The following is a 144179-nucleotide window of genomic DNA, read 5'->3' as shown; positions in this document are numbered from 1 at the left end:
CTACGGAATCAGCGTGGATAAGTTCCGGCAGATTCTGTCACTAGTACCCGTTTGCAGCAGCACGCCTATCCGCCCGTGCCATAGACACCATTTTATGGCTGGGCCGATTCCGCGTTCCGCCGAAAGAACTGACATGTCTAGTCTTTCAGTGGACAGCGGAATTGGCCCAGCCATAGAATGGTGTCTATGGCATGGGCGGATAGGTACGCCACCGCGAATGGGTAGGAGTGTGGGAGTTTATCCGCATGGATTCCGTAGTGTGAACCTAAGCTAATCCTTGCTGGCTTCTCTTGACCAGTACATAAAATAGTGACTGCAGTAGGAAACCCCCTAGATCCGGTTAATTCAGGGATTTAGCCATCACTGCATTACTGTCCTCTATGAGTCTCACTCCTTTGCTTACTACACTAGTTGGCTCCTCTTTAGGCAGGATCCTCCTCCTGGCTAGAGAAGGGATGGGAACTCCTTTATTTTGAACTATCCTAACTGTATAACTGTATATACAGTATATATAATACGGTTCAGTAATAATAAAGTTCTGTTTTTTCCGGATAGTGTGTCCAACCACCAGCAAAGGTTGTTAGGAGACCACGTAGTGGGACACTGCACGAATACGGTTACCATTAACATGCCATCCACTGGGTAGAAGACATGAAAATATGTTACAAAAAGATGTACAATACAAGAACAATTAAGATAAACAACTTCCTTAACAATACAGACACTGTATTACTAATCCAGGTGTGATGGCATCATGTAGAGATTGCAGACAGGTACATGCGGAGACACAGACAATTGCATCAATAATATATGTGCAGAAACATCATGTAATAAATTACTAAGCGTTTACAGAAAATGCAAGTTAAACATACTAAACACAGGGGAAAGATGGATGTAAGTGAGCAGACTGTTGCATGACTACTTCTAAAGTGTGAACAGTGTTAGAGAGTCCGGTTCCAGTTATATAGCTATACATGTAAACACTATACACACAGGCTTAAAGGACAAGGCATGGCAATCTGTAACCATATCAATCCTGTGAGCAGTATAATCCCATTAATGCACCTCAGGGATATAAGGCGAGAACAAACAATTCTTGTAGACTGCCGACACATTATAAGTGAACTCAGCCGTGTATCATAATAGCCATATAGCGGCTTACGCTAGAACATACAACTAATGCCGGAATTAAGAAGACTGCTTATAGAAATACATAGACCTGTCAATGCAGAAGGTATTGTGTCAGTATAATAGTAAACTAGAAACCCAGCGACATAATGCACAAGGTAACATGGTTCAATGTCCGTCAGACGGGATAGTGCACAATGAATAGCGTCATATATATGCAACAATCTGAATAAATGGTCATTGCCATCAGTAGCGGTCTTGGGCACCAAGCATCCCACGCAATGGGGCCCCCAACATCCAGGGGGGTCCCGCTCTGGTGCCCAAGACCGCTGCAGCTAACTACGAGCGCACATAGTTACAGGCAGCAGCTGCACTGACAGGGCAGGAGCCATTGGCTCCCTCCCTGTCAGTCACTCGTGGCCGCAGGAAGTGTTTTCCCTGCGGTCACAAGAGGCCGCTCTGTGTCCTTTGTGCCGACGCTCTAGAGGAGTCACTGGAGCGCCGGTGCCATGACAACGGGAGAGCGGCCTCTTGTGACCGCAGGGAAAACACTTCCCGCGGCCACAAGAGGGAAGAGAAGAGATGAGAAGAGGAGACGCCCGGACCTAGGTGAGTAAAAGTGGTTTTTTTTTGTGTTATATACTATATAGGAGGAAGAGCACACAGCGGGGGTCTATATAAACGGGGGGAGCACACAGTGGGGGTCTATATAAACAGGAGGAGCACACGGGGGGCTATATAAACGGGGGAGCACACAGGTGGCTATATAAATGGGGGGCACGCACAGGGGGCTATATAAATGGGGGGAGCGCACAGGGGGCTATATAAACAGGAGGAGCAAACAGGGCGGCTATATACAAGTGGGGGAGCTCACAGGGGGCTATATACAAATAGGGGCGCTCACAGGGGGGCTATATAAGGGGGGAGCACACAGGGGAGCTAAATACAAGTGGGGGAGCTCACAGGGAGGCTATATACAAGTGGGGGAGCACACAAGGGGGTATATAAAACTGGGGGCAGCACACATGGGGTATATACAACTGGGGGGAGCACACAGGGGGTATATACAATTGGGGGCAGCGCACAGTGGGTATATATGACTGGGGGCAGCACACAGGGGGTCTATATAGTATACTGGGGGAACACACAGGGGGCTATGTATAACTGGGGGAGCACACAGGGGTCTATATATAACTGGGGGAGCACATGGGTCTATATATAACTGGGGGAGCACACAGGGAGGGCTATATACTACTGGGGACAGCACACAAGGGGTATATACTACTGGAGGCAGCACACGGGGGGGCTATATACTAGTAGGGGAGCACACAGTGGGTATATACAACTGGGGGGAGCACACAGGGGGTATATACGACTGAAGGCAGCACACAGGGGTCTATATAGTATACTGGGGGAGCACACATGGGGCTATGTATAACTGGGGGAGCACAAAGGGGTCTATATATAACTGGGGGAGCACATGGGTCTATATATAACTGGGGGCAGCACACAAGGGGTATATACTACTGGGGGAGCACACAGGGGGGTCTATATACTACTGGAGGCAGCACACAAGTGGTATTTACTACTGGTGGCAGCGCACAAGGGGTCTATCTAACTGGGGGCAGCACACAGCGGTGTTTATTACATTGGGACTGCACAGAAGTGCCTATATGCCTTCCTACTATACTGGGGCACAGAATATACCTAATTATTAAGTGGGGGCACAGGGACACCTTTAATCTGTGGGGGCACAGAGGGGTGTAACTACTATAGAGGGGTACAGGGGACCTAACTACTGAATGTGTTGGAGCCTAAAATATTTCTCTGACAGATTCTGGAGGGAAGATTCCCAGCTGGGAGAAGACTTCAAGGTGGCCCAGGCTGGATGGAGAGGAAAAGAAAGAAGTAAAAGACACTGATCAGAGAAGACACCCCCTGTGAGTCACTGGATGTATCTGCACTCTGTTATAGCTTGTAGTGATAGGGGTCATGGTGTGGCAGTATTATGTAATGGCATCATTGGTGATATTTTTAGGTTTTGTTCAGAGCAGTTTTGAGGTGATATGTAATCTCTGTATGGTGGTAGGAGGCTTATAAGAGAACTACTGGGGGGGGGGGGGGGAGCGTATGTCAAGGAGGGGGGGCATGGGGGGGCCCCGGACATGACTTCGCTTGGGGCCCCAGAAATGCCAAGACCGCCCCTGATTGCCATTGGCATTGGTGCTCACCATTGCATCACATATTGTTACCCAGATGGGTCATCATCCCAGACAAATTCATGGTGCAGAGTTCTGCATAATGGGATGGAACAAGTGCATGAGACTTAAAGTCCGGCGATTGCTAAAATCCTGCAGCCAGCAGGGGGAAGGGGAAAATTGATTAGAAGTAGGTACTTACCTCTCCCCGTGCCCTCGGTACCAGTTATTTCCAAACCCCCACCCCCCTGTCATGACTCGGGGGATGTCTGTCCTGGCTGCTGAACTGGCCGCTCAGCCAATCAGTGACTGGAGCAGTGTCCCGCCTCAGTCATTGATTGGCTGACCGGCCAGCCCATCAGCATGGTCGTGGCGAGGAGGCCCCAGAGATCCCGGAGCCCAGAGGTGGTACCACAGCTGCTCCCATTACTTACCGCATGCATGAAGAGAGACAAGAGAAGTGCCTAAGGAATTTCCCCCCTCTCCCTGCAGGCTGCAAGATTTTAGCAATAGCCGGAATTCTCCTTTAAGGGTAATGTAGTTACCTTGAATGAATACATCCTATTTTAGACATGGGAGATGCTGACCATGCATGGAGACAGCTCTTTCCGGGAAACCAGGGTTGTAACTATAGAGGGGCAGGGGTAGTAGTTACAATAGGTCCCTGGTGTCCAGTGGTGTCCCAAGGCCCCTCTGCCCTATAGGCTGACATCAGTATTAAAATTAGCACATGGTAGACATGTGGCTCTATTACGGATTTTGCATTGAGGCCCAGAAGTGACATGTTAGCCCTAATTTATTGGCGAGCTTTTAATGGGAGCAACAATGACGATGCAGTTAGTCTCCAAGAAGCAGCTACTATATGATGCACACACCATACTGGAGGTGATAACAACCATATACAGTTACATTGTGTGCAGAAAAGAAGGGAAGAGGGAAGAAATTTTATGGGGTGCTAAGTGTCCAAAAGATGATTGGGGTTGAAAATCTTTTACACCAAAAGACATCATAAGGTGTATATCAATAGTATAAGACCCCATTGTAAACCACACTAAATAGCCAACTGGGTGTTACCAGTTAGAGGCATGTCCCTATACAGTCTGGCACTGTCAGCTGTGATTGGATAGAGACTGAGAATGCAGGGACACGCCCCCCAACACCACCAAGATGTTCTAGAATTGTTACTTCATAGGGAATATAAGTATGCGCTAAAGCACACCGGTAGTGTTGGGTGGAGAGGCCAAACTGTTTGGGTTCGGCAACGTTCTCAGAACCCGAATGCTCGGTGTTTGACTCCCCAGGGCTGTAGAGGTTAGATGCAGCCCTAGGGAGTCCTGAAAAACATGAAAACAGCCATCTTTGTGCAGTGTACGTCTGGTGGTTTTTACAGATATCGGTGCCTTTGAAACTTAGGGAGCTGTAGTGTTTTTTGGCCAAACTTTGTCCGTCCATTTTTTGCTTTTTCCCTTCTTTTCTCCCCATTCGGAGTAGCTATTCTAATCTTTTTTTTTTCTTTTTTTTTTATTAGATTTTGAAATTTTTACAAAAAAGAAGGCCTAGAAAAGGCCTAAACAATAAAATAATAATAAAAAAAAACAAACAGTAAGATGTATATGTGTATCATTGGCACATGTATATGACTATCATTGGCACACAAATGGAAGTCGCCCGATCCTCCCATAATTTCAGAAGTTGTTAATAGAGTAAACTTGCAATGTTCTCATGGAACTTTCCTATCTTCTGTTTCTCCACATAACATGAAAATGGTAAAACGTTGGAAACAATGGACCTAATCGCCCTTTGCAAAATAATATTGTTTATTGATTTATTTGTTCATTTAGGGTACAAACCCACTTGACGTATTTGCTGCGTGAATCAGTCTTAAAAATAAGCAGGCAAAACGCAGGTTGGCTTTATACAATTGTTCTGCATTAAAATACGCAATTGCGTATTTTTGAAGCGTGAAGCTACATGCGTTTTTCACACAGGTTGTTAACAACTGATGCTTTGCTAACAACAAGCTTCACGCTTCAAAAATACGCAATTGCGTATTTCAACGCAGAACAATTGTATAAAGCCAACCTGCGTTTTGCCTGCTTATTTTTAAGACTGATTCACGCAGCAAATACGTCAAGTGGGTTTGTACCCTTAGAGAAATATTAAGTCCATTTATCTTGTATTGGAGTAGCTATTCTAATAGTAAAATTCGTGGGTCGGGGGTGATGTCTTCTCCCTCTTTTTCCTTTATTTGATATGATTGTGAATTCTTTGCATTTACTGCCATTGCTGTTTTTGTATAATTCATTTTTTTCCTGTTTATGTTGGAGAAGCTTTGATGTTTCGCCCTCCTGGACGGATGTTCCCTTCTGACACCAAAATAGCAAAAGAGAAAAAAAAACAAAAAACAAAAGATTCTCACCTTTTACAATTTATCTCAAAAACACAGTTTGAAGTTTGTTCATCTATCATCCATCTCAAATTATCCTCATTTAGACATTGCTTTTCAAAAGCCTACATGTACGATACACGTCATATCATCTGGCATGTGGCATCCCACATTCTAAATTTCCCTACAAGCACTTTCATCCACAGTTGGCATGACTACACAACCGCCAACACCGATCATTATTTCCAAGACAAATGTTACTTGGAATTTTCCAGATCTCCATCCTTGGATGCGCTACTCACTGGGTCACTTTGAAAATCGTATAAAATTGCTCCCACTCTTTCCGGTCCTTGTCTAAACTGTATGAAACTGGTCCCTGGAGCACAAAAGGTTGTGGACAGCTGCTATAACTCTTTCGAGATATATATATATATATATATATATATATATATATATATGTGGATCCCCGCCCCGGGACCCCTACCGGTCTCCGGAATCTCTTTTGAGGCGACGTCATGGTTGTGCACAATCCGTCAGCCAGGAATATTCCCAGGACTCGTGAAGTCATTCCAACTCAAGAAAAAATGACTTCTGGCGGGGGTCCAGGAGCAAGCCAGGCGGCGCCTCGCGGGCAAGGGCAGGGGTAAGGATTGGTTATTACACCCCCCCCCCCCTTCTGCCAGCTTTTGAAAATGGCCGGACTTCTCCTTTAAGTTGATGGATATGTTGAAGTCTACAGTTTCCTTGATCAGTTCTCAGTATGCAAAGACCAGGAATTCATCTGACAACAGAAGTGGCTGTGGTGTGGTCGAAAGTCAAAGCTTGACGTGAGTGATTAAAGAGCACTTTGTAAAATTGTAGACAAACCCCCCCACAAAATTACAGCCCCTTAGGTTACCCCCTAGTTGAATGCAAATTTAAGGGCACCAGTATCCATAGCAGAGCTTCGATTACCAAACTATTCTTGACCTCATAAAACATCAAATAACCGATAACACCTGACTTTCTTCTCTTGGATTATATCGCTGTTGAGAAACTTTATTACTGACGCCGTTCAGTTTCTTTCTTTTAGGGGTGTGATATGTCAGACCTGACAGAATTCTGAACGCGAATGATTGTTGGTGTGGGCGTCTGTGACCTGAACTGTCAAGCCGATAGATGTGTTAAAGTCTACTGTTTCCTTCATCACATTAGTATGTGAAGACCAGCATAAAATGCAGACAGAAGTCACAAGAGATGGGTATTGATAGAATGGCATTTATGTAAGTGAGTAAAGAATATGGTATATCTATGGCTATGTATGTCTTTTGTAAGCCTTTGTATTCTGTGGTGACCCTTTTTCTTATACAAGAGCCCGATTACAAGTTAATATTGGTAGTAGCAGTATATAGGCTACAGTACAAAAAGTAGCCGAAAACATATATCTCAGTGTACGATACGGCCGCCTTTGATACTTGAGTGTTTTTTGGGCCAATGTTTTTCTCCATTTTTGTTTCCTCCATTTTTTTTCTCTCCATTGGGAGCAGTTACTGTAATAAACTCATCGGGGTCTCCCATGAGATGGGGTGATGTATACCCCCTCTTTCTCCTTAATTTGAAATTATTTTATACATTTTTACTGTCTTTGCTATTTTTGTATAATTCACTTTTCCTGTTTGTGTTGGAGAAGCTATTTTTGTATAATTCACTTTTCCTGTTTGTGTTGGAGAAGCTTTGATGTTTCGCCCTCCCGGAATGATGTTCCCTTCTGACTAAAAAACAAACAAAAGATTCTCACCTTTTAGAATTTGTCTCAAAAACACAGTTTGAAGTATCCATTTCAAATTATCCTCATTTAGACATTTCTTTTCAAAAGTCTAAATGTAAGATACACGTCATACCATCTGGCATGAGGCATCTTGTATTCTCAATTTCCCTACAAGCACTTTTGTCCAGAATTGGTATAACTACACAACCACCATCACTGAATCTGAATTCTCGCCCGAACCCAAACGCTCTGCATTTGATTATCAGTGTCTGAAGAAGTTGGATGCAGCCATAGGGAGTACTGAAAAACATGGATACAGCCCATTATGGTCTATGGCTGTATCTATGTTTCCTTGAGCCTTGAGATTGGCTCTTCTTTAGTCACGATGTGGTTGTTTTATAAAATTGCCCCTTGCCCTTCTGTTTGTTGGCTCAATTGTTGTGTGTGAAACTGGTCCCTGGTGCAAAAAGAACTTGAGGACCTTTTGGTATGATGTTTAAGTGCACAACAAATCTATATCTGAATTTAATATATATAAATATATTATACTAAAAAAAACAGCACTCTTCAACTTCAAACAAATAGAATTCGGTGCCGAGCCTGTTTTATGTTGTCAAGTGGAACTCTTCCCAACATCTCCCACCAGAGAGTAATATGGCAAATATGACTGCAGACTTCCTCCTTTGAGCCCTTTCTTTGATGAATTCCCCTTTTAATGGATGTTTTTCCTCAAACTCACAATTTTCGGTAAACTCTTGGAACTATCGCATGAGACAAGGTTTGCGGTTTGTAAAATCCTGGCCACTGCTAGTCTCACAACGATGACCAAACTTTGCTAACTCTCTCCCTTACTGTATTTTCCTACCTAATGGAAACTGAAAATAATCCATGAAAAAAATACAGAGAAGATCCAATCCAGAAAGGGCCAAGGTAGGCCTATAATTCAGAGGTCGGCAAGTTGGCTCAAAGACCTAGAAGAATAACTTGAGAATTGAAAAGAAACGAAGACCACAATGAGAAACTAAAGATGCCTTATACATCTCTCCCGTTCTCCCCATAGACATACATGTTTGGCTTATCTTTCAAATGTTCTCTATTGGGAGCAGTAAGCCACGGTCAGACAGCTCTTGTTGTGATTTCTCCCTCCAACAACAAACGGGTCTAGCAGTGAAAAACCATCATGCTCGACTCTTCTCCAACATCATCTGTAACTTCTGTAACCATCAATGACAATATTATAACATTATACATATATGAAGACCACTTATCCAAAGGCAGCAAGGCACTTCAATGTCTACACTATTAAAGAACTTTTTTTTCAATATGCCCGGGGAGGGGGTGGGTGAAAACAAAAACATTGACCTACCTCATGTCCTCCTTTACGGATGCCGATAGTCCATTGCTCTAGTCCCTGGCCGTTTTCTGCTGGTGGGAAGGGACTTGGGATGTGACAGGGCAAGCCCGCTAAGCCATTCGCTGGAGTTGGGGAGGAAGAAGGATATTTTTGTTTTTACCCACCCCCTCCCTGGGCATATTGGGGAAAAAAGTGTCCTGCCCAGAGTTCTCCTTTAAAGTTCCTCCAAGTTCTCTTCCCTCTCTACTCCAAAAACATTCTCATAGACTCATCTGGCTCCTCTGCCATAGGTCCTAGTGAGAAAAATTGAACTGGCATAAACAGGCACATTCTGCATACAGCACTGAGGACTATGTTGGCACTATATATATATATATATTAATAAGTGCACTTTTCTTCGTAATTTTATTCTTTTCTTTATATTTATATTCCGTTTGACAACGTTAAGCAGCAGTCACTCCTATAAATACTACAACAATGCAATAATTTGGAAAAATGTCACTCAGATGGCTTCCAGACCCTCCCCGATCAGGATGGAACTGACAGATGATTGACAATATAAGTCGTACATGACAACAGCTTCACTTGGGGAACGTTACAAAGGGTTCCATGTAGAGGGTTCATTATATCGTACATGGGATGAAGTGGTAATTTACAGAATAGAATTCATTAAATGTAGATTTTTTTTTTTTTTTTAAGAAAATAAAAATCTACCAAACTTTACAAAAATGGCAAAGTCGTACAAAAGTAAGAAAATACTGGATAAACCTTTCTCATGTAAAGTATTCATAAACTAGGTCTGTCTATATATTTTGTTTCTGGTAATCCGAACAATTAGAGATGAGCGAGCCGGGTTCGGGTTTGAGTCCATCTGAACCCGAACGATCGGCATTTGATTAGCGGTGGCTGCTGAAGTTGGATAAAGCTCTAAGGTTGTCTGGAAAACATGGATAGAGCCAATGACTATATCCATGTTTTCCACATAGCCTTAGGGCTTTATCCAAGTTCAGCAGCCACAGCTAATCAAATGCCGAAAGTTCGGGTTCGGATCGACTCGAGCATGCTCCAGGTTCGCTCATCTCTACGAAAAATGCCTTTAAATAGTCTTCATTTTGTTATGCTGAGCCCTTGTGCTAAAATATATAAAAAGTTTTCTTTATCAATCTGCACTCAGAACCCTATAATGAAACAGAATGTTAGAAATCATTTAAAATTTTTCGAAAAGGAAAAACTAAAATATTGCATTGCCATAAGTATTCAGACCTCAATAATCACTTGGCAGGGGCTGCACGGACATCAGTAGCGATGTTCGTGCAGCCTTTGCTTAAACAGTTTTTACATTACCTGGTTACTGTTCGAGTCAACAGACAGTTCTTGCATCACTGTTATGAGAAAAATAAAAAAGTATTCAGAGTTTACTCTCAGAGAGTAGTTTTACATGGGTCAATGAGCTGCAGATGCCAAGTGCCCATCCTGTTGATTGCCTTGGACTTTATCTCCCCTATTTACACAGGGCGATGTGCGTCCTATAGCGGCTTTCAAAAACTCTGCATTCACAGAGCGATAATATGCTGAATCATGCCGATTCGGCAGATTATCACTCTATGTAATAAAGACAACAATCGGCTGATCGTTGTCGTTAGTTCCAGCTTAAAACTAGGCTGCTGGGCACACATTGCTACGCGTAATAGCGATGTGCGGCCAACGGCTAAGGTGTGTGTAAGAAAATAATAATCATTACACATACCTCCCCAAGCGCCGCCGTGTCCTTCTAGCTTCTGCCCGCTCTCCGCAGTCGCCACTGGAACTTCTGAGCTGGTCTGTTCGGTCTCGGGCTGTGACAGTGGCCTTTCAACTTCAGAGACCGGCTTAGAAGTTTTAGTGGCGACTGCAGGGAGCGGGCAGAAGCCAGGAGAACATCGGGAGCATGGACAGGTATGTATAACAGTTATTATTTTTACACTTAAAGGGGTTAACCAGCTTTAGAAAAACATGGCCTATCTTTTTCCCCATCAATCCCCCACCAGGAAGTGAAGTAAACTCATTCTTACCTAATGACTGTTGACCCCAGGCTGCTCTGTGGCAGTCATTTTGTGACAATGACATCATCAAGAGGGAGGCGGGTCTAAGCCCTGTTAGGCCAGCCTCTTTGTCAGATGACTCAGGTTGCTCAGCTCTCATTGGCTGAGCAGGCTGTAAGCCATCTAACAGTTCTACAGAGTCAGTTAGACATCACAGGAGACAAAGTGCACCCTGGGAAACCCAAACCAGGAAGTACAGAAAAAATGAAGACACCAACTGGAGATTCATTTCAGCTTTTCTTTTTTTTTTTTTTTATCAGCACCGGAGTTGTTTTTTTAATATAATCCATTACACAAACAGTTAAACCAGTTATTATTTTACACTTAAAGGGGTTAACCAGCATTAGAAAAATATGGCCTTTTTCTTCCAGAGACATGATTCTCATCTCCTGTTCAGGTGTGGTTTGCAATTAAACTCCATTCACTTTAATGGAATGAGTTACAAAACCTGAACCCAAACTGGAGACAAGAGTGGTGCTGTTTCTGGAAGAAAGTGGCCATGTTTTTCTAACACTAGTTACAGTAACTCCGTTAAGCACTACAGTTTTCACTGTTTGTGTAATGGATCATATTAAAGGGCATAGTAGGGGTTATGTGTTGCTCCATTTACCTTTTATCAGATTACAGCTGATTTATAACTAAAGATACTAGATACTTTTACAGAAAAAAAATTCTGAAAAAATTGTGATAAAAACATCACTGGCAACATAATTGTTCTGTCGTATACTGGTGGGGGGGGGGGGGGAGACTTTGAGGTATAAAAATGGCCGCTTTAGGGTCCACATATACCTGGAGGGAGCTGACCCCGAGCAGCCAAATACTTTTTATACAACCCCCCTCTCTGGAGGCTACAACTGTCAAAGAACAACACCATGAAGATCAATATAGTCAAAATATCCAAACTATGACGAGATTATTGATCAACCAAAGAACAAAGGTATGAATAATGGCGGGCAAACGTTTCCTTACCAGCGGGAGGCTTCCTTGCATCTTCTATTGTCCTATGAAGTTGTATTCAGGGCTGTACACGGTGGGATAAGCGTCGCTCTATAAGGTGTTTAATATTGTATATGAACATGTAACTTTTACAGGAGCCGACGTCTGGTTGTCATTGTCAGAGGTAACATTATCTGACAGGTCTCATCACCCGGGATGATGCACAAAGCTCAGCGGGGTGTGTGGCACTTGTTCAGTCAACAGTATCTGCAGTATTGAAGTTTAGCCAATCTGGATTGATCAGAGAAATCTTCATAGTGGAGAAAATTGATTGATATACTTAGAAACAGAAGTAAGCAGGATTAAAAAACATGGCCCCTTTTCCCTAGACACTATTTCTCTCTTGTCCTTAGGTTAGGTGTGGATTTGGCATCTCTTTTCTACTGAATTGAATGGAACTGAATTGTAATACCACAAACAACCTGAAGACAGGGGTGGCGCTGTTTTTGGCAAGAAAGTTTTTCCTAATCCTGGATAACCCCTCCTGTGGCCTGATATATGGTCCATGTAAAACAAAGATGTCTCTAGTCCATTATAGAATAGAGAAGAAATCAGGCAATACCTTTTGGAGGCTAACTGAGTATATTTGATTGTACACTTTCGAGAGTCTAGCTCCCTTCGTCAGACATGATGTTATACAAAACTGAAAAAAAATCACAGACTTATATACACACTAGACAGATCTCATCTAGTCCACTATAGATATCCCCTTTTCAGGAGTCTATTTGCCCTATTAGGGTATACAAGCGGAAATTTTAAGCGGAGGCCATACAGCCTCAAATGGACACGTCAATTTTTTTGGCGGACGGTGGATTTAATTTGAAAATATCATTGATTCTAGGGAACAGGCGGAACCTCAAGCGGAGTCCTCAGCTTAAAATTTACATTCGTATTCCATAGTGGGAATACCATTAGGGTATACAGAGATGGCTGTCTCAGGGGTGTCATACAGGAGAAGGATATTAAAAATCTACTCTATCTGGGCCAATGTACTTAGATACAGGTCTAGGGACTTTTAATGTGACTTTGGGTTGTCTTGAGAAAGATAAGTGGGCAGGTACTATTTAATATCTAGTTTCTGAAATAAATCTAATAATAACATAAAAGGCTTTGCACAACATTACATAATATTAAAACACTTTTTAAAGGGACTTTTGTTGATTTTTTTTCACATATTCCATCTTATAATCTACATTATAAAATCTTACAGTTTCAGTTCTTACCACTAAGTCTAAAACTGAGCTGAGACTTCCTGTGATAAGGAGGGCACTGCTAGAAAGTCATGTGTATTGAACTTCATGTATGTTATTTGATCGAAGCCAAGGTATGTCTGGGTATACACTACGAATGGATGCATAACTCCTGAGATGTATACAGTTTCCTTGTGGTGAAAAAAAATGTAAAATCTTTTGAATAAATAAATTTGAAACAAAATAATGGATGTGTACAGCATTACAGCGAATGGTGACACTAGTAGATAGAATAGGACCACAAACCCCACATCCCTGTGGATTACCTCTTCAAAGGTCACAGAGCATTCCCAGTAATGTTTCCCATTCATTTCAGCTCCAGTTTATTGTTGCCTATGGCCATGGGGCTTGCCGTAAAGCGTTTCACTAAATACTGTTATTAGTTCAGAAAAGATGGCAGCCCCCATAATAATGTATTAAAATAAAAATTACTATTTAGAAAACAGAAACAGATTAAAAAAAAACCAAAAACATGTTTCTGTATTAAAAACAAAAAAAATCTAGGTGACAGATTCCCTTTAAAAACCAACAAATCAGCAAAGCCATGTGCAAAGGTTGCAAATAATTTAGCAGAGCGTGGAAAGAAGACGACATCTCACTTATCCTTATTATGCGTCTTTCTCCTAGCGCGTATACCCTTCCATTTCCTGAGCGAGCGCAGCTACATTTATAGCCATATGTTTTATAATTTAAGATCCCATTTTTGGCCTCTGACTCAGTTCCGCCAATTCGCTCCCTCTCAAAGGAAATCAATGGAAAGAGAAATCTAGAAGGGTTATCCCGACTTCCATTCCGGCAGCGAGTCATTTTCTAAACCTGATTTTCTTATGCTAAAAAACGCAGCCATGCATTTAAAGGTGTGATGTATGCCTCAATAAGTACATAATGCCCATTAACTCATTACCTTCCCTGACAGCTTCTGCTTCCAGAAAAAGGTTATAACCCGGCGCCAGATGACAAATGTCACGGAAAATAAGTCTTAAAGTCGCATCGGAAATATAAAGCCTCATTTTCGATGATGTTCAATTTAGCCGCAATCTACAAAACGGCAGAGATAACTAAAAGCATTACGGCTCCCAGGCAGCAAAACAACTTTTCTTTTAACCTAATGTTATTTATCCCAGAAACTGGAAAACAAACCTTCCAGCTGAAAAACAAACCTGGTCCTTTACGTAGCCAGGCTTCTAAATATAGTGCGCGTACAGTGTTACTGCCATAGATACATAGGAAGGATAGAGACACCGTGTTCGAGCACCGCAGACCCCGCACAGAGACAAATTATCATAAAAACACAGAGGAGAACTAAAGTGCACATGAACCGCGGTGATGTGATGGCCGTGAGCGAGGTGGCACAGCACGTCCATGTTACACCTGCCATTGTTATACTTCTATGAAGACTACAATGGTGCAGACTTATGATAAAGAGAAGAAACTGCTATCCAAGACCTATCTGCCTTTGATATTTAAAGGGGTTATCCAGGGCTACAAAAAACATGGCCACTTTCTTCCAGAGACAGCCCCACTCTTGTCTCCAGCTTGGGCGGGGTTTTGCTGCTCAGTTCCATTGAAGTAAATGGAGCTTAGTTGCAAACCCCACCTGAACTGGACACAAGAGGGGTGTTGTCTCTGAAAGTGGCCATGTTTTTGTAGTGCTGGATAACCCCTTTAATTTACATTAAGGTATTGTTTTCTGTAAGCAGCCATCATAGGTCATGGCCCCCATACACTTTATACTAATGTTGTCGAACCTGCACTGAAGACAGGTTTGGCCATCAATATATAAGTGTATGGGGGTATCCCGATTGGGTGTGATGGATCTTCACTGCCAGAAACTAGATTTTTCAAATCCTAGAGCTCTTCAAATCCTAGGTGAGACTGCTAACTGGGGATTAGCTCTGGACAGTTCCTGACATGGACAGAGGTGGCAGCAGAGAGCACTGTGTCAGACTGGAAAGAATACACCACTTCCTGCAGGACATACAGCAGCTAAGTGCTAGAAGATTTGAGTTCTTTAAATAGGTTATTTACAAACCTGTATAACTTTATAGCATCTTAAAAATTTTCTGGGGGTGTGGCCTAAAAATGGTAGCGTGAGGTTGTGTTCTGCAGAGCTGCTGCCAGCTGTTCGGCACAAACATCTCCGCTCACCCACATGAATAGGAGGAAGATACCATCCTTGCCCAGCACCTGCTGCCTCAGTTCCACAGTTTGTTTGTTTTTCTCTCTGCATAGACTCCCGGCACAGCATAGCTCCAGCGGAGACCGGGCCACAGACAATGGAGACTCCCGAGTGTGCTCATCCGTGCCGCAGGTCAGTGACATCCTCGGAAGCTGCCACTGCCCTCTCTGCTGAATCCCCGGCTGACCTACCCCAAAGCTCACCACCTACAGCAGGACCTCAGTATCCGGGACTGTTTACTGCTCTGTCTGTTAGCGCCATCTCCCCCTCACATAGCAGCACGCGCACATACCTCAACACAATTATCACAAACTTGGCATTGGTAGGTGTTATGTCTTCCGAAATCCAGCTGACCTGCCATCCTTCTTGACATCTTCCTAAAATCCAGCTACCAGATTGATCGCTCCTTCAATTGTTTCCACACCAAAAGGGACAGACACCAACAAATTCTGCGGGAGTAGATGATGAGAACCAAGAACTTCCCTCTTTTCTGCCTTTCATGCGCGATCCTGTCAGGAGCCATTTTTTAAAGCTTTATGGTGTTTGCGCAAAATATTGAGTTTTCACTGTTGTTTTGCTAATCCCTAAATTCTGTATTCTCTCATTTAATCTGTCTTTGCCCTAGGTGAAGGAAAGCCCAGCTAGAAGGTTAAAGGGGTTATCCAGCGTTAGGGCCCTATTACACAGGCCAATATTAGGAGCAAGCGAGTGCCGACCTGTGTGGTCACCACTCGCTTTCTCCTCATTCCCCGATCACTGTTGGTGCTATTACACACACAGATATCGAACAGGTAAGAGCCCCCCCGCTGGGGGGAGCTGCGGGAGGGGCTGTCCGGATGATCTTTAGATTTTCCGGGTAGTCCTTAGGAGATAGGATTGATGGCAGCAGACTGCCGCTATTACACGGAGTGACAGCAAGCAGACCATTGCTATCGTTATCGGGATTTTAGGTCATGCTTTAAATCAACAATTGTGCATGTCGGCTGATCGTTGATTTAAAACATGACATATTACACAAAACGATTATAGGCAGGAATGGTCGGTGAATGGATAAGTACGGACAATAATTGCTTCATATTATAGTATCCTTAGAAAAACATGGCCACTTTCTTTCAGAGACAGCACCACTCTTGTCTCCAGTTTGGGTGCAGGTTTTGCACCACACTTCCATTAAAGTGAATGGAGTTTAATTGCAAACTGCACCTGAACTGGAGACAAGAGCGGCGCTGTCTCTGGAAGAAAGTGGCCTTGTTTTTATCATTCTGGATAACCCCTTTAATGTTTTACTATTGGGCCCTAGCCCCATGCAGTGTAACAGGCTAGAAGCATGCAGAGATGTAGAATGGAATATGACTGGTATGTAGCGTTGTTTTAGAAGCTGGAAATATGTAGGAGAGGGGGAAGTCATCTATATACAGGCAACGGATTTCACTCCATAAGTGGAAGCGTGCGAGGTAGACGTCCATCAAGTAGCAGCAACTACTCCCTAAGAGGAACCCGCTCACCGTCATTTTTGTCAATCTGTGAAGCGCAGTTTCTGTTTGATTTCCCGTTTACAAAAGGCAACTGTGATCTATAATACTCGGTGTCTTCTGCTTTTGTGATAGATGTCAATGTATTTAATGATGTGTGATGTGTGGAGGGTGTAATTACTCTGACTTGTGTGGTGTAAAGGCTCCAAAAAATTGTTTGAATACTCTGCATAACTGTTGGCGGTGATAATTACTACAACAAAGGAGAAATCCATAAACTGAAGAAAGATTTTACGGCTTACCGATAAATCTCAGCATTACCAGCTGAGCTCTGCTATAGAGGCTTAAAGAATCACCTTCTATGTGCTGCTCTAAAATAGGAGACCTCTGGGATTTGAGAAAGACAGGAAGAGAACAGAAAGGGTTTAGAGGAGATGGAAAAAGCAACCAAAACTCGACTTCAAGGAAAAACTTTACTTGCTGGCAACTTCAGATGAAATATGCACGATCAGCAGTTCTCTGTTATAACTAAAGTGACAGTCCAGAGGCTCGAAAGGAGGGATGAGCAAAGTTACAGTACTGGCAAAGTGCTTCACTAGGCTCAGCAGTCGGCTTGTCAGTCTGCTGCATTTGAACTCAGAACCACTCCGCTCCGGGTGCCTGGAAAAGCAGGATCCAGTCCTGGGAAACTAGAAGGAGTTTCCCAGGACTGGATCCAGCTTTTCCAGGCACCCAGAGCACAGAGTTCAAAGGCAGCAGGCTGACAAGCCGACCGCCGAGACTAGCAAAGCAATTTGCTTCACTAGTACTAAATTCTACATAAGTCAGTAACTATAGAGGATCATGTAACTGTGATGGCCCAATCCTCTCTAAACTAACATTGATCCGACGAATGATGACAAGTCAAAACAACCTAATAAGCGTGTTCAATTGTTGATCCCTATTACATAGTGCGATGGCTTGTCTGGCCGATAATCGCTTCATGTAATAGAGCCCTTACATCGGTAAAGGTCAGGAATGGTGGTATCAGCACCATCTCATTTGGCAACAATGCCAAGGAGTGTTTCGGCACTACCACAGGGACCTTCTGAACACTACCCAAAACAACTTATTGACAATTGGTGGTGCTCAATCGTCTTTGCAAGTCCATTAGAAATCACTTCATAAAGTTAGTGAAGGATGAGGTCCTCACCATTCTTGTCTTCTTAAAAGCAGATAAAGCGTTTATTTCACATTAATGCAGGTAACCAGACATAGACATGTGCGACAGCCTGTTTCGCATTCATCGCTACACGCTTCCTCTCGGCCCTGTAGTGACACACACTTTTAAGAAGACAAGAATGGTGAGTGCCTCATCCTTCACTAACTTTATGAAGTGACCATCTAATTTGGACAACTATAATGATATATATGGAGTGGTGACAGAGCATCCATGCACACAATTTTACAAGAGAGAAGTTCAGAGCGGCACTTTGTTGGAATTCAGGTGGTGCTCGAGGAAAGGAGTAATATCCCAACAAAATAGTTCATTAGAAAATCCCAGCACTCACCAATATCATAATCTTCAGCATTTATTCAGTATCGATCACCGTACAAGTGTGAACATATGGCAGTTGCCAAAGCCGGTAGCCGAAACATGTTCTGCTGTATGTTCACACTTGTACGGTTATGGTTAACGAATAAATTCTGAAGATTATGATATTGGTGAGTGCCAGTATTTTCTATGGCACAATTTTGTAAGACTTGCTATAAAAGGTCCCCATATAATTGATATTTCTGTTAACCGAACCAGCATTCAGCTGTCGGTATAGCGTGTATGTGGCTCTCCTGTTGCTCACAGATAACGTTGGAGGAGACAGGGGTCAGGTATGATGGAGAACCTTTCCATGCCGAACGTTCCTGTGTATGGGTAGGATGGTGGGAGGAAGGGAGAGTTAACTGTTTCGTTGACAGTTATTAAAGGTGTATGCCCACCTTAAGGGTCAAGTGCCCTCCAGATGCTCATTGACTAATGTCATAAACATTTTTTTTGTTGGAACATCCCTGTAATCTACAACCAGAAGACATTGAGAAGATGATGAATTTGCACCAGATATGTGAACATACATAGTATAGCTGAAAGCTGAAATATAACGTACGGCCATTTAACCGGGGAAAATGGTGCGGAGAAAAAAAAAAAAGCTTCTCCTGCCCCTTGAGTTGAGTAGGCGTAAGGAGAACATCTATAGTAAAAAAAAAAAAAAAATAAAATGTTTCCTGACCCCACACAGTGTTCAGACTCTGTGTTCTAAACACACAACCGAGTAATTTTAATACAGCTTGTGCTTTACTAATGATTAGTAGTGATGAAGAATTCACCATCCGTACGATATCTTTAACAGCTGATATTACACACAAGGTAATTATAACAATTACACAATTAAAACATATAAACAAACAGGATAAATAGGAATGACAGCTCCGCTCTGATGAGCTAGTAATCTAAAGCAACAAAAAGAAACCAGAGGTGAAAGAACATGGAGGAGGGGGGATCTTAATGAGGAAAGGTACGATAACCTAGGTTACCGATGGAAGTTGCTATACAGTCAGAATGTATCTCATCACCATGAGATCTCTACCCAATAAAGCTTTACCTCTCAGGAACTCACAAATATGAAAATATGAAATATATGAAAAAACGACCTCCAAAAAGAACTGAATGACTCAGATCCCCGACGTTTTTAGACCTTGGGCTACCTTGCATGTGTCTAATGGCTATACACACCTACACAATAAGTGGTCAATGAAGAACCTGTATGCAGTAAGCTCCCTGTAGTGATGACTTCAGGAACTACAGAATTTTGGTTTAATTAACTCTATTTTGGGGGTTTGGACCCTTGAGTAAGAAAAAACTGAGATCGGACCACTTTTTTTCCCGTTTATAAATGGTTTATTTATTAAACACATTTTCGGACAAGAGAGAACCAATAGACGGGGTAGGCACACCCCACGCAGTCAAGACAAGGAAAAAAACATTGGCAGAAAGCTAACATACATGAGTCAGGTCTAGATAAACAGATGTCAAAAAGCAAAAAACAAAATAATACTAAATTCAGGACCCTGTTTGAAAAACAGAAGTGACATGAATGAGACCTGCCTAGGGGTGCCCCCACTCCGTTATTTTACTCCAATCTTTTTCACTAATAAAAGAAGGAAAGAGAACATGGGAAGATCCCAACTACCAGTGCGACGCACCGGATACTAGCAACAGAAGGAGAGAGGGTAGGTTCCAACTAAGGAACCCGAGCTGAGAATTTCCGAGGGATTCCGTAGCGCCTCTCCTGCCGTAGACACCATTCTATGCACGGGCGGATTCTGCATTCCGCCAAAATATTGTGAGCAGGTGCAAGCTACGGAATCCATGGGAAATTCTCCGCTCGGGTTCCGTAGTGTGAACCTACCCAATAGAAAGAATAGAAAAAGAGACGAAAAGACCAGAAAGATAAGGATGGAGGAGGAGGAGGAGGAGGAGGGGGGGAGTAGGATAGGGAGAGGCAGGGGGAGAGGGAATTCAGAGGGCCAACCTAGGGAGAAAGAGCAAAGGCAGTTCCATCACTCAACTGGAGGAGGACACGCCACTCATTGGGTGTCCGAGTGGAGAAGTGAGTCCTCTTGAAGCAGTAGTCTATAGTCGCCTGTGTCTTGAAACTCAGGCCATGCCAGCCACCTACTTGTGAAGCGGGTATTTTGGTTATGTAGCTCAGAGATCAGATTAACTCATTAGCCACAAGGAAATCAGTGTGTGTGTGTGTGGGGGGGGGGGGGGGCGTTTGGGTTTGTGCGTTTCCAGTAAAGGGGGATGCAGGACCTTGCGGCCATGACCAAGAAACGCAGAAGAGAGCATCTGTATTTCTTAGTTGAGATCTCAGTGACATGAAAAAGAATGAGGGCCAGGGATAGCTCGACAGGCGGGCTAGTGACCCTCCATGTGACCTCCTTTACTTTGTCCCAGAAGGTCAAGAGGGCCGGACAAGACCAGATTGGACCACTTAAACCTCTTCTGGTACATCAAGTTTTTAAGCACCTACTTGCAACTTGGAAGCACAGCCCTATTGTATAGTTTAGCGTGAACAAAGTTCCTGCATTCACAACAAGAGTAAGCTGTAGCAATGCTGAACTGCTATCGCAATGGCCGGCATCAGAGATCAATCATTTCCCACAGTCAGTACAGTACAGTAATTTATTTAAATATATAAATGGCCCCTACAAGAAATATGGGAGAAAGAAAAATTACAAATCTCTGTGCCTTACTGGGACCAGTTGATTTACAAGAATTTTTTTTTTGTGACCTACTCCTTTAACGGCATGATGCGCTTGAAGAAGCATAGACACGCCTTCAGTGGCGTAGCTATAGGGGTCGCCGGGGTCGCCATGGCGACCGGGCCCCTACGCTAGGGGGGCCCGCACGGCCCCCCCTTGCCACTTGTGACAGTGTCACTTTAAGCATCCCGAGAAGCTGCGGCCGCGCAGCTTCTCGGGATGCACTGATCGCTTTGATGTTCCGCCCGCACAGTGAGCGGGCGGAACATTAAAGCGATCAGAATACAGGAGAAGGACCTGTCAGCGTCCTCCTCCTGTATTCTCTCCCATAGGCTGCCATCACTTCATACCAGCAGCCTATGGGACGCCGGGACGTGACCTCTCCGGCAGGCGTGATGATGTGACGTCATCACGCCTGCCGGAAGTCCCGTCCCTGCGGCTCGCAAGATGGAGCCAGAAGAAGAGGAAGAGCTGCTGCCTGCAGCCACACAGCGCGGATTAGGTGAGTAGGTTGTTTGTTTTTTTAGGGGCACCTCTGGGGGCATTATTAGTTCATGGGGGCACCTCTGAGGGCATTATTAGTTCATGGGGGGCACCTCTGGGGGCATTATTAGTATATGGGGGCACCTCTGGGGGCATTATTAGTATATGGGGGCACCTCTGGGGGCATTATTAGTATATGGGGGGCACCTCTGGGGGCATTATTATTGTATGGGGGCACCTCTGGGGGCATTATTAGTATATGGGGGCACCTCTGGGGGCATTATTAGCTCATGGGGGGCACCTCTGGGGGCATTATTAGTATATGGGGGTACCTCTAGAGGCATTATTAGTATATGGGGGCACCTCTGGGGGCATTATTATTGTATGGGGGCACCTCTGGGGGCATTATTAGTTCTTGGGGGCACCTCTGGGGGCATTATTATTGTATGGGGGCATTATTAGTTCTTGGAAGCATTATTAGTATATGGGGGCACCTCTGGGGGCATTATTATTGTATGGGGGCACCTCTGGGGGCATTATTAGTTCTTGGGGGCACCTCTGGGGGCATTATTATTGTATGGGGGCACCTCTGGGGGCATTATTAGTTCTTGGGGGCACCTCTGGGGGCATTATTATTGTATGGGGGCACCTCTGGGGGCATTATTAGTATATGGGGGCACCTCTGGGGGCATTATTAGTATATGGGGGCACCTCTGGGGGCATTATTATTGTATGGGGGCACCTCTGGGGGCATTATTAGCATATGGGGGCACCTCTGGGGGCATTATTAGTGTATGGGGGCACCTCTGGGGGCATTATTAGTATATGGGGGCACCTCTGGGGGCATTATTAGTATATGGGGGCACCTCTGGGGGCATTATTATTGTATGGGGGCACCTCTGGGGGCATTATTAGTATATGGGGGCACCTCTGGGGGCATTATTAGTATATGGGGGCACCTCTGGGGGCATTATTAGTATATGGGGGCACCTCTGGGGGCATTATTAGTATATGGGGGCACCTCTGGGGGCATTATTAGCTCATGGGGGCACAGCAGGGGATCCTACATACAGGGGGCATCCCACATTCCTACTCACTTTACTGCACATTACACCAAACAGTGCAGTTACTTTGGGAGCCTACAGGAGGGAGGAAGGGAAGGAAGTTGCTAGAAATGTGCGGAGCCTAAATTGTTTGTCTCGCAGGTTCTAAGGGGATGAAACGTATCTGGAAGGAATCATCTTGGAGGACTGGGCCGGATGGAGAGGAAAAGGGAAAGTGACGCCTCAGATCAAAGAAGACATCACCGGTGAGTCACTGTATGACGGTTTTCTTATTTTGTAGAACATCATTTAGTAGGGGCGCCCCGAGGTGGAAAAGGTTGGGAAGCACTGCGCTAATCTGTCCCGCTGCGCCCGCTGGCACATGCTGTCATCTGATTTGGCCTCTTACCTAATCAGATGACAGCAAGTACCAGCGCCCCCTCCTCCAGACATCTGCCTTGGCGGCCCAAGCTGTGTCCTATGGCCGTATCTTTACCGCGTTGAGCTCCAGCTTGTGCTGCATCTACATTATCTGTACTGAGAGATATCACTGTGTTATCTGTGGTGTTACATAGGACTGCAGGGGACATCTACTACATGATCTGTACTCAGAGATATCACTGTGTTATCTGTGGTGTTACATAGGACTGCAGGGGACATCTACTACATGATCTGTACTCAGAGATATCACTGCGTTATCTGTGCTGTTACATAGGACTGCAGATGACTACTACATTATCTGTACTCAGAGGGATATCACTGTTATCTGTGGTGTTACATAGGACTGCGGGTGATATCAGGTGACTTCTCCAGGTTGCAGAAGTTCAAACTTCATCGTGCCCTGCTGACAGTTTATTATGGGAGTTGTAGTTTTGCAGCATGTGCCTCTTCAGGTTGCAGCACTACAACCCCCATCGTTTCCAACTGGCAGTTCATGATGAGAGTTGTAGTTTTTCAGCTGTAGAGTCAAAGATTGGAATACAATGATTAGACAATGACACAGTACAGTCCATTAATTATAGGGGGCAGTAGTGCAGTACATGAGGTGGAGGCAGTGACAGGGCATTAGAACATGGTGGCACATTAGAGTAATTGGATATAACGTTAGATAGGACTTTGCCTGATTGGGGGGAGATGGGGGGGCCCCAAGCTAACATTTTGCACCAGGGCCCCTCAGCCTTTAGCTACGCCCCTGCACGCCTTGTGTTTTGCACAGTATTTACAGCTATGGGTAAATGTCGTCAACGAGTTGCAGATGGTTGTGGATGTTGGATACAGAAAGTTCTATCTATTCAAGTAATAGGAATTTGAAAAATGCCATCGCCACTCAATAGGAATATACAGTGCAGATTTTTGGATGAACAGCAGCAGTGTCTGCACAGTCTGGAGGAATTTTTCCACAGTTGCTCATAGTATGTAAACGTATGAGGAAGCTGGTTAATACAGCAGCAAGAAACCGTATTACATACAAGGCTGCTGCAGCAAGTAGGGGTGGGGGGTGTAACGGTTCTATTCTTCACCCTAGAACTCCCCCAAGGAGGTATGGTTCCGGGTCACAGACTCCACAATAGTCACCAACTGCTAGAAGGTGCCGTTTAGGATTGTCTAGGGTAACATGGCACCACTGTCAAGGTGAAACACAATTAACCAGAAGATGGTAACGTAATATAGGTCTAAGGTTCAGAACCGGAAGTAGAACTACAAGTACTTGGCGACAAATGCAAAGGAGAAAGACGAAGATAAAATGTTTTAAAAAGTTATAATGATTTGTAAATTACTTCTAATTAAAAATCTTAATTCTTCCCATACTTATCAGCTGCTGTATGTCCTGTATGAAGGGGGTGTATTCTTTCCAGTCTGACACAGTAATCTCTGCTGCCACCTCTGTGCGTGGCAGGAACTGTCCAGAGCCGCAAAGAATCCCCATAGAAAGCCTCTCCTGAACAGAGGTGGCAGCAGAGAGCACTGTGTCAGACTGGAAAGATTACACCACCTTCATACAGGACATACAGCAGCTGATAAGTATGGGAAGAATTAAGATTTTTAATTAGAAGTAAATTACAAATCGTAATCATAAGCTTATTAGAAAGAAAAGGATTTTCACCAGAGTACCCCTTTAACTATCCTAGAAACAAGTATCCAATTATACATTATATAAGAAATAAGCTGCATGATGCCATTGGGGCATGACCCTCTGCTGAATGTAGGAGAGCGGCACTGGACTGCAGTTAGGTGAATGGGGGAGAGGGGATATTTAAAGGGGTTGTCCAGCGAAAATCTTTTTCTTTCATATCAACTGGTGTCAAAGTTATATAGATTTGTAATTTACTTCTATTAAAAAATCTCAAGCTTTCCCATACTTATCAGGTACTGTATGTCCTGCAGAAAATGTGGTTTTATTTTCAGTCTGACACAGTGCTCTCTGCTGACATCTCTGGCCGAGACAGGAACTGTCCAGAGCTGGAGAGGTATCTATGGGGATTCATATAAAACCGAGACAGAGTTCCTGTCTCGGCCAGAGATGTCAGCAGAGAGCAGTGTGTCAGACTGAAAAGAAAACAACACTTCCTGCAGGACATACATCAGCTAATAAGTATGGGAAGACTTGAGATTTTTTAATAGAAGTAAATTACAAATCTATAAAACTTTCTGATATCAGTTGATTTGAAAGAAAAAGATTTTCACTAGATAATCCCTTTAATGTAAATAAATTTCAATGAATAAATTAATTTAAATTTACATTTTAAAAACTATTTATGACTTCCAAAAACATCCAATTATAAAAAAAAGAAAAATCTATTTTTGAAATCAAATCAAATAAATAAATAAATCCCTACTTAAGCACATCTGGCAGCTGCACCTATAAAATATCCCCTGTGGAAGCCCCAGCTTGTGTTCCTGCTCAGGCTCTCAGGATGAGCTGTCAGGCAGTCAATGTAAGTTTACAGAATTGCATAGAATTCTTAAAATTTACAAATCTTTTATTAAAACAGTGGGACCGTAATTTCCTTTGACGAAAAGGAGCTATTTCCACTCTGTTTGTCAGTTTCCCTTCATTCCTAACCCAATAATCAGCATACATAAATCTAATGCAAATGCAAGCTATTGTTGAGTTTGGGAAACACGCCACATTAAATTATTACTGCTATTTCTAGGTGTCAAGCATATGACAGAACACAGGAATAGTCATTGCATATATTACAGCTTGCCAGCCAGCAATACAAACATATTTAAATGTTTTCTTAACTGAAGCCGTTTAGGTTCCATCCTACAATGAGAGGCACAGGAGGAGTCCAAATTATTTATTACTTCAAACACTACGGGAAATAGTAAATCATTTAAAATACATTGAGGAAAAGCAGCGGAAAGACTAAAATTCAGATTCACGGGTCAATTATTAGCATCCCTGAAGGCTCACGCATATGGCCGTACTCTAGAGAGTGAAGACTCTACTATATCTCCGCACCTTCATTTTCATAGGAGGAAATAGATGTTGGATTACATGTTAATCTGGCAGAACTAATAGTACGGATACTGTATAGACAGGCATGTGTGTACAAAAACGATAGAAATCAGCAAAAATTACCACTAAAGTGTCAGAAATCAATAGTACAGACGATTTTAAGAAACTTTGTAATTGGGTTTATTTGCGGAAAAATGCATTTTTATCATGAAAAAACAGTTTGAAACTCTCCCCCCTGTCCTCATGGTTCTCTATGGAGAGGGGAGGGGTTGGGGGAGATGAGACAGCAAAACAGGACAACAAAGTTAATTTACAGCTACATCACTGGGCTCTCCCCTCTAAAGTCAGCACTGACCTCTGAATACAGCTTTCACATAGGTCCCGCTGTGTAATGCTTTGTTCTCTGCTGGTGACTAATCTCCCTCCTCCCCTCCCCATAGGTTACACAGGGCCTGACTGATGTAAAAGAGTCGAGATTTCCTGATAATGACCAGTGAATGAGAGAGTGGAGGGGGGGGGGGGGGGGGGGCGGGGCCAAGGCTTTTTGAATGCATGTAGCCATGTCCATTAAGGAGAAGAGAAAAATAGCCAAAACCAAAGCAAGGGTTACATATATACAGTGCCCACATAATATTACTATATATAAACAAATACTATAGGCAGTATCCGATCAATGCTAACCGGTGTTCACATAATACTGCTATATACTACTGCTAATACACAGTCGTCAAATTATGACCTCTTCCTACCTTGGACATCTTTAGCTCATGAAGGAAGTCATGTGGCTTAGTAGGTATATAAGGTGTGGGATAGGCTGTCTGCACACATATCCCTTGTAGTGGACATGGGTTAAGGGGGCAATTTATTGGAGATGCAAAAAGGGAGGATTATTGCCGGTATTTCTGCTTTGGTGAAAGTGGACAAATTGCAGCATTTCCGATAAGTGGCGTAGAAAGTGTGGAGCATCACGTGCCATTCATGTGAGAGATGAATATGAAGGTGCTAAGGGTGGGATGACACACTACAATGGAGCAGCTCATCGACAAAATAAACAAGGGGGCTACTAGACCTGTGTCTAAGACAGGCATTGGGAACCTCAAGCCCTACAGCTGTTGCAAAACTAAAATTCCCTCATGCCTGAAGCTTTGGCTGTCCAAGCTTGATAGGAATTGGAGTTTTGCAACAGCTGGAGGGCCGAAGGTTCCCCATTCCTGGTTCTCCTACATCCTACAGGGACCAAAATTGGCAAGCCTTTTGGTGCTATATACAGAATTATTATTATTATTATTATTAACGGCGAGTCCTGCTGTATACGAGGCACCAAAGCATTGGCAGAAAAGGCTAAAATTTTATTGGCAGTATCGGATTTGGACATTTACCGATTGGCAAAGGTTGCCTTCTTTCATGGAGTAAAATGGAAAAACACAGACTGGTTATGATAGGGTCGTTGTCTGGGGCATGTTTTTGTGCCATTTTCTGGGCCACTCATCCACATGAAACCAATGTGGGTATACATCCATTCATGCTGATTGTCCTTTCTGGCAGATGGGATCTTCCAGCAAACACAGCATGTCACGTGGCTGAAAATGTCCAACACAGGTTGGAAGAGCATGACTATGACTTACAAGTACTACCCTTGATCACACCTTGATTGGTGCGTTTTTTCTGTAACAACCCACCCATAAATTGGGAAAATGACTCCCCTGTAGCACTAAGCTGAGGAATACATGACTTTGGGGCTTATAGATGCAGTGGTCTTGCCTATGATGTTTATAACGGTGTAGATTTAACCACAGGTGGTGCATTCCTATCTTTTTTTCTCACCAGAAGAACTGGAGGAAAAATACCCTGAAAACCCTGTTTAAATCATTGCTACTTGTATATAGCTATGTTCACACAACATCCAAAAAAGGAAAAAAGCGTCAGTTATTTGTGTTTAAAAAGACGTCCGTTATTGCATCACTTAAGTGGGTTGACTAAAATGCATTGAAGTCTATGTAATAAACAGACGTCTAATAACGAATAAAAAGACTTCCGTTATTCCATAGACTTCAATGCATTTTATTTAAGTCACTTAAAATGAAGCAATAATGGACGCTTTTTTTTTCCTTTTTTTGACATTGTGTGAACATAGCCTAATGATGCAAGTCTTCTGTTATCTATTTTCTGTTTGAAACTGCCATTGCCAATTGTACCATGTACAATTCTATTATATGAATTTCATGATTTAGTTTGGTTTTAAGCATCTAAGCCAAGAGAATGGCCATTCATCCATGGTTCCCTATAGGTTTCCTCCACTGTTTTCTTCTCATGAATGCTGGAAGATGACTCTTGTGAGTCAAGGATTTGCCATATTTAGCATCAATTTCTATACCATCATGGGGGAAGCAGTGATAAAACTTGCTTGAGGACCTTGACAGTCCATGTGACCTTGTCTCAAGGGTATAAAACACTTTCACTCGTCACTATCAGTCTTCAGGCAAAATTCAGGGCTCCCCCATTCCTCCATACCGCTGTAGTCAGAAGTGAAGGTTAAAAGTTCTTACTTAGTGCCTGGTTGTCCCCGGTTATCTAGGTCTAGAGGAGACGTCATATTTCAGGACCTCCCAAGTGAAGCTCTGCTTGTTTACTGCAGCCGGCAGTGATGTGTGATTTTTTTACTGCTTCAATGTCACATGTGATTGAGATCCTTTAAGGTCCTTTAGTAATTTCACAGCTCTATAGAACTAAACTTGAAATAGACCCTTACAACTCAGCTGTATTATAGCTATCTATAAGCAATATTACTTATATAGGGGGCCAAGATAGCTAAAAGGAAAAAAAAAAGGGGGGGGGGGGGGTAGACTTTAAAAAAAAACTCCTTAAAACAAAAAGATTCCTTTATATCGAGCTTGTAAGAAAATTGTGCCAAATAAAAAGTGCTTAATAACCAGATACAAAAGGACGGCTCTCTGTTTCAAAGCACAGTTCTGTAAGTGTGCATTTTTCCGTATTGATCACATACACAATGTTTTACTATTTTGGGCTATATAACAAGTTAACTACAATTGTTCCATAAGGAGCTTAAAAAGCCCACACTAAAACCCTTATTTACTCTTATCCTTTTACTGCAACATAATAAAATGTGTTATGTATTAGAAAGGGGGCAGACCTGAGCAATAATAAAGGATTTTCCCGCTTGGCACTGGTCTATTCCCGGTCACGTGCCCCCAGTGTGACGTTCTGCCCTACCACCTGTGACGCAGCTCCATTAGAACCAATGGAGCCGCGTCACAGAGGGGAGGGGTTTTGTCATACTAGGGATAGACAGGCTCATCTCTGGTTCTTCAGGCCGAGCTGGTGACCGGGTGTAGACCAGCGCCATGTGCTGGAAACGGGCCATGGTTCAAAAAAAGGACTGCGGCAACAACATCCCTGCGCCAGTCTATTGGTGTAAAAATCTTAAAGCGATGTACCCGATGGCACATTCGCTTTAAGATCTAGGCAACTAAAGCTCACCGTCCTATACGCTCATTTGCAGAACCTTTACAAGGCTCACCGATTGTATGGTTGGGCAACACAACTATCACTGCATTATTCGAGCAGCCAATTCACGATAGTTGCCCACACATTCCCGTTTACATGGGAAGATGTACTGGCGATGGGCTTCTCCTTTGTCGCATGATCAGTACCCCTTTTAGAGAACACTATACAACCCTTATAGGATAGTGCATTGTACTGCTGAAAGTGTCCATCTGCCACAATGCTTAGATAGACCCTACTTTCCCCTGAAGTTTTAGAAATTCATGCTTCTTCTGCCAAATTCTGACAGTCCCATTCGCATGATGCTCTAGAGATCTGCATTCCTCTGACCAGGCAATGTTTTTCCACTGCTCAGTAAGGGTGGGTTCACACTACGGAATCATCGCGGAAGTTCCGGCGGATTCTGTCCTTAGTACCCGCTCTTGGCCACGCACCTCTCCGTCGGCTCCATAGACACCATTCTATGGGCAGGTGGATTCCACCAAACATGTCAATTCTTTCAGCGGAATGGCCTGTGCATAGAATAGTGTATATTGCATGGGCGGTAAGGTGCACAGGCGTGATCGGGTACTAGCGACAGAATCCGCTGAAATTTATCTGCGAGGATTCCGTAGTGTAAACCCACCCTTATACTGATTCTACTCTCTTTTGTTCAATGGAGTCTGCCTGTGCTTTCCAACATGCTACCATATATCCAAAGCATTTGTAGGGACCTATCAATTCCTAAATAATAAAGTTCTATTAATGAACCAGTATTCGACAGGCGAATATTCTTTAGATGCTAATTTTTAAAATTTGCCTGTTTTGAGTATTCACCCCAAAAAATAGCAAAATCTGGGATTAGTGCCCAATTTATAATTTGCAACTTTTTAAAAAGTCGCATAATCAGGTGCAGGACTAGGTCTGGTCAGTACCAGGTGAATATGTTTGCACAATTTTTTTTACTTAGATACATTCACTGTGGCAGTGCTTTATTTTAATAAATCAGTCACAAGATATTGGAAAAAAATATTCACCAATCCCCATTAGAATAGTTGCACAAATTAGACTCCTTAGTAAATGTCCCACTAAAAATTTAAACCACCCTCCAAACTTATGGAATGTGTCATCAGAAAATTACCTACTGTTTAAATTGAATTCTCATATTTTTTAAGAATTTTTGGTGACTAAGTTTCCATTTTACTATCTAGAGTTTAAATAAAAATTGTGAAATCAGGTTTTCATTCTTACTACTAGGTCTAAAACTAAACTAAGACTTCTTGTTCGATCTGTGTTGATAAGAAGAGTATAGTGTATAAAGAGCTGTACAGAATTAAGGGACTTTTTTTTCCTTTTTCACGGCAATTATAACACATTACAAAGTTATATAAAATTATTATGTTATATAACATTAATATATTATATTATATTATTATTTAACATTCTCTCCCATTCCCCCTCCCCCCCCAGAAGTATCAAAACTCATACGTGATCCCTGTCCACCACGGCCGGCACTATCTTGTGTCGATGATGTCCCACAGAGCGAGGCTGGTCTAACTAGTTTGGCCAAACCTCCTCTGCTGCGTTGCCAAATGACTCACAGCTTGCTTAGCTCCGATTGGCTGATCAAGCTGTCAGTCATCTGACGTTCCCAGCCAAAGACGCGGAAGAAAACATGTGCCGACCAGAGCACTGGGGAGCCGTGAATGGCAGTAAATTCGAACAAAGATTGACCCAGGCGTCAGTATAGAAACTATGTTGTACTTTTTTTTTTTTAAGGCACCGGAGTTGTCCTTTTAGGCCCTATTACACAAGGAGTTTATCTGCTAAATCAGGCAGACATCGCTCCGTGTAATAAAAACAACAATCAGCCGAGGAGCTGGCAATCCTTCGCTTGTTGGCTGATTGTTGTCTTTCTATAAAGTCATCAGCTGCCAGCCGCCTATCGTTTAGTGTAATAGGAGATGGAATATAATAAAGATGTTTTATACTTACCTTTCACGCTCCCCTGTATTCTCCTGCAAACTGGCAATGACAGCCCGTTCAGCCAATCATTGGCCGTGGTGCTGTCCCATCTCGGTCAATGACTGGCCGAGTGGGCTGTCACCGCAGAGACCAATTTGGTGGCTGCTGCGGTAAGCAAAGACACAACAGGAAGATACCAGGGGAGCGTGAAAGGTAAGTATAAAACATCTTTATTATTTTACCCCTTTAACGTAAAGCATATCCCTAAATTGTGTCAAAAACAGCTCAGGCAAATGGGTGCCCCCATAACAATGTAAAAATTGAATGAAAAAAAATGTAATCAGATAATATAGATTTAAAAACACAACTTTCAGTATCTGTCTATAATTAGTAAAAGAAAATCTAGGCTATACATTCTCTTTAAATGGAGTTTCCAATCATATAATGTTGTGGCATACTGCAATGTCATAGATACAGGGGGGAAATCTGGTGAAGTTATTACGCTGAAGCAGTTCTATGATCTCTTCATTCTAAAGGATTGTGGAAGTCCTAACAGTAGGATCTCTGCTCATCATAAAGTGATAGCATAACTAAGTGATATTCCATCGGCTGTAACATCCGGATGACTCCCTTAGCTTCTACCCAATTCTGAAACCAACTGCAAGGTCATTAGTACAACGTATTTTCTTTCTCTGATAATTATAATTAAACTGAACAAATCAGAATAATTGCCTAACATGCATAGAAAAATATTTCTGAGAATAGACAGTAGTCGTAGATATAGATATATATATTTTTTTTAAGAGGGTCAACTATTTTAATGACTACACTAAACTCAAATATCCAAAAAGTTCTGTTTGACCCTGTGACACCCCCTGTTCATAGGATGCTTAGTCATCATCTGTTGACTGAGATGGCTACTGTACATACGCAGTGCAAGACTGCAAAACACTTATGCAAATGTATAAGAAATGTGCGTAGGCGGCATTTAACTATAAGAGGAGCCAGGAAATATGAAATTCTTATCTGGAGGGAAAAAAAACAACCGTACCGAGGCAAAGAAGTGAATTTGAGGGGAATAAATGGGAGCGATGCACAAGAAATGTTTTCATGAAATATACATACAGTGAATATTAGATGCAATCAAAACTCATTTCTAAGACGCAAAGTGAAAACATTGAAGGTAGAAAAAAAACATAGGGCCTCAATCTAGATTAAATTTACGGAATATATTTTTATGAACTCAACTAAATTTGTTACCACAGTGGCAAATATATTAGAGCAGGGAAGGGAAACCTTTGGCCTTCCTGCTGTTGCAAAACTACAATTATCATCATGCTGCATGATAGAAATTGTAGTTTTGCACCAGCTGGAAGTCCGAAGGTTCCCCCATCCCTGTTTTGGAGTAAGCCACTTACTCTTTGTAACAGACTGCCCATAGCATTCAGCATTGCTTACCAACAATAATTCATTTTCTTTTAACAATTTCAGGGTCTCTAAGGTGGACATAATGTGGCCATAATTTAGAATCTATGTTATAGCTGCAAACCCCGACTCCAGTGACCACAATGGTTAATCCAGGTGCAGCACTGGGGTCCAGCATTCACATCCATGAGGTTTGGGTTTCTTTTGGGCATTTCAGTCTCCTTCTACAGTCAAAAACACACAAAGCTTATTGGGGAGAGGGACAATATAAGCATTGACAAGCCCAGTATAGTGCTGCAAAATATTTTAGTGATAAGAAATATATCTCTAAGGGCCCCATTACACAGAGCGATAATTGGGCGAATCGGCCCGATTATCACTCAATGTAATAAAAGCAACGATCAGTCGATGAAACGATCATTAGCTGATCGTTGCTTCAGGTCCAAACCTAAAATCATTGGGTGCCGACCGTGCATCGCTATGTGTAATAGCGATGAGCGGCCGGCGGCTGACGATTCTGCAAACAGTATACATTACCTATTCACAGGAGGAGCCCTGGAGCGTGCATAGGTAATTATGTCCGTGCAGCCCTTGCTAAAGGATTATCGGGCTCTGTGATAGGTCCAGTAAAGGAGTGCTGATCTTCCAGATCGGCACTCGTTTACAGTTATTATCGGGCCCCCATTTGCCAGTGAAATACAACCCTAAGTCTATTCCCGATGAACCAGGATATTTGGCCATCTGAACGATCCGATTTATAGCTTTCCTCCCCCAAATTTTAGGTTATGTTCTACAATAAAATACACACCAATCTCCGCAAGTAATTCTTTCAATCGTCATTTATCCAATTCATAAAAAAATACCTGTACAATAGAGAGCAGTTATACTAACAGAGGGGATTCTTGCAAAGGGTCTTGTAGAATTTTATGCATAAAAATGGATCTTGCAACAATGCAGCAATTATCCACATGGAATATTATTTCACTCAAGTGACCCTCTGATAAAAAAAATTTGAATCACATGATTGTAGGTACGGAGATAAGATGTTACGTGTTAACCTCCTTTGAGCTGCTTAAGTATCTGGAAAATGAGCATTTGGGAATTCGAATTGCAAAGTGGCCAGAAAGATTTGTCTTGGGAATCTGTTCTGAGAAATTAAAGTTATTCAATGAATTGCCAAGAAATTGATGATATCTTTCAAATGGTGTGTAGACAGAAAGTAAGAGGACACAAACACATCATAGGGTCTCTAGAAGATTCATTAACTCCTTGGCACCACAGAAGAGCCCTTTGTGATGTGGCAATTTTTTCTCCCATTACTTTATCCCACCATTTAAAAACTTTTCTATTCAATTAGCTTGAAGCTGGATAGAGAAAAACTGCAATTCTCAATGTTTTGAAATTTTTGTTACACACTCCACCTTGTATAATATAAGGTATTTTACTGTATTTTGTCAGTACAATTACCCACGAAGCTTTGGTAGCCCCGGTTCACATCTGCATCATCTATTCACAATCACTAAACTGAGTCAGTGGGTCCACTGTATGCTAGACACCAATGGAGTTTAATTGACCTCATTAATTTTAATAGGGTCCGTCAGATTTCCAGGAATGGCGTTTGTCATTTTATAGGAGTTAACACCACAAAAAAAAAATTGTGCATGCTACTTTTCTCATCCAGTTATTTAAAAGGAATATTCAAAGCACATTTGAACATGGATCAGGGTACTGTTTTTGTTCAGGTTGGGCTGTAGTCTTCGTTAAAATTACCTAAAACTTCGTAAGAATTACCTCAAACATTTTTGTTTTTTAAATCTTCCATCCACAGAGCTTTGTTAGGCCCGGTTCACATCTGCATCATCTATTCACAATCCGTAAACTGAGTCAGTGGGTTTACTGTATGCTAGACACCAATGGAGTTTAATTGACCTCATTAATTTTAATAGGGTCATTCAGATTTCCAGGAATGGTGTTTGTCATTTTATAGGAGTTAACACCACAAAAAATTGTGCATGCTACTTTTCTCATCCAGTTATTTAAAAGGAATATTCAAAGCACATTTGAACTGTTATTGTTCAGGTTGAGCTGTAGTCTTTGTTAGTCTTAGTTAGAATTCGCTCAAACATTTTTGTTTTTTAAATCTTCCACCCATGGAGATTGAGCTGTAGTCTTTGTTAGAACAAGTTGGGTACACATATAGTAAGGTTTTGATCACTTTAAATTCTTGTTTTTTAAATCTTCTACCTCTACAGGTTGAGCTGTAGTTTTCGTTAGAACAAATTCGGTATACATACAGTAAGGTTTTGATCACTTTAAATTTCGTTTTTTTGACAGTAAAGAAACGAAAAGGAGCAATTATTTATTTTATAATCCTGCTAGGGTACTTGAATATAATACACTGCAATACTTCTGTAGACTTGACAGGGTCCTGTGAGAGCTTCGATGGACAGTAGAGATGAACGGACTTTAAGTATGCTTGCATTTGTCCGAACCCTAACGTTCTACATTTGTTTAACGGTGGCTGAAGAAGCTGGATGCAGCTCTAAAGCTGCTTGGAAAACATGCAATAATGCTATGTGGTCATTCAATCACAGACCATAAGAGGAATAACAATAGAACAAGAAAATAGGTAAAAGGGATGTCACCCTGACATACCCTATATATGAGTTGTGAAGGAGTACTCTGTATCTATCAGTCTAAAAAATCAGTCTCATTCTTTTTGCATTCCTTTTATTTACGATTCCTCTATACATGATTCTACTATACGCTACCTAGCCTAAACACTGATCATATTTACAGATTGCCAGCCTTAGACTAACAGGTCCCACACTGTTAGTCAAGGACAGTGGAAGGAAGTCCAGTGATTCTGGCAGCATAGCGCACAGCTTTGGGATTTGGGTATATGTACTCTATCACTGTCACTAGATACTGGGAACCATACGATGTTAGAGCATAGCCTTGTTTGCCCCTGTATGGGGTCTTCATAATCACACCACTGCACAAGTATTCTTGCAACTCTATACTTTTTTTTTACTTTGATAAATAAAGTAGGGGTAGTAATCCCAATTCACATAGTGTACATCAGGGTAAGATGTTATTCTACCTGTTTTCTTGTTGTACTATCGCTAAATTAGGTATGACAAATTGTACTGGCTCGCAGAATAAATGTAAAGTCATTTGAAAAAAAACTTTTGCCTTCCTGAACACTAAGGCTTAGCTGCTTAAACCTTTTGCCATGCCTCATTTATCAAATGACAGACGCTTTAAAGTGCCATTGTTGCTGCATGACAAACAGCATAAAAATAAACCCCTTTAAAAATAGTAAGATTGCATAAATTTGCCATGCAGCATCAATTTCCTCCTGGCAATTATTTTTTTTTTTTGCTTTGTGTTATATTTTATGGTAAAACGAGGGATCTCGTTAAAAATTTGAATTGATCCTGCAAAAAGCAAACCCTTATATGATTTAGTTACAGGAAAAATTATGGGGGGGTGGAGTTGTCTTTTCTAATGAGGAAAAAAATAAAGACAAAAAATAAAAATTTGAATGGTCATTAATTGGGTTAATTTTTGATATGTTTACACTAACTCCAAATAAGAGAGTTGTCAAACCTAAAAGGTGTCAGGCACATACGATGGGACATATCTAAAACTATATGAGCAGTGAAAAAAAAGTTTATAAACCCAATCATTTGGAAAATTGTTTTTAGTTTTTTTTTTGCCTTTTCTAAAAAGCTGCGACATAACACTGACGCAATTTGCTGTGTAAATTTCTCCAGTATGTTTACAATGCGAACAAAGAATTTATGGGTTTTCCCATGTAATAGAGAAATTCGTTTTTACACAATGACTATGACTGGCAGAGTGAAAATCTATCCTACTAATAGGTCAGGTGCAAAATTGCAAGACTATCCATTTGAAGCCATGCAGCTTTTAAGACCTAGTAAATGGGGACAAAATCATACAGTAGGCTGGCCTGTAAGTACGGAAAGACTCCCCCACACCAATTTATAGCAATAACCTTGGCCCCAATAAGTAGCATATGCAGCGCATTACACTTTATTTTCCAAAAGATCATTATAATTGGAGGTAGCAATAAGTCAGCAAACAGACCGGATTGGGGAGAGAACCAGCCACAAAGAGGTGGCAAGGATTTTTATTCCCTAGCCTTATATTGTTTGGGTATAATTATTTGCTAATACACAAACTCAAAGAACACAATAAATTTTCTCGGCCTTGTAGGCACAAATATTTTTATTTTCCGCTTTTCTTTCTGAAAAAATAAAAATAAAAAATGACATGAATAGATGCAGAGACATCACTTGATCACTGGGCTTTGAAGATAAGGCTGACAATTACTACTGTACTGCCATAGCATTTGACAAAAATACCCATCTGCACTCTACGATGAGAAATAACGTGATACATAAAAGGGTGACATGCAGCGCTTGTGAGCAATTAAGGAGTATTATATTCACTAATGGCTCGGTCCGGAATTGACTCAGTATGTGGAATTATTGTTTCAGAAATGGCACCACCATTGAGTACAGGCTGTGTCTGGTACTGCAGTTTAATTTCAAAGTGGAAAAAACCAGGAGCTATAGCAACTACATTTTAGTGCATAAACAGATGTTGACTAGAGATGAGCGAACCTCGAGTCCAACCCAACCCGATCGTTCGGTATTTGATAAGCAGGGGCTGCTGAAGTTGGATAAAGCTCTAAGGTTGTCTGGAAAACATGGATACAGCCGATGACTATATCTATGTTTTCTACATAGCCTTAGGGCTTTATCCAACTTCAGCAGCCACCGCTAATCAAATGCCGAACAATCAGGTTCGGATGGACTCGAGCATGCTCCAGGTTCGATCATCTCTAATGTTTACATTATTTCTTTAAGGGGTATTCCCATCTCTACCAATATAGTTAAATAGATGAGCAAATTTACAGTACAAATGAAGCCAATCGCTTTGTTAGCTCGGCAATCTGCTTACCAGCCTGCTGCTTTTGAAGTCCATGCCACCCCATCCCGTGACCTGTAAAAGCTGTATGTACTCCTGACAAACTTCTGATAAGACTGGATCCAGCTTTTCCAGGCACCTTGGGCAGAGCAGCATGGACTTCAAAGGCAGATTGCTAAGCTAACAAAGTGACTTGCTTAGCTTGTACTGTAAATTCGCTCATCTTTATAGTTAACTTTTAAGACAAGGGGTTAAATATTTCAGCAAATTTGCCTCCATTAACAGATAAGCTTTCTCCAACCCCCACCCCCCTTCCCCAATGACAGCTTGTACGGGTTAAAATTTGCTTAATAAATGATTAATAAAAGACTAGCACAGGATAGAAATAAGCCACTGGGTATGCAGAAACAACAAAAATTTCATTAGGATGGGAAGTTCTGTGCTATAGACTCCAGGAAAAGAAAATTTTGGTAAGCAAATTTTAACCATTCCTGGACGTTCTACAGTGTGGGACTTAGACACTGTCACCTCCCTTTTGCATTCTGACATCTTGACACAGGTGTAAAGGGTAAATTTAGCGTTTTTCATACCTTATTTCATATCATATGCCATGGTGTTTGTTCAAGTAAAAAGTGTCCTTTTATCAACTGCAGATTGTATTAGGTGGGCGTGGTCTCACGGCATTAGCGCCACTTAGCACCGTTGGCCCACAACAGCACCATTGGCACCGCCCCCTTGACGCCTATTGGTTGGCCAACGTAAAGGGGGTGGAGTCTAGACCTTTCGGCCAGCCTGTTCCAATGGCCGGCAAGGGGGCGGGACCAATGGTGCCGTTGCGGGCGGGGCTAAGTGGTGCTAATGCCGCGAGGCCACGCCCACTTAATACAATCTGCAGTTGATAAAAGGACACTTTTTACTTGAACAAACACCATGACGTATGATATGAAATAAGGTATGAAAAACGCTAAATTTACCCTTTACACCTGTGTAGAGATGTTAGAATGCACAAAGGGGGTGACAGTGTCACTTTAAGTAGCAGTATAATAGGGGGATTTTAAGTAGTTGCAGCTAGGGCAGAATTTTCAGACATGTCAAGACGGTGATATTTGGTAAATGTCGAACACGATCCCCAAGTTGCAGCTCTACATGCATATTTCTCAAATTTTTTGGCTGGGTATACACTACGGTTATTTCAGTCAGTATTGTGGTCCAGCAAATATTTGCTATTAAATGGCGGCCATCCACTCAATTTCAACATTGTGTGCACAGAGCCTTTCTGTGTTTTCAATCCACTCTTGGTTTTGGTTGCAATATGAGGACCACAATACTGACTGAAATATACGTAGTGTGAACCCAGCCTTAAAAAATTAGTTTACTAGCGGGTAAACTTTTTCATTAAATACATTAATGTCGGAGAACTGGACTTTCCGAGTAGGAATGGTCCGAATCTACCGAGGTTCGGGTTCGTATAAACCCGAACGCTCGGCATCAGATTCCCGCTGTCTGCCCGCTCCGTGCAGCGGGTGGATACAGCGAGAGGACCGCCTGGAAAACTGGGATACAGCCTATGGTTATGGCTGTATCCCAGTTTTCCAGGCGGTCGTCCCGCTGTATCCACCCTCTCCACGGAGAGGGCAGACAGCGGGAATCATTTCCGAGGGTTCGGGTTCGTACGAACCCAACCCGAACCAGGTTCGGACCATCCCTGTTTCCGAGTATTTAGACTCAGTCCCTTTCAAAGCCTTGTGAAAAAATTGTAGATTGAAAGGTAATGTAGGTTCTTCAGAAGAGAAAAACTATTTAAAAAGTCTACAAATTCTAGCCTAATTCCTTTTGGTATTTTCTATCATGAACTGTATAGAGATTTAATGACATTGTCAGCATATCTTTCCTGGTGCGAGAACTAATTCATCCTCCAAGCAGTCAGATGTTAATACCCCTTTCTGGGACAGCAACTAGAAAGCTATGGGAAGTCTCCAGAATCTGTTTTTAAAGAGAGAGCTAGAGAAAACAATGACCTGTGAGGCCAAAATGGAATAAATATTATATTGACATGCTCCCTCTTTGCCTTTTCCTGAGGTTTTCCACATCAGAGCTGGTGGGGGAAAAGCACACACAAACATAAAAAGGCCATCTACAACAGGGATGATGGCAACGGCTAAGGGAACAGAATTTGGGCAGTTTGGAATTGTCACACTGTGCAAACACATCTATCTAGGTTTACAGAATTTGAGAGTGATCCTATTGAATATTCATGCAAAAAAGGGCCCACTCCTCTGGATGGAGATATTACCTACCCAAAATATCCGCTTTGCGATTGAGGGTGCCCTTTATATTAATTGTCGAGATTTCCTTGAGCTTGGCTTCCTCTCACTAAAATATCTGATTGCATTCTGATTAACTGATCTGATTACAACTGATTAAGCCTGGTGACTGGATTTGCCCTCTGCTTGTTTGGATAAAACACAGTTGCTATGTTGTCAGATTGGATCAATACGAGATTGTGATAGGTTACTAAGGTTACTAAAGTGGTAGAGCTAGCTTCTCTGCCCTCAACTCTCTTCTGTTGGAAGATAAAACTCCTTGGCTGTCCACCACAATTTCTGTACGTCTGAGACATGTGCACCCCAGCCTAAGAAGAAGACATCCATTGGAAGCAGAATCTTCTAACAAAGAATCAGAGAAATTCCTTTGGTAAGCCTCCCCAACTTCAACCACCATCTGAGTTCCCGACAGACCTGATGGATGACCACCAAAGGAATTGTCCAGTGATCTTTGAGATCAGTCCCAGAACTATTTCATTTCCCACTGAAGGGGACGAGGATGTGCACAAGCCCACTGGACAGCATCCGAAGTGGATGACCCCAGGATTTTCATCACTGGTCAGATGGAGGAGTGAGGAAGCTGGATGAGATGATTCACCTGATACTTTTTGTAGAGACCAGAATAAATCCTAGAAATCAAATTGTAACAGAGATTTTCTGTAACTGATTAGGAAGCTTTGATTAGCCAAATGTTAAGGTACAATATATAAAAAAATTCCTTTCATATGCAGAGCTGCAGACAGACTATGAATACCTTTGTGCAGAACAGAGGGCAAAAGGCTGGCAGGTGATTTGTAAGTGCCACACTTCGATGAGCACCTAAAGAAATACTCTCAAAAATCTTCTGTGAGCTGACATTATTGAAATGTGTAGGTAAGTATCTGTTAGATCCAACGTTGATCCAATTTTATCTAATAAGCCTGCTCTTTCCCTCCTCTTGATGACAGCTTGTTGTCTAGGTTACTTACCCCAACTCTGCTCCAAATTCATTGATATATACACACACACACACACACTGTGTGTGTGTGTGTATGTATGTAGGCATGTATATCAATTAGCCCAACCACTGCTTTTTGAGGAGAATGGTGGTTATAACCTAGACAAGAATAAAAAAATTGTGTTAACCAGCCTTAGAAAAACATGGCTGCATTCTTCTAGAAACAGTACCAATTTTGTCCTTAGTTTCTAAAGCCACTCACAACTTGGGGGGTGGGGGTGCTTTTTAAGCAAAAAAGTAGCTGTGCTTTTTAAAATACTAGATGACCCCTTTAAATGCATACCCACTACTGCTATTACAATTATGCCCTTTCACTACATTTTGGTGACTTATCCGGGAAACGTATGCTCAGCCAGTCACTGCGATGGTTCACCGATGTGGCCAGTGATTTTTTTCGTTTGTTTTTAAGGCACGTTCCCCCTTTATTTACACTTTCACTTTTGGTGGAAAATCAGAAGTTTCAAGCTTCTAATATCAGTGTGCTAAGCCTATTCTTTAATGATTACAATTTCCTGTTGTTTTTTTTTAAATCCCTTTTTCTTTTTTTTAAAAAAAAAATCCAAATGCGCAAGATCTATTATCCTGGCCGTACATTTTTCTAAACTGTATGTTCAGACATTTTACTTCATTTTGTCACTGTAGTAACAGATTTTTTCATAATGTATGCGAGTTTAAAATAAATTTACGTTCCTCCACAGCTGTCAACAGCTGCATGGCTTTCAAAGCTTTCTGCATTTTGTATACTGTACCATGTGCTATCCCAGTTTCCTAGAAGATTTTTCTTATAAGGAATATGTAGTCAGAACGTGACATAATTTGATTAACATATTGGTGTATTTTGTCTAAAAAAACTTGCCTGTCATCTATCCAATTAACTGATTAAAGAACGTATCTTACAATGAAAAGTATCTCAACCGAAGGCAAACATTAAAGGGTTAACTTGGAGGGAAAAAATGATCCTAAGGGTCCTATTCCACGGCCCGAGGAGGGCCCGATCAACGATGTAAACGAACGGCCCGATGATCGTTGAGCGAGGGCTGCAAGGACATAGTTACCGATGTCCTTGCAGCATCATACATTACCTGCAGGGCTTCTCCACGCTGTCTTCATCCCAGGGTCCCGCGCGCTCTATTTTCTAAATGGCCGGTCAGCTGACAGGCCACACTCAGCCAATCACAGGCCGCGGCGGTCCCGGCCTGTGATTGGCTGAGCGCTCAGTCAGCTGACCGGCCATTCAGAAGATAGAGAGCGCGGGACCCTGGGATGAAGACAGCGCGGAGAAGCCTGTACAGGTAATCAACTGTAGCGATGCGTGGTGGGGGAACGATGATTTAAGGTCTGGCCCTAAATGAACAATCAGACGATGACCCGATCGGCTGATCGTTCTCTCCATTTCACCGAACAATAATCGGCCGAATCAGGCCAAATATGGCCGATCCGGCCGATTATCGTTACTGTGGAATAGGGCCCTAACGCTTCAGCATACTGAGATATATTTTTGACAATGGTATGCTGCCACCGTTTTGGGAACAGTTTGCTCTTCAAACAAGACTGTGGGCCAGTGCACAAAGCTAGATCCAAAAAGGAACAGTTGGGAGGAGTCTGCCTTGAAAAAAATGTGACAAAGCCTTTATACTTTAATATTAAAGTATAAAGGATTTAGAAGTACTATCACCATTGCAGTTATCATTCATTACCGACCAGAAGGTGCCTCTGTCCATACCATTTCTCCAATCACCCAAAGTTCCCATTTTAAGATTTGAATTTACAGGCCTGCAAGAAATTTAGGCCGTCACTTCCTAACTTCAGATGATGGGTGGTCTGTCTCTAACTACAGTAGATGACTGTACCAGAACCTTTCATTTCTTTTTTGAGCCTAGAGATAAGACCCTATTACACAAAACGATTATCGTCCGTATCCGTTTTGGCCGATAATTGTCACCTGTAATAGAAGACAACGATCAGCCAACATGAACAATGTCGGCTGATTCAACAGGTAGAAAGACAAATGGCTCAGATAGCGACGATGTACTGTCGCTCCGTGGAATAGGAGCAGTGGCTGCAGACTGCAGTTATTCTCTACGGCCCCCCCACCGACTCTTACCCGCTCACTGACACACGTCTGTAATAGCACCGGCAGCGCGCAATTTTGCACTTTGGAATTTTTTTGTGCTTACGCTGTTTACCGTGCAAGATCGGGAATGTAATTTAATAGTTCAGGCGATTACACGCGCGGAGATACCAAGTATGTTGTTTATTTATAAAATGGGAAAAGGGGGGTGATTCAAACTATGACTATTGCTTTCAGCTGCTGCAGCCGAAAGCAATAGAGTGCCAAGCCAGGATCAGCGCTATTACGGCGCAGACCCCGGCCGGTAACAAATGTGGGCATTGCCCTCCCGCAATCGTGGGGCGCGATCCCCCCACTAGACCACCAGGGAAGGGGGACAGTATGTATGACAGCTGCATCTAATTACTTAATTAGCAGGCACTGCAATTAGACCGTGCCCGCTAATAGCCATGGTCCCAGGCTGCAGATAGCACCCAGGATTGCGGCACGGGCGACCCCCCCGAACCCCCCTAGTAGCACCAGGACGTCCAGTAACGTCCTGGTGCAGCCATGGGTTAATTTCTAGCCATTTTGACACCATAACCCCTTCCCACACAGGTTAACTATCCCAGCTTTTTTATTATTCTGTTTTGATTAACATTTTATTTTAGAATTAGGTAACTCAAATGGACTAGATCTGGACTGATTGACACCAAAAATATCTTTGTAAACCCATGTAGATTTTCCAATAACATCAGAGGTTTCCCTTGATAATAGTTGTCTAAACTGTTTATCTGATGTTATTTAAACTCACAATAGGACAGGGAAATTTTCTCTGTGTAAAAAGGTAGTGCAAAGAGAAATACCATCATCTTTTTCTGCTTTTATCACACAAGACAACCCCTTTGAGACTTACAAACAGTTACCAAGACCCCCGGCGAACAGTTAATTTTCCTTAGGGAAAATGTGACTGGCTGCTTATATCCCCATGCAGTGGAAGGGATAAAAAGTATACTCCTTTATAATGCAATATTTGTGCAAAAAAGAAGCATAATAACCACTGATAGTTTGATTCAATAACGGAGCATCAGCCGAAGAATTCCAAGATGACAGATCAGTTTTTGTTGTTTCTTTTTATTCAGAACACTGAGTAAACACCCAGAGAGCAGGGAGGAAATGTGTTAACTGAAGAATTCAATAACCCATAGAAACCTCTTGTAGCCATCACCCGCACCAAAAGTTTTCCATGGCTGCAAAAAGATTTGCAAAACCCAATGAAATTTTACACCATTATCACCTGCTAATGTGTATTAGTATCTTAACAGGCCGGTGGATCATGTGTATGGGTGGGCAAAGTTGTGTGCGTGTGCTTCGAGTTTGTCAGATGGCGAATAATGCTCGAGTTACAGCCCGTAAGCAGGGTATAAAAGCATGAATGCATGAGGTAGATTCACCCAGGTGAACCCCGACTCCATTGGCCCCTCCATAACACGGTGGGCACAGTCGAGGTCTGCGTCTGGTTATGTGACACCCTCCTTTTCAGAATAAGTTAACTGCTGCACCTACATTCTTTGCAAAAGTATTTTAGTACACATTAAGGCATCCAGGTCCTGAGGGGGAAAAACAACTGCAAACCAGAATTTACCCTCCACCATACCTCACTGTAGAAATAGTTTTGGCGTTGGTATGCAACGTCTTTCAATCAGATCTTTGTACATTTGTGCTAAAAAAGGTTCTACTTTAGCCTCCACTGTCAATTTTTTCTAGAAGTGTTGTAGAACATCCACCTGGGCTCATACAATTTTGAGATGGACTTTCATTTCTGGACAGTGGTGGCCTGCTCCAAGGTATCCTTTCATGACCATACTTCCTGTCCAGTGTTCTTCTAATAGTGGGACACACGACCAAAGATTTTTGCTAGAGTTTTTAGACTTCTACGGGTCTTTTGATGTAACCTCTTTCTGGCTTGCTTTTGATGCTTATGTAATGATCATAACAGAAGGTCCACTCAGTCCTATGCAACAATTCTGACTTTTTTCCTTTTGTAGTACCGTTTGAGAATTGAATTTTCCAGCTTCATCTGTCTATAAAACACATCATGCTAAGCAATCTTAACCGATTTCTCAGTAAGCAGGCATTGAGGGCCTTTATTTAATAGGCAAACCTCATGTGAAACCTCAACTCAAAGCAAAACAGCTTTAAAACACAGGATATTTTTTTTTTCTTCCTGCCCTGTTGAGGTCTGATCAAGGTGCTTGATAAAATACAGCTGTACACAATTTTAATATAGTGATCAATGCAAAAATGCAGATAATTTCAAACCTCACTTCTTGTCACTGTAAGAGGCTAAATTTAAGTCGGATTTCCCCTCTTGGTTAGAGAAAGCCACAGATTTAACCAAGTGTTTGGAGTAACAGAAAATCATTGGTGCAAAGCATAAAAAAACTCACATCCTGACAGTGTGTTAATAATCTGGCAGCCTTTTTGACTTATTTTTCCTTGTATTCTTTTCCTTCAGCATAGCTAAAAATGTGACTAGTCAATTTGGTGTTGGAAAAATCTTTATAGTGATTAAAGCAAGGAAAGCTTCAACAAATATATCAATTGATTTATATATAAATACAGAGTACAGCAAATGTTTAATTTACATCTACTACAACATTTTAAATACCCAGAATCATCAGAAGTCAATAAAACCTTAACGTATTTTCACAGTATCTGTACAGTCGTGTTAGAGACGGAAAAGAAAAAAAAAAAAAATCTAAAACCCATGTCTACAAAAATGACACTGCAATACAAAAATATTTAAAACAGCTCAAAATCCCTGAACCTTTTCTTAGAGATGGCTCTGTACACAGCATGTTTTCCATTAACATAACAGATAAAACACACAAAAAGGAGAAGTTGACAATGTGCAATAGTAGGCATGTACTGCCACAATCAATACAGAACACATTATTGTCATACTGTACAGAATCGGTTGTGAATAAATTAGCACAATTTTCTAAATGAGTACAGAAGAATATTTGCGCACGATAAAAATTTCTTAATTTCCTGCTATGTAATCACCTGTTTAACCCTACTGTCAGATACAAAACAAGTGAAAGACTAAGTAATATTGTGTGCTAAACATAAAAACACAATTTAAATTAATTCTCACAAGATGCAAGTTCCCGAGTAAATCGTATGCAGCCACTGTGGTATTGAAGCAGATAGATGTGAAAGTAGGAAAAAAATAATTATAAGGTAGTTTTGCACCTTTACATATGAGAAATATTAATGCTGCAACATCTCCACAAGATCTAAACCGGTCTTCATTGTTTCCCATTTATAAAGAAGAAATTTATTTATGAAGCGACAACCTTGCTGGTAAACTAGAAAAATCGAAACATTTCTTCTTCAGTAACCCAGACCATTCCTGCATTTCAGTGCAATACAAAACTAATTACTGCACAGGTTTACCTATACTACAAGATCAACTGGTGAAAATTAGCACCAATCCATACTCTGTCAGGAATGTTCAAATATAGGTCACAATAATAGTTTACAAGTCTTGGACATTCGATAGCTGAACAGATCCCTTGCCTTTTCTTCCCTCGTCTCCTCTGACTTAGCAGGTGACCATTTATACTAGAGGATAAAATGCACACAAATGAGATTTTCTATGCAGTTGCAAAATATTCAATCAGCGACAAAAGTCTTTTTGCTGATGGTGCAATCACTGAACATGTTTACAGTGCACAATGATTGGGAACATTTGCTTAGTATCACAATTTTTTTTTTTTTACACAATAATTGTCCCCTGTAAAAGGCCCTAAAGGCATTTTGATTAAAGACGTGCTGAAAACACTAACGCTAAATAAACCTTCGCTACTGGTATTGTGGAGATAAAGGTAAAAAGTGTTAAGACCCCCTTACATCTTTTGTCGGCCATACCTGCTGCTCACAAGGGGTTTGGCCATCGGTATACGATGTATGCAGCTCTTCCAACCATCTACCGACAGATGTGTGTACATACAAGGGGTCGAGTGTGATGGAGAACCACTGCCCGATTCCTTTGTTCTTGGAGATCTTTCGCTGTGGCTTACCTCTCCCCAGAAAAGACAGGAATCCTTTGCCAGGCTGCACGTTCCTATGTATGGGGAGGACGGTCGCTGGGCAGGAGATATTACTCATGGTTGAATAACCTCTTCCCATAAAAACAAGCTAATTTGATGCTCTCAAGCACATTCCCTAAAACATGGCTAACAGTGCAAACTATACATTTAAGGACTGCCCAAGTGTTCCAGGTTACTGAATGGTTAAAATACTTAAGGTAAAAAAAGACTGTTACAAAAATATCTTTGTACAATTTGCAGTTTAGGAATGGTAATTACATCTACGCCTTAATTATTACAAGAGGGAGCGGGAAGGATCGATCACATGTTTTAGGTGATAAAGAATATTAAGTTCTTAAAATAAAATCAAGTTTTTAAACACCAGTGCAAACAAAGTCTGCCATCGACCACGCAGCGAATGTCACATTTCTTTATAGTATTGCATGTGCTCTACTTGCAGTCAATATTTGCCTGCCATAATAAATGCACAATAAGAAAACAAACAAGATATTTTTTTCTGTTTACAAATATATTTCAGTAGAGTCTGTTGGATTTTCCAATGATACCCTAATTTATCCATAGTAAAAAATAGCCATTATTATTACTGTCATCACATAATGCTTACAAAGTCTTAAAAAATGGTGTTCTAAAAATCCACCTTTCCTGATGAGCCACTGGATACTAAAACGTGTGCTCGATAAAAACTTTTAAAAACATTTTAAAGTCATTTTTTAAATTAATGCTGACACACAGATTTTCAGTTACCAGTTCATTTTTGTGCAAATTCAATGAAATTCAAGTGAGTGCAAATTAAGTGTAATATAAATAGAATATTAGTGACCTAGATGCATATACCAACAGAATTAATGACCTGACAAACCTGTTTTAGAGACATATGCATTTCAGAAAACATTGGAAAATGGTGGACTCACCACCTAAACAAATCATAGAGACAGCCATATAAACAATTTCACATGTAAAACCACAGCACTGAGTAAAAAGGTATGCAATACCTCAGTAACTACGCCTATGGTGGTTCTTTAACCAAACGATTCAGCCAATAAAATATATTTGTCCTTTTTACAAGGTTGCTTAGTTCATTAAAAAAACTGAATATGGAAGCACAAATTGCTTTTTGCTTTTGACCAAATGCTAAATATGAGATCTAAAATGAAAAAAGCTAATAAAATGTATGCAACAAGCTGCAACGAAGCAAACATGGGTGTGTCTGTGTTTTCGTTTTTTTTTTTTATCAGTACAAGTGCTTGTGCGTCAAGTAATAAATGCAAGGCTTATCATATGGCAGGTCTTTAACATAAAAAAAAAGATAAATAAGGCACTGTACTTTTAACATTCATGGTTTAAGAAAATAACCCCCAAAACAAACTAGAAAATTATTTACATTTTGAGCACCACAGGGAGAAAATAAAAAAAAAAGTTCCCAACAAACCAAGCATCATAATGCCAACGTAATATGGTTATCGGTAGATTTCAGGGCCTGCTACAGCTTATATAGATTCGGAATTAATGCAAGTGTACAACAGTACGCAGGTAACCGTTTCTAGCTTTTCATTTAAATTCAAGTGATCGTCCTTTACGAGTGGAAGGCTCCAGCTGTGACCTTTTTGAGCGGTGTCTCACTTGGGATGCTACATTTCTTTTGTTTTTTCCAGAGACAGTGCATATTTTTTTACATAGTTCCTTTTTCCTATGTGATGATGACAAACTAGTGATTTTAGGTGAACCTGATGAATTTGGGGGAACCTGTTTTAGCTTAGCTGATCGTGTCTGACGCTTACGAACGAGTTGCTGTTTAAGGGATTGTTTTTGCATAGGACTTTTTGCTTTAGCTTTCATTACATTTGTTTTAAAGACACCAGCTTTTCCCACCTGTTTCTTTGGAGCCTGTGAATTGAAAGTAGAGTCTATTTTACTCAATTTACGCACTTTAGTTTTCGTAGACACTGCTTTTTTGTTGACTTTAGGTCCATTTTTAAAAAATCCTTGCTTCGATTCGATTTTTCTCTTTTTACTTGGCTGTGCAACAGATTCCGTCATAGAGTCACCTTTTGTACGTTTTTTACACTTTGTATTTTTAACTAGCACAGATTTAGCATTAAGGGAATTTGGAAGTTTTTGTAAATCTGATGTTGACATTGCTTTTTTATTTCCAGGTTTGCCTGCTTTACTTTTTGCATTATTTGCCACACATATTTTCTTGTTTTTATTGACCGAACAAGACGGATATTTTAAATTTCCGCGCAATCTGTTGTATTTTTTTAGGATATGAACAGGAGCAGTCTTTTTACCTTTAACACAGGGTTCTTGTTTTTTGCAGTCATTATGACCTGTTACAGTATCTATCGTATCTTCATTAAGTGGTACATCGCTGTAACTTATCAATTTAATAAATGAATTCTGAGTTTTGATGTCATTGCGTGCTGGAAAAACTGAAGCAAATTTCTTAAGATGTTTTTTCAAGCGCTGTGCCTGCAAAATGTGAGGATATAGACTTTGCCTTGAATACTTCGGTGATTGCATCATTGGCAGCTGATGTTCCTCAGGAAGACGAGTGTTTAATTTTTTCACAATTACTAAAGACTTCGTTTCTGTTGTTTCCATAAACCATTTACAAATATCTGGAAACTTAACAGAATTCATAAACAACATTTGCATTGGGGAACATTTCGGAGTATCTTGCACACTTTTAGGTTTACGAATTCTTTTCTTTGTTTTCCAAATCTCTTTTAGTTTGTCGGCTTTATTTTTGGACTTTGTCACATTAACCGTCTCTTTTTCCAGTGAAATCCAATTTTTGTGAACCGTTGTGTACTGGTCATTAAAATTAGAGATACGCTCCTGATTTTCTTCCTCAGAACACCAGTCAATAAATTTTGGTCTATTAACTTGCTTATTAGAACCAACTTTCTTATTACCTGAGGACTGGTTCTTTAACTTACCAGATTTACAGTACTTCATTTTATCCTTTAAGGAATTTAATGCAATATGCTTGGCTCTACTTTGGTCTTGAGAGCTTTTCTTTTTCGATTGACTGTTATTACATTTATGAAGCGCCAACTGACAAATATTTTTTAAATTTGTTGTTTCACACTTACAGTTTGCTTCTTCCTTTTTTTCTTTTGCAAAAGATACAATCCGCTCATCAGAACCTGGTTTAAAATATACCTTAAGTTTCTCAGATATCTTAAAATGGGATGAACCAACACTTTTTAACACTCTTTCATAAAATAATGGCTTTCCCTCTTTACAATGGCTGTTTAAAGAGACAGCAAAATAGTTTTCTCCATCACTGGTCTTAACGGCAGGGGACAGGTTTCCATCAGAACACGGTGCATCTTCTGTTTTTAATATCACAGACCTCTGTGCCCCATTGCCACCTTTAACATAAGATAACAGAACTTGAAGGGAAGGATTTTTTGGGACAACAGAATCATGGGCTTCACGACTCCTAAGACATCTGTCTGTTGGGGCGGGGACTTTTTTATGCCTCTTTAATGGTGTAAGAGGTTTACTAGAACTTCTGTTCCTTGGTAATGAATTGTCAATGTAGTCTAGATGAACTGCACCTATGTTGCTTTCACCAATAACCTCTTTGGTTTTCAAGGCCTCCCTAAATGTATCATTATTGCTGCATTCGGATGAAGACACAGTATCACAATGATGGAGAGCCTCCTTTGAAACATTTGATTCTAGTTTCACATTATGATTGCCAACCATTTTTGCACATATAGTTAAAGAACTATGAAAAGGTTTAGTTGGACTTAAAGCGTCTTTACTTTCGGGTAGTACATCTGCTTTAGTCTCCATCTCAATGGAACCATTGGAAACTAGGGTTTGACAATTAACATTTTCTATTTTTACATCTATTAAAGGTGCATTTTCTGTGATCCCATTTTGCACAGAATGCTCAATAATGTCAGTCAGATTTCGAGAAGTACTAGAAACAACCTGTGAACTTATAGGAATAGGAATTTCAGAAATGTCTTTGGGTAGAATATCTAACATTGTTTCTGAAGAAATCTGAATTGGCAACGGCAGTCCAGGGGTCACAGGATCTGCAATATCTGTATCAGAAGAATCTTCAGGTAATACCATGGAATCATTAGGAGTGGAAGAATCAATGAGTGCGAGATCTCTTTCAGCAGTCCCATGCGTAGATGAATATTCAGTGGGAGGATTTGCATGGCTGTTTTGTAAGGTAGCAGAAGCTTCTTCCATTGCTGTATTATACAGATAACATTTAGGTGATGTAGGTTCAGAAAACACATGGTTATTTTCTAATGAAACAATGACTTCCATAGCCAAAGATGGAGGACCTGGTTGGTCTTCTTGATTGCATGAAATAATGGAATGGGAGAAATCAAAGTCTGGATATATAGCTAATTTAGCTATATTTTCATGATTTTTTACAGGTAAAGAATCAGCTTCTATATTTAGTAAAGAAGAATTCTGTTTCGTCTTTGGAATTTCATCAACATGTTCAATAACTGCCCGGTCATTCGCAGTGTGCTCACTTGGAACATGTGATTTTTCATGTTCATCTTGTGTAGCAGAAAAAACAGCTATGAAAGAATCAGAGACCTGATCAACGGGCTCTTCGGCCGCACCCAGAATTTGTTTACAATTTTCTGATTCGATGTTTGGTATTTGGTGTTTCATTTCATCATTCCGTGCTAATGAATTGTAAGTGTCCATTTTTACTCTTGTCTCATGAAGCAATGATATGTCATCTGTGGTAGGTAGTGTCTCATTCAAGCCATTAGGAATTAGTAATGCTTCAGTAATATGTAATGCAGAATTTCCTTTCTCCTCAACTTTTGAGCTTTTTACCAATGTGCGAACAGTGGACAATTCACAGCAGTCACCACTAAACAGATATCCTCGGGTACTTTTCCTAGCAGTGTTCCGAGCACAAACCCCAGATTTATGATTTTCAAAGTGGCATTCGGTTGTAATCGGCTCACTTATGTAAACTACATCACACTGTTTATCACAATCATTTGTCATCAAAACTCGAGAATTCTTACACTTTACAGTTTTTAACAGCTTATTTTCATGCAACCTAACTTTTTGTAAAGCTGACCCAGAACGGTCCGTAAGATTCTGAAATGGACTCTCGCAAAGGTTTCCAAGCTTCTTTACAGTCACCGTGGTTACAGAATTTTCCTGCTTCAATTTACAGTCACTGCAGTCCAAAAATGTCTGTTTAGGGTTATTGTATTGTGTGTTTTCTTTATTTGCAATTTTTGGGATGTTTGTGGAGAGTTCAGACCCTGACATGTCTAACGTAGAGTTACTGTTTGACAGAACACAGTGATCTGAAAAAGTCTGGCTAACTTCAGATATTTTTGCAACAATGGCTCCAGTTTTTTCCTCTGTGCTCGCAATATCTACTGGATTATTTGCGATTGTTTGGTCTGTAACATAAGCAACATTAAATCCATGATCCTCTTTAAAATTTAAGGAATTGGGTACCTTTGAACATTGTGAGATTTCACGATGGTGGCTATCCTCATGCACACCTGCTGGGGTAGTTATACATACATGACCATTTAAACAAGATTCAGAGACAGACTTGTTTGTCTCCACAAAGGAAAGGCTTGCATTTTTTTCACAAGAGGAATGATCATAGTCTTCTAGATTAGCATTTTCAACCTCAGAAATGGAGGCACTTCTAGATTTCATTATGGATTCTTCAGTGCATAAATTGCTCAATACAAGAAAAAACTGCTTTTGGTGATGTGAACACAGCTTGGCCATGAACTTTTCCAGTGATAAGTTTGTTGAATTGTTAGGGTCAATTGCTTTTCGCTCTGTATCCTGAGTGCTGGAAAAAAAGAAAAGAAAGAGGAAAAACAACATTTAGTGAAGCAATTATATACCAATAAATTCAAAACATTCTTTGTAAATTCTTCCTAACAGTGTGACTGCATTGCTGTAATGCTTTCTAAAATGTTTAGAAAAACAGTGTACAAGGATCTAACCCTCAAAGCTTTAAGTTACTTTAAGCAAAATATCCTTGAACATTCCAGCAGTAATAGCGCAATTCTTCTAAATAAAGCTTGACAATGCTCAAGCCTGCATATCATACCTTTACAGCAAGCCTCAAGGTATTTGTAAGAACCACCAATGCACTATGAAAACGCACAACAAGCCTAATTAATGTATATTTTCAGAGTTGGAGGTCAACGAGAGCTTATTGTTGTATGACAATCAGTAAAATAATTGGATCCGCCATTTACCATGTACACAGAAAATAAAATGGTGTTCTCATTAAAGTTGATCTATTTGTTTAGGGATTTTTCTTCCACTGAGCAATTCTTCGAAACAATTCTTCATAATGTTGATTAGAAAAAAAATAAAATAAAAAACCAAAAGTGACTAGAAGCCTGGCATTTATATTGTACCAGTATTCCTAAAGTGAACCATTTTACAGTTTACATAAAAAGGATAAATGCTTTTACGCGCATTTATAAAGAGCTTGATTTGACTTTATGAGAATCATGTAAATCCCCACATTTCGGTCAGTCAATATGGTGTTTTCAGACCTTTGAGTAAGCAAAGAAATGTCACTGTGTGTAAATGCAAGAGTTCAAAAGTCGGGCAATAAAACCAGCCATCCCAATTTTGGTATCCTGCTTGTGAACAAAAGTTAAGATTTTTGTCAAGACCAGTAGCAAATAGTCAAGTTAAAGAGAAAAATGGTGAATCATAAATTATCAAAGCGCTTATCCACATATTACAGCCATTTGTTTTCAGCACATAGTGGTATCCATCTCCCATAGGTTCCCATGCAGCATAAGGCTTTTTGAATGCTTCTATATAGACCAACACCCTTTGTGACACTATACGGAGGGGGGTAATCAACTGTTGTATCTTGGCCAAAGGCCTCCATCTGGTGAATAAGGGACTATAGAGCCATTTGGCATATGCCTAAACAAAAAGTTTGCCTAACGGAGTGTGAAAATAGCCTTACCCTAAATACATTGCATGACTTATGTTGCATTTTGAAAAGCTTACATATTTACTGTGTAACACTGTACAAATACCATAGAAGAAACTATTATAAAAGCCCTTCTTCACAGGCAGACTATCGTCCAGGAGTGTTGCTAAAAACGCTCTTTGTCTGATAAATTGGCACATGTAAAAGTGACAGCGATTAGCCAGGAAACCGCCTGATCCTCGGCTGATTGCATCTTTTGTACCGTGGAAAAATATATCGCCATTGATCACACATCTCCCTGTGAACAGGGGATGTGCAGTCCATAGCAATACATTTAAAAAGTTGCGGGAACAATGCACTGATCGTGCAGTCCGGCTGCTCGATTCATCATGCCTTCTGAAGGCATGGCAAACAAGTGCTGATCTGCACATGTAAAAGGACCTTTAGGGTGCCTTCACACCTACCGACTCGCAGCGCTAATAACGCTGCCAGTCGGCTAGGTCCTGGCAGATCACTGTCAGTACATACACGCAGCGGTCTGAACGACCGCTGCGTGTATGTAAATCTGCCGGCCGCTTAACCCCTTCTGATGCCGGCCGGCCGCCTCCCGCTCAGCTCTGTATACATTACCTCCTCGCTCCACTGGGTCCCGGCGTCCTGCTCTCCCGCCCGGCCAATCAGTGTTTCGCCCTGCCGCAGCCACTGATTGGCCGGGCGGGAGAGCAGGACGCCGGGACCCCGTGCAGCGAGGACAGGTAATGTATACAGAGCGGAGCGGGAGGCAGGCGGGATTTACATACACGCAGCGGTCGTTCAGACCGCTGCGTGTATGTACTGACAGTGATCTGCCAGGACCTAGCCGACTCGCAGCGTTATTAACGCTGCGAGTCGGTAGGTGTGAAGGCACCCTAAGAGTGTTATCCAGTAGGGCTGGGCGATATAAACGATATGCCAAAATATCGTCATCAATTCGGTTGACGATATAGATTTTTGGCATATCGTCATATCGCGATACATGCCCACGGAGCGGTAGTGAATAAGCTTCTCACTTACCGCTCCGTGGTACCGCGCTGCAGGGCCTTCCGTTCACGCATCGTCAGCGCGCTAGCTGACGATGCGTGTGACGTCAGGTCTCTCCCAGTGCATGCTCGCCTCGCGGACTCCATCAGCCAGCCCTGCAGGAAAGGTAAGTAGAGGGGTCGGGGGCGGCAGATGGCTTGGCATGGGGCTGATGATGGCCCTGGCTGGGGGGACATGATGGCTGGCACATAGGGAAAACTGAGAGGGGGAGATGACTGGCACTGGGGGGGGGGGGGGGGGCTGATGACTGGCAACGGGGGGCTGATAACTGGCAAGGGGGGGGGCTGATAACTGGCAAAGGGGAAGGCTGATGACTGGCAAGGGGGGCTGATGACTGGCAAGGGGGGTGATAACTGGCACAAGGGAGGGCTGATGACTGGCACAGGGTGGGCTGATGCACACACAAAAAAATTGATATATCGTGATATATCGTTATATCGTGCATGCATCAAATTATATCGTGATATAAATTTTAGGCCATATCGCCCAGCCCTATTATCCAGCACTACAAAAATATGGCCACTTTCTTCCAGAGACAATACTACACTTGTCTCTAGGTCAGGTGGGGTTTGCAATTCAGCACCATTTACTTCAATGGAACTAAGCTGCAAAACCACCTAGACTGGAGACAAAAATGGTGTTGTCTCCAGTGGCTATATTTTTTATGTAGCGCTGGATAACCCCTGATTTGCTAATTACCAGAACAAGTATAAGGCCCCGTTCCCACTGAGGAAAGGTAGCGGAATTACGTTAGCCTCCCGCTCATAATGGGAGTCTATGGGAGGCGCACGCTCCTGCTCTGTCCGCGCTGAAGAATGAACATGTTACCTTTCCTCAGTGGGAACGGGGCCTAAATGTAGCTCTAAACTACAGAAGTGAAAATGGCTTTAGAAACTGGAAAATTAGGACTAGAAGACCAATAAATGAAATTTTGATGGCTCTCTGTTCATCGTTTAAAACAGGATGGATTAGAGCTGGTGCAGATAAACTTCACAACTGCTGAAGTCCACCCTCGCCGATCAGGTGTTCTGTGGGGCTACGGTGGCTCTAAATCGGAAGCAGTTTAGCTCCCATTGAAATGAGTAGGAGTCAAGCTACAGTAACCATACACTCCCATTGAGCAGCAAAAGGAGCCAAATGCTTCAGGTCCGCTCCCTGCAGAACAGCTGATCAGCGGGATAGCTAGGTGTCTGCACCCAACAAACCAGCTATGGATGGCCTACAAATTTGAATGAGCCAGTCAATCAACTTTTGGCTTGAAATTCCATTCAATAGCCTAGCCAGGGTCCTATAATGCAGTCTGACAGAAGGATACTCCTGTTTCAGATTACTGTACTATACCTAAGCTACTACTACAAAAGCTACCACTAAAGTACAATAAGTAAAGAAAAGCTTGACTGATTATTACTTTGAAAATTCCTTTGAACTTTTTTTTTTTTAATATGTTTTTGGTAATGTTAACGTCATTTTACACAGGTGTTTGTAAAGTACGAAGAACTAGTTCTTAAAAAGAAAAAGCAATTTCCAAGAAGAGACCTCCACTCAAGTTGCACACTTTAAAGCAGTGCTTCTCAAACTGTGAGGCGGGCCTCACCAGTGAGGCCCCCCTAGTTGCTGGTGAGGCCCAGCATGGGAGGCAGATCACACAAAAGTGACCACAAGCTGCACTGTCCTTTCCCTGACTGCAACAATCTCTGCTTTAGGAACATTATAGACTCATTTTGTACTAATTTAATGTTATACAGAGATTAGGAGACAAATGGAGGGTAGACTGAGCAATATTTGCATGGACTTCTATCATAGATGGTGAGGACCCAGTATCCTATGAGTCAGTCTGGTGAGGCCCAGGCATCATTTTGTCTGTTGGGTGAGGCTCCAGTAGAAAAAGTTTGAGAAGCGCTGTTCTAAAGCATTCAAAGCATTTCGATAAGAAACAGGAAAGCATTCCTCCTTAGGCATGGACGTCTTCTGTAGGTAACATTGCTTACATTTCCTGAAGAAGCCCAAATCATAAACACTGTAGGTTTCGAACAGAACCCGCACTACCGCTAAAAATATTGCAAGAATTTTTTTTTTTGTTGTTTACACATTCCTTAGCTGGCATGAAAAGGGTACAGGTTTTAGCAAGAACACTGATAGAAAACAGACGGAAAGCAAAATGTTAGTCCTTTTTTTCCCCCTCCAGTGAATAAGGAAACACAGTTTCTGGCATGAACATGACACTCACCTCTGTACATTTACAAGTCAGTGTTGAGCTATTAGGTTGGTGCAAACTTCTATACATGACTGTCTAGTTATAAATATAGTCAAATCACGTGACAGGGAACTTAAAAGGAACAGAGTCCGGTTAATTGTAAAGGAATTGAGCAATGTCGCCATCTTTGTGTGATCAGCAGACTATTGTTGAGAACCCCTTGGTCTACCTAGGAAGCACAACCCGGATTTTGACAGATGTCACTTGCCAGTGTTATTTACTGTAAGGCTACATGCACACGGAGTAAAAGTGGCAGAATTCCGGAACATGTTTATTCTTCAGCGTGGAGAGAGGAGGCGCGCGCCATTTCGCGGCGGAGAATTCCGCCACTCCGTATGCACAAAGCCGTAGGCTCTGATCACTGCACGCTATAGGTAAAAACGTTTGAAACATCTGGCGATAAATACTGCATGTACACCACGTGCAAATTTCTAACATGGTCAATAGTCTTCAATTTAGAAGACATGCAAACCGCAGTGCTTCTTTGTGGGACGCCTCTTTACGGATAAATCTTAGTTGACTGGGTTTTTTAGTACAAGCAGAGAAAATTGACAGGTCATTAATGTGGATCTGAAAATATACCCAGTGTTCAAAACCAAGGCTGTTTTTCTTTTTTCTCTCTCTTTCTTTCCATTTTTAGCACTTGACATTCCAGTGAACATATATTTTCAGACTATATAAATGTTAACCACTCAGAATGTACATACACCACCTAAACTCTCCAACATTCACTCTAAGGTGTAGAGCAGCTTAAAAAGGATGGGGTAGGGTTGACCACTTGGGCAATGAATGATTGCTATAACACGGGTAAAGAGGCCTTTTGGACAAAATTTATTACGGACCTGACCTATTAGGATAAGCCATCAATATCAGGTCTGTGGGGGTGAAGACTTCCGGCATCCCCATTAATCAGCAGTTTGCCAGTGCCGTGGTACTAGCGCACACAGTGAAACATAGCAGGAAGCAGACGACCTTGTACACTGTGTAATGACTGTGCTGGGTTACTGCAGTTCAGCTCAACAGGAGCCAAGCTGCAGTAACCCAGCATGGCCACAACACAATGCACGGCATTGTCCACTCCATAAATCGGGGGCAGTGCCATATGGCAAGAGCCCCAACAGTTTCATATAGATGGCCCACTAAGAATAAAAATCATCAATACATTTTTCCTAAAAGTCACTTACATACAGTTTCAATTAAATAGCTAGAATGTTGCTTTATTTAAGCTACTCTTTCCGGTGATTTGTTTGGCAGTGTTGGTGACCAGACAATCCAGTAAATAGGCAATACATTTTTATGGCTAGTAAATCCCTTTTAAGCCATAACAGATTAAAATTATGTCCAAATAATTTATGTAAAAATTAGAGAGGAGCGTGATTTGAGATCACTTGGCATTTGAATACCGGTGGTTAACAAAGTTGGATGCAGCCCTAGGGAGTCCCGGAAAATATGGATACAGCCAAAGGCTATAGACTATATCTATGTTTTTCAGGACTCCCTAAGGGGGAATTCACATGTCCGCAAATAAGTTGATGTTCTGGACGGGAAAGAAAGGTCACTACAGTGCGGCGGCGATTCAAAGAGTTTCCCCGCTGCCGGCATGATACAGACACATTCGGGTAATGAATCCATGACATTCCTTCCCCATCCGTAAGGTCCGCAGATTTGCGGACGTGGTAATGCGCTATAAGGCTGCATCCAATTTCGTCAGCCACTGGTATCAAAATAATGAACAATCTGATTGAAGCATGCTGGAGTTGCGCTAATCTCTAGTTAAAACATCTGCCCCATAAATACAAAACGGTAGTTAAATAAAATAGGCAAACATCATAACGTTTAGGTGGCTTTAAATCCCAGTAAAAACAACAAAGCAAGACTTCGACTTTTTTTCTTCCATAAAAGAACAGAGGATTTTATTTTTTCACAACAAATTTATTAGAAGAATAGTGGTTTTGAAAAGTCTAGCATCCAGTGAGAACTACCATACACAACATTACAGCTGGGAATGTACTTTTTTTGTAGTTTTTAAAATGACATGGTCAAATAATACAATGGAACCATTAAATTTTACACATGCACGACGACAGAATCAGCGCTTTCAACATACAATGCCGAAATAAAAAGTTAATAAATGAACCACATGGATTTTTTTTTTTAAGTTTAAAAGTACTTATCACATACATTAGACATCTTATTTAGTCCAGTCAAAATCAGAACAGCATTAAAAAAAATAATAATAATTATGTAGTGCAATCAAACAAAAAAAAAAGTAATCGTGATCATAAGTGCTCTACTACATAAGACATTGATCATAGCAAAGAACGAAAAAAAAAAAAAAGTAAAAATCACAGTACAAAAAAAAATTGTAAATAAATATAAACTACAGTACAAGAGAAATATTAAATTATACAATTCTGTCAAACTGTAAACAGCATATTGAAATGAGGTCAATAAGTGTGTAGGAGGGGGTTCCTGTTTAGATACACAGGTTATCCAATTTACACAAATTAAATCTATAGAAAGACGGTTAGAAAGTAGTCGTCACATGGAATAGAAATTTGAATTCATCTTAGCAAACATGGGTCGTCAGGATCAGGCCTTACTATTAAGGCTATGCACACACACAGATTTCTGGTCCGTATTTCTAGCTTTTTAAAAAGCTGAAGTCGTCAGACCATTTTACCTGCCACTTGGACCTTTTTTGTTGTAATTTTTAACTTTTTTTTCCTGCAAAAAATATTATTCTATTTGTAATCCAGCTTCTTTTTTTTTTTTAGCTGTAAACAGCCAAATAAAGTGCCATGCACTTAATTTTACAGCCATAAATAGAGATGAGCAAACCGGGTTCGGGTCGATCCGAACCCGAACGTTCTGTATTTGATTAGCGGGGGCTGCTGAACTTGGAAAAAGCTCTAAGGTTGTCTGGAAAACATGGATACAGCCAATGACTATATCCATGTTTCCACATAGCCTTAGGGCTTTATACAAGTTCAGCAGCCACCGCTAATCAAATGCCGAAAGTTCGGGTTTGGATCGACTCGAGCATGCTCCAGGTTTGCTCATCTCTAGCCATAAATTTTATGGAATGTGAATTACCACTTGTTTTTGAACTTGAGAAAAACATTTTGAGGCATAAAACCGCCAACTCATGGTTCAAAGTATGGCACAAAATACTGTGTGCGAACAGAACCCAAGGCTGCTCCTACATATAATTTTAGTAGGCATGGGTAATTCAAATTTTTTCCCACCAAATGCTGCTGTACCGTGGTTTGCCATTGTTTTCGGCTACAGATCCAAGTGCAGCGGCAACTTGCAGCAAGACGTGAGAACTACCCACTGCCGCCATTGTTAACTTTTTTGGCAAATGAGTAATTAGTGTATGTTAAACTCAATTTAAATGGCTTCTCATTTAAATAATACAAAAGTGACTAATACAATTGAATATTAACGTTATTTTCGTTCTTGCCATTTTTTTTTTTTTACATACAGGATTTAAAATTAAAAACAGGAACCCCCGTGCTATCTGTTCAGTAGTAACTGAAAATACAGAATGCCACTATACGTGTCTGAGGCACTGTGTGCTGAGGAGTTAATATGCAGCTTTTATAAACCGTTTGGCTGAGTTATACCTGGATACCTGAAGTGAGTTTTTATTTTTATTTTTTATTTAAACTTGACATTCATCAAGGATGTGCTACAAGCACGTAAAAAAAAGGAACAGGAAAAAAACAAAAAAAAACAAACAAAATGAAATTAAAATACAAATCACTGCTAAATTTAAGTATAGAGTACAAGTACCTGAATCAAGTGAGTAGTGAGTAGAGTGTCCCTGAGGGTTTTAAGCAGTGTGTACATATGTTGAATTCCTAAGTTAAGCATTTTAGCCTGAAAGCAACAGCGGAAAATAAGCAATCCCAGAAATCCCATCAAGCAGAGGCTACAATTTATGCAAAAAACATTAATGTCTATTTTGTACAAGGTATTTTTTTTCCTCTTCCTAGCAGCAGTGAACTGCTGTACAAATACATCCCATCTGCAATCAACACATGGGAGTCAGATAAAACATTTACTTTAAAAATTATATAAACATTTATATCCTGAAAAGTTATCAGTTTACAATCAAATGCATTCATGGGCTAGAAATACTTCTGCAACCGCATTTCTATATGCTGGTAGAATAACTACGCTAGTCTTCTTGGAAAATCCTTTCATGTGCATTAAACCTATTTTTTCTTCCACAAAAAGAAAAAAAAATAATAATAATAGAATACAATAAAAAGTGGAGATTAGTGTATTTTAACCGCATGTGAATGCGTAAAGTACTGGACTTATCAAGAGAGATTCACTGTAATTTGGTATAAAAGGGCTGTGCCACTTAAGGCCATAATCAATGTATTCAGCTTTATACTTCTATCCTTCTCAATTCCAAATTAAACTTAATGCATGTGTCTAGCATAAGGACAAGGCTACTACATCCAGGCTGAATTGTTCCGGCTACGTGACATAGTTGTTAAGGATTTTCAGTGCTGTATTACGCACCAAAAAAATTCCATTTACACCTAGAACATTAGTTTATGATTTAGGTCATAGGCAGATTTTTTATAGCACAGAAAAGTGGAGGAAAGGAGTGCAACTCAACAATTATACGATTTATGTTGTGTCGAAAAGTGTTGGAGGGGATTGATTGAAAATGGCACTCAGCATGAACACCATTCTTTTCTTGGTTTTCTTAAAGTGGGGGGAGGTCACCTGGGGAGTAGATATTACCTGCGCTGCTCCCTTTCCACCCTCAGAACATCCCTGAAATATGCTTTCCAAGATGTGATGGGGGCAGATCATTGTGTGCAAGTACAGCAATGTCAACAGGCGATGACCAGTAGATGCAGCGACATTGTGCAGCAAGGTGGGGCAAGGTGTTTTTTTTTTTTTTTTGCATGCCCCCTTATGCAATAAAGGACAACAAAGACTGAATATTCACCTCCCTGGTTCCCCACTCCCTAGCATCTGTTGCACTTCGGCTTCTGATACAGCGTCTGAGCTGAGTGGGGAGCTCCAGCCTACACGAATAGTTAGAAGCCAGGCCCAGAAAGAACGGCAGCTGCCAGGGATTGGGGGAGGTGAGAATGCTGCCTTTGTTTTGCGTTTTTACTGCGCAGGAAGATACATTTAGAAAAACCCTTCAAAAAGCTTCCTCACAACTTACTAGCAGACACAAGTGTTTACTTTTTTTTTTAGTGATTGGATCTAGCAATTTCTTATTTTAAGGAAATTAGCAATTTTAGGTTTTCTCAACAACATCTAAAATATTCTGGTTTGTTTTTCTTTTAAAAAAAACAAAATTAAGGATTGAAATGCGTTGTCTGGGTGAAATTAACCGATAAAACAATCTGAATACTCTTAGGGAAAAAAATGCCAAAAAAAAAAAAAACAGTGCTTCAGAGATATGAAAAAAAAAGGGATCTAGACTAAAAAGATCAATTAGGTATTATAAGAGTGAATCTCAGTGATAACTCCAGTGAGGAGTGAATATATATTAGTGCTGAAATAGAAAAAGTGCTAACAAGCTCCTCTCTCTACTCAACAGGAACTGACAAGTGCTTTCTAAAGTCATCTAACAATTCTGTATAAAAAAAAAAAACAACAGCACTAGGAAACTTGAGTTGGTAAAATGCCAGACACTCTTGCGGTGTTTTTTTTCTGTGTACATGATATAAACTCAAAATTGCTCGAATAGATCGATTCGGCTGAATTTTAACAATTCTTCCCACACCCGTTTATTTTTGTTTCCCCCCAAAATTAGTACGAATAGTATTATAAACACTTTACATAAGCTTAGCGTAACAAGCTGCAATCTAGTTCTATAGACTTTTTTGGCAAATACACCTGTAAGCACATCTAGCATTGGTCCACTGACAGAATCTGTAAGCAAGGATAAAAAAAAAAACTTAAATAAAACAAACCCTAATGTCTCAATGTCCAATAGTAGGTTATTAAGGAGGATGAGCTGATGCTTTTTTAATACTTACATGCTAGACAATTCAGTGACACAGCAATACATTCCCTCGCCTGCATATGGCTCTGTCGTAAAAACGGCTTTTATTGAAATTGCACTGCTCTCCCTTAAGCAAGAGATTTCATTTTTTTTTTAATTTTTATTTTTTAAACAACTCCATTTTACTTGTTCACTCAAACTACTAAGCCTAAACCTACGAGTTTAAAAATAAAGTTAACTTTGAGGTATGGAATTTATCTGTACATAAAAATAATTCAATTTAGTGATCTTCAACATAAAAAAGTGACAACAGTACAGAACTAAAAATATTTACACAGCAGTTTGTTAACCCGGTAAAGTGGTCCATTTACTGAAACTAAATAGCCCGTATGGTATGACAATGAACAAAAAAAAAAAAATTAACACTACTACAAAAAGGCATAGTAGGCGTTGCAAAAGTATATAGTTACAGTTCACAGATAAGATGGCAAACCTGATGCTGAATTAAGTCATACCAAGTGGAATATGCAGATCAAGACATATCAAAAGCAGAGTATGAACTAAGTACTCGAGAGGTATTTCGTGTTCCCAAAACGGTGGTTGTTATAACAGTAAGCTAGACTCGTGCTTTGCTTATGAAATCGCTTAAAACGAAGGTCGAAAAGGTAGATATTGTTGTAATGGAGGAAAAAAACAAACAAACTATATATAATCAGAGAGTGGGTCTAATATGGCTCAGAATAATAATTTAAAAACCCTTTCCACTGTTGCAGTTACATTGCATATTTCAGTCACACTGATATACACCAGTGTTAAAACTAAAGGATTCTTTTTTGGGGGAGTTGGGGGTTACTTCTAGCGAAATACAACTTCGTAATGCAAAAAAGCATGACACACAGCAAGTCGACTGAACTTGCACAATCTGTATATAAAAGCCAAGTATGTTAGGAAAACAAAAAAAAAAATCTGTGTACAGGACATCTAACATTGGAGCATGGGGGGGAGCACATGCACACTGAAGTAGGAATGCCTAAATTATAGAGTGCTATAAACAAGGTGCGCACCTGAATATTAAGACTGAAACTTTACAAAATCTACAAGATAAAATAGAAATCTTTTGAAATAAAATCAGCAGCTTTTTTTCTTCTCTTAAAAGGGTTATGAAATATTAAAGGGACCATGAGAAACGCGCGTGTTAAGGAAGGGTTGGCGGAAATTTTTGTTAAATCCTCTGCAAATTGTTTAGGAGCCGATATTATCTTCAGGAATTTGACCCTTTCCTCTTTGTCAAAGAGCAAAAGGAAACTAACATTTTCCATGCGATGTTAGCATGTAGAGGTGAGAGAAGCTACAGTAAGTTTGGTTTCACGAAACGCCACAAGCTCGGCATGACTCCTGGTGGTTTGAGACAATTAACAAGAAAAAGTTATGGTAGTCAGCTCACATCCTGTTTGGGTTTGAGAGGATCCTCAAACAAGAAAAGAGGGTGCACGGGTCCGGCTTCGGCCAGCTGCCAGTACGAAATGGAAATAACAAAAGGTGGTGGTACGCGTAATGCGTAGGTCCTTTGCTGTCTACCATACATGAGCTTTTTTACTTTTTTGGAATGAAAAAGTTTTGATACATTTTTAACTGCGGAGTGCTGGGACCACCAACATTGTTATTTCCGGTTTGAGACAATGGATGCAGCCCATTTTCTTCAGCCACTGGGAGTCAAATGGTGAGTGTTCTGGGTTTTGCGAAACCAAACTTACTGTAGTGTTCCTGATCTCTATTAGTAACACATGATCACTAGACAGTCGCATGGTTCAATGGCGTTCCCATAGACATCCCCCATTACCATGGTCTTACTTTAAACCAGAGATGGAGAACCAGCTGTTGCAAAACTATAATTCTCATCATGCCAGGACAGTCAAAGGTTGGTTTTGGGGGAGGGCTCATTCCCAACAGGAAATTTTGTTATTTTTTATTTTTTCAATTTGCAGCTACTTTTTAAAAAAAGTCAAAACATACATTAGGTCCTGCAAACCCCTTTTAACTTTGCCTCACAAAACAGTAACAGCCATTTTGTATTGCAAATAAATTAGTGCTTAAATAGGTTTACGCATGTCCGCAAAAAAAAAAAAAAAAAAAAAAAAACAAGCCCCCTGCCAAGAAGCTCTTGCTTTCTCAAAAACATTTCTCCTGCAAAGTAAGTTTTACCTGAAAGTTTCATTTCAGATCTTAGTGGAATGCTTAGAAACCGACAATATGCAAATACAATCTTCAGGTCACAGGTTAGTTAAGTGGTGTTAAAGATTTAAAGTGTTTGGTATATACGTAAGGAAAAAAAAAACACAACGAAAAAGACCCTAACAATATTTACAGAGCCTACTCTAAATTCCAAATACTACACGTTTATCAGGGCTACATTGAAATGTAGGCACACAATTCCGCCAGGGCTCGATTGTCAGAGCTAGGTAAGTATGTAGGTGGCAGTAGTGTAAGCACAGTTAAAGACTACCTGAGGTTGAACTGTTGTTATAGAACTCACATTAAAATGTGTTGCAGAATCTGAGGATTTTTAAGTTTTACAGTGAACCCTGCCACATGACTTTTGCCGCCCTATCAGCAGTACAGGATAGAGGTATAGATACTGAGCTCTATGATATATTGGGTATACCCGATTTAGGGTAAACACAGAAAACCCTGAAAAAACTCCTAGAAGAGGTAGCAAGCGTTCTGATCTTTTCTGCCATAAAAAAACAAACAAAAAAAAACTAAAAACTTTTTGTTTTTATAAAAGTGCTGACAAATTCCTAGAAGTCCAGATCCCAACCAATCCAGAGAATGGATGAAGGACATCATAGCCCTATTGAAATAAATGAGACCCGCTGCTGTTCGAGAGACCATCCCTCACATGCAATCTCCATGAAATAATTCTGCAACATCTCCATACAGCTCTGTGATTTGCCGTTCCTCTGTTATTCTAATTAGAAATACAGGACTTAATGATCAACTGGGTGTTTACAGTTGGGGGGGGGGGGGGGGGTCCCTGTACAATCTAGCATTGTCATCTCTGATTTGATAGTGTCAGACAGTAAATGGACACCCCCCCAACTGGCAACACCATAGACTGCATTGTGTTTTAACAATGCAGTCTATGGCACTTATGGGAGTTCCATACGACGGCTTGTGTTTGAAAAAATCCTGCAGTCTCCTTCTGAGGATTCCACTGCAGTTGTGAAATTAGAGGTATGCTTTAAGGCCAGATCTAGAGGTATGCTTTAAGGCCAGATCAAATGGAGCAAAAGCGGCAGAATAAACGAGGAAAGTGTTCCACCCGGTATTAGCACTCGTGGAATTCTGCTCAGAATTCTTATTCAGAGCTGAATGCAAGCGGAATTTCTGCACGGAAATGTAGGAGGGAGACACAGAATGTTTAGCAAAGTTGTTTTTAGAAGCCTTTGACAATTTTGTAAGGGAAATTCTGCGCTCAAAAATCTCACAAAAGGAAAATCAAAGCCTCATGGATTTCTATAGGATTCTGCCAGCGGAAGAATGAACATGTCCATTCTTGTGGCAAAAATCAGATCCGCCGCAGAAATTCCGCTGTGTGAACTGCAGAGCGGAATTTCCATTGAACTCACTGGAAGTTGGCTCTGCAGCAATTTTATGGGCGGAATTTTCAGTACGGATTCAGCTTTTGCTGTGTGAACTGGCCCCAAGAATAACAGAGTAACCGCACAACATAGAGATAAAGGAGATTATGCATAACAGCTATTTTATGGGAAATATCTATTTAATAAAACAGGAGAGCGACAGATCCTCTAACTGCACAGCCTGGTTGCTGAACCAGTTCTGTGGCACCCTCACCCATTAGGACTCCCAGTAACATGCCTTTACTTATCACTTCTGATAGATAATAATAATTATTCTTTATTTATATAGGGCCTACTGATTCTGCCGCACTTGACAAAGATTTGCCCATCTGATAGATATACACCTGAAACTTAAATCCACTCAAGGATAGCAATGTTTAGTTTGCACATTATGGGCATTTATAAAGCAACAATGGTTTCTGAAGTAGGAGTGAGGTAACAAGTATGGCTATGTTCCCACTTCGGGAAAAGATCGGGGAAGGTGGCCAATATTCCGCCATTATTATTATTATGGGAAAACATAGCCTATAGTTGGAATTTAGGTAAATTGTAGAGAATTTATTCGGAACACAATGATGTATTTTTTTTGTTTGATTCACTATTAACATGGAATCTGTATCGGACTGGACTAGTCGATCTTATCAAACCACCATCTTGAATCCATAGGAGTCTGGATGGAATACTTCACTGTCCTTGCAAGTCCATCAATACCCGATTAGGATATAAAGAAAGTGGGCTTGCAAGTAACAAGGTGGAAGTCTTTAGTAAGGAACCCCTTCAAATTTGGCAAAAATGTGTGCCTACCCTTTAACGTACCATGATGCTACAGAACAAAACAAAAAAAAACAAAACAAAATAAAGCAGAAACTAGACAGATTATAAAAAAGGCTAGCAAATAATTCATCCATGTTAAACATTGCAGTGCAGTGATCATGTGGCAAGCTACGCTGCCTTTTCTTTATAAACCTATTTTACATTTACCACTGCATACAAGTATAAAGCATAACAGAAGAAATAAAAAATATAGTGTTCATAAGAGGTTTTACAAATGGTGCAAGTCTTTACAGAGCAGGTTTGGTGCAAAACAAGCTCATAGTGGAGTGTCTAAAAATGTATGAAGAGCAGAAGAGAAATAATAATAATTATTATTATTATAATAAAAGTAGAAAAAGTACAAAACTGTGTGGTTCATGGAGTGCTTCTAGTTACCTGAAGAGACCGGAAATGCTGCATTTCGATAATCTACACCGGACAATGATTGACTATCAGCTTACACAATGACTATTATACAGTAAAATCAATCCTAGCAAATGTGCTAGACCCAAGGAGTGCCCTTCATTCCTGAAAAAATTCTGAGGTTGTACTGTTATGATCAATATGCACCAGATAATATCACAGTAGTTAAGAGTGTGAGTGTGTGTGACCCCTGAAACCTACAATGTAGAAACCACACAGTTTAGTAACTATAAATCAAGTAAAAATTTACATATCCGTGTGTTATTTCCAGAACTCTGAGGACTGAGAGTGTGTGTGTGTGTATATAAACCAACATCTCCAGAAATAGAGAGCTGATATAAGGATAAGGCTACTTCAGATAAACCCTACCGCTGCATTGCCACACAGGTTTAGTGTTGATCTGGCAATTGGTATAGATTGAAGGTAGTGCGTCTACTATATCCTCCCTGTAAGTAGAATGGCAGGTAAAGCCAAGATTGGGGTAAAGGGGAAGCAGTGTAGTGTAAATGTTCACTATGTCATTTATCTAAACCTACAGAAGAATATTAAGTCCATCTTCGATTGCAATGAAATGTTCTCAATGGTCTTTGCTGGAGTGTTATGAAAATATATGTGTACCGACACATACAGATAATTTTTTTCTTAAATCTCACTAAGAAAAAAAAAAATAAAAAAAATTCAAATTTGAAAACACACGCACACCTGTTCAGATGCCTCCATGCTTCCTGGCTAAACAGGACGAACACTGCCCTGCTCTGGAGAATCTTTAAAACTTAAGAAATGTAAAGCTCTAGTAATACTCTCTTCATTTTGTAGGTTAGAAACGTTACTGCCGCTAGGCCTAACCATACCCATGTTTTTTGTGCTCTTTGCACACCGCCACTCGCAACTAAAGCCTTTTCTGTTTTGCATTCTCCGAAAAAAGTAACAACCTCCAAAAAAGTTAAATGTGAGGTACATTCAATTTTTCAGAAATAATCATTTTGGCATAAACACTTAAAATCAGACTTCTAGGAAATGAATTGTTTAAATATCTTTAGACTGCTTTTTGTTTTTGTTTTTTTAATCTTTTATCCCCTAGACATTGGTAGTATATATTTAAGTAACTCCTGAATTTTTTTTTTATGTTTTTTGTTTTGTTTTTTTAAAGTGGACTTGTGTTCAAAAAATTTAAAATATACATCAAGAACGCAATACATGCAGGCTCAATAGCAACGAGTCCGTATTCACATGTATAGGTTCTCTTGCTGAGGTAACAATTCGCTATTGAAAATAAAAAGCATGCGTAAAGGCCAAATAAAGTATTCAAGGGTTGTACTGGGCGTGAGGAATTGACAAATCTGCCTGACTTTGAGCACAGAGTTTGCACCTGTAAGAGGTCTGTTAGGAAACTGCCTTATAAGTTTCACAATAAGTTAAGCAGGTGTAAAGTGTGCTGTGCATCAGAAGACAGAAGTGCTTTTTTGCCCAGTTTGGTTACAACTCATTTCCTAAACTTAGGACTTTACAACATGCCTATTCATCTTTAGATTCATTTGCACTTGGCGATGCCTCCACCTCTTCCTGAGGTTCCAGTTCACTTTTTACTGCAACATCTTGTTCTTCCAACCTCATAAGTTTCAGCTTTTTCTTTGGAGGGTTTTTTAACGTGCCTAACCTCTCTTTGACTTTGTACTCCAGTGTGCTATGAGGAATCCCGTAAATGCTTTGCGCTTTGGAAACGCTCATTTTGCCGTTCATGACAACGGCAATCGCTTCCTCCAATATCTCACTGTTATACTGTCTGTATCTCCCTCTTTTTTTCCTTGGTTGTTTAGAACCGGGGTCGCCTTCTTGATCTGAGGTGGAATATGGCTGTCCAGAGGTAGACTGCTCAACATCTGAGCTCCAGGAATCAGTGGTAGTATCCAATAAATTCCTTCGATTTTGCTTTGGAAGGATAGTCCTTAATTTTTTGCTAAGTGCACTCTCAGTTTGTGAACCCATAACCAAAGAGTTGTAATTGTAAAGATCCCCGCTGCGGGACTCCCAAGACAAATCCATGCCGCGGACCTGCGGAATTTTTAGGTCAACTGGAGAAGAAAGGCCCAATTCCTTTTTGATTTCGTGTTTGTTTGGAACATTTTTTTGAAAAGTGTTTGCATTTTCTGTGAGTATAGGCAGGTCACTGATGTTGCTGAGTGCTCCATTACCCCTATATTTCACACGGCCAAAATTTAATTCATAGTGCGGTTTTGCCCAAGAAGCTTCCCTGGATAAGATCAAATGTTGTCCTTGATTCTGCAGTCCAGACGAACCATGGCTGGCAGCTGCTGAAAACTTTCTGCTATGCAATTCCTCACTAATCTGTAAGGAGCGAGCCAATGGCACTTTTAGAGGTGTGGAGTGGCCATAAGTTTCCCTGGTTGCATCCAGCAAACTTCTCGGAGGCACCCCATCACCACTGCGCAGAAGTCCATCTGGACGGTGCAGGCTGGGTCTCCCAGGTCGCCTAATTGGATGGAAGGAAACTGATGTGAGCAGAACTTGCACAGGTAGGGAGGGATGGGTGAATGGGGCCACTCCTTTATTAGAAGGCCTTGCTTGGGTAACATCACTTTTTTTGTATGCTAACAATATCTCAGCATCAGTGTCAGTTTAACAAAAAAATAAAATAAAAATAAAAAGTTCACAGAAAGTAAATGAAATTTTTTTTTTGGGCAACAAAAAAAAAAATATATATAAAGCTGTCACTTGGATCTTTGGTTGGGTTCACAAATTCTTGTAGAAAAAGGAAAAAAGAAAACAAAAAGGTCTTGCGCAACAGTCTGTGAGGAGCACTTTTTTTTTTTAAAGTTATTAATAAGGTAGGTAGTGGTCAATCCCTTTAAGGTGTATACACAAGTGATTTATGTGACGTTACCACTAAACAAGTACAGTAATAAAAGAGTAAGCCACTTGGTACATAATGCAATCTACTTTAAACAGAAAAAAACACTTAAAAACAGTGCCTGCTGCTCACATCATTATACAGATAAAATACACAAAGACAGCCCACGTCAGGAGACAACATGGCTTTGGCTGCTTTAAAAACAGTAATTCTTTTTAACATTAAAATGAGAGAAAAATGGCCGTACAAGCAGAATTTTACGCTACAATCTGTGCTTTGTGGTAGAATCATTTGCGCTGAACAAATCTATATTTTAGCAAAGCACAAAAATCCCAACAAATTAGCTAAAGTTTGTCGGGTTTTACAGCGTTAACAGTGTCAGACCATTTTTCCCAATTCGAAAGAACAGATTTGATAGGTGACAAAGGCATGATTTGGATGGTGATTGATTATAGATTTATAAAGACATGATTTTGAATATTGGAATGCAGATACATATTTTGGAGAAAATAAATAAAAAATTAAAATAAAAAACACCATACCACATGGATGCTTCCTACTGCCACTTTTACAGCACAGTTGCTGTGTAACTTTCTGACTCCCAAACACTGTACTACTGAAGTCTAGTGAATAATAAATGATTTAACCCAATACAGCTGGAACTATGAAATCTGTACAAATGCCTTATAAACTGAGAGTGGATTATGAGGGGAAAAAAAAATATATAGAAAGATCAGTCAGACTAAATATGCTATCGTGGAAATGCAGGGATGATTTTCTGGATTTACAAGTTATGAAGCCACAAGTATTTGATAAAAATGGTTAAAAACAGCATAATCCCTTCACAAAAGAAAGAGGAATTAAAAAAAAAAAAAAAAAAAAAAAAAAAAAAAAAATGGAAAATGCAACTACACATACTAAAAAGTGCTTAGGCAATACACAAATCCCTAGCCATTAATATACTATTTCAAAGCCACATTAGCTTTCCTTAAGAGCCCATACAATCTAAAGTTGTAAAACTGGTCATACAATGAATGGGAACAGAGTATATGATTTCATGAACAAGACACTTAAAATTTATAGACTGAATTTCATTGTTTAAAAAAAATAATAATAATAAAGGATGGAAGGTAGAATCACTTCAGTATCGAAACAGAATAAGATTTTGTAAATGCAATTAAAAGACTACATAGTATGTGATGAGTCGATGATACTTACCCATTCCCTATAGTGTTTGAGGTACTTGGAGAAATGGAGGAATTCGGGCTACCAGAACAAGGACTCTTTTTAGTGGACAAGTCAAGCACTCCATCTGCTAAAATAGAAAAAGACAAACAACATTTACTTCTCTCCTTATTTGCGATATGTAATTGCCATCATTACATGTGAAAGTAAAGAATGAGTCACTAAGTAAGCAAAGAAAGGTGAACACCTCCTACCATCAGCCTACTTAATGTGAATTATCCATAATCTCTCCCAATGGTGGGCAATCAGCTGACATGGGGAAAAAAAAAAACAAACTTATTTTTTTACTAAATATATTGGATACTATATTGTTCTACTTTCCTTAATATATTTAGGTTTTTTTTCAGTTACCCAGGTTCTCATCCAATTCATATAAATAATACCAGGTAATTGAGGTTTCATTATTCACGTTTTTAACTTTTAACGACTTGTGTGGCTGAACCTTACAAGCATCTGGACCGAACCGGAGCCGGGAGCCTGACATGCAGCCGCGTCACCAGAGCAGGTAATGTATGATCTCGGCAGCGGGGCCGCGGGCAACAGGGGGTTAAAGCACATACTCAAAGCGGGATGTCAATCCCGCTGCGAGTATGTGATCTATAGAAATGAATGAGACTGGATCTGCAGCGGATCTCGCTGCTAATCCGCAGCATGAGATCTGCTGCAGATCCGGTATGTGTAAAGTCACCCTTACAGGTCTCATTTAAGATGTAGGGAGCAATCTTAATCAAATCCACTAAGTGTGGGCCTAAAGGGGTGATCCAGGATTGGTAAAACATGGCCGCTTCGTTCCAGTAACAGGACCACTCTTGTCCTCAGTTTGGGTGTAGTTTTGTAGCTCTGTTTCAATTACAAGAATTGTAATAACACACGTAACCTGAAGACCGGTGTGGTGCTGTTTTTTAAGAAAGTAGCTATGTTTTGTTTAATCCTGGATAAACCCTTTAAGATGCCTATACACCAGGGATGGGGAACCTTGGTTCTCCAGCTGTTGCAAAACTACAACTCCCATCATGCCTGGACAGCCAAAGCTAAAGCTGGTAAGGGAAATTCCACGTACAACTAATCGTTCACACTGTGGCCAGTCCCCTGTGTAAAGCCAGCGTTACAGAACCTAGACACTAAGGGGGAGATTTATCAAAGTAAACTGCCAATAGCAACCAATCACAGCTCAGCTTCCAGCTCTGGTGACGAGAAAGAGGAGCTGTGATTGGTTGATGTGGGCAGTTTACACCAGTGTATATTTTACACCCTTAGATAAATCTGGGCTTAAGTTTTTTTTTATGTCATATACCTGTGCAAGTACAGTCGGCTGACACGGTTCTATTGTTCTAGTGCTGTATTTCGGTCAGGCAACCAAAGCTTTGTAGCAGCCAAAACAATAAAACCACCAAATAATAAAAATAAAAACGCATAAGAAGAAGATTAAGATACCTTGCTCACAGGGCTCTTCTGAAGGGGGCTTCTTGACAGTGAGGTCTAAGGGAGAGTCTTGGTCAGCCATCAGAAGCTTGCTAAGCACAGGATTCTGGGTAGTCACAGGGGGAGGGGAACCTTGTCCGGAGGGTGATTTCGGCAAGCTTTGGTTCTTTGTGCTGTTGGGCCGGCTGGAATCCTGAGTAGAGCTATTCTTTGAGGTATATTCAGCAGCAAACTGTCGAATCATTCGCTGCATGATCTCACGAGCAACTAGGGGAATATTAGGATCAGAGATCCTAGGGCTGTCTAGATTTATCGGGTTGGCGTAAAAAAAAAAACAAAAACAAAAAACACACATTACTTTCAGTGAAACATTCAAACTTAAAGGGATACTCCAGTGAATATCTTTTTCTTTCAAATAAACTGGTTTCAGAAAGTTGTATAGATTTGCAATTTTCGCCTATTTAAAAATCCAGTACTTTCAGTACTTCTCAGCTGCTGTATGTCCTGCAGGAAATGCTCTCTTTCCAGTCTGACACGGTGCTCTCTCCCACCACCTCTGTCCATGTCCGCAACTGTCCGCAACAGCAACAAATCCCATAGAAAACCTCTCCTGCTCTGGGCAGTTCCTGACATGGACAGAGGTGGGTCTTACTGCAGGACATACAGCAGCTGATAAGTACTGAAAGACTAGAGATTTTTAAACAGAAGTAAATTACAAATCTATATTACTTAATGAAACCAGTTGATTTGAAATAAAAAGATTTTCGCTGGATAACCCCTTTAAAAACTAATCACTTTGACAGTCAAGTTTTTTGATCACACAGTTCTATAGATTAAAGGGAAGCTGTGAATGTGTTTATTTGTGCTGACTGGCAGTATAAAGTAGCGACAGACTTGTCGATTTTAGAGCTATCCCTCTTGTTGTAGTTTCCGTAACCTCAGATCAAAAGTCGAATGCTGTGAGACAGTAGACATGAGATGCAGAGTCCCCCAGCTCACCCGCCGCTGCATGACAACACTCTCTACCCATTACTGTGCATAGAAAGAAAGCTGTCAGTCGGCAGCAGGAGGGCCGGGGGTGCCCGCATCTCATGAATACATCACACTCCTGCCTCACACAGAGCTTGTATTGCGCTGCAAATATTAGACCCAAAAAAACGACAGGATATTCACAGATAACAGTCGCACTGCTGATATCAGCGTGTCATCGCTTCACGCTGCCCTCAGTTTCGGCAGCGCAGCACAAACACGGTGACAGATTCCGTTTAACTGTAGGGCAATTTGTACAAAATGCTGCAAAAAAACATCTAAAATAATTTTCAAATATTGTTAGTTCTGTCAAAGCTTCGTAACACTTAACTTTCAAGCGGCAATTCAGCTGCGAGCTGAAAACCTGCATAATCAAAGATGGACTGGTTACTATGGATGCACGGCTTGACAGCACAATTGAAGAAAAAAAAGCTGGAGCTAAAAGTAAGTGCTGCAGGAAGCACGTGGCGAAGCGCGCGACGGAGGGCGAGGTAGAGGAACACACACCCAGGTGGTCGATGGGACTTACCCAGGCCGGAGCACCTTTATTTTTCATACCGATGGATATTTATTGTAAGTATATCCCGGTGTGAATTATAAATATATTGAATATATTAGGATATGTGGCACACCCATGCCTATTATATTCCTATTGTCTATTAATACGGCGATTGATTTTGCATCGTCCTGTGGAAGAGGTTATTGATTTGCATAGGGCTTGTAATGTATTTTGCTTGTTATAGCACAAGACAATTAGAAACAATAGGACATATCTATATAATTTCTACTGCAGCTCGCAGATTAATAAAGTAATTGAATTTACTGTAATTTCTTTTGAATAGCCTGATTCAGCTATTCAAGCTCTAAGCAGAGCGGGATCTATATGCCTGGCCAAGAGTGTTTTTTGAATAAATCATTTAAAGGGGTTGCATCATAAGAGACAGGATATGTGGGGTTTATGGGGATCCAAGCCCCCTCTAATTATCTTCCTGTACGAGCACAGTCAGAAGTTACGATGGGGTGGAGGTGCGCTGTATTCAATGTATAAGGACACAACTGAGCACTGTGTTCCGTCGTCTGTCACTGATCTATGAATGCAGGAGCAGCACAAATGCTTAAGCGGCAAGAAGTGGGATCCGAACCCCTCCCCCAGCAATTTATACATTTTAACCTTCCCTGTGAATAACCCCCTTAAAGTAGGTGTGCCACTAAAAATAGGTCTAAACTGATGCACTATGTGAAATTAAACGTATTTCACAAGTACAAGAATTTCGTAAACCATTCTGTTTGGGAGCTAAAGACTTACTAATCCCCTGTGTCCGCATTGCTTTATAACAGGCTGCCTTTGATTACAAATCATTAAGGTGGTCGGGCATGCTCAGTGCAACTGCAGTCTCCAGGAAGTACTGGCACTTGGTCTCCACAGAGCCAGAAAGGAGATTGTGGGAAAGTGAGCACACTGTTGTATGGCATCCAAAGGGTCACAGTTCAGAGAGGAAACCAGAAAGTAATCCCTTCCAGATGTAAGTTACTTCACTTAAAAGCAGCACATGTATACCCCATTACATATAGCTATGTAGTACAAATCTGATTTTAGCAACTTTGTTTAAAAGGACAACCCCTTTAAGTAAAAAGGGAAAAAAAATGTGTTGATCTCGGCTCTGATCACATTAGCTTTAGAGGTTTTTGTCTGCCTTTGCAGCAAGGCTAGTGCTTTTCGCAGCGCTGTTCTGTCAAATAGCGTAATGACACTGAACTCAATGAGTTTGAAAACTGATCCAACAAGGCCGCCCGGCTCTTTTATTATTAAAAGCTATGATGCTAGTGTGAACAGAAACTAATAAAAGCAAATGTATAGACCCGAGACAATGTCTATTCAGAAACACCACAAACCTTTCTTGTAAAAGACTGCATTGATGAACTCTTCCGCTTGCCTTTCTAGCCGAATTATCTTTGCTTGCTCTTGTTTCAGAAAGTTTTCATGGCCAGGTTCATTAATTGGTTTGTGAAAGCCAGCTAAATGCTCCTGGAAGAAGAAACATGACGGCTTAGTATGTGCACTATGTTAGGCCAGTATACAGTGTACATTAAAAACATCACTATGGTCTGTAAGTGTTAGAAAACAGTCAAGTCATTTACAGCTAATGGTCTGACTAGATGCGGAACTGCTCAATCCTTTTTAGTGGGATTAAAAAAAAAAAAAAAAAAAAAAAATGACAAAAAGGTGGGCAGACCTACAGTAGGGGCCATATTACTCGGCCCTTGTGGCTGTGTAATCAAGCACCGATCTAGTAGATTGGCATGCGTTTAGAGCCTTTTACGTAGGTATTACGGATCTGTGCCATGGCAGGGATCTGGCTGGTTGGTCCAAGAACTGGCCGCAATTGCAGCATGGATCACTGGATCACCATTCACCTATGTATGGGTCCGGACAACTACAGACGGCTATAGGTGCACATCCGTAATGCTGTCTGTAGCTTCAGCCCTGTGGCCAAGGACAGCACTACGGACGCGTGAACCAGGCCTACGTGTTTAGATTCTCCGGAGTATGACGCAGTCTCATACCAGTCCTGAACAGCTTTTGCAAGACTAAATGAGTCGATGATGAATTCATTAGATTTAGAGGAACGGATGACAGTAACAAACAGGCCTTCCTTCCTCCAGTAAAGGTCCTTTAAGATGATTGGACCCATGCCTTATGTTAGCGCAGATTTAAAAGATGAAACATAGAAGACTGTCAGCAGGAAAAGACCACCTGCTCCATCTAGTCTAGTTGTGAGTAGTTCAGGACATAGAGGCTGGAGACTGGCTGCATCCACTTCACACACAGGAGAAGCTGCTTTATATCGTTCCTTATTCCCTCATCCCTCAAATTGCCCCAGGATCATGTAGGACATTAGGGAGAAGCTGCTGAGCCAGTGTGATAAATAACTCCCCTGGTATATGACTGGCCATTTATGAAGGAGCAGGAGTCTGAGTCGGTCCTAATAAAATTCAGGAGTCAGAGCTGCGGCTTACCGACTTCACAGCCCTGGTTAGATCGCTCACATGGCCCTTCACTACATAGGAAAAAGTGCGTCTGAGCAAAAAAAAAAAAAAAGTTCGTCGAATGATCGGTATCACATCGCGCAAGCATAGGCCTTCTCTGACTCGAAGTTTCTTCCTCATGCTCCAACTTCAAAATAGTGCTGCACCAAAATCTTAAAGGGGTATTGTACTTTATATATGTTGCTGCCCAAACAAACTGCCTATTCTTACCTATCCATGCTCCCTTGGTGTCCTCCTACATAATTATCGGGTCCCTGGCCGAGTGATTCAGCCTCCACTACCGAGGCACGCTCGTCTGAGACAGACAGCCCACTAAGCTAATCAATGACCGAGACAAAATAACGATGCGGCCAGCGATTGGCTGAGCGGCCTGTTGGAAGCAGAGGCGGGAGCCCTCAACTGGGGATATGAAGATGTAGGAGGATACCGTGGAAGGCAAGAATAGGCTGGTTGTTATCGGCAGCAACAGATATTTAAAGCTATTCTATACATACATTACTGGCAGTAAAAGGATGAAAAAAAAAATAAAAATATATATATATATATATATATATATATATATATATATATATATATATATATATATATATATATATATATATATATATATATATAAATAAAAAATTACCATTACAATTAAAGTGTCTGTTGTTGTCTACCCTGTGCCAGACATGGCTACCAGGGAATGATGCAAGTAAAGCAGCTTGGACAGCAAGAGGACTGTAATAATCGAGGCTGTGATGTGTCTAGTTACACTAAGGAGGCGTCACGTGACAACTGTCCTTTATATTTACAGTAACACAATGGCCTACATAGATGACATAACGCCTTATGATGAGCGGGGGAGCGCTGTTTGCTTCTCTGACTCTATCTAGCATCGTTTTCTTCAACATTTTATTAGCTATAACATTTTCATGGGAACACATATCCATCCGGGGTATTTTTTTTTTCATACTCTACATCTCCGTTCACATGTTCAGGATTTGCCTGAAGGTAAACCTGACATGGATGTTAAACCTGACATGGATGTTCAGAGAATTTACAGATAAAAATCCAAAAGCTAAAATTCAATTTCTGCAGCCAATGCGTCAGGGGATCTGCACACGTAAAAAAACACACAAAATGGTCATGGTTACGACAAAGTCTGCATACGCGGATGAGCCCGCTGAATAAGGACATGCCAGTAGGCCCGTTCCCGTTCAATGGATTCATGTGTATTTACAGAATTTTTCGTAATAATGAACGTTTTCTTTAATGTTTTTATAATCTGCAGCTTGTGCATTATTCTCTGTGCATCATTATTCACATTAGCTGTGCAACGTCAGCAACTCTGCTCAGGATCCTATATGGCTATATGTGTGAATATGGCCAAACAATGCATCTGTTTCTCTTAGATATACGTGGCTGTCTGAGGGGTATATGGACAACATAGGGCAGTGAATTAAACCAAAGCAAGAGGCCTGCTGAAAAACAGAGCGGCAACTGCGATGAGACAACCCCTTCAGGGCGGGTTCAGATCCAGCAGAGCTTTATACAGATACATATGGATTTTATCACAGATTTCATTCTCGCTGTGAAAATCTACTATGTTCCTGCAACGCCACGGCCTGAAATCCATACAGATTTTTTTCCTATACGCACAAATAGGATTATTAAAATGCCATTGTCATCCACATGTATTGTACCGAACACTGCAGAATGTTAGTGTGGAGTTTGCACACACAAATAATAATAATAGTTTGCACACAAATAAAAATGATTTGATAACTCAGTACCTTAACTTTTTCTCTTCTCAAGCAGCAGAAAAGGCAATTCTCATCAAAGGACCAATCACATACTCCTGCAGGTTCACAGTCTGGAATATGGGGGGAAAAAAAGCTTCATGTTAAACCATAACCCCTCATACAAACCTTAAAGCAAATAACGCACATTACTAGATGTAAACACCTTAAAGTGGAAGCTGAGGGGACAGGTCCTCCTCTCTGTAGTTTACAGTTTCATGCATAGTTTTAGCTTCTTTGTAACACACAGGGAATACACACCCAACAAGCTAAGTATTTTGTCACATAAGGCTAAGGATAAGGCTCACATTGCATTCAGCGGGATCCTTTTCTTTTTTTTTTTTTGCAGAATAAAGCGAATAGAGCAGATACAGGCCAAGCATATGTTACGCTAATCATAGCCAATGGGCGCGTTACGCTCAAACATCAGGAGATTTCCTATGTACAGAAGTTTTTATTGTGCGCATAAGGCAGAGATAGTGGGTCAGATTGGCCGTACACATTAACGGCCCATTTCCAGAAATGCGCAATTCCCATATTCGGCTTGTGTAATGGAGGACCAGGGATTGGCCACTCATTGGCCAATTTAATTTTTCCAAACTCACTGTCTAAATTGGATGTGTGGTCAAATACAATGAACCAAGGTCTTTTAAAGGTCTGCAAACAAGCACCGATCTTATCGGTCACTGGTTATTTGGTCTTTTGTTGGGCCACCTATAAAAGGACCTCAGACTTAGGCTGCATCCACACGTTCCCGGGAAGTTGTCCGTGCTCACGGATCCGTGTGCACGGACAATTTTACAGCCCATTGCTTTCTATGGGGCTATTCAGATGTTCCGTGATTTCACGGATCCATGATCCGTTCTGTTAAAAAATAGGACGTCATTACTCGGAACGGATGCACGGAAAGGATTCCCCATAGAAATCAATGAGATCATTGTTTTTCAAGGATGTGACATCCGTGTTCATCCGTGAAAAACACAGATGTGATGTAATCAATGTCATTTAAAATGCTGTAAGACAGATCCGTGAAAAAAACGGACACGGATACAAAACGGACTGTTTTGCACGGATCACGGAGGTTGCTGCCGGACCACAATCACGGATCGGGAAAATCACTGAACGTGTGAATGCAGCCTTAGAGGGAATGGACACATTAAGCTGTCATTCTCTGTACTGGCCGGAATTCCTCTGTTTAGTCTGTTTTTTACAACCAGTCAGAAAATCTGCATTCAGGAGACTGGACCTGCCTCATGGACATAGACGACAATAGACAGACCTTGTTCCCTTGAGATGACTATAAAACATTACTGAGCACGCTCTGACTTTTGAAGAGGTCATTCCACAGGGAGCTGCTACAGTCTCCTCTATCTACTGGTGTCACATGTCACTGCAACGCTGTATAGATCACTTTACTGCAGCCTCCTCTCATCACCACAGACACAACAGGAAGTCTCTGCTTAGTTTTAGCCCCAGTGGTGAGAATGAAAACTGCAAGATCTCAGGATTATTTTATAAAATATAGAGAGAAAAATGGTAAAATTAGAAAATTGTCCCCAAAATTCTTAAAAAATATGTTTTAACATAAAAACATTATCTAAACAATAAGTAATTTTTTTGATGAGACATTCCCTTTCAGCTGGCTGAACAGAACGGCCATTTTACGTGTATGAAATGTTTAGGCAAAAGTTCAACATTGCAGATCTTTTGTTATCAAGAGCAATCAGTCGCAGTCATTTACCTGGCCGAGGTATACTGCCCTCTAACAACATGCCCACGCTCAGACCAACCATCTGTATATTGAATATGAGAGCAATAGCCGTCGGCCAAAAAAGCAGGCAACCAACAGCTACTGAAAGTTCATGGCAAGCTTAAAGGGATATCCTTATCTTAAGTTTTTCCCTATCCATATGATGGGGGATAACTAAATGATGAGTGGGTGGTTGACTGATGGGGCCCTCATTGATCATGTGAATGAAGGATATCTTATCTCCATTCTTTAACCCCTTCCCGCATGAGGGTGTAACTGTACGTCCTTATGCGGATGGGGGCATTCAGAGACGGGTCGCGCGGTGACCCCACTCTGAACCGCCGCGATCCTGGGTGCTATCTGCAATCGCTAATTTGCCTTTTAAATGTCTATGTCTAATGTCGATAGAACGTACAGATCATGGCGGAAAAAATGACACCTCACACAGCCCCATAGACCAAAGGATAAAAGCGCTATAAGCCTGGGAATGGAGTGATTTTAAGAAACGTTTATTTTTTAAAAGCCATCAAATAAAATAAAAGTTAAACAAGTTACATATCGTAATCGTACCAACTTGAGGAACATATAAAAACACGTGAGTTTTACCCTAGTGCAAACAGCATAAACGCAAAACCTCCCCAAATAAAAAAAAATAAAAAAAAGTGCTTTGTGGTTTGTTTTTTTTCTTAATTTCACCAAATATTTCTTTTTTTTTCTCTTTCGGAGCATACTTTATGCAAAAACTAAGCCTGCCATTGCAAAGTACAATTAGTGGCACAAAAAAATAAAGGCTAATGTGTGTCTGTAGGTGAAAAAAATGCAGGCGTTATGGCCTTTTAAACACGAGGAGGAAAAAACAAAAGCGCAAAAACGAAAGTTAGCCCAGTCCTGAAGGGGTTAAAGGAGAAGTCTGGAGAAAATTGCTATTAAAGTATTGTATTGCCACCCCTACCCCCCCCCCCCCCCATAAAAAAACTTAAACAAATCCCCAATATACACTTATCACAGGAAATGCACATAAAGTGCTTTTTTCCCTGCAGTTACTACTGCATCAAGGTGATGTCACTCCCTGGATAACATGGTGATGTCACTTCCTGGATAACATGGTGATGTCACTCCCTGGATAATATGATGATGTCACTCCCTGGACAACATGGTGATGTCCTGACCCAAGAGGATGAGGATGATGGTAGGGGGACACTGAGGGACACAGGGCACTGAGCATCCCCCTACCATCATCCTCTCCAGCAGCCACAGCCCACACAGCTCTGGGAGTCGGGTCGTGACATCACCATTTCATATGTTTTAGGGGGCAATACAATAACTTTCATAAAAATTTGCGCCGTACTTTCTTGTGCTAGCTGTCTCCTCTCAGTGGATTATACATCCAAACTTCGCAAACAGTCCAGATTACCTAAGGTGTCTGCACCACACTTTATAGCTTCTTCCTGGCTGTTTTTGTATGGTCTGCCTGCCACATATAATAGTCACGTGCACCTTTTGCGGGTCACAATTCCACTCTGTGCAACTTTCTAGTTAGATTTATGAAACCAATGTGGTGCATAAATCTGTCTCGCAATACACCACTCGGAAACCACATCACACATCACTGGGGGTGGGTGTCTGCCCGTGTGATCGCTAGATCGTCCGGGCAGTCCATAGGCGATAGTGGTGGTCCGCTGCCACCGTTCCTATTCCACGGAGCGACGGCAGCAGATCGCTGCTATCCTGGTTGTTTGTCTTTCAACACGTTTGAAAGACAAAGACGCAACAATCAGCCGACATGACGGCTGATCGTTGCTTTTTATTCCACAGGACAATTACCAGCCGGCTGCGGCAGGGCAACACACTGATTGGCCGGGCAGGAGAGCAGTATGCCGGGACCCGTGCAGTGAGGAGAGGTAATATATACAGAGCGAAAGCGGAGCAGGAGCCGGACGGCAGCTGAAGGTGCTAAGGGGCGTGCAGAATTACATACACGCAGCGGTCGTTCAGACCACTGTCTGTATGTAGTGAAAGTGATCTGCAAGAACCTGACAGACTCGCAGCGTAATTTATGCTGCAAGTCGCTAGGTGTGAAGGCACCCTTAGACATTTTTGCTAATTTATTAAGAAGTACAAATTAAAATATTGCATGGTCATAAATATTCAGACCCTCTGTTAAAACACTTTCTCTGAGGGTCTCCCATTCTACTAATCATCTCTGAGATGTCTCTGCAACTTGACTGGAGTCACCTGCGGTAAATTTAGCTGACATGTCCATATAAGGTCTCACAGCTGACAATGTATCAGAGTAAACACCAAGCCATGAGGAGGAAAGAGCTGCCTGTAGAGCTCAGAGACAGGATTGTGTGGAGGAACAGATCTGGAGAAGGGGACACAAGTCATCCGCTGTGCTGAAAGTACCCAAGAGCACAGCCGCCTCCATAATTCTTGAATAGAAAAAGTTTGAAACTAGAGCTCTTTCTAGATTTGCTGCTCCATTAAATGGAGTATTTAAGGTGTAAGGACCTTGGTTTGAAAGGAATCCAAGAACCCAATGGTCACTATGGCTGAGCTCTTAATATCCTGTGTTCAGTTCGGAGAAACTTCCAGAAGTCAATGCAGCCTTCCCCAATCTGGGCTAAATAGGACTTTAATGACACTCAGTGTGTGGGAAACATGACTGGAAGGCTGGTCAGGGCTGAGGGAAAGCTAAATGGAGCAAACTACAGAGAGATTCTTAATTAATGTCTTTCTCTATACACAAATAGAGAGGGACCAGTCTATCAAGCCCAGTAAGGTGAAGAGAATCAGACTGGGGACAGCACAGATTACTCTTCCCATCCCATTGCTTTCATGTTTCAGAGTAAATCATAGCTGGTTGGAAAGAGGACAGGTTGCCTTCAAGGGGTTTTCCAAGCAAGAGACAAAATGGTATGATACCAGTTGTGGCGTGGGAGCTAGAGCAGTAAGCATAGTTAAACAACTCCCCAGCCCGGGAATAGAGCTAAAGTCCACTGTCTGACATCTCCTTTAAAAAGGTTAAAAGGGGTTATCCAGCGCTGCAAAAACATGGCCCCTTTTCCCCCCTCTCTTGTCTCCAGATTGGGTGGGGTTTTAAACTCAGTTCCATTGAAGTAAATGGAGCTTAATTGCAAACCGCACCTGAACTGGAGACAAGAGAGGGGGAAAAGTGGACATGTTTTTGTAGGGCTGGATAACCCCTTTAACCAGGATTAGAAAAAAAGAGCTGCTTTCTTCCAAGAACAGCACCACTCCTGTCCTCAGTCATTGTGCGGTATTGCAGCTCAGTTCCTTTAAGGTGAATGAAGCGAAGTTGTAATACCACACATGACCTGAAAACAGGCATGTCACTGTTTTAGAAGGTGTCGGTGGTAACTGTTTTTTACATTCCTGGATATCTCCTTTAAGCTGGGTTCTCACAAAGACAAACTGCACAGATGCGTGTAAATTGAGTTTGACAAAGCAATTCACAGAGCAAAAAACTAAAATTCACAGAGCACAAAAGTAAATAAATAAAATCCAGTGGATTAAGACATGTGAATTTTTTTCTGTAATCAAATCCACAAAAAAAAAATCCTGCTCATTCTTCTGCAGGGAAAAGCCATAGGACAGGGATGGGGAACGGTCAGTCATCCAGCTGTTGCAAAACTACAATTGCCATCATGCCTGGACAACCAAATGTATGGCTTTAGCTGCCCAGGTATGACGGGAATTGAAGTTTTGCAAGACGTGGAGTGCTGGGGGGGTTTGCCATTCTGGTCATAGGATATCTCCACTGAATAACATTTTAATGCTATCACATGTACACATACACATTATACATTTGTCAGTCATCGACTGACCACTGATAGATATCAGTCGAGTCAAAAATCACTGCCAGGCCCCTTTGCTCTGGGAGAAATAATAGGCAGCTCCTTACCTACCCCCATAGAGAACACAAACATCTTACAAACAAAATGACAAAAGTAATAAGAAATTGAAATACCTTTAAATAGGCTGAGATCATTAAGCAATGCAGGTCCGAACAGCCCTTCTAAAATAGTCTCAAAACCTAGAAGAAAAAAAGAACAGAGGTCTCAGTATTTCTCTTATGAAAACAATGTATGTGCATAAAAGAGGCTAAAGAGAATGGAAATGCACAGCTTTCTGCCTACTCTAAAAACGACGTAAAAAAGTCTGATAGTTGAAGGTAATAATCAGCTAGTGAATAAATTAGCGAGTCCGTTCATATGACTGATGTACAGAACACGACAAGTTACTTCTACAATGAACAGAAGATGGAAGGATCACAGTTACACCTCCGTGCTATTAAAAAAAAAAGTTTCTGTTCAACTCTATTTCAAATTCAAATTGAGAGCAGTTAATCTAATTCCAGGATCTTGTTGGAGGTAGAAAAAAAAAATAAACTTAAAAAAAAATAAAAAAAAATAGAGTGATGCACTAGATGGGAGTAATATATAAAGAAAATATTTGCTATATACTGTGCCACCAAAGAAATTAGATTTTCTCCCCTTTTCCCTTTGTAAAATATGATGTTACTGCAGCTACTGAACACACGATTTGTTTACAGCTCGTGTATAATCCTGTATATTCATAGGGATCTCTAGAGAAAACAGCATTCAGGCTCAAAACACCAGCGATACCAACCCTAGAAAGAGGAGCGTATCAAGCATCGGGAGGTTTTGGGGCGGTTTACGGTTGTGTTATATCTATGGGCTTTGTGCTGTCAGAGCAGCATATTATGGAACAACAGAAGGAACCAGATGACCAAGTGTTTAATCATGTTTAGTTACTCTTTTAGAGAACAGTTGTGTTCCCCATACTGCCTCTTGTCAATAGGGGAACCCCTACAATGTCAGCAATGACTGGAGAGTGCAGGGACGAACCCCATTTGCTCGATGCAGTTTGTGGAAGCTGGAGGACACCAATGCCAGGAAAACCCCTTTAACCTCTTAAGGACATACGCTGTACCCCTACGGCATATCTCCACAAGAGGTGTTCAGAGGGGGGCCGCGCTGCGACCCCGCTCTGAACTGGCGTGATCCCGACAGCTATCTGCAGCACAGGACTGCAGCTATTAGCGGAATTGCAGCCTATCCCTGGTGTCCAGTGGATGGAATGACGCTGATCCCGGCTTGGTATTCTATTGCAATGGTCTGCAGCAGACTGAAGCAATAGAGCACCGATCTCATGGATCGGTACTGTATAATACAGCTACACTGATCTCTATGGTAGTTATATTAGAAGTCCCCCTGTATAAGTAAAAAAAAAAAAAAAAAAAGTGTTTTCATTAATAAAAAAATCCCCTCCCCTAATAAAAGCTTGAATCACCCTCCTTTTCTCATTTTATAAATAAAAATAAAAAAAACAAACAAAGTTTGGCATCGCCGCGTGCGTAATAGCGGGAACTATTAAATTATCATATTCCTGATCTCGCCAATAAACAGCGTAAGCGGCAAGACCCGGCAAAGTGCAAATATTGCACATTTTTTGTAGCATCAAATCCAGAAACATTGTAACGAAAAGCTATTAAAAAGTCACATATACGCAATCAAGGTACCGATAGAAAGAACAGATCATGGCGCAAAAAATGACACCTCACACAGCCCCATAGACCAAAGGTTAAAAGCGCTATAAGCCTGGGAATGGAGCAATTTTAAGGAACTGTTTTTTTCTGCAGAAGGTTTTATTTTTTTTTTTTAAGCCATCAAATAATATAAAAGTCTGCAAGTTGCATATCGTTTTAATCGAACCGACTTGAGGAACATATATAACATGTCAGTTTTCCATAGGACAAACGGCATAAAAACGAAAAAAAAGAAAAAGAATTGCATTTTTTTCAATTTCACCGCACATATAATTTTTTTTCTAGTTTCGCAGAATATTTTATGCAAAAATTAAGTCTGCTATTGCAAAGTACAATTAGTGACGCAAAAAATAAGGGCTCATGTGGAGTTCTAGTTGAAAAAATGCAAGTGCTATGGCCTTTTAAACACAAGGAGGAAAAAACGAAAACGCAAAAACGAAAATTGGCTCCGTCCTTAAGAGGTTAAAGTGGACATGTCAGCATATTTTTGTGGACCAAACCAAAGGCAGTGTACAATAAAACGTCTTACTTAAATCAGGAGATACAACTCTTATGTCAATCTGTTGTTCCAGTGTTGAGATATAAGTTTTATAAGTTTTAAGCAAACCAGGACATAAAGCCCACAGGGCACAAACCTAGGCTGCAAAAGCCCAGCAACATTCAGCTCAGCAATCTAAAAAAGCAGAGGGATGTTCATTAAAGTGTACCTGTAGTTCTAAAAATAAAAAAACTTTTGAGTGATCAGACCCTTACTGATCTTGAGAACAAATTGGGAAAAGTAACTCTGCCAGCTCAGTAGCACGTAATGAGTCGGACTCATAATGAAAATCTTTGCGTCCAACTCTTCACTGACATAAAGCAGGGAGAGGACAAAGCGATCCTCTCTCCGCTCATTCTCACAATCGGGAAGGGTCTGAACACTCAGATCCAGACAGATCAAAACTTTTGACATGTCTGAAGTTTTTATAATGACAGTGACGCTTTAGGAGAGATGCTGAACACTGCTGGGAATGTTCTCTGGACATTATCACCTTATATACATAAAATTTCTAAAGCTTATACCTAGGAACAGATTGATATAAAAGCCAGCATAAACTTGTTGACAGGTTCACACATTGTTTGACACAGCAACACTTTGCAGTGTCAAACAACGTCCGATGTCTAAGATGTTCACCCGGCTGATACTGCAGTATCGGTCGGGTGAACATCACTTCATTTTTATTGGAATGCGGGCACATTTAGGTGTGCCACACTCCAATTAACTATAGAGCACAATGCCGGGGGCCGTACTTTAGATTGTGAGTACAGGCTCTCTTGTATGGCCGCTGTTCACTGAATAGAAATGTCAGATTTTCTGTCTCAGCAGAGAACAACGGCCGCAGTGTATACAGAGTGTATACACTGAGGCCGTTGTTCAATACATACCAATTCAAATGGCTGCTGTCAAACAACAGCCATTGTTTCAACCTGCAACAATGGCCTGGTTTATTGCAAAAGTACGTAGTGTAAACGTGGCCTAAGGATAGGGCAAGAATTGCAACTGAACAGGACTGCAAGAGAAGATAAAATGCCCACAAATATTCTTTACACGTGGTTTTTAAAGTTGACATTTTTAGATGCTTCTTCATCTATACTTATATTTTATGTGCTTTTTTATGCTTTTTTTTTTTTTTTTTTTTTTTTTTTTTTAACAAATCCTATTAAAGTAAATGGGGTCTGGAAACAAAAGTGTTTTGGAAGACGTTTTAGGGATGTATTTTTGTCTGTGTGAACATACCGAATACAACCAGTGTCCTACATATATTGCTCCTAAACGCAGTACGAAGTACCTATGTATTCATAGATCAGCCCCGTGTGCTCTGGGAGTCGGGTCATCACCATGTTATCCAGGAAGTGACATCACCATGTTATCCAGGAAGTGACATCACCATGTTATCCAGGAAGTGAAGCCTTGATGCAGTAGTAAGTGCAGGGAAAAAGCACTTTATAAGCATTTCCTGTAATAAGTGTATATTGGGGATTTGTATAACTTTTGAGGGGCAAAATAATACTTTAATAAAAAATTTCGCTGGACTTCTCCTTTTATAAATAGCTGTCTAAGCATAATGGGAATTGTAGTGTTATAAAACCAGGAGGCCGCAGGTTCCCCCTTCCCTGCTTTAAAAGGAATCTGCCAGCTGCAATTCACGTTCAAAACTGATGACACGGTTATGTCAAGGACACATGTTACCTTTCATATATCAATCTGTGCTTCCAGAACATAGAAAAATGCTTTTGTTTTACAATACTAAGAGGTTTTCCTGAGCTCGAGAAATGCTGCTGACTAAATGGAGCTAATCCACGGGTTAAAACATAGTGAAAACTCAAGCAATGGAGGGACACGTGCGCAATAAATTAGGTAGTATGTCCCAGATTTCTGTCATATTATGAATGCAAATATACTACCCATTAGTCGCTCCATACCACAGACACCCAGAAAACTGACATGACTGTAAGGAGGTTGTGTCTTGTGCATGAAAATGCAGCAGCAAAGTGAAGCATCCTGGAGATACTTTTGTTTTATTTTTATCCTAAAACAATAAACAGAACACTATCAAATCACTATCACTATCAGAAATCCCATAATTGTACATAAAAGGCAGCCACAGGTGTTTTTAAATTCATTTTCCGACCGTAATGATCTTACTGCTTAAATGATGTTTTTATGCTAAACATTTTTTAAGAATTTTTGGTGACAGTTTTTCAAAGTTTTTAATTTTTCTGTTGACATTCTAAAATAATCCTCGTATTTTGAAGTTTTCATTCTCACCATTGGGGCTAAAACTAAGCTGAGACTTCCTGTTGTGTCTGTGGTGATAAGAGGAGGCTGCTGTAAAGTAATCTGTACAGCATTTCAGCGTCATGTGACACCAGTAGATAGAGGAGACAACAGCAGCTCCCTGTGGAATGACCTCTTCAAAGGTCACAGAGCATGCTTTGTGATGTTAAACATTTATCTCAAGGGGGCAGAGTCTCCCTATTGTCATCTATGTCTATAAGTCTTGCGGTGAAGCGTGTGACTAAGGACCCTGTTCCACGGGACAATTATCTTTCAGATTATCGTTAAGTCATTCGAATCTAACTGATAATCGTTCGGTTAAATAGCGACGTTCGGATTTAAACGATAATCGTTTCGTGTAATAGCAGACAACGATGAAACGACCCATGAAAATTCGTTGGTTGTTTGATAGAATTCGGACCTATTTTTAAGCTGAAAAGGTACGCAATAGAGACAACAAAACGGCCGCAAGAACGATCCTAAGTAGGGATCATCGTTCCATTTAATTGGGCAAATGATTTCGGGTCGTTTGCCATATCGGTCGTTTAAGATCGTTTATCGTCCAAAAAATCGCTTTGTGTAATAGTACCCTAAGGGTACTATTACATGAAGGCATTTTTTGACGACTAACGATCTCAAACGACCCGAAATAGTTTGCCCAATTACACGGAACGACGATCGTTACTTATGAACATTCTTGCGGCTGTTTTGTCGTCACTATTGCGTACGTTTCAGCTATGACTTATTACACCGAACAATGAGCAAACGATTTGCGAACGATCAAACAATAAAAATAGGTCCGAATTCTATCAACCAACGATTTCTCGTTGGTCGTTTAATGGTTGTCTGCTATTACACGAAACGATTATCGTTTAAATCGAAACGATCTAACGATTTTTGAACGATAATCGTCCTGTGTAATACGGTCCCGAGTTTAAAGTGACTCTGTACCCACAATCTGACCCTCCCCCCCCCCCAAACCGCTTGTACTGTTAGATAGCGGCTTTTACTCAAAGATCTGTCCTGGGGTCCGTTCGGCAGGTGATGCAGTTAATGTCATAAAAAACAACTTGGCAGCCCCGTGCTTTTTGGCCGTGGCTTACATTGTGTATGCATTAGGCTGGCACAACCTCTCTGCCCTCCTCATCATTAGGAATGCTGCAGGCAGATTGCCTCCTATTCGTTAGCTGTGAGAGGACGGCACATGGGCTGGATCGTTAAGGCACCTGTGTAGTGTTCACTGCAGAGGAATAGGAAAAATGGTGAAGAGGGCGGGGAGGAGGGACGGAGAGGTTGTGCTTGCCTAATGCATACCCAAACTAAGCCACAGCCAAAGGGCACGGGCTGCCAGTTTAAAAATTGTTTTTTTATGACAATAACTGCATCACCTGCCGAACGGACCCCAGGACAGATCTTGGATTAAAATCAGCTATCCGAAGGGACAAGTGGTTTTGGGGGGGGGGGGGGGGGGGGGGGAAGCAGATTGTGGGTAAAGAGTCGCTTTAATGCGGAATTGAGCTAACACAGAACAACCATAATAAACCGTGCATGTATGCTTACTGCATGAACATAGGTACTTCTGGAAACCAGTTTGTCTTAAAATGTAACTACTAGCGGATCCATATAGGGTTCATTGCTTTGTTTCTACGCATTAGAGTAAGTAGGCCCTATGTAGCACTAACAGTTCTCCTTATGTGTCAGAGCCAAATGGAGCATCCATTAGCAACGGCCTTCAGATTTTAAGAACAGGCTGTCTACATCAGACAATCCCTTTAATGGAAGGTTTATCCTTGCATTTTTGTCTATATAGTCATTAAGGCAAAGAACAATATCATGCATATACTTTCCGTGTAACGATGAATATTGTGCCAACGTTTTACTCTTGGAGGGTTTCACGACTGCTGTGACTAACGGCACACGTTTGGCGGATCTTCGTTTGACAGCAGCTGCATTAATTACCTGCCCAGATTAACTTGAGATGTCTTCAGAAAACAAACTAAATATATAAGCTGTGCCTGGGGACCAGAGTTAGAATCCACCACCGTAACACATAGGTAGTGTGAACTGGACCTAGTCATACTTCTTTCTGATTGTGAGTGGATGAATCACCTCCATTTTTCTTTTTGTTCAGAGCCACATACTGAAGGGTTCTTTGCTGCTAATCTGTTTCTATTTTCTGACTGTACTTTTATTTAACATTATTATGAGGGCAGCCATCTTGCTTTAGCTGCTTTTAACAGCATTAAGAGATATAATTAACAGTGAGCCCTATAGAAATGGAACAGGCCCTATTCAATTCTATGGGATAGTTTTCTAGCCATGCTCTGTGACCTATGCAGAGGTCACTGTACAGGGAGGGGGAGGCTGAGCACTGGATTTAAATGATTTAATCACACTGTCTATATACTGGGTCACCTTTTATTGTAATCTAGTCTGTGATACTGAGACTTCTGAAAAGTGAATCATATAGAACAGTGTCAGTTTACCATTGGAGTACATTCACATTATTGGCCACAGCAAGCCAAGCAATAGGGCCTGCTTAAATATCGCCTGTTGGCCGCACATCTCCACGTGTAATGGGGAGGTGTGGTTGACGGCTGATCAAGGTAACAAATGATCTAGCGATTATTGAGCCAAGTAACAGTTTCAATAAACAAACGCTGATCAGCAAGATCGGCACTTGTCTACAAGGCAGCTTGGGTTGTCTAATATAATGTTATGGTATTGGTCCAACCACTAGGACCAGTAGGGTCCCAGCTTTGAGATTTTTTTTTCTTCATTTTATTAACATATTGCAGATGCCATTAAAGAGGATCTGTCACCCCTGGTGCCGGGGTGACAGGCTCCCGACCCTCCGCTGGAGCACCCTATACTCACCTGATCCCGCTTCTTGAGCTGGTCGGGTGACTAAGATATCAGCCCCCAAAGCCGGTGCGCGTGCTCCTCAGCTCATAGAGAATGACAGGTGAGTCTGACGCTCCGTCGGGATCAGGTGAGTATAGGGTGCTCCAGCGGGGGGCCGGGAACCTGCCACGGGGGGTGACAGGTTCCCTTTAAAAAGTTTACACACATTCACCCAATTAGGGCCCTTGCAAAAAAAAAAAAAAAAAAAAAAAAAAGAGGCAAAATTTACAAGAGGAGTCCGTGCAGTGGATTCAGCTTGTCCTTTGCTTCAATGGGATTTCTTGCGCGCCTCTGCTCTCTGTTAATTTTTTCAGTGGAGAGCAGACGAGCAAGAGAAATCCCACTGAAGCAATAGGACAGGCAGAATGACAAGCGGACAAGCAACGCACGGACTCCGCCCATAAATTTTGTTTGTTTTACTCAGCGTGCAAAGGCCCTTACAGAGCACTAGAACATATGCAATAGCCTCCCCCCCTCCCGTTATGGTATTTTCTCTATATGTCTCTCTAATTTTGCCCAAAGCTTTCATATTTCAAAGCTTCTTATTCGACCAACCAAATGAAGCCAGTTTTTCACTGAGGGTTTCAAACGTCTGCACCAATTTCTGAGTATGACCAGTCCAGCCAGGAACAGTAGCTTTACAACCAGGGGTTTCTTTTCCAATTCTTGATGTATGTCACTCAGGACCATTGTATTAACATTAAAGGCTATTTTTATACCCAATATTGAACTTTTTGACTCACAGTGTCCGACTATCCCCTACCTTGCTGAAATAAGAAAACCCCTTTAAGTGTGTATTCACACTTACAGGATCCACAGCAGATTTGATCCTGCAGATTTGACGCGGTGTTCAGTTATTTAGATCAAATCTGCTGCGGATACCCGGCATAAAATCTGCTACGATACGGTACGTGTGAAGCTACCCTAAGAGAGGATTTCTGGTTTACTGTAAATGAATTTATATTTCTGTTCTTCTGCATTTCAAAGACGTTTGTGATCTGTGAACATAACCGGCCTCCAGTACATTCAGAGGCTGTATACTTGTATGGGCTCGATAGCTGTCAAAGCTGAGGAATAACCCACAATCTGCCTATCGCAAGCTGCTTGTACCTTCGGATAGCTGCTTTTAATCCAAGATCTGTCCTGGGGTCCGTTCGGCAGGTGATGCAGTTATTGTCCTAGAAAACAACTTTGAAACTTGCAGCCCAGTGTCAAATTGGTGTGGCCTAGAGTGTCTGTGCCCTAGGTCTGCACTGTCTCTCCGTCCCTCCTCCCCACCATCTTCCCCATTCCTCACTGTTCTGAACACTGCATGGGTGCCTTAACGATCCAGCCCATGTACCGTGCTCACACAGGTGAGAAATAGGAGAATACCTGCCTGGAGCATTCCTAATGATGAAGAGGGCGGGGAGGAGGGACGGAGGGGTTGTGCCAGCCTAATGCACAGACACTCTAGGCCACGCCAATTTGACACAGGGCTGCAAGTTGTTTTTTAGGACAATAACTACATCACCTGCCGAAAGGACCCCAGGACAAATCTTGTAATAAAAGCAGCTGAGGGTACCACCGGTTTGGGGAGGTCAGATTGTGGGTACATAGTCGCTTTAAATGCCTATGTATAACAAACATTCAAGAAAACGTAGTAGTGCCCCATAGAGACTGGGTGAGTATACAATGTTTATTACACAGAAAGTATTGGCTTCTGCTTTATACTTTAAAGCAAACAGTAGGTTATGCTGGGGCTTTACATTTGGTGTATATACTGATAAAATCTCATAACATATATGCTAAATGTAAAGAGATAATGTGACGTAGAGAGCCTTAAAAACCTCTACATAACCCCCTAAATGACAGCTATCATGGGTCTTTACAACACATTGTGGGGCAAGCTGTTTTTTTATTCTTAGGGCAGCAATTTGTGGTAGAAATAATGCAAATACAGCACTGCTGTGTCAGTACACCAGCGCAAACTTTTAAACTGTTTAGGAACTCCCGACATCATAATAAATCATGATGCTGGGAGCTCCTAGGTCCAGTCCGCAAAACACCATCTGTGTATGGATGGATTTCTATGGACATTTGAATGACCCCTTAGATAGACACCTATAGAGCCTATGTGGGATGCAATACACAGGTACCTAAGTATACCAATTTATATATTGGGTAAGGGTCCTGTTACATGGAAAGATTATTGTGCGAGAAATCAATATATTGTTAAAATATATGTCATAATCTTTTCATGTGTATGATGGCAACAATCAAACAACTAGTGAAAATTTGTTCATATCTGTGTATTAGGGGGAATGATTTCAGGTTGTTTCCAATCGTTAACCCATAGCTGCACCAGGACGTTATTGAACGTCCTCCTGCCGCTATGGGAGTTCAGAGGGGGGTCGCGCGGCGACCACCCTCTGAACTGCCGCGATCCCGGGTGCCGCGTGTAGCCCGGGCTCGCGGCTATTAGCGGGCACGGTCCGATCGCCGTGCCCGCTAATTAAGTACTTAGAAGCAGCTGTCAAAGTTGACAGCTGCTTCTAAATACTTGCTTTTATTCATACCTGGTGGTCTAGTGGGGGGATCGCCCCCCTGCGGCGCGATTGCGGGGGGGCGATCCCCGCATCCATCCCGGGCCGGGGTCTGCTCCGTAATGGCGCTGATCCCGGCTCGGCATTCTATTGCTTTTGGCTGCAGCAGCCAAAAGTAATAGAACACCGATCTCATGGATTCATGCAGTATAACTATACTGCATGGATCTCTATGAGAGATCAGAGTACATATACTAGAAGTCCCCCAGGGGGTATTTTTAATAACACAAAACCCCCTCCCCTAATAAAAGTCTGAATCACCCCCCTTTCCCCATTTTATAAATAAAAATAAATTAATTAATTAATAAACAAACATGTTTGCTATCGCCGCGTACGTAATCGCCCAAACTATTAATTAATCACATTCCTGATCTCACACGGTAAACGGCGTCAGCGCAAAAAAATCCCAAAGTGCAAAATTGCGCAATTTCTGTCGCATCAAATCCAGAATAATTGTAATAAAAAGCGATCAAAAAATCATATATGCGCAATCAAGGTACCGATAGAAAGATCACATCATGGCGCAAAAAATGACACCTCACACAGACCCATAGACCAAAGGATAAAAGCGCTATAAGCCTGGGAATGGAGCCATTTTAAGTGACGTATATTTGTTAACAACGGTTTGAATTTTTTACAGGCCATCAGATACAATATAAGTTATACATGTTACATATCGTTTTAATCGTAACAACTTGAGGAACATGCATAACAAGTCAGTTTTACCCCAGGGTGAATGGCGTAAAAACACATTTCCCCCAAATAAAAGAAATGCGTTTTTTTTTTCAATTTCACCACACTTTGAATTTTTTTCTGGTTTCCCGGCACATTTTAGGCAAAAACTACATCTGCCATAGCAAAGTACAATTAGTTGCGCAAAAAATAAGGGCTCACTTGGGTCTCTAGGTGGAAAAATGCAGGCGCTATGGCCTTATATACACGGAGGGAAAAACGAAAACGCAAAAATGAAAACTGGCTGTGTCCCCTAAGGGTTAAACTGAAAAAATTAAAACTGGAGCCAATGCTCAATTGTAATAAGCACAATATTTAGGTGACGGGGGTATTGGTTTTCTAAACAAGAATGAAGACTGGAGAAAATAATGCAGAGAAGCATTAGAGTTTCTCCAATCACTGACACAATTCAATCACTCACCACAGCAAGATGGACAACATGGGATTTAGCTAGTTGTCTTCAGTCATGTGGCAGCCAGGCACATCCACCAAATGCCTAATGCTTTTTTCTAATAGTACTCAACTATAGCTCCTCCAGTAAAAGCAACAACCGACTATCATCATAGGGAAAGGAACGCTCCAGTTATACCGCACACTACTCTCTAGAGTTGTCTTGTCAGGCAGACTGATATGACTACTAGTAAAATGACTCTATCCTGACTACTGTGGATCCTCAAAGTGATATGCAAGGTTCCTGACCTATTCTGTAAGCTATTTTTTAGAATTAAAGCATACAGTAAAAATCACTTAAAAATATATATATATATTTTCTTTAACTATGGGGCTGCCCCTCTATGCCTATACAGGTACATACGTCGCCATTTTCCATCAATGTTCTAAACTGAGAAAGCCTCATACTTCAAATAAAGGCCATGAAGTGTGAGCCTTAGGGCCCTATTCCACAGGAACGATAATAGGCCCCATTCGGCCGATTATCGTTTGGTGGAATAGAGAGAACGATCAGCATCACACATTACCTGTCAGTTCTTCTCCTCCGCTCAGTCTTCCCCCCGGGTCCCGCACGCTGTAGCTGCAGAGTAGCCTGTCAGCTGACGGAGCGCTCAGCCAATCACAGGTCGGGACCGCCGCGGCCTGTGATTGGCTGAGTGGCCTGTCAGCTGACCTGTCATTATGACGCTAGAGCTCGCATACACACATACACACTGCTTTGGTTCTTGATACGCTGCTTCTCAAACAATGGTTATGTCCAAAATGTGGGCCGAATAAAGTAAATCTGTCAGCTGCAATTCATGTCCCAATCTGCTGATGACATAGCACCTGTCATATCTATGTCTGCGCCTCCATACCACAGAAAACTGTTCCCAAGCTACTGAGTGCTGTAACGATAGAGTGCCATCTGGGGGCTGAGTCCTGTCTCAAAATCTACCAGCTGAGCACAATTTGTAATTGTAATACAAATATTCAATTTGTAACATTGAATATTTGAAAACAGGGCTCTGCTTCAGGCTGACTGTCAAGGAGGTATAGGGATGGGAGGGGGGGGATGAGGAGACATTACATCTCTGACTGGCCCTTGGCACCACAGAATAAAATGTTGCTGCAGGACAACGGTGACGGGCGGACGGAACTTCAAGCGTGGGTGTGTGGCAGAATCCGCTTGAACTTCTTTGCTTGGAATCCGTAGAGTGCACATACCCCAATAGGGCCCTAACAGAGAACAGCTGAAATGGGAGAGCTCCTTGGGCTAGGAGACTTGCTATGCATTTCAAAAAAGACTAAAAGGAGGTCAAAGAGGCAGCTACTGCACACACACTTCCAAGAACCTAACAGGAAGAATTGAAGTGAGGCAGCTTGTGCAAGTGCAAGTGTGTGCAAGCCTGGTCACAATACACACAGGGGTGGCTGCCATAGCTAGACAAGTACTCACTGACTAAAAACAAAGTAAGAAATCTGGAGAATGAAAGTTTTTTAAATAAAACTAAAAATCACAAATATCCTGGATAGTGTGTTACCCTCTATAAGAAACGCTTATTATGGGAACACCCCTGTAAGGAAGACAGTAAGGGCCCTATTACACAGAGCTATATTCGACCAAATCAGGCCGATACAGCAGATTATCACTCCATGTAACAGAGACAACGATCCTCTGATGAAACAATCGGCTGATCGTTTCTTTAGGTCCAGATCTAAAATCATTGGGCACACATCGCTACATGTAATAGCCATGCATGTCCGATGGCTGGTGACTGTGTACGGTCCTGGTGATTGGCTGAGCGGCCTGTGACTCACAGTGCCAGGAGCGCGCCAAAGCTAGCAGGATGTCAGGGAGCGTGTTTGTAGATTTTACAATTGCTGCACTGACATTGCTAATGATGTCCGAACATCCCTTACAGCCCGTTTATCAGGCAGTGTATGGGCTCAGTAAGCGAGTGCGAATCTAGGAGATCGGTGCTTCCTTACAGAAAGTCATCGGGCTGTGTAATAGGGCCCTAAGAATGCATAAGGCCGCAATACAGATTTCCCCCAGATATTGGCATAATAGACTTACATGTGTTTTGCGTGTGATTTTGCCATTCTATTGCCACTAAATAAGCAATGGATAAGGCATATTGTAAATCCAGAAATTTCCTGTACATCTAGAAGATATTTTTTCTTTACTATAATTCTAAGCTATTTTTCAGTTCTTTGAATGGAGAGCGGCAGAAGGGGAGGCGCGCGAGCCATCCCATAAACACACTAAGGCATGGTCGGGCCAGGACCTGCTTCTGTAAGAGGAATACAAACATGGTTGAAACCTGTAAAAACTGATTAATGGTGCGTTCACACCTACAGGATCTGCAGCTGATTTTCTGCAGCAGATTTCATTTAAATAACTGAACACAGCATCAAATCTGCTGCAGATCTGCTGCAGATCTGCTGTAGATCCTGTAGGTGTGAACGCACCCTAAGGGTACAAACCCACTTGACGTATTTGCTGCGTGAATCAGTCTTAGGGTACAAACACACACACCGCATACGCAGCGTATTTTCTGCTGCGATACGCAGCAGATTAGCTCTAAATAACTGAACACAGCATCAGATCCGCACCATCAAATCTGCTGCAGATCTGCTGCGTATACGGTGTGTGTGTTTGTACCCTTAAAAATAAGCAGGCAAAACGCAGGTTGGCTTTATACAATTGTTCTGCATTAAAATACGCAATTGCGTATTTTTGAAGCGTGAAGCTTGTTGTTAGCAAAGCATCAGTTGTTAACAACCTGTGCGAAAAACGCATATAGCTTCACGCTTCAAAAATACGCAATTGCGTATTTTAACGCAGAACAATTGTATAAAGCCAACCTGCGTTTTGCCTGCTTATTTTTAATTGTTCTGCATTAAAATACGCAATTGCGTATTTTTGAAGCGTGAAGCTATATGCGTTTTTCGCACAGGTTGTTAACAACTGATGCTTTGCTAACAACAAGCTTCACGCTTCAAAAATACGCAATTGCGTATTTTAATGCAGAACAATTGTATAAAGCCAACCTGCGTTTTGCCTGCTTATTTTTAAGACTGATTCACGCAGCAAATACGTCAAGTGGGTTTGTACCCTAACTCTAAAAACATGAAATGAGGCCTGAACTAATACTTAAAGGGGTTGTCCAGGCAGCAGAAGACAGTCAAAGCCTTTTGCTTCCTTCATTAACTTTCTGTAAATCCCTGACTTGAAAGAAAGCCTTCCGAGAAATAGAGGGGGTTGGAATATATCCCAATTTTCAATAGCTGCATGCTGTTGCCTTTTAGTTTATATAAACAAAGTGTGAAAAATTCCCATAACCATATTTAAAGATGGACAGGAAAGGCAGAGGGTGGTAGGAACATGATAAAGAAGTGATACTTACCCGTTCAGATGCCCACACAGCGCAGCATCACTGCTTACGGTCATCCACTGGCCTCCAGTATCTCCCAGTTCCTAAGTCACTATGGCCCAGCTAGGAACTGACTGTTCAGCCAATCAGTGACAGGGGCGGAACATCCTTGCAGTTACTGACTGGCTGAGCAGGCAGTTCCTGCCAGATCGTAACACAGGAGTTGGGAGAAAACAGGAGAGCAGAGGCTGATAGTAAGAGGGGGCACAAGGATAGGCAAGTTTCACTTCATTATTATGTTCACACCACCCCCTGCCCACCCAGTTTTTTTTTATATTTGGTCAGAGTTCTCCTTTAAATTGAATCATTTTTCATCTAGGGCTGTATTACACAGTCCCAGTTCCCCTGCATGATACAAGCACCAGGCTCCTAGATCAGCACTAATTTACTGATAAGCACAGTATAGTCTCAATAACCAGACCAAAAACAATAGACCAAGTAATAATCAAAATAAGCACAGATAGGTCCCTACTAATTAATAAAACATAACTTTTAATCAATATGCTAAAACTGATTAAACAAAAAACCTTGTGTACCAAAACACCTCCACCATCTAAAATCAGGCATATAGCCCCAAATAATATTGCATGCCAATAGATCAAAATACACACCGCTATATAAGCAATATCAATAGGTATACAGTGTGTACCTTATCATTGAGCAGGTAAACAATTCCAGTGGTATCCTTGGGAGCACCTGACCCTATAGGTCCCTATTGGGTGCACCACAACTACCCTTGCTCGCTCAGGGACTGTCGGAGTTATCGCCCTAGAAAGGGCGGCCCCTGCCCCGTACTAGTCTATACCACAATCCCTACAAAACCCCTACCTACGCTCCCGACACACGCCATACGCTTAAGTCCGCATGCAATGGACGACCTGAGGTCCACGTGAGTCAGCGTCTCTGAGCACTCTCAGGACGCTCTTTTTGTGATGATACCGCCGCTCTATCTTATGTGTTAGCGGTATTGTGTATATCTCTACCCTAATTTAATGTGATTCTCCCCTGATGATTATCGGAATGAAACACGGTGTCGGGAGCGTAGGTAGGGGTTTTGTAGGGATTGTGGTATAGACTAGTACGGGGCAGGGGCCGCACTTTCTAGGGCGATAACTCAGACAGTCCCTGAGCGAGCAAGGGTAGTTGTGGTGCACCCAATAGGGACCTATAGGGTCAGGTGCTCCCAAGGATACCACTGGAATTGTTTACCTGCTCAATGATAAGGTACACACTGTATACCTATTGATATTGCTTATATAGCGGTGTGTATTTTGATCTATTGGCATTCAATATTATTTGGGGCTATATGCCTGATTTTAGATGGTGGAGGTGTTTTGGTACACAAGTTTTTTGTTTCATCAGTTTTAGCATATTGATTAAAAGTTATGTTTTATTAATTAGTAGGGACCTATCTGTGCTTATACTAATTTACTGAGCCTATTACACATTCCTGTATGGGAAGGGCCAGGCCACAGAAATGACTGCTGGTCTGTTGGGGAAGCCCTTTACTTCTATCATTCGTAAGCCACATAATCTCTATTACGCAGGATGATGTGCAAACAGTAAATGACTAGTATTGAGCGGACTGAATTTGTAGAGGCTGAACTGTTGGGGTTTGGCAATGTTCTCCAAACCTGAACTTTCAGCATTTGCCTCATAAAGAATTGGATACCGCCCTAGAGAGTATTGGAAAAGATGGATAGAGCCACAGGCTGTATCCATGTTTTTCTTCAGCCCTAGTGCAGCATCCAACTCCTCCAGCTGCTTGGAATCAAATACCAAGCTTTTGGGTTTGGAAAACGTTGTCAAAACCAAACTGTTCAGCAAGTCTGCGAAACACTACAAATGACGATTTCTTAGCATATCAAATGCACAAGATCAGCTGATGAATGAGTATTTGATCATTGGTTGACCGATTGCTGGATTTATTACATAGGTTGATCATTGACCCTAGAGACACAGACTGCAAAAACTGATCATGGACAGCAAAAGACTGCGCCAAAAGCCAAGGTGCTGCAAAAATGGAAAAAAAAAAAAAAAAAAAACCAACACAAACCCCAGAAAATATGTCATTTAAAAACAGGAAAATTCACACCACTATACAATAAAGACTGTAATTGTAAACCCTCACAGTTAATCTTTTTACACTTTACAAGTAAAAGTGTTCTATAGTGCATTTTGCAATTAAATTAACAGCAATTACATACATTTATACAGACAATGAATGTTAAATAAGTGCGACTATAATATATTAATTGACCAAATGAGTAGAGTAGCGGTAATGCATATAATGCTCAAAGATGGTGGTTTATCAGTCATCAATGGGATGATACACTGTGCATCCACTTTCTTGTACTAAAATTAAAAGGATTAGTCAGGCCCGACGCATGCCATCACCATAAGTTGTCACACCACACATCACCGGCCGCGGGGGGGTGAATAAGGCATCCACCTTTTTTTTTTTTTTGAGAGGGGGGGGGATATATGGCACCCTCTTTTTTTTTTTTTTTTTTGGGGGGGGGGGGGGGGGGGGGGGGGGAAACACGGTGTAACCTATCACAATATAGCAACTGGGGCCTGAAAAAAAAAGGCAAATCAGCTAATAGGGAAATTCTGATTAAGTATATGGTGTATTTACATAGAGCACAGGTGTCAAATAGGCCCTCCAGCTGCTGAAAAACTACAATTCCTATCACTCCTGGACAGCCAAAGCTAAAACAATAGACGAAATATAGTGTGTGTGTGTGACCACATTTGGTCTGTTTTGCTAATATAAATTCTATTTGCACGACACAAAGGTGTACTGCATATAAAATATACACCAGCGTACCAGCCCAAAAATAGTCAACAAGTAGATTACGTCACAATATATGTTGGAATACCTTATTGACTATCTTGAAGTCTATCTTTAGGGTATGCTCACAACATGTCGCCCCCTTTACCGAAATATCTAACATAAGGACCTTGGAGCCTATTTTTTTAAGGGGGGGGGGGGGAGGTGTTTTGACAGATTTTCAGATGCAACACATGGTACCCTGCCCCTTTGATCTGCATGAAATGCTCTCAAAAATCAATGAAAGCCCATCCCCCCCACTACCCTGAGGTTATTTGATCCTATTTGTTAAAAAAAAAAAAAAACAAGGAACAAAGACATCATAAGTCATTCCCCAAAGTACATAGAGAGGCCTCCAATAAAAATGCGGTCAGGCGAGTGTTGTTACTCTGTATGCATCCAAATTAACGCAGATTTAAGGACATCTGCACAATGCACCAGGGATACAATTGCAGTGTTATTCTTCCAAAGTGTTACTGAAGAGATCAGAAGGGAGTCTCCCCTTCAATAAAGGGAAAAACAAGAAAGAAAAGAGAATATACCATTGGAGAGGAGGACTAAGTCACTAATACCCAGAATAAGTAGGACCCAGTAACCTTTTTGGCAAATACAACCATCTCTCTGAGGAAGGTCGCTCTCAGCACTTACAAGTAGAAGTTATGGAGAACTACAGGTGACCACAAGGGGGGAGATTTATGAAAGGGTGTAAATATACACCCGGTGTAAACTGCCCACAGCAACCAATCACAGCTCCTCTTATATTTTACCAGAGCTGAAAGCTGAGCTGTGATTAGTTGCTCTGGGCATTTTGCACAGGTTGTATATTTACACCCTTTCATAAATCTCCCCCTAGATGTACTAAAGTTTACAGTCTTTTATGCTAGTTTGAATCTGGCCTGATACACAGATGCGATCGTTCGGAGCCTTAGGGCCCTATTCCACCGGATAATTATCGTTTGCATAATCGTTAACGATTAACGATCTAAAACGACCGCTATTGCGAAAGACCTGAAAACGTTCACTCATTTCCATGAACGATAATAGTTACTTATTATCGTAATTGGGATCGTTTTTCTTCGCTATTTATTCGCTATTGCTTTCGTATCTATTGCGAACGACGTCTTATTCAATGCTAACGATTTGCCAACGTTTTGCTAATGAGCAACGATAAAAATAGGTCCAGGTCTTTATTAAACGATCAACAATTTCTCATTCGGTCATTAATCGTTAACTGTATTTCAAACGAACGATTATTGTTTAGATTCAAACGATTTAACGATAATCTGAACGATAATCGTCCGGTGGAATAGGGCCCTTAGGGAGTCAGGGAACACATGGATACAGCCTATAGCGGGAGACAAGAGTTGTTTTTCTAAGCATGGATAACCCCTTCAAACTGGCTTTAGGTTAACCCCTTAAGGACCGGGCCTGAAATGGCCTTAAGGACAGGGCCAATTGTCACTTTTGCGTTTTTGTTTTTTCCTCCTTGCCTTTTTCATTTTTCCACCTACAGAGCCATGTGGAGGCTTGTTTTTTTTTCAGGAGTAGGTGTACTTTGTAATGGCATCTTTCAATCAGCCATATAATGAATGACGGAACCCCAAAATATCATTTATGGGGTGAATTTGGGTCACATAATGCGATTCCGCAAATTTTGGGGGGGTTCCATGTTTACGTAATGCACTTTACGGTAAAACTGGCATTTTTCCTTTATTCTATAGGTCGGTCTGAACACAGCCATATGCATGGTTACTAGGTTTTCTATCATTTTACCATTTTTATTAGCAGTAAAACATTTTTTTTTGCAAATAGGCATATTTAAAATGGCCCTATTGTAACTTCTATAGCGCTTTTATTTTTTCACCTACGAGGTCGTATGGGGTGTAATTTTTTGCGTCATTATCTCATTTTGCGTAATTTTATTAACGAAAATTTTTTCTAGATCAAACGTATTAATCGCTTTTTATTAATTTTTTTATACATAAAAGGTCATTTAAAAAAAGCAATCTCTGCGGGGTTTTACCGCTTTTTGTTCACGCCGTTCACCGTGCGAGAATAGTATTTTATTTTGATAGATCGAGCGATCACGCACGCTACGGTATATAATATGTTAATTAACTTTATTACTTTTTATGTGTTTAATGTATGATATGGGAAGGGGGGGGTGATTTACACTTTTATTGGGGGGAGGGGCTTTGGGGCATTTTGTAAAACTTTTATTTATTTACACTTTTATAGTCCCCTTAGGGAACTATCACATACATACATTAGGCAGTAACACAGATCCCTGCTATGCCATAGCATTGCAGGGATCAGTGTTATCTGTGATCTTCTGATAGAGCCTGCCTGTGGCAGGCTGAATCAGATGACCGATCAGAGGACTGCAAGGAGGTAAGGAGAAGACCTCCAACAGTCAGGAAATGCGATCGGGACCCCCGCAGATACGCTGCGGGGGTCCCGATCGCTAAGTGACCGGAGATGCTCCAGTCACTTATACTTAAACGTTGTTTAAGGGGTTAATGGCGGGCGGCAACGCGATCGCGGCGGCCCGCCATTGAGGGTGAGGGCCTGGCTGCAGATAGCAGCCGGTCCTCACCCGCTATGGTGCGGGCTCAGCTCATGAGCCAGCTCCATAGCCCGCGTACATTTACGTCCTCCTGCCTTAAAGCCCAGGCAGCGGGGGCGTAAATGTACGCTAGCGGTCCTTAAGGGGTTAAAGGAGTATTCTGGGGATTATATTTTATATTGAATTAGAGAAAAGGAAAAAAAAAATTTATTCTAAATTTCCTTGCTCTCCCGAGCCTCATCCCTCTGAGTACCATTAAAGTCCATGGCCGTGCATTCTCGCAGCGGATTTTCAGTCCGCTGTGAGAATGTAGTACTTTGTTAACTGTTTATTTTTTTCAACCCCACGACAGTTAAATAGTTCACCAAGGTCATCACAACCGTATTACAGTGGAATGAAAATCTGCTACGAGAATGCACGGCCATAGACTAATGGTATAGAGTATTGCAGCAGATTTGCTGCGAGACTCGCAGTGTGAAAGCCGCTGCAAACTCACTACATGTGAATGCCACCTTAAAGGGAATCTGAACCCGGATTGCAGGACAAAACTGCTTTTATTTTAACAGATCAGGGTCAAAGAGGGAGAGAGCCAGAACCATCTGTGTTTTGGCCTGCAACACCTCTCTTCTTGCTGCCCACCCTCTTTTTTTTGTTTTAGCTACAGCTCAGGGCTGGCGCAATCTGCATCAAACCAATCACGCGCAAGACCTGCTGCATCTTGAGGTGGCGCAGGCACAGTGCCATGGCCAAGTTTATCGCTTTCCACACCGGAGTCACTGCACATCCTGGAGTGGCAAATGCATGATTGGTTTGGCGCAAATGAGAAAAAGCAAGCCTGCGGGCATAGCCAAAAAGAAAAGTGTTTCAGGCCTAGGACATTGATGTTCTAGGCCCAGCAGCACAAGAAAGCCTAAAATGCTGGCACCAGGGAGAAAACGGACCACAACACTAGGCATGGACTCACTCAACCTACAGAATGGTACCAGTAGTTTGGGAGGGGGTACAGATTCGATTTAAGTCTACACTCTGCATCTCTATTGTGGTTTTGCAGCAATTTATAGAAAATTTCAGTGTATAGGAAGGGATCATCAATAAAAATTACACCCTCCTCATTCCTGCAGTCAGAAAATTGCAGAATCTGTTAGCAAATGTTCTCCCACTTGCAAACCAGATTTGTTGCTGTCAGCAAAATAAAAAAAAAAAAACACATCACAAAATGCCTTTTTATATTGCAATAGACTAATGTAGAACAAAGAATTGTGGGATTGTAGTACAAGAGAATTAACTCGTTTTATTACACGCAGCCAGGAAAAAAAAATTCACTCGACAATTAGGATCAAATGTATTTTTTAAAATTACACGAAAGCAGATCGAGGAAGCACTCAGCCACGAGCATTTATCCAACATGCTTCATGCTTGTCAACTCCAAATACATGCTAGAGCTTTTAATAGCTATTCAAAACTTAGAAGGGCAAGAATATATAATTCATGATTTTCATTCAGGAACACTTAAGGAATCACACCAGCGCAATTCTCCCTAAAGTTATAAGTGATTGAATGTTTTAGCATCACTTGGCTGCTCTGCATCCTAATATGGCTGGGCTGGCAGCATTACAATAAAAGTAATCTTCATTTACTGCGCTCGCAATTTGTCAAAATGTATTTGCATGTGCCCTCTATCAAGGAATCCAAATAAAAAATGAGACTCAAACCACATGACTAATTAACTTAATACCAATTCATGCAAAAGCCATGCATATTATGGTAAGAAACTGAGCGGCTCTCATCGCGCTGGATTTGTGGGGAGGAATGCAGTGCGAAAAAAAAAAAAAAAAATGTATATACCATAAAGCCTAAGCCATTTAAAGGCACAGAGCGCCTCTTGCCTGTGTTAATCTACCGATAACGTTTTCACTTCCAAAGTAGGTAACGCATCTGCGATAGGAAAGGTGATCCCTTTAAATGTCAGGAGTCATGCATCCATGTTGACATTCAATGGCTCATAATTGTGACGGCCCACTAACATGCATACCATGGGCCCTTAGGGTCGTAGCTAGATGCCATCTATTTCCAAAGATAGATTCACAAAAGAAACATCAGGGTTGTCAAAATCTAGTGGCTCTCCCGCTGTTGCAAAACTACAATTCCCATCATGCCTGGACAGACTTTAGCTGTTGCAAAAGCTGGAGGGCTGCGAGTTTGACACTTATGACCTATGGAAACATTTTGGAAAGGCCAGGCTATAATCCAGCGTTCTCCAACCTGTGGCCCAGAAGTTAAAATTTTGCCATCAAGGCATGCTGGGAATTGTAGTTTCAAAGGCTGGAGACCACCAATTTAGATAAAGTCTTATGCACAGATGCTTAGGTACGTTCACAAGCAGTGGATTTGTTAGGAAAGTTTCTCCGTATCAGTGACCTGAATGGGTTTGTTTTGACAGCGAGCACATGGACTTGTGCACACACCATTCAGAGGATTAAGACAGCTGCAGGAATCTCGGAAACAAAAACTGACACATGTGAACATACCCTTAGATGGCAGCACAGAACCAGGTAGCCAATGCATCAATTCTGTTAGTGACAAGCTTTTTGGGGTGATTTGTATAAATTCCTACGGCAAGTCTAAGTGCTTGGCTACTAGAAACATAAAACTGGCTCCTTAAATGAACAGTAATGTGTCTACTCCACACATAAAATGAATGCAAAAGTAAATTGTAATCAGTTACAAAAAAAAAAAAAAAACATTTCAAAAGTTAAATACATAGAATACATAAGCCAAGTCATAAAATGTTAAAATTTAACCAGAACAAAAAAAAAAAAGTTTTCCTAAAGAATACATATGAGCTAAACAATCCCAAGTTCAATACACACAGCTATATCATAAAAGCGATCAATTTCTGCTTTGTGCCCTTGTCATAAAGATAAAATAGTTGGCGATTTTAAACTTTGGACCTTTTGTTTAAAAAAAAAAACTTGGACTATAACTCGCAGGCGAAACAAGTCGTAAAAGAAAGAAACGTCAGCATTGTTTGACCTTAGGGTTGGTGCAAAATTTGTACTGTCAAAGGCCCATGCTTTCAATGTACAGGAAAGAGAATAAAAAAAAAAAAAAACACTAAAAGTATGAGTGGATAAAGGTTTAAGGTCTAGTTAAACCTTCTCCTCCCTTAATAAAAACGTAATGACAATACAAAAACGTGTGACGAAGCAGGAAACTAAAAATCATACCAAACACCAACGGTCTATAACATAGGGGTGACCAACTCACAACCCTACTGCTGTTCCAAAACTACAATTCCCATCAAGCTTTAGCTGTCCAGGCATGATGGTAATTGTAGTTCTGCAACAGTGGAAGGGCCGCAGCTGACACCTGTACTGTAACCTGTAGCTCTTCCATGACCTGGGCAGTTTGAGAATTTTGCATCTCCTTCTCCTTTCAAAATATTTTTACTCCCCCAAAAATGTAGTCACAACTACTTGATATCTCTGGAGTAGAATCCCGACATTAGGGATAGTAGCTCTGACAGTAACTCTGCCCTAGATTTGACTTGCAAATACCGATACAAAATAGCTTTAGTGTCCGAAATACGGAAGACGTGCAAATTTCTCCACTTTTCTCGCTTCAAATGTTTTGCCTATTTTTGTACAGTGAAGAATGCAAGATCTGTGATGAAGATAAAAACCAAAAAAAAAAAACATATGCGTGCAAACCCTAAAACCCAAGATAAAAGAATCACAAAAATTCACACGACAACCAAAAGCAATACTGTCATAGACCCTAAAGTCATCACCAGCCCTGTGTTCTGAATGACTGTACACACTTTTCTTTCATCCTATCACAATATTTCACAAAACCTACAGCAAAAACGTGTCAGGGATGAAAACCCATTTAGTCAACTCCTATCAATCATGTACAAAGTGTAAACCTACAGAATTTTTTAGCTCCCCCCCCCTCATGTAATACGTGCTCAGTTACTGTTTCAGGAAAGGGACAAAGAAACGCTATCACAGCATGAAATTACATCTGAACGAAAAGCTCCATTTGCATAATGGGCTCTGCTAAAAATTATTTCAAAGCCAGGTTTTTTTTTTTTAGCTGAGGACTAATTCTAGATGAAATTAACTTTCCACCAAGAATAATAATCTCCCCCCCCCTTCTCGTCACTGTGCTGCTCCGATAGACACACGAAACACACCCCATCTTCCCACCCCCAAAATAAAACAAGTCAAGGTGGCAATTAATTACTCAAAAAGCTGAAACAATACCACGAAAACACGAGTGAGGAGAAGCTGCAGATGAATGGACCATCTTACATTAACAAAAAAAAGCAACACAAAGCAGAGTAACTTTTCTTTTTTCTGCATGGGGGGGGGGGGGGTAATGACATTTTAGGCATTCAATCCCGATGATCGTATAGGATCACGAGAAAACAAGATCTTAGGAGAGAGGAAGGGAAAAAAAAAAAAAAAGACAAAAAAGACATACTGTAATAGGGGAGTTTTCATTCATCCCTTGCCCATCCCCCAGCATTCTGCAGGCACCAAAAGCAGATCTCCTCTCATAGTCCTCGTTTGACGAGGAGGGGGGTCCTTGGGGAGTAGGGTGATCCTTAATCATGGGGTGAGGAAGGTTCCTCCGGGAAGGGCAGCACTCGGTGGCGAGCTAGGCCTCAGGCCCCTCTCACACCCCCCTCTCCTCCCGGAGCCTCACCCCCATCCCTGCCCACCATTCAAGGAACACACACACACAAAAAAAAGTGTTTGCAGAAAGAAGGGAGGGGGGAGAAAGCGCAAAGCATCGAGTTTCTTTAATTAAGCAAACAGCAGGAAAAAAAAACACACCCAAAAAAAAAAAAAAAAAAAAATCATAGCTGCAAACTGAAAAGCCAAAAAAAAAAAAAAAGTCTGATTAGGAATGATCTCTGAACCCGAGCGGCTGTAAAAGGAAACTGCAATTACCTAGAAACCTGATAACAATGCACTTCATAGGCAGCCCACCCCCCCTCCGCTTCTATTTTACCATGGACACTCAGTAATGTTAGGGTGGTGGTGGGCGTCACTGCACCCAATGCATGCAACTAAAAAAAAACAACAATAAATCACCATGCTCTACCCTAGGAGTGAAGAGGAAAGCCAAGAGGCTGGAGGATACAGGTAGCAAACCCCTAAAATAGACACAAGCACGGCGATTCACCTGAGAGCTGCAGCACTTCACTTCGGGGAAAACTGAATTTTGGGTAATTAAAGAGCTAAGATCTCGGGGGCGCGCAGCAGGGAGGCGGGGGCGCGCAGCTGACGCGCGCGGGAGGGGGTGGGAGCGTTCCCTGCGCGCGCACACACAGCACTCGAAACGCGGGCTGAGCGGCGGGAGTTTCTCTCCCTCTTCCCCAGCCCGCCCCCCTGACCAAACTCCCAGCAACAGCCGGACAGCCGAGCCCGGCCGTATGATTGGCCTCTCCCTCAGGCGCGCCGCCCGAGTTTAGTAAACGGAAACGAACGCGTTTTGCGAAAACTCGGTTCCCTTCAACTTAAAGCCCCCCCCCCCCCCCCGTCCACCGAAACAAGTCTTCTTCGGAGAACGGATCACAGGGTGGGTGTGAGGAGACTGTGGAAGGGATTGCGAAGGGGGTGCAGTCACATGACGGAGCGGCCCCTGTGGCCGTTAAAGAGCCGCTGGCCGCGCGCTGCTCTCCCCTCTCACACGCCCCCTTCCCGCGTTTTTCTTTCACCTCACAAGCCTGAGGAAGGAGAGACGCAGCGCGGACCGAGCGCAAAGAGGAGCAGAACACCGGTTCCGGGTTGGTCGTCGACTCTCCCCCGCCCTCCCCTCTCTCTCTCAGTTGCGGGCGTGAAGTTGTGAGGGAGGCAGGTGACCCGTCGGTAGGGATTTGGGGTGTCTAAAGAATTAGAGCTTACCTACACAGTGAATGAGCTTGTGCCGCCAAGAGTCAAGTTCCTGTCGAAAACCGCGCCTCTCGATAGAGCATTGCTGGCTCTTACACAGACTCGCCATTTTCTGCTGGCCCCGCACGGACCCTCCCCCTCCTCCTCTAACAACCGCCCCCCCTTCTCCCTTTGCTCCCTCCCTTCATCATCATCCTCCTTCTCCTCCTCCTTGCTCTCGGTACGTAGACTCGGTGACGTCAGCACGCACAGTGTTCTGTCACATCGCCGGTTTGTGTGTGAGGTAAAGGTCCCACCCAGCACCACAGCCCGAGGCGGCGGGTCTCCATGGCGATGCCTCACTGACAAGAGAGCCCAGGGCTTCACAATCACACACTAGCCATGTGTGCGGGGACTACAAGTCCCAGTGTGCTCTATCTACTTTAATAAACCAGTATCTTCCTCAGTTGTTAAGCTGGAAATTCCCCTCAAGACTACAATTTAGAGCTGCATTTGCTTTAGTCCAGAGATGAGGGACTGTCATTCCTCCAGCTGTTGCAAAGCCTCTCCCAAGGTGGCCTGAAGTCTCACATATAAGTTTGTATCCCCCTCTCCCACGTTTCCGTCGTGTCCTCCCCTCCTTAAATGTTGAATATATGTGAAGGGTCCCATGGACCTATAGACATCATTTGGCAGATGTATATAGTTGCTAAAGGAGAAGTTCGGTCATTTGTAAAAGTCGGCAGGGTAGAATTTGGTTACCAGTATGAATTTACTCTTCCCCGTACCCGCAGTGTGTGGTGGGACTGTTGCTGGGCTCCAGGATCTCTTAGAGTCAAGACTAGCCTGATAAACTTGCCACTCAGCCAGTCAGTGACTGGGGCGGTACGCCGCTCCAGTCACTGATTGGCTGAGCAACCAGTCCATCAGCTGGGAAGTCATCACAACTTGAGGTAAAATGGTGGGGGACCCGAGGCTGGTCCTGTAAGTTCGTACTTCAAATTTAAAATGGCAGGACTTCTCCTTTATCCAATGTTTATTAGCTATAGTGTTTCATAATTTGTATTTCTGTTTAAAGGGGTTCTCTGGCCCGGGGGTATTTTTCATTTATGGCCGGGATGGGGTGGTTATGGACATCGGAGGTCACTTACCTACCCCGTTCCAACGCCAGGTCCCGGATCGTGTCGCCCGGACACCGGTCCTGCGGCCGCTTCCTGGTGTGAGTTGCCGCATGAGACGTGACGTCTCAAGGCAGCTCAGCCATTCAGCGCCCGAGGCGGGACTTTGCTACGGCCGCAGAATGGCTGTCACATCTCATGCGGCAGCTCATATCAGGAAGCGGCCGCAGGATAGGTGTGTCGGGACCCGGTGCTGGACCCGGGGAGGTAAGTGACCTCCGCCGTCCATAACCACCCCATCCCCGGCCATAGCTGAAAAATACCCCTGGGCCGGAGTACCCCTTTAATGTTGCCACATATGAAAGACTACTTGATTTATACTATTGTATACAGCAACAAAAAGATTGCATGGCAGTGCTGTTTGTATAATTTTAGGCAATAGAAAATTGTTTGCTTAATGGCATAGTTTTAGCGTAAGTTTAACATATATTTTTACCCCCGATAAAAAAACGCTACTCAACAAAGGTTGGGGATATTTGGCCTGCAGGTAAAATTTATAGAAAATTTTAAATGTTTCCGCTCCAATGATATTATATCATGAGGCACTTGAGTAGAAGCAACCATGATAATTTCTTCATCTCTAACAATTTATTGAAACAAAAGCCAACACCAGTGCGCCCAGGCAGTAGGGAAAGCTAGTCGTATACTGGACCATACAGCTAGAGGTATAACCGGTAGAAAGAGGGAGATTGTTACCCCCACTGTATAGAGCTCTAGTAAGAACACATCTGAAATACTGTGTCCACTTCTAAAGACCTCACCTTCAAAAAGATATTGATAAAATAGAACCTGTCCAAAGACGGCTACAAATATGGTCGACGGCCTGAAGCAAAACCTTTATCAGGAAAGACTTCAGGATCTAAATCTGTATAGTCTGGAGAAAAGAAGGGACATGATCGAAACCTTTAAATATGTTACAGGACTAGACAAGCTTCAAGAGGGAAGTGATTTTAATAAGAAAATATAAGAGGGGGGACACAACCTGAGGTTAGTTGGGGGAAAGATCAGAAGCAACAAGAGTGAAGAGTAGTAGATGCTTGGAACAAAATTTCAGCAGATGTGGTAGGTAAATATACAATAACTGAATGTAAACCTGCCTGGGATACACATCTATACTAAGATAAATACTAAAAGGGCATACTAAATGTTTTTATTTGTCTAGTGGCAACTGATTTCGCAGCACTTTACATAATTTGTCACTTTTGGTCACTGTCCCCATTAGGGCTTACAATGTAAATTTGCCTGTCTCTATGTTTTGAGTGTGGGAGCAAAACGGAGAACCCGGATAAATCTCGAAGAAAGCATACAAACTCTTTGCAGATGGACTGAGTGGTCTTTTTCTGCCGAAAATCTTCTATGTTTCTACCCCTACAAAGAATATCTCAATAAATTGCTTGTTGTGTGACCTTGAGCATCAATTACAGCTTTACAACAACGTCTTATGCTGTTCACAAGTCGACTTACCCGAGGTATGGCATCCCACTCTTCTTGAAGGGCAGCCCATAGGACATTGAGGTTCTGGGGTACAGAGTTACAAGCCTCCACATGATCACCTAGGTTTTAGATGCGATTTATCGTTCGGATTTGCACGATAACGATCGAATTCGAACGATAAACGCAGCGAACGATGAAGTGACGAGCGAGAAATCGTTCATTTTGATCTTTCAACATGTTCTCAAATAATCGTTGATCGTTCGCAAAAAATTCGTAGATCGTGTAAATAGTCTTTCAACAATTTCACCTATGTGTGAGATAGGCTTAAGCAATCGCAAATTTTTTTTCCATACGATGTATCGTTCCGTCTAAACGCTGATAGTTATAAAAAAAACATTGTACATTCAAAATCGTTAATAGTGCGATCGGGCGAATTATCGCTCCGTGTAAAAGTACCATTAGGTCTAGAGAAAGTATAGACCCCTCCATTTGAAGCTCCTCAGTCTCCAGCAGCCGTTTCCTAATGATGGTGGGACCTTGATGAGCTAGAGCATTGTCATCCATTAGGATGCAATTAGGGGGCTGTGTTATTCATGCAGAGGCACAATGACTGGATTAATTATGTTATTCAAGTAGTTTGGGCTTATCACTGTACCATTTACAAAGTGTCGGCAGTTCTGTAAGTACTAGACACACCTGCCCATACTGTAGCACCTCCTAACAAGCTCCTTGTTAGTGAATGGAAACTTAGAAAAGGTCACATTCAGTAGACCTGCATTTTAGGTTTGTAAAGTCAAAGATCACAGCACTCACAAGATATTTTGCTAGTGAGATAATATTAATGAAGTGAATCTTGGTGTCACAATCCAACCAGATCAAGATACATAGAGATCAAGCAAGTAAATATGGCTACTGGCGACGTTTCGGTCATGCATCCGACCTTTTTAAAGCCAATGTTGTAGCACTGCGGTTAGGATAGAGCGTATGGAGAGATCTGGGTGTCACTGTATCACTGCACATTTACAAAGTGTTGGCAGTTCTGTAGGTACTCGACACACCTGCCCATACTGTAACACCACCACCAAGCACCTCCTAACAAGCTCCTTGTTAGTGAATGGAAACTAAGGGTCCATTTATACAGGAGGATTATCTGACAGATTATCTGCCAAAGATTTAAAGCCAGGAATGGATGTGAAAGAAGGAAAAATCTCAGGCTTTCCTTTATGACCTGATCTCTGTTTATAGCCTGTTTCTGGCTTTGGCTTCAAATCTTTGGCAGATAATCTTTCTGTGTAAATGGACCCTTAGAAAAGGTCACATTCAGTAAGGTCTACTGACCTTTAGGTTTATCTTGAAATTTCACCTGTAAGCCAAATATTCCTAACATTTTATGTAGAGTATATGTTTATTGTAAACAAAAAAACACTGTGAATCCCAGCCTAAAGAGGAATCCTTTGGAAAAATAAAGACCTATGGGTGAGGTATGCTGCTGAACGGAAACGGAACACTTCAAACACTGTGTGAATTCACCCTTAAAGGAATAGTCCAGTGTTCAAATGAAAAAGACTTGAAAAAAGGATGCAGGGACAAATAGAACAATACGAGACTAATCCTGCGTACTATACGTGTAGCATGTCATCATACGTACTCCTCAGCACAGGGTAGACACTGCTCCATCAGCATCCCATGTGGGTTGCAGACTACAATTCCCAAAATGCCCTGATGACATCTACTCCAGGCTGTTGTCTTCCTCCATCTGTATTCCCCTGATTGCTAAAGAGCAAGTTCCCACACCGTTGTGCATTTCATATTGTGCTCCCTGACTGCTGAGCCTCTCAAATTAGTTCCTGTTTCCCGTAATTCGCTGTATTATAGACAGACAGCTCTCATCCTCCTATAACTCCTAGTGCTGTGACTGCATGCTTGACCAAAGAGAGAGATCTGAAAAACAGATCACAACCCTAGGGAACAAACTAAAAAAGCACATATCACAGTATTGCGTAATTATGTGGGGAAATAACTCAGTAGGTTGAATTACTGTATATACTTTGTATCATATACTTTTGAACAGAGACAAGTTTTGTATACTAGAATACTCGATTCTTGACTATCTTCTGCGCTTTCACAATGAATGTAGTAGCAGTCAAGTCTGTACAGTACCACTCCATTCACATTCGGTAGTTCTGTTCCTGACATTGAGAAAAGTCCCAGTGCTTGGACATTTATCATCTATACTCTATAGGAGGGGATGTATCAAGAGACACATTTATTATGCCGCTCTAATTTTATATTTCTGGACATGCACCTTTTTGATACATCCTGCTCATCAGAGATGGCAACCTAAGAAATCTATGCCAGCTCCGAGCTGGCCTAGATTGTACACCTAATTTATGCAGAATTTAGGTGAAAATTATAATGCATGGTTAGGACACGCCTCCAATCACACAATGCCGTGCTCCCTCCCCACCCACATGGAGAATTGGGCACAAAATTGCAAAAATTTGTAACTTTCCTAGGTGCAGACCTTGATACAAGGGCCTCAAAGTGCCTATGCTAGTAAAACCCAGATCTGTGTAGTCAGAGCAAGTTCTGTCTGGAATTGGTAGAAACTGAACCATCTTTAACTTAAATAAAACTAATTAAATGAATAATTTCATTTTAGAGGAAGTTTTGAAATGGTAATTTTAAGTAACAAAACTAACAGTGCAACAAGCGGTTCATGTGTGTCCTGGAATTGTCACATTTTTCCTGTGTGGTTACTGCTGTCTTGTGGATAGACAATCAGTGTCATAAACAAGGAAAACCCCTGTAAGTTACTTCTTCAGAAACTGTATTCCAATAAATATGCTTTGTGTTCTATTTAAGCAGCCTGATGAAGGGTGTGTTCAGACACATTAGAGTTTCAGTGCGTTAATGCAATGTAGCACAGCTGCACAGCAATTAAATTATTGCTCAATTACTACAATTAAGTGATGCATTAACATTGCATTTTCATTGCATTAGTGCATGTGCAAACACAACCTAACTATATGATGTTTAGCAAAAATCAGATGTTAATAAATGTATTATTACTCATTGGCTGTTTATGAAGTAGTCAAAGTCTGTCAGAGTAGTCAGAACTTTGGCTTACGAATCCACACTCCTGATAAAACTTTATAGCCTTGTTTGTACATACATTTTGTATGACATTTTTTGGCTCACCCCCATAACTCCATTCTCCATTTCTGCTCTGCCCATCACTGATATGTTTTGAGCAATGACTGTAATCTGTTTTTTTGCATTGCGTATTATTTTTCCTATTCTAAGAATAGTAAAATGATAGTGATGCTAGAAATTTGGTACTTTACTACTAGGAATGAGACAGGTTTGGATCACATGTAGAGATGAGCAAATTTACATTAAGTGCAGGTTCACGAATCCTTCATCGCTCAGCATTTGACTTAGAGTTGCTGGAGAAGATGAATGCAGCCCTAGGCCTGCATCCATCTTCTTCAGCCACCGGCAGTCAAATGCTGAGCGTTCAGGTTCAGGTGAACCCGAACTTACTGTAAGTTCGCTTATCTGTAGTCTAATGTTTTAGGATATGCTATGTTAGTCTAAAGTTTACAAAGAAATTGTGTAAAAAGTATTGTTCTAACAGCAATTGTTGTAAAAAATAAAAATGGCTAAACAGCTATGCAGAAGTAAAGGGGAATTTGTCATCCTGTGCTCTGGGGGTCTGATTGTGATAGCAGAGAAAAGTTGATTTTTTTCCCCTTTTCTACAGTCAGTTGTTAAACCTTCTCGTCCGTATTAGGGTTAACATCCATTCAGCTACCACAGCTAGTGACTTTGGTTGGACTCCTGCTAATAATTATGTACTCTGTGTGCCTGTCTGCATGACCACTGCAAGCATTCATGTGGACACTGCTGGGTTCAGAGAAGTGGATTTTTCCAGCTTTTTTTTTCTTAGAAGAATTCATTTACCTCACAGTGGTTCAAACAAACATATAGGCCGATTGATTTATCATGGCCAACCCAAACTCCTATTATGCTAGGCCGTATTGGCGGACTCCTACCAACACAGTTTTGATAAGATATTTTGGTCTGTTACTTAACATGGCAATAGTTCAGTAGGGTGACAATACAGTCTAAGGCTATGTTCACACAACTTATATTTTCGTAAAAGTATGGTCATTGTTGCAATCGACAACAGCGGCCGTACTTTTTACAAAAATATATGTCGCTTTGCCTTCTATGGAATCCCGGCCAGAGCGTATACACATAGTAAACGCTCCGTCTGGAATCTCTCACAGCGGCTTAGAAAACTGACATGTCAGTTTTTCTGTGAAATGTGGCCGCAGAAAACCCTGTCAGTGCACACTATAGAGCGAGCGTCTCCGGCCACACGCTCCATAGTGAGCAGTGAAGAGTTCTGATGCGGGGGCGCGCAGGGATGCGCCCACATCAGAACTCTGTGGCCCTAAAGATCATCCGGCCGGTACTGCAGTACCAGCCGGGATTATCTTTTCAGAGACCGGCAGTTCCGTGAGCCGTTCCGTGATACATAGTATGAACATGGCCTTACTGCAGAAATGACTGTTTATCATACTCCTTTGAAACTGCACCATCATGTCAAGGGCTCGATTTGAGGTGCTGCTAAAAGTTAACAATGACCATTCTGCCATGACTACAGTTTTGAGGGTTTTTATGAAATCTATCACAATATAGATCACATTGATAAAAACATTTCAGAGGAGTACAACCCTAAAAACAATGTGGCCATTGATGTATCCTTTGTTCACTTCACAGGTAAATTGCACTTTCACCAATACTTACCTAACAAATAGGCCGGGTATTGGGTGAAAGATAGTGTCCCCAGATTGCCTCTCTGCTCTTTGATTTACAGGCAAAATATTAATGAATACCCTTTAATAATAGCAGGAGCGATGTCAATCCTGTCCCTGCCTCTTCGACTCCCACCTCGATAAGAGTTAACCACAAAGACCGCCCTTCCTATGCAAGGTCCATTGGTCGAGTCAGTACCTGGAAGTCACATAGCACCCAATCGGCAAGTGCAGGACGACTGGGTGCAGTTCAAGGTTCAGTACCCAGGAGGTTACGTATCAGCGCGTAATCCAGGAAAGGTCACCCAAAGGTCACAACAATGCAAAATCAGCTAATGGCAAACCAGAAATCCAAGCAGAGGGAATACAGGTTAGATATCAGGTCCTCAAGGAAAGACAATCAGCCACCTACCATATACAGATGTTTGCCCTAAATAGCCTGGGCTGTGAGGGCATGGAACACCAAAACAAGGTGTAATTGGTCCATTACTGTGCTGAATTTTGCTATACATCCCCACTGAAAGTGGTCTTGGCAATGAAATGATGCACAGCTAGAAAAGTACATTGGATACCCCCTTGAATTTTTTTTACATATCGTAAAATTCAGTGATTTATTTTCTCAATTTTCACCATTCCCATTATTTCCACAATTCAAATTCACATTCTATTCTATACGTGGAATAAAAAGCAATGAAAAGGTTGGATCTATGCCAATTTACTAGGCTTTAATAACAAGACCTGACAAAATTTCCATTTTGTTTTGTTTTCAATTTCCCCTAGCAACTTTTTTTTGTCCCTTACACATTATATGGTAAAGGAAGGGTGCCATTAAAAATACAATTGGTGCTACAAACCCGAAGTTCAAAACGAATCTAGTCAAAATAACAATAACAAATAAAATCTCAGAATAGACCAGGATACAAGGGATTATTACTTCTATAATCCCTTGTATCCTGGTTTTCTGTAAATATCAAGATGTGTGACATCAACCCTGTTAGGGTGAGACCTTAAGTCCCATCACGGTCCCAGAAAAAAAAAGTTCCCATCAGCTGTCCCATCACTGCACAGTTGTGTAGAAAAATGTTGGTGACTCATTGGGATTCTTGGTGTCCAAGACCGTGCACCCTAGTGCTAATGTCTGGTCCTTTAATTATGGGCAAGGGCAGTACATGTCTGTTACTGCCCATTGGGTCAGCATCCTCCCAGAAGACCATCAGAAAGTTGGCCCATTCTTGCCACTGTTACCTCCCCGGTGCTTTAGGGGGCCAGTTCTGCACAAGTTTTGCCTCCACCACCCTGCAACCATCCGCCGCTTTGACTGCAGTCCAACCTGCCCTGGTGTCTTACCAACGATGTCAGGCCCGGCACTCTCAGGCTGTCCTCCATATGGTGAGCCTGGGTGAACGGAGCCACAGTGGGCAGGAGCTCCTCCAGACCATCAGGAAGGAGATATATGAATGGCTGACCCCACGTCAACTAACGGTGGGAAGTGTTGTAGCCGACAATGGGAGGAACATTGTCTCTGCAGTACAGCAGGGAGGGCTGAGTCATACACCTTGTATGGCACATGTGATAAACCTCATAGTGCACAGGTTTCTTCGAACATTTCCTGCCAATTGTTGATACCTTTTGAGGACGTGACTCTGTGAGCAGGCATGACTATGGGATCAACGACATCATCCCACTCGGCCGCGTTCTGGAAAGTGCGCTGAACAACAGCATCAGCGAGGATTCCCAGGGCACCACTCCAAGGCTGACCATCCTCCGTCAGTTCTCAACCATACTGGCCTGGGTACAATCAGGTACTGCTGCCGCCTCCTCCTCAAATAGTCTGTTCTCAACCATACTGGTCTGGGTGCAATCAAGTGGTGCTGTGTCCTCCAATAGTCTCTTCTCAACCATACTGTGTCCAATACAGTACTATTACTGCTGCTGGTTCCACTGTCAAATGTCTGTTTTCCACCCTACTGGGTCCAAGGAACTTTGGGGGAGATTTATCAAACTGGTGCAAAGTATAATTGTCTTAGTTGCCCCTAGAAACCAATCAGATTCCACCTTTCATTCCTCACAGATTCTTAAAATGAAAGGTGGAATCTGATTGGTTGCTAGGGGCAACTAAGACAATTCTACTTTACACCAGTTTGATAAATCTCCCCCTTTGTGTCCTATGTCCCGTGTAATCACTTACACCTTGGCTATTTTTCTTCACTATTTTTTCACTTAGATTTTTTTCACTTTTTTCATTGTAATAGCAACCGCAACTAAACGAAACTATACCCTATCAGACTCTCACTATTGTAGCTGCAATTATTCAGCCGTTATAGCAAGCTTCGGTTCGTACAAATCCGAACTTCACGAAAGTTAGCCGAATCAAACCGAACTTTTCAAAAGTTTGCTCATCCCTATATAGGACTTAAAGGGTGAGAAAGAAAAATCAGAAATCCGCAAACAAAAATTGATGGAATCCTAAAGTAGTTTAAGGACTGATTATGACTTTTTATGTTCTCGGACTTCAGGATAAATTATGGCACAAGAAGCCTTAGGGCCCTTGCACACTGAGCAATTCTCGAGGAATTGTAGCTGAAAGTTTTCAGGCAGAATTTAAGCCCCCCATTGACTTCTATAGGATTCCTCTAGCAGATCTACAGCAGAAAATTCTGCTCGGAAATTCTGCAGTGTGAACAACAGAGCAGAAAACCCATTGAACACAATGGGACTTTGCTCTGTACATATTTTACGGGAGGAAATTCAAGCTGAATTCCTCACCTTTTCCTCAGTGTGCACATACCCTTACACAGCCCTTTTTCTTCTTAAACCCTGCTTGTGATCTTTTACTGATTCCTATAGATGGCATCGGACACTGCCCCTTTTTATAGTCCACTATAAACATGTAAACATTTTCCTTGCCAGGCAGGGATCCTTATATTTAGACTGATGGGCTAGGGAGACATTGCATGAATAATATTTCATCTGGAGGCGGGGTAGATATGGCATCTAGGCAGGCACTGCGTCAGGATGTCTTGGCGTTCACTCTGGAGCTTCATTTCATACACTTCTTGCACCAAGTTGGCTTGACCAGTAGGGTCCATGGTCTAAGCGTAATGTAAGATGTGGACCTGCTGGGCTACCGAACCAGTTTAACTTTGGGCTACATCAGGCAATAAGGTCCAAGTACCCTCTAGGTTTTTACCTTTGATTCTTCTCTAAGATGTGGAGGCTGGACTTCTACTGCTAAGGAACACAGATCGATCCACAAGCATGGATCCCTTAAGGGTAGTGGCTGGTCCTGAGACCAAGAAACTGCCGGTGTGGAGCACCAAAGACATAGGAAATGTAAATAGTTAGATGGCTTGGCTGTCAGCAGGAGCATCAGAATGGTTCCATGAATGAGGCAGCTGTGTAGTCAACAGGGAGTAGGCAGGATTGGCCACAAGCAGCAGAAGAGTGGCCAAGACTGCCCCACAAGCATTGAATGAGGGAACACCACTGGGCGCCGCCTATCCTGTAAGTATGCTCACAATTGCAACATAGTTTTATACTTTTTTTCCTTTATATTTACATGTGTTGCCTTTCACCTGAAAGCAGTTGTTTTTTGTTATCCTGTTCTAATCTAATATACAGTAGGATACAAATATGAATGGTTACAGACGGTCATATTTTTACTGCTTTGTCGCTTTGTTTGATCCTCCTTTTTTATGTGATACCAAAAAATATGCAGCATACTTCTAAAATTAGGATCAATAGTGTACTAAGGGTGTGCTTTAATAAATTCACACTCTATATAATTGTATCCCAAAAAATAGATTTTAAAAATTCTACATAAAACTTTGTAATCATCATGCTCTTAGGGGTCTTTTCTGGGGTTTTAACATTGTTTTACCAGCTCAGCCTTGACAGGCGTGAAGGGGGGACCTATAAGCCATTCAAGCTAAAATTATGTCCTGAAAGCCAACAGGGTGCTCCATTTCTTCTGGGTCCTGCTGTGTGGCTAGGAAGCAGATTACAGTCAAAGAAGGTATATTTCTAGGAACAAGAGCAATTGCGCAATAGATGTTGTGATGAGTTTACTCACTTCTAGGTACTGCATATGAAATATTCATCCTAAAAAAGACACATTTGTTGGGTAAAAACTAAAATGTATTTTTTACACAAGCTCTTATGTTTTCCAGTAGCTCTCTTATATTGGTTAACATGCGTTTTTGGTTGTCAATCATCCTTGTCTGCATGTGTGGCTATTATTTAAAATGCCGCTGCAACACTGAGATGTCAGTCTACTGTGACAAATCTTCATTGTAGTTGGTTTGAAAAGCTTAAGGAAGCAGAATCTTTATAGAAATGTTATGTTTATCTAAACTAGAGGGAGGGGTGAATTCTCTAGATGTCAGTGATTTGGCTAGAATATTTTTTTAAATCCTTGGCAGTATGCATAGTAAACTGTGGGAGGAAAAAAAAAACAACAAAAAGAACAAAAGGAAAAGAACAAAGTCTCAGTACATTTTGAGTGCCATACCTCTAATGTTTTGCATAATTGTAAATTATGTGCTGGCCATTGACATTAGATAATAGTTGTTGGGTATTGCTGATAATTTGATGTCCAACATTTTTTTTCCCATCACACTAAACTGGAATGAAATGCATCTTATCTATCCTTTGTTTCACATGAGATGACTGACAGCCACTTATCTCCTCTCCTCTAGTAATAACATGCTCTTTTAGCCAAACCGAGTGGGATTGTTATTAGAGTAAGATAGATTCACCCTATGATTAGGTATAAAATACAGAATGTGAACTTTCATGTTACTGGGGTGTGAAATCTATGGAAAATCCTAGCTTTCACCATTAGTCCTTGCAAGGAGGTGTAAACGTTGCTGCAAAATGATTCCTAGTTAGTGATGAGCGAACTTGCCGAATGTTCGGGTTTAGCCGAATCTTAATGATCAGCATTTTATTCCCAGTGGCTGGATAAGTTGGAGACAGCCCTAGGGGTCTTGGAAAACATAGATACAGCCATAGGAACCAGAACATTCGGCAAGTTCGCTCATCACTATTTCCAGGTTGTGGTCCCCAGAAAAGTTATGAATTTCAGACGGTAGCTCAGTCAAATTAGGAGCAGAACCAGGATTTATCACCAAGAAAGTAGATGTTAAGTTATGTCAAGGCAAAGGTCTAAATGGGCAAAGTCAGCGATAGCCTATAGTCATGACCAGGAGTAGTTTCCAAAGGGCTAGGCAGGAAATTGCAAGGAGTCAGAAGCAAGACTAGCACTATAATTACCATTTATGGTAGCCAGTGGCAGAATGACTAGACAGAAGTATAGTCATTCCCATGTCCAGATCATTAGCAATAAAATGTATGAACACCAAGCCAGTGAGGTGTACTCATTGTAACAGATTGTAATAGACCAACCCTTATGTCATATTTGAATGCCGGTTGCCTTGACAAGGAAGTGCTGCTTTAAAGCTGGAGCAGGTGACGTTGGTGGGAGACAGAAGGCCAAAACATGAGGATTGCAGTTGTCTAGTAGCACCTTAAGCCCTTAGCCAGGATGCAATGCTGGAACCAGGCTGGAATGCTGGTGCTGGAATTTAAACTTTCCGCTAACTACACATTCTAGGAGACACCCATGTAATAACATGTTGGACCTCCTTTGGCTCTCAGAACCTCAGGAATTTGATCCATTAGCTGTTGACATTATTCTGCAAGCATATTGTCCCATACAGATAGGATAGTGGCTCAAAGCTGCTGCAATGTCTGTGTACTTACTGACTTTACTCTAAACAGTCCATTGTACCTCCTCCCAGAGACGCTCTATAAGATTTATATCTGGGGACCCTAAAGATAAGACAAGCAAGGAAAACTCACTGTAATGCTCTTCGAACCAGTCCTTGTTGTTGGATTTTTGCCATTGGAATAGTACTTACTATTTCTCCAAAGTATTTTAGAAACTTTTAGTAAAAGAAAAATTCATTTGATTTAAAGAATAAAATAAAAATCTACTACTGAAAAATAAAAATCTCTTTTGATGGGATCCTTGACAATTTTGAGGGGAACCAAATAGGAATTATTGATCTAGAAAATTGTATAGCAATAAAGGGGTATTCCAAGATAAAACTAACTTGTCCACAAGATAGGGGACAAGTAAGAGATCACAGAGGGTCAGACCTCTGTACTCTGGCAATCTTCCAAACCGCCCCTAGCTCTTTTGTTTTGAATGGAGCCCAGGTCACGTGCCGTACTCGTGGCTCTATTTACTAAAAGGTGCATGCCAGGCTGGTCCTGCATCTGGCACAGGCAATGCGCAACAAATCTACATCTGTTCAGAAGCATCTATAAATTTATATCATGATTTATGCCTGTAATCTTCCCCACCTTGCTGTGCCCCCCTTGCGAGTGGGGGTTACGGCTGGCATACGCCAAGGAGAAGGAAAGAACCTGTGCCTTCTCCCTGGAGCCATAAAGTCATTATGGTCATTGGTACAGGCTTTGTATACATACCTCTGACTAGGGATGGTCCGAACCTGCCGAGGTTCGGGTTCGTACAAACCTGGACCCTTGGCAATGATTCCCGCTGTCTTAAACCTCCGTGGAGAGGGTGGATACAGTGGGAGGACCGCCTGGAAAACCGGGATACAGCCACAGCCATAGGCTGTATCCCAGTTTTCCAGGCGGTCCTTCCACTTTATCCACCCTCTCCACGGAGGTGGAAGACCGCGGGAATCATTGCCGAGAGTCCGGGTTCGTACCAACCCGAACCTCGCCAGGTTCGGACCATCCCTACCTCTGACTAATACTATTCACACCTTTTTGCATTTTCTTGATTTGTGTATTTTTTATTTTTGCACAGCTGCCTGGTGTGTCATATAATATTTTTCTCTATACAATAAATGTTATCCTATAGTCAGCTAAAATCTTAACATATTGTTTCCAAAGCTGCCAACAATACCTCTTCTAGTAGACCCTTATATTATTATCCAGGTGTAATGTTAAGCTTTGTGAGTCATGCAGCAAAAGTGTATTCAGACCAAATGTATTCTCTAGTGCTCATATAACACTTAGATGTCAGAAGAGAAGCTAAGAGAAGATATACATATTTGGGATCCCAAAAAAGAATTAAACAAATGTATTGCATATACCTCCCATATGTTTACCAAAGGAAACCATATTCGTCATCTTGCTGAAATCCAATCTTTATGTTGTTAAAAAAATATACACATAAAAAGAAATATACACTGCTCAAAAAAAATTAAAAAAAGCGAACACTAAAATAACCCATCCTAGATCTGAATGAATGTAATATTCTCATTGAATACTTTGTTCTGGACAAAGTTGAATGTGCTAACAACAAAATCATCAATGGAAATCAAATTTATTAACCAATGGAGGCCTGGATTTGGAGCCACGCACAAAATTAAAGTGGAAAAACACACTACAGACTCGTCCAACTTTGATGTAATGTCCTTAAAACAAGTCAATATTAGGCTTAGTATTGTGCGCACACTCTATGTGCCTGTATGATGTCTCTACAACGTCTAGGCATGCTCCTGATGAGGTGGTGGATGGTCTCCTAAAGGATCCCCTACCAGACCTGGACTAAAGCATCCACCAACTCTGATGTTGGTGCATGGAGCAAGACATTATGTTCCAGATGTGCTCAGTCAGATTCAGATCTGTTGAACCTGCAGGCCAGTCAGGGGCGGGCTGGGCCGGGGGGCAGGGTGGCATATGCCCCCCGGGCTGGTCCCCTCCAGTACACCTAAGGGCCGCAGTGGCCGGATAGTATTAAAGCCGCTCTGCCACTTTAAGGTTCTCCCTGGAAGTAGCGGCCGCTGCATTTGCGTTCCAGGAGTCAGCAGCGTGTGGCTGACTCTTCCTCACACACTTCCCCTTACTCATTGGTGGAGCAGGCAGCCTGTTCCATCAGTGAGTAAAGACAAGTGCACAGCCCACAGAAGAGGATGCAGGAGGGAGAAGAGGACGCTGGCCGGGAGAGGAGCCGCCCACTGCCAGGACTGGTATCTGGGGAGGGAGTCTGGGGGGGTTACTGTATAGTACTGGGGTCTGTAAGACACCAATACAATACAGTAGCCTAGGGCTGATTGGAGCAGGGGACACTCACCTCCCTGTCCGGCCAGCCAGAGTCTCCATGGTGATTCAGGCAGTGCGATTAGCCCTGCCTGCACCTCTCTGGTCAGACCTGAGAGGAAGAGGCCAGAGCAGAAGAGCAGCACAGGACAAGTTTAGTGAGTATATTGTGGAGAGAGGAGGGGGGGGGCATTGTAGTTTGTTCTGTAACATGTGACTCTCCAGTTATTGCAGAACTACAACTCCCATTGTACCCTGCTAGCAGAACGTGATGAGAGTTGTAGTTTGGCAACAGCTGAGGAGCCACTGGTTAGAAAGCAATCATTTAGGGGTTCAGTTTATTTAGTAGTGTTCTCCAACCTGTGATTCCTCAGTTAGTTTAAAACTACAACTCCCATCATGCTCTGGTGGCAGGAGATAATGGGGATTGTAGTTTAGGAACAGCAGGTGGGTCACATGGTGGAGACCACACTAAATAAACTGTACCCCTAAATCATTGCTTCCTAACAGTGTCTCCTCAGCTGTTACCAAAATACAACTTCCATCATGTCCTGCCACCAGGATACAATGGGAGTTGTAGTTTTGCCACTAGTAGGGAAACCATAATTTAGGAGGGAGGTTTACAGTACATTAGAGGACAGTGGTACAGTACATTAGAGAGGACAGTGGTACAGTACATTAGAGGACAGTGGTACAGTACATTAGAGGGGACAGTGGTACAGTACATTAGAGGGGACAGTGGTACAGTACATTAGAGGGGACAGTGGTACAGTACATTAGAGGGGACAGTGGTACAGTACATTAGAGAGCACAGTGGTACAGTACATTAGAGGGGGACAGTGGTACAATACATTAGGGACAGTGGTACAGTACATTAGATAGCACAGTGGTACAGTACATTAGAGGGGGACAGTGGCACGGTATATTAGAGGGGACAGTGGTACAATACATTAGGGACAGTGGTACAGTACATTAGATGGGACAGTGGTACAGTACATTAGAGGGGACAGTGGTACAGTACATTAGAGGACAGTGGTACAGTACATTAGAGGGGACAGTGGTACAGTACATTAGAGAGCACAGTGGTACGGTACATTAGAGGGGGACAGTGGCACGGTACATTAGAGGGGACAGTGGTACAGTACATTAGAGGGGGCAGTGGTACAATACATTAGGGACAGTGGTACAGTACATTAGAGGGGACAGTGGTACAGTACATTAGAGAGCACAGTGGTACAGTACATTAGAGGGGGACAGTGGCACGGTATATTAGAGGGGACAGTGGTACAATACATTAGGGACAGTGGTACAGTACATTAGATGGGACAGTGGTATAGTACATTAGAGGGGACAGTGGTACAGTACATTAGAGGATGGTGGTACAGTACATAAGAGAGGATAGTGGTACAGTACATTAGAGGGGACAGTGGTACAGTATATTAAGAGGGGACAGTGGTACAGTACATTAGAGGGGACAGTGGTACAGTACATTAGAGGACAGTGGTACAGTACATTAGAGGGGAGAGTGGTACAGTACATTAGAGAGGACAGTGGTACAATACATTAGGGACAGTGGTACAGTACATTAGAGGGGGACAGTGGCACGGTATATTAGAGGGGGCAGTGGTACAATACATTAGGGACAGTGGTACAGTACATTAGAAGGGACAGTGGTACAGTACATTAGAGGGGACAGTGGTACAGTACATTAGAGGATGGTGGTACAGTACATGAGAGGATAGTGGTACAGTATATTAAGAGGGGACAGTGGTACAGTACATTAGAGGGGACAGTGGTACAGTACACTAGAGGACAGTGGTACAGTACATTAGACGGGAGAGTGGTACAGTACATTAGAGAGGACAGTGGTACAATACATTAGTGACAGTGGTACAGTACATTAGAGGGGACAGGGGTACAGTACATTAGAGGGGACAGTGGTACAGTACATTATAGAGGACAGTGACACGGTACATTAGAGAGGACAGTGGTACTGTACATTAGAGGGAATAGTGGTACAGTACATTAGAGGGGACAGTGGTACAGTACATTAGAGGGGACAGTGGTACAGTACATTAGAGGACGGTGGTACAGTACATAAGAGGGGACAGTGGTACAGTATATTAGAGGGGACAGTGGTACAGTATATTAGAAGGGACAGTGGTACAGTATATTAGAGGACAGTGGTACAGTACATTAGAGGGGACAGTGGTACAGTACATTAGAGGATGGTGGTACAGTACAAAAGAGAGGACAGTGGCACAGTACATTAGAGACGACAGTGGTACAGGACATTAGAGGACAGTGGTACAGTACATTAGAGAGGTCAGTGGTACAGTACATTAGAGGGGACGGTGGTACAGTACATTAGAGGGGACAGTGGTACAGTACATTAGAGGGGACAGTGGTACAGTATATTAGAGGGGACAGTGGTACAGTATATTAGAGGGGACAGTGGTACAGTACATTAGAGGACAGCGGTATAGTACATTACAGGACAGCGGTACAGTACTTTAGAGGGGGCAGTGGTACATTAGAGAGAACAGTGATACAGCACATTAGAGAGGGCAGGGGTACAGTACATTAGAGAGGACACTGGTACAGTACATTAGAGAGGACAGTGGTACAGTACATTAGGGAGGCAGTGGCACAGTACATTAGAGAGGACAGTGGTACAGTACATTAGAGAGGACAGTGGTACAGTACATTAGGGAGGCAGTGGCACAGTACATTAGGGAGGCAGTGGCACAGTACATTGTGGGCACAGAATAGTACGGGAACTGGCACTATTTATTATAGACACAGTTCATAGGAGATGCATTTTATCCAGGGGGCAGTGGTACAGTTCATTAGGACAAAGGGGAACCATTCATTTAGCACAAGGTGGGGGGGCTTACTGCAGATAGGGGCACAAAGTGGGGGCCCAGCTTGCGATGAGGGCACAAGGGGGGGGGCTAACTACAGAGGGCAAAGAGAGGGGGCACAACTACAGATGAGGCACAAAGAAGTGGTCTTACTACAGATGAGGGCACAACGATGGATCCTAACTACTGATACAGGCATCAAGAAGGGATCTAAGTATAGAAAGAAGCACAGAAAAGGGAAATGACTACAGATTGGTCTTCACAGAGGTCTCTGTGACTGTTTAGGGTCACTATGATGGAGAGATTGTATAGAGGTGGGTAAAAGTGCTGTAAAAGTAAGGTGCTGAAGATGTTTGTCTGGCAGATACTGCTGAGATGATTTGGGGTTGGAAGAAGTCTTCATGATGGAAAAGAAAAGGAAACCTCACTGACTCTGATCAGAGAAAACGTCACCTGTGAGTCACTGGAAGTGTCTGCACTGTACTTATATGGTATACAGAGCCTGTGTACAGCTGGTATCTACCTCTATTTGGTCACTGTATGGGGGAATATTGGCCCCTGTGTGGTGGAGTGTAGTACCAGTATAGTAGTAATGCTCGTGGTGTGACAGTATTATTTAGTAACCATTTATAATGTAGTTGTAGTATGTGGTACCTGGTGTGGCGGTATTATTTGTCCCTTGTATACTAGTATTATTGGTAATACTAGTATAATGTCCATACCAGGTACAGTCCAATCCAAAGCAGATTAAACTCTGGCCTCATATAAAAATCCTGGGGGGGGGGATATACAAAAAGAATCTATACTTCCCTGTGCCCCAGCTCTCTTGCCATTATCCTGTTCCTCCGGTTCCTGCATTGCCATGTCCCGGCAGGAAGTACCCACTCACCTCAGTATGTGACGTTGCAGGACCACAGCTGCAGGAGGCCGGTCTGTGAGACGCTGCACTGCGATGGCACGGGGACAGGTAAGCATAGATGCTTTATTATGTTCCCCTTACCCCCTGCCGGCTTGGGATGTTTAGGTTCGACAAGAGTTCTCCTTTAAGTATATGTGCCGTGATGATTCTCCGCTACTCAGGGGCCACTGCTGTGTGCTTGCCCCCCAGGCTAAAGTTTGCCAGCCAGCCCCTGAGGCCAGTCTAGAGCTTCAATGCCTTCATCTTGCAGGAACTGCTGACACACTCCAGCCACATGAAGTCGAGGATTGTCCTGCATTAGGAGGAACCCAGGGCCAACCACACCAGCATATTGGCTCACACGGGGTCTGAGGATCTCATCTCGGCATCTAATTACAGTCAGAATACTTCTGGCAAGCACATGGAGGGCTGTGCAGCCCTCCAAAGAAATACCACCCCACACGATTACTGACCCACTGCCAAACTGGTCATGCTGAAGGATGTTGCAGGTAGCAGATCTCTCTCCACAGTGTCTGTCACGTGCTCAGCAGAACCTGCTTTCATCTGTGAAGAGCACAGGGCGCCAGTGGCAAATTTTCCAATCCTGGTGTTCTCTGCTAAATGCCAAGTGTCCTGCATGGTGTTGGGCTGTGAGCACAACCCCCATCTGTGGACGTCGGGCCCTCATACTATCCTCATGAAGTCGGTTTCTAACTGTTTGTGCAGACACATGCACATTTGTGGCTTGCTGGAGGTCATTTTGCAGGGCTTTGGCAGTGCTCCTTCTGTTCCTCCTTGTACAAAGGTGGAGGTATTAGTCCTGCTGCTGGGTTGTTGCCCTCCTACGGCCTCCTCCACGTCTCTAGGTGTACTGGCCTGTCTCCTGGTAGCACCTCCAGCCTATAGATACTACACTGACAGACACAGCAAACCATCTTACCACAATTTGCATGATGTGCCATCCTGGATGAGCTGCACTACCTGAGCCACTTGTGTGGGTTGTCCATCTCTTGCTACGATGAATTTGAAAGTACCACCAATATTCAAAAGTGACCAAAACATTAGCCAGAAAGCACAGGTACTGAGAAGTGGTCTGTGGTCCCCTCCTGCAGAACTACTCATTTATTGAGTATGTCTTGCTAATTGCCAATAATTTCCGCCTGTTGTCTATTCCATTTGCACAGCATGTAAGTGAACAGTTTCATTTCACAGAAGTTTGATTTAGGGTCCTTCACACCTACCGGATCCGTAGCGGGTCTCACTTCTGTGGATTCGCAGCGAGATCAGCTGCGGATCCAGTACCATTGATGCCTATGTTAGCACATAGTCGCAGCGGGATTGACATTCCGCTGTGAGTATGTGCTTTAACCCCCTGCCGCTTACAGCCCCGCCGCTCGCATCAGCCCCGCCAGCGGCATCCTCTATCCCCGCCGCCATCATCCCTGGCGCCCACATCCTCCATCCCGGCCCCCCATCAGCACCGCCCCCCGCATCCTCCATCCTCCCCACCGCCCGCATCCTCCATAATCCCTGCTGCCCGCATCCTCCATCCCTACCGCCTGAATCATTACCTGCTCAGCGGCGCGGCTTCAGTGAGGCTCCCGGCTCCGGTCCCGCTCAGCCGATCAGCGCACTGCAACACTGATAAGCTGAGCGAGGAGCAGGTAATGAATGCTTTCGGCGGCGGGCTGCAGGATGCGGGCGGTAGGGATGGAGGATGCGGCCAGCAGGGAGGATGCGGGCGGCGGGGATTATGGATTATCAGCAATGCTGATGGGGGGCCGGGATGGAGGATGTGGGCGGCGGTGCTGATGGGGGGCCGGGATGGAGGATGCAGGCGGCGGAGATGATGGGGGTGGGGATAACGGATGTCTGTGGCGGAGCTGTGGGCGCCAGGGGGTTAAAGTACATACTCACAGCGGGTTAGCAATCCCGCTGCGAGTATGTGCTGACATAGGCATCAATGGTACTGGATCCGCAGCTGATCTCGCTGCGAATCCGCAGAAGTGAGATCCGCTGCGGATCCAGTAGGTGTAAAGGCACCCTTACTTGGAGTTAAATTGTGTTGTTTAGGTGTTTTTTTTTTTTTTTGAGCAGTGTAAAAACTGATATTTGTTAATAGACACTAATGCTAAAAGAGTTTACAAATATACATGTCATGTGGCCTATTGGAGATGGTGTGGGCCCATTGGGTTTTTACCGTTGATGAAGGGCTAAACCAGGGAACTAAGGATTTGTAAAATGTCACCCTGAACTGCTATAGAAGTTTGGGGTTTTCTCTCAAAATCTCCTAACTAGCTTACCCCCGACTTTTAGCAGTGACTGACACTTGAATGAAAAGAAGACATCAATGTGTGTCACCAAGACAGCAGGCAGGAATCATATTCATTTAGCAGAGATCAGGGCAGGCAGAGTACTTCCAGAACTGAATACAGGCAGAAAGTCAGAACAGGCAGCAGACAGGAAGACTGGTTCAAAACTAAAAATATTTTGAACAACTTAGCAGAGCAGGTGCTTTATGGTGGGGACGGATTCTTAAGACCCATGTGAGGACTAGGCATTGGCTGTAGAAGAAAGGCTGAGTTGTGTTTTGGCCCTTAAAGAAGCTGAAAGTCAGTACTTGCCAGTATAACAGTAGCAGTGGTAGTAGTGGTCCCAGCAGATGTGCGGTGGTGGTGGGAAGCTAACCACAGGGGGTACAAATGTTGGTGGGGAGAGTGGGACAGCAGAACACTGTGACAATAAGACAATAACTGAAAGAGGTAATATGGACAATATATTTAGTTAGGGTAGATAATAGCATAAATATATCAGAATGCAACAACACCGTAATCAATTCCTTATCGATAATTCACTAATGAGGTCTCGTATAAAATACAAAAAGGAAAGAAAGTGCCTTTTGCAGTTCGTGACACTAGTGAAGCAATGATGCAACCACTGAGATTCCAAGTGGTTATATCATTACTTTGTCACCTTTGGGGCTTTGTTAAGAGCCTCCTCACCTCTGGGGATCTGCCATGCTACAGGTAGCTCAATCACTACAGCAACTCACTAGTCTTGGAGGGTAATGACTGAGTCTTTGGCATGTTGGAGAAATGTCTATCGTACCTAATGGTGTATTTTTAACAATCTCGTACCACCTTTCTTTTCTCCATCACTCTGCTTATAAAACCATCAGTGATGGGTTAATGAGAGCGTCATATGCTTTAAAGGTCAGAAGAATTGTAAAGATTTCCTAGTTCTCCTTTCTCTCCACGGTTGTACAGGATATAACTTTTTATAAAGCTTCACAGCCACACGGAAAAATGCTCTTGTATTCAGCCACAAACCAGAACCCCCAGAAGCTATATTCAGATATTTTGGATTCCTTCGCAAAATGTAATGTATAATGTTTAACTAAGAGAAACATTGCAGTTTGAGTGAGACACGCTGGCAATTTGGTATTTGACTAAAGGTTTGGTATACAGGACACCTTTTAGATGCTTAGCCTGTTAAATTGGGATTTATATGGAGCAGAGGCCACAGCTACTCCATAACTGTAAGAGACAAGTAAATGAGGGATACGATAGTTCAATAAATCAGACTCACAAAATATTTTGGCTCAAAACTTTTTTATTTATCTAATTTTATCAGAAAATCCCTCAAGAAAGAAAACAGGGCAGATGCACCTTTTTGTAGGTGGTTGAGTGCACTATTATATATACAGTTTGTATATGTCAATACATATATTAGCTCCAAAGGTCTAAGGCTGACTTCACACGGAGTAAAACTGGTGGAATTCCGCGGCAGAATTCTCCGCCACAGGATCCCGCCAGCAGTCATACTGGCAGTCTATGGCCGCGCACCTCCTCTCTCCGCGCCTCTCTGCTCGGAAGAACTGACATGCCAATTCTTCAACACGAAGAGAGGAGGCGCGCAAGCCTCCCATAGACTGCTAGTATGACACAGAGGCTGGCGTGATTCTGCGGCGGAGAATTCCGCCATGGAATTCCGCGAGTTTTACTCCGTGTGAACTGGCTTTTAGGGGAGTAAAATCATAATTATTTTCACTGTTTATACGTGCAAATAAACTTTAATGTATCTAGTATGCCACTTATATTATCCTTTATTATCTTAAAAGCCTTATTAAAAGAAATTGCTTCCGACATTCCATAAAACAATTTATATTCTTTCTCTAATCTTATATCCCACAGATGGTTAAGCTTTCATCACTGGCACTTAGTATGCATATGTCAAAGAGCTTACCCGGTCGTTACTTTTTGCAAAATTTAGTTGCACAGCATAGTTGCAATCACTGCTGTCTGGTCTGCTTGAACTTTGCCAAGATTGTGCATGTCCCGTGGACACTTAGTGGCCTTTTACACGAGCGTTGCTAGAAACACTCCTTCGGCTGATAATTGCATCATGTAAAAGTGACACCGATCAGCTGAGGAAGGGGAAAACGCCCAATCCTTGGCTGATTGCATCTTTTGGACTGCTGTAAAATTTATCACTATCGGCTACACATATCCCTGTGTAAATGGGGATGTGCGGCCAATACAAAGGGAAACTGACAGCACAGGTATGCATATATCCCATTGAAACCTATGGTCAGGACATTTAGCTTGTACATGCACCAAAGGGCATTCATGTTAGGTATTAGTAGAGGTCATAGCTCAATGTCCCCTACTGATCAACAAACACTGGCATATCTATATGAAGTTTAATAAACTCTATGTAAATTATATACATGAAGTGAAGAGCTAACTATAAGGGCCAGTTCTCACGGAGTAAAACTGGTGGAATTGTCCCCTGTGGAATCCCACCAGCCTCTGTGTTATACAGGCAGTCTATGGGAAGGCTTGCGCGCCTTCTCTCTCCGCGCCTCTCCGTTCGGAAGAATTGACATGTCAATTCTTCCGAGCGGAGAGGCGAAGAGAAAAGAGGCATGCAGCCCTTCCATAGACTGCCTGTATGACATGGAGGCTGACGGGAGTCCGCCGTGGAATTTTGCCAGTTTTAGGCTATGTTCACTAGGCTATGTTCATCGGCAACAACGGCCGTACTTTGTACGGTGTGGAACTGCCTTTTCTTGTATCGGATCCTGGACGGAGTGTATACACATTGTATACGCTTCGGCCAGGATCTCGTACGGGGCCGCAAATAACTGACATGTCAGTTTTCTGCGGCCGCAATTCAGTGAATTGCGACCGCAGAAAGACCTGTCAGTTCACACAATGAAGCGAGCGGCTCCGGCCGCTTGCTTCATTGTGTGCTGTGGAAGGTTCTGATGCGGGCACGCGCTGATGCCCCCGCATCAGAACCCTTCGGCCGGAAAGATCATCCGGTCGGTACTTAAGTATCGGCCGGGATGATCCGGGCAGAGACCGTTCCGTCACGGGACGGCCGGACGTTCACGTAATGTGAACATAGCCTTACTCCGTGTGAACTGGCCCTAAAAAAGAAAGGAATCTATCCTTAGGTTTTGTCTTTGGTGTAAAACATATTTGCACAGCAGCTGATTTAATATTTAGATTTATCAGTTTGATCTGCTTCGCTGTATTTCCACAAAATTGATGGTAATTTTACATTGATTATTTTCCTGGCAGAACATATTCTATACATTTGCTTGTGAACTGTAAATATTTTGTGATTAGGAAAAAAATGCATGACTGATTTAGGGAATTTGTTTTGTGGTATCATCCAGTCTTATCTGCCCTACAAATCTTCAAAGGCCGAAAAAGCAAAATCATTTCCTTCTTTTTAACATTGCCAATGATTTCGGCTTCCTGAAATCTCTTAATGAGCCTTCAAAAAGAGGAACTTCCTTTATAAATGAGAAACACACATTTTGGAATTTGAACGGATTTCTCTTTGTTGTTCCTTATAGTTCTGCATATATGTTCCTCACATCACTTAAAGTACAATAGTAGATTAAATAAAGTCACTCCAACAACTTCATGCTTCTAAAATCCCACAAGAACCATGTGTAAATAATAAAAAAACATCAGGTGTAATAAAAAAAATCAGGTGTAATATAATACCTTTCCAGTGTTTGTACTGTGAGAGTAAATAGGGAAAGTGTATTTTTACATGCAGAGTTGTCAATTTGGAAACTGCAATTATTGGCATTAAGATACAAATTCACCTTTTAAGTGGCACATATGGCAGTAAACCCCCACCTATTTACTGCCTGTATTTATTAAAAGGAGCATGCCTCTTAATTCAGGCACTTTAATCTACAACAGCTCACAACTGGCATAGATCTCCACTATGATTTACGCCTGCTTATAAATTGGTTGTAAGGGATTGACACGCCTCTTTTTGTTAAGCCCCTCCCACGTAACATGACTGCACATCCATTTTAACCCCTCGTTCCCTCAGATGGACGTGTTGGCTTGTCCATAGATGAAACAAGCACAGAAGCTTTACCTCTAGGTCATCTGCAGCCGGTCCCGGCTGTCTATCATAGACACCTGCAGCAACTAGAGAGATTTTTATGGTGCACAACGTTAGTAAATGGGGTGAAACATGAAACCAGCAGGAAAAACTGGTAAAAAAAATCAATTTTCATGACGGAAATATATTAGTAAATCAATTCAATAATCCCCATGTCCCTCAATGCAAATAATAAATGTAAGGAAAAAAGTCTACATATTTGATATCACAGCCTGTGTAACAATGCTGTTAATAAAATGATCACGATTTAACCTGCACCATGACAGCAGAAAATTCTAATTTTGAAAAATGCTAATTTTGCCATTTTTTTCAGTAAATGTAGTAAGTAAATTGCAAGGATATCGGCCAGATTTTACCTATAACCTAAAGTACAGTATGTCACAAAAAAATTCTCAGAATCACTTGGATACATTAAAGCATCATAGAGCTATAACCATGTAAAGTGAGACAGCTCAGATTTGAAAAATGGGCTCTGATCCGCAAAGAGGTAGTGTAGGAAAAATAAAGTTTCCCCCTATCCACAGGATAGGGGAAAAAGAGAAAATCGCAGGGGTCCAACCTCTGTACCCCCGTCAATCTTTATATCTGGCCCTGGATTCTGTATTACCAATAGATCTGCAGGTTCTTCATGTGACCCCCAGCTCTATTAATTTTTTTGGGAGCCGACGGAAAGAGCCAAGTTCAGCTCTCTTTGGTCGTATTCGACTCTTCCCTTCGCTCCATAGCAATGAATAGAGCTGCAGGTCATGTGCTGTACCTGCGGTTCTATTTATAATACAGAATCTGGGGCCCAATATGGTGATCAGCAGCGGGTACAGAGGTTGGACCCCCCCGCCATTTGCTTTTTTTTCCCTATCCTGTGGATAGTGGAAAGGTTTTCTGCAATACCCAGAAAAAAAGGCCAAAAATTAGCTTTGTCCTGAAAGGGCTGAAGAAAGAGGAAGATTAAAAAAAAAAAGATCAATTTGGGGATGGATCCAGCATTTGCAAATATTGATGAACAATAATTTGGTGCTATAAAAGTGATAATTTAAGGAGATATCTAGGCATAGAAAAACATGGCAGCTTTCTTCCAGATACAGACCCTTTTTTGTCCTCAGTTTGGGTCTAGGTTTTTGCAGCTCAGTTCCATTGAAGTGAATGTAGCCGAGTTGTAATACCACTCACAACCTTAGGACAAAGTTGGTGCTTTTTTTGCTTGAAAGTAGCTGTGTTTTATCTTATCCTTGATAACTTCATAATTATATTAATAGCTGTGGATTATTTAAAAAATATACTTTCTACCTGTACAGTAGAGATACAGTTTATCTGTGTTGGGGCTTCAATCAGTATGGTTCCCATCTGGTGTCCATTTATTTTACAGCCCACAGCATTATGTGTTGACCATACTAAATAAATAGATTTTGTAACCTCTCTCCGAATGCAGATGTGAACATACCCTTAGTGACTTTCGAATATTACCTCTTTACAATAATTTACAAGGCCTATGATGTCACACTATACGGAGGCATTTCTATATATTTATTTATTGCCTACTGAAGACTAGAGCCATTCTACTTGGCTAACAGCCTCTTCTCTTGTTTTAGCTACAGTTTTTAGGAATTTTACAAATAGTTCGTTGTGATAGTTTGTCAGTCTCTTTGTGTTCAAATCAGACTAGCTATTTACAAGATACTTACAATTTGTTATGCCTGCCAACTCTTAAGTATTAAGGGTATAATTCCAGAGACCCACCCCTAAAACTTTGGATGCTGTCTCCTTTGCTTTTAGAAACAAAAAGTTGTTGTTAGAAAAAGATGACTTAGTCCATCTAGTCTTACATCTTAACCCCTAGACCACCTAGGACCAGACCTAGGACCAGACGACCCTGGGTGTACAGGTACCTCCTCTGTGTTAATCCCGCTATGAAGCGCGCTCTGCAGCGAAGTGTGCTTCATAGCAAATGGGGCCGGCTGCAGTCATCATCCAGGCCTTCACCCTCAATGACAGGCTGCAGCGATCATGCTACAGCCTGTCATTATCCCCTTAAACACCCGCAATCGGAGTTTAAAGGACAAGTGCCATGAAAAACTTTTTCCCAGTAATTGAAGCACATTACAAAGTTATATAACTCTGTAATGTGCTTCAATCATCTATCTGCCTCCCTTCCCTGTCTTTCCCCCCTCCACCCCCCACCAGGAAGTGTCCTCACTCACACAGACCTAATGACTGTCGTCACCAAGCTCTTCTCTCAGCTCCTTCTCCTGTTACAGCAGCCCCCCCCCCTCCCCTGCCTTGTCAGGTGACTCAGTTTGCTCAGCTCCCATTGGCTGAACAACTGCAAGCCATCACTTGGACTGTGGAGGGGGGCTGCTGTAACAGGACCTAGAGCAGCCCTCCTGCTGATGACTTATCCTCACAAGAAGGAGCTGCCTGGTGACAGTGACGGCAGTCATCAGGTCTGTGTGAGTTAGGACACTTCCTGGTGGGGGTTGGAGGGGGGAAAAGACAGGGAAGGGAGGCAGATAGGTGATTGAAGCACATTACAGAGTTATATAACTTTGTAATGTGCTTCAATTACTGGGAAAAAGTTTTTAGTGGCACTTGTCCTTTAAGTGTAAGTGACAGAAACAGCTCCTGTAACTTATCGATTGAGACCCCCGCAGTGTGACTGCGGGGGTTCCCGATCGCTCCGTCGGAGGTCTCTCACCTTCCTCCGTGCGGTCCGATTGGCGGTCTGCTCATTGAGTCTGCCACAGGCAGGCTCAATCAACAGAGCACCTATTACACTGATCAATGCTATGCCTATGGCATAGCAATGATCAGTGTATGCAATCTAATGATTGCATGTAAAAGTCCCCCAAGGGCACTTACAATGTGTAATAAAAATGTTTTTAAAAATAACCCAAAGCCCCTCCCCCAATAAAAGTTAAAATCACCCCCATCCCATTATACAAATAAAACTTATAAAAATAAATGAACATGTTATATACCATAGCCTGCGTATTTGTCCGAATTATTAAAATATCACAATCCTGAACGGCGTAAACAAAAAGTGCAAGGATTGCCTATTTTTTGTTACATTATGTATTATAATTTTTTATAAAAAGTGAACAAAACATCCGATCTACACAAATATAGTATTAATAAAAACTATAAACTATAAAAAGATCATGGGACAAGAAATGACGCTCCATACTGCCACGTAGGTGAAAAACAAAAACCGTTATAAGCGTCACAATAGGACCATTTTATTAATAGTTAATTTTTTAAAAAAGGATTTCATAAAAAAAAAAAATCTGTAAATCTGTAAACCTGCATATGGTTGTGTTCGGACTGACCTATAGAATAATAGTATCATGTCGCTTTTACCATATAGTGCATTATGTAGACACAGAAACCCCCCCCCCCCCCCCCCAAAAGTTACAATATTGCATTATTTATTTCCAATTTCACCAGTTTATATTTTCATAAATAATATTTTGGGGTTCCGTCATACATGTTATGGTAGAATGAAAGGCGCCATTAAAAGGTACACTTGTTCCTGAAAAAAACAAGTCCTTACATGGCCTTGGAGATAAAAAAATGCTCAAAAATTAAAATTGGCACGGTCTACTGGGTCATTTTGGGCTTGGTCCTTAAAGGGTTAATCTCTCTCTTCCTTTATTTATGTCTTTGGGATAGTTATATGTTTATCCTAGGCAGGTTTATTTACTTACCGCATCTGGCAGAAGTTTGCTCCAAGCATCCACTACTCTCTGTCAAGTAATATTTTCTCACTGTGTGCCTGATCTTTCCCCAACTAACCCCAGATTGTGTCCCCTTCCTGTGTTAATTTTTTTTTATTAAAAACACTTCCCTCCTGGACCTTATTTAACCCTTTAATATATTTTAAAGTGAATGTACCATTAGGTACATCGCTGCGCACATCGAATTTTTAATTGTATCCCAGTTCCCACACTCTGAGCCAATCTTACCTAAGCACCAGCCTGCCCCAGCCTTTTCCTAAATAGTTTCCTAAAATACAGGTAAGCTTTAGGGTATAAACCCACACACCGTATACGCAGCGTATTTACTGCTGCGATACGCAGCAAATACGCAACAAATGCACAGCAGATTAGATCTAAATAACTGAACACAGCATCAAATCTGCACCATGAAATCTGCTGCGTATTTGTTGCGTATCTGCTGCGTATACGGTGTGTGGGTTTGTACCCTGAGGGTACAAACACACACACCGTATATGCAGCAGATACGCAGCAGATCTGCAGCATATTTGATGGTGCAGATTTGATGCTGTGTTCAGTTATTTAGATCTAATCTGCTGCGCATTTGTTGCGTATTTGCTGCGTATTTGCTGCGTATCGCAGCAGTAAATACGCTGCGTATACGGTGTGTGTGTGTGTGTTTGTACCCTTAAAGGGTTTAAAAAATAAAAAGGGCTTAAAAAAAATATTTTTAAAACATGTAAAGAAGCTTTTTTAATCAGTTTACTTTTACAGTTTACATGTGGCAGGCCCTGCCATGTAGGATATGAGTTGCATTGTGTACATTTGGTATAGTGAGTCGAACATGAGATGGGATAGAAGATGGTTTGATGGTTTGGAACAGGTTATCATAGGGTGATTGTTTTTTTTTTTGTTTTTTTTTAATGGGGGGGGGGCTTATGAATATTGTCTTGAAAAATCTAATAAATTCTATTCTAATATGCTTTTTTTAAAGGAATCAAATCAGCATTGCGTACAGCAAGATTCAGTCAACATCACTGTCTTAAACGTCTGTGAAGATCAGTGCATCTGTATCACGCTAACAAAGACCTGTCATCGTGTTATCATGTACCCTGTTTCTATGGGGCTGTTGTCTTGGATACTTAAAGGCGTTTATAAGACAGTTCAAATTTATTTTAGAACAGTATTCATTTCAAACACTTTTTAAAATTATTTTCAAACTGTACTGTTTATGCCACAGTGACTCTGTGACTCTCCATGTGAACTTGGACATCAAGTCCAACCATCTCCAGTGGGTCACTAGTGTAAGAGATGCTTCTCCTCCTTCCACCCCCAGGTCAGGAGTTATTTTCATTCCATACTAGAAAGGCATTAATTAAAAAAAAATAAAAAATAAAGGTAGAACAGACTTTACAGAACATTTTAAATTGATAAAAATATACATAGAAATATATACAGAAGTAACCATAGACTTGATTGCTGTCTTTGGAGCAATGAGATGCAAATGCTGCCAGAACACACGAGACAGCAGATTTTCAAATCCAGAACTGCTGGTGTAGGGATATATAACTATCACCAGTGGCCAAGAATGGGAAAAAGTAAAAAAATAATTACCAACATGTTAAATTGGACCACATCTACCAATTTTGACAAAATGTAACACCGCTGGGTACCATTACTCGCAGTGCCATTTGAGTTTCGCTTCCGATGTGTTCCTGTCTGCTCCTCTGCTCCTTGCTGTTCCTTGTGCCTTCTGGAGTTTTCTTCCTCCTTTTGGTCCCTGCTGTAGTGGTACCCTTGGCCACTAGGGTGTGCATGTGGCCAACTTCTCTTGATTTATAGGGGCAGCTTTTCTCTACCTCCTACTGCCACCTGCACCTATTTAAATTAGCTCCACCTGCCCCTCCTTGCCTGAGCTTTGTTGCATTTCAGCACACGTAGCAAAATTGTTTGTCTGCTATTCCTGCTAAGTTCCTGTGTATCCTGACCTGTGCCTGTTCTCTGGATTACGCTTTCTGCCTTAACCCTGTCTGTACTGCCTGCCTCTCCTGTCACCGACTTGGATTGCCTGACCTGTCTTGAAGCTGCCTGTTTTGACCCTTCGCTAAAGCCTGAAGTAATTTTTTTTTTTGTAGACTCACCAAAAATCCTCTGATAACAGTGCCAGTACAGTCCAATTTTTAACCTGCAATCTAATAAAGGCGTACTCCGATGGGAGGGCTTTTTTTTTTTTTACTAAGGGTGGATGAAAGCAATGATGTCCAGATCTGGGTTCCACATCGCGTTGCTCGAGGAGTCAAGTGGATGTCTTTGTTTTCATCCACCCCCTCCCCGGCCATAGTGAAAAAAGCCCTCCCGCCCAGAGTACCACTTTAAAGAAGAAGTCCTGCAAACATTTTTATTAGGGAGCGTTCACACGTACAGGATCTGCAGCAGATTTGATGGCGCAGATTTGAAGTTGCAGATTCAATGCAAAGTAACTCTGGGCCATCAAATCTGCTGCAGATCCTGTACGTGTGAACGCACCCTTAAAGTATTTTATTGCCCCCCAAAGTTATAAAAATTACCAATATACAATTATTACAAGAAATGCTTATAAAGTGCTTTTTCCCTGCACTTACTACTGCATCAAGGCTTCTCTTCCTGGATAACATAGTGATGTCACTTCCTGGATAAAATGGTGTCATAACCCAACTCCCAGAGCTGTGCGGGCTGTGGCTGCTGGAGAGGATGATGGCAGGGGGACACTGAGGGACACAGGGCACTGGAGGGACACTGAGCATCCCCCTGCCATCATCCTCTCCAGCACCCACAGCCCGCACAGCTCTGGGAGTCGGGTCGTGACATCACCATTTTATCCAGGAAGTGACGTCCCCATTTTATCCAGGAAGTGACATCACCATGTTATCCAGGAAGTGAAGCCTTGATGCAGTAGTAAGTGCAGGGAAAATAGCTCTTTAAAAGCATTTCCTGTAATAAGTGTATATTGGGGATTTGTATATCTTTTGGGGGCAATTCAATACTTTAATAAAAAATTTCACTGGACTTCTCCTTTAAGGTTTCTAAATGAGAAAATCCACTGTGTGAAGTTAGCTTTTACAAGCATGTTCTAGAAAACTTAGTGAATGTATATCACACTATGAATAATGTATTTAATAATTTTTCACATATTGTCCAAATACATGACATGACCCTGATTTATGTGTTTGTGGTTGATGAATATCACAAAGCGGTTATCCGTATAAGTGAGGGGTGAGACTAC

The 144179-nt window shown here is 41.8% G+C and overlaps 1 protein-coding gene across 3 annotated transcripts; it reads right to left on the bottom strand.

Annotated features, from left to right (window-relative positions):
- Positions 1 to 44463: 44463 nt before the first annotated feature.
- On the bottom strand, positions 44464 to 111643 carry LCOR (ligand dependent nuclear receptor corepressor). Of its 3 annotated transcripts, none has more exons than XM_069979967.1 (7): positions 111524 to 111643; positions 85700 to 85765; positions 79953 to 80032; positions 77023 to 77155; positions 74113 to 74403; positions 72652 to 72748; positions 44464 to 53245 (listed from the first exon to the last, which is right to left on the bottom strand). In XM_069979967.1, exons 1-7 carry the CDS (start codon positions 111618 to 111620, stop codon positions 48967 to 48969), a joined length of 5043 nt encoding a protein of 1680 aa, XP_069836068.1. In that variant the 5' UTR covers positions 111621 to 111643; the 3' UTR covers positions 44464 to 48966. The 3 variants fall into 3 exon arrangements, with proteins under 3 accessions (XP_069836068.1, XP_069836069.1, XP_069836070.1); XM_069979968.1 differs by having other exon boundaries at positions 111528 to 111543; XM_069979969.1 differs by lacking the exon at positions 44464 to 53245 and adding an exon at positions 69236 to 71055.
- Positions 111644 to 144179: the final 32536 nt, after the last annotated feature.

Source organism: Dendropsophus ebraccatus, chromosome 8 (genome assembly GCF_027789765.1).
Source record: "Dendropsophus ebraccatus isolate aDenEbr1 chromosome 8, aDenEbr1.pat, whole genome shotgun sequence".
In the NCBI taxonomy this organism is placed as follows: Eukaryota; Metazoa; Chordata; class Amphibia; order Anura; family Hylidae; genus Dendropsophus; species Dendropsophus ebraccatus.
This window is presented reverse-complemented; position numbering and strand designations above follow the sequence as displayed.

Coding starts and splice junctions, on each gene's coding strand:
- LCOR (XM_069979967.1), bottom strand. CDS start 111,620: ATGGCGAGTCTGTGTAAGAGCCAGCAATGCTCTATCGAGAGGCGCGGT. Junction 77,156..79,952: donor TGAGAAGAGAAAAAGTTAAG/GTACTGAGTTAT, acceptor TTCTTCTTCCAG/GAGCATTTAGCTGGCTTTCA. Junction 72,749..74,112: donor AGAAGAGCCCTGTGAGCAAG/GTATCTTAATCT, acceptor TTTCTATTTTAG/CAGATGGAGTGCTTGACTTG.